The sequence below is a fragment of the Podarcis tiliguerta genome (assembly GCF_965153285.1).
Source record: "Podarcis tiliguerta genome assembly, chromosome: 10".
NCBI lineage: Eukaryota > Metazoa > Chordata > Lepidosauria > Squamata > Lacertidae > Podarcis > Podarcis tiliguerta.
In genome coordinates this window covers 54,022,960-54,167,138 of record NC_139543.1, presented here as the reverse complement: position 1 = coordinate 54,167,138, position 144,179 = coordinate 54,022,960, and the positions used below count along the sequence as shown (strand labels likewise).

Below are 144,179 nucleotides of genomic sequence, written 5' to 3'. Positions count from 1 at the left end.
ATCAGGAAAAAAAGCTGTGTGCATTCAAAGTATATCAGTATTGTAGCAAAATTTTCATCAGAGGCACTTAGTGCTCCATAGCTCTTTCAGAACATTCTCTTCTGCAGCTGTACCTTTGTGAAGGTTCTTACCAGAGTAAAGGCTGAAGGCTGAAACAGCTACACAGAGCTGAATGTACCCTATATCCTGTTACCGTAAGACTGCCACGAGAATCATCTATGTTGTACAAGTTGTTTTCTGTTATCATATGGTCTTCTATAACCTGCATCACAACAGCTTTATTGTGGCGATGTTAAGCAGTTTCTGATAGGCCACAGAAAAATACAGAGATAGAATGGGATGCAGAGACAGATGGGAACAGGGTAGGAGAACCTCAGACCTTGAGGCCAAACAAGGCCTCCTAAGTCCTTCTGTTTAGCCCCCAAGACTTTCTTCAGGTGACACTCCCCTCCCCAGCCCTCCCTTTTCACCCTCCCTGAGTGTTTTCCCTGGCTGCAATGTTTCCTTCAACTCTGTGAATGCCTCTCTTGTTTGTCTGGATGGAGGATTGAGAGGGGCATGTGAGAGTAGGGAAAAACAAGCCTACTGGACAAAGGTAAATTTTACATTCCTTGCTCCACCCAGGTTTGCCACTGGTCCTGGCCACCATTGGCTAGATGGTACCTCCAGCATCAGGGGCAACGTTAATCATTTCTCTTTCTTCTAACAACAAGTGATAGCATATTGCACTGCCAATTAGCTCCACAATACAGCTCTTGTTTCTTGCTCCAGAAGTGATCTGGGTAGGAGTGTATTTGCGTGGGGACCAGAAGATTGGCATGAAGCCACTTCTCTCACCCCCTCCTTCACTTTCATTCTATCCACAACATCCTGCCCATCCCTGACATCTCTAGGTAGGGTTGGGAGAGACTCCTGCCCCAAATCCTGAACAGCCACTGCTGCCAGTCAGTGTAGACAGTACTGAGCTAGCTGGATCAATGATCTGACTCAGTGTAAGGCAGATTCCCATGTTCCTATGAGGCTGAAACAGAGGCTTAGTATCTGGAGGCACAGTTAAGTTGAACAGTGGTATCAGAGACTTGCACATCAGGCTCTGTGGTCCATGGGGCAGGGTATGGATCACTTATGATGTTAACCTGTATCACTTGCATGGGATTTTGTGGCATCAAAGAGGCATGCATCAGGAGGACCTCCTTCTTCACCTTAAGGGTGTAGTAGGGGGAAAGGGTTGGAATGTTAGGAGACATTCGGCACAGAAACATGTGTGTATACCTTTAAGAAGTTTCTGGGATTAATTGGCTGCAGCTGGCCATTGCTATAAAGGAAAAAAGCTGAGTTTTGTAGCCCGCCTGCAGGATTAACACCCACCAGAGTTTGTGTTTATTGTTTTGTAATAAAGTCTTCGTTTTAGTTTGGGTTTTTACACCTATGTCTCCTGGAGTCACGCTGTCCTCGGCCACCGGCTGGAAATCCCCCTCCAACACGGAATTCAAGGCAAACGTTACTCCCTGCAAGCTAATCAAATCAAATCAAATTTATTAAACGGTCACAGACCAGGTTAACTTGTACAGCTAGTCAGCAAAACATAACACCAGAGAAAACAAAGAACAATTTCAATACAGATTAGGCCATAACAGCAATTTAAAATTAGGCAGCATGAGTAGAATTAGGTATTTGCCTGCATATTGACTTTGGAAAGCTTTAGTTTCCTGCGCCTAATAGCGGCTACGCAGAATTTGGCAACATTGATCGTAATTTCAGGAGCCTTATCTTCTACCAAGGCTCTCATACGTTGGAGTTCTGATTCATTTTTAAGCTTTTGTAGAACTGGGGCAATAAAGGTCAGGCGTAGATCCTCGTAGTAACTACAGTGCAGCAGTACATGCAGACTTGTTTCTACTTCCGATGAACCACATGGGCAAACACGTGACTCATATGGTTTGCCCTCATATCTGCCTAGCAGCAGGGCAGAGGGCAGGACGTTAAATCTAGCCAGGGTAAAGGAGTGTCTGTACTTAGGTATTCTCCCTGCAAGCTAAGCTCGCCCAGTCAACATGCTTAGGAGCCTGACAGAGCTTGGGGATTCCCGCCCATAGTTTCAGTTCCCCCCATGCAGTTGCATAAATTCATTATGTTCTTAAAAAAAAAGGTAAAGGGACCCCTGACCATTAGGTCCAGTCGTGACCGACTCTGGGGTTGCAGCGCTAATCTCGCTTTACTAGCCGAGGGAGCCGGCGTACAGCTTCTGAGTCATGTGGCCAGCATGACTAAGCCGCTTCTGGCGAACCAGAGCAGCGCACGGAAACGCTGTTTACCTTCCCGCCGGAGCGGTACCTATTGATCTACTTGCACTTTGAGCTGCTTTCGAACTGCTAGGTTGGCAGGAGCAGGGACCGAGCAACGGGAGCTCACCCCGTTGCGGGGGTTCAAACTGCTGACCTTCTGATCGGCAAGTCCTAGGCTCTGTGGTTTAACCCACAGAATAAAGTGGCCTGAGTTTTACACCATATTCAGTATCTTGTGTCGTTATTTCTGGTCTCCTAACGTAACATCCTTCCTTCATCATTCCCCCCAAAAGAAAAAGAGAGAGAGAGAGAGGCACCCAAATTGAGGTTTTGCGCATTGCACTTACATTTAATAAATCAAAGGTCAGCTACAGGATCAAATATGCATTTTTAAACAGTTGAGCACTGTACTATTCACCAACAGTTTCCACTGCTTTGAGGTTAATTTTATCAGCTCGAGAATTTTTATTCCTTCAGTTCATTAATCTTTTAGCCTTTTGTGCCAAACCTTGACTTATTTATAAGTTCTTCAATAGCTTACTCCATGAATAAATTAGAGGAGTGAATTTAGAGTCTTATGAGAAAACAACAACGCGTTTATGGCTGGCCTCTGCTCCTTCCGGGAAATAAACGAAATGTACAGAAGTCTGATAATTGGTACATTTGCTCTTGTTTACCCAGCTTGAAGGCAATATACACATCAAGTCCAAAGCTTTGGGTCAGTGATATAATTATGTTGAGCATTCCTTGCTCCAATTGAGCTTCAAGCGGGTTTGAAGTTGGACTGCAAATAGCATTTTTTAGACAGTGCTTCGTGGAATATTTTCCTGCAAACGTTTTCAGGATCAGGAGGGCCTGAGATATCCTCAGCCGTAACTTTTTATGCTCTTCTTCACAGCTTTTCCTCAACCTAGGCTGTGTTTCTTCTTTGGAACTCATTCTCAGGTGATCCCAAATAGTAAGAAATCTCTTAACCTCAAGGGCAGCCTCTTTCCATATGAATCTACCTGGACCCTGAAATCACCTTCTGAGGCCCTCCTTCGTGTGCCTCCTCCTCAAAAGGTCCAGAGTGTGGCAACACATGAGCGGACCATCTCTGCAGTGGCTCCCTGTCTGTGGAATGCTCTCCCCAGGTAAGTTCACCTGGCGCCTTCATTATACACCTTTAGGCACCAGACAAAAATGTTCCTTTTAAACCAGGCCTTTGGCTGATCTGATTTACATCCCATGCCCTTTTAAAATGTGGGGGTTTTTTGGGGGGGAGGGGGGCTATTGACCTGTTGTTTTATTGTCATTGAGTATCTTGCGGTTTTAGATGATTTTATTCTGTGAACCACCCTGAGACCCCCGGGTATAGGGCAGTATTGTTATTGTTTAGTCGTGTCCGACTCTTCGTGACCCCATGGACCAGATCACGCCAGGCATTCCTGTCTTCCACTGCCTCCTGCAGTTTGGTCAAACTCATGCTGGTAACTTCGAGAACACTGTCCAACCATCTCGTCCTCTGTCGTCCCCTTCTCCTTGTGCCCTCCATCTTTCCCAACATCAGGGTCTTTTCCAGGGAGTCCTCTGCTCATGAGGTGGCCAAAGTATTGGAGCCTCAGCTTCACGATCTGTCCTTCCAGTGAGCACTCAGAGCTGATTTCCTTAAGAATGGATACGCTTGATCTTCTTGCAGTCCATGGGACTCTCAAGAGTCTCCTCCAGCACCATAATTCAAAAGCATCAATTCTTCGGCAATCAGCCTTCTTTATGGTCCAGCTCTCACTTCCATACATCACTACTGGGAAAACCAATTATAAATTCAATAAACAACACCACCACCAACTGATATGATGGGACCTTGGCATCTAGAGATGCTTCCTCATTTCTCCCCATTTCTGAATTTAGATGTTTAGATTCACAGAACAGTGTGTTTCCAAAATAGATCATAGAGGGCTTTAAATGGGCAATGGAAAGAGCACCCCAGTCAAGATTCACATATAATTATAGGTCCCGTTCTGTAGCTTCTCTCCCAAACAGCCCTTCTTTTTCAAAAAGTGGAATCATTTATGCATATCTGTTTCTTTGTCATTTTTTTTAAAAAAAATCAGTTTATTAATAAACCAAATATAAAGAGCATAAAGAAATACCATTACAGGGGTTTGAGAGCAGCACAATGTTGGACATTATTGTTGAACTTTTTGTTTCAAAATATATTAAAAGAAACACAACATCAATTTTCTCATAAACGCACTAGGCTGGTTTGAATGTATCCTTTTGAGATGAGTTTGCTTAATCATAAGCAAAATATCTTTAAAAATAAAGTAAAACAAAGCTCTTTTGGTATTTTTAACGGAAGTAAATATTATACTTTCATATCCATGCTTAGATGTGAACTAACAATATGGGACCATTCTACTGACTAAAAATATTACCACGTCGTATGGCTGGAACTGTAAGCGACTCTTTTACATGGGGAAAAAAATCATTTTAATTGCTTCAGGAACAATGAGTTGATGCAAGAGCAATTAATTTTCAGAAATTAATTATAGAAATTTGCCTTCCCTATTTGGAGGACAGGCAATGCAGAATATAATGTAGAAGCATTACACAAAAAGAACAGGAGAAATCTCCATATTTAGTTACCATCAGACAAAGCCAATTTAGAGCGAAGGCACTGCTTCCACCTCTCATTTTGAATGGGACATCATGCGTCCATCCAGTGTTATAAAGCTAAGCAAGAGAATGGGTAATTGTCAGGGCTGGCTCCGGGTCCCAGCTCACCAAGGACCAACGCTAGCCGATAGTACAGTATCAAAGTCTTTATTGAAGAATAGTCTCCATTTACAAGTCTCAGCGTCCCAGCCCTACGTCTGGACTCTAGACCGGCGAAGCTCTGTCTGGATCTCCACCCCCTGTGCACCAGTTCAAGACTCTAATCTTACTCCACCTCTTCCTTCTCTCTCTCTTCCTCTGGGTCTTACTACCCCCCGGGGTCTCATTCCTCCTGGACTCTTCCGATGCGGAGCTAGACCCCTCTGACTCCTCCCCCTCTCTTCGGCGGGCTTTAGGACCTGGCTCCTTACCCGGGCTGCCCACCTTGCCGCCCTCCTGTACATTTGAACTTGGCGCGCGCGCGCGTTTTACTTTCCGAATGACCGTTTCCTCGCTCCCTGACGAGGGTGTGGCCACTCCTGCCTCACGTTCTCCCTCTGCCTGCGCGCTCCCTGATCCCGATGCCTTGGACTCCTCCCCCCTACTGCACTCTGGGGGGGACGCTGGTCCGGATTTCCAGCTGCTACTCTCTGAGTCCCCTTCTTCCCGAGGTGTCCCCCTGGGCACTCCCCTTGCCCTGACCATGGGGGCCCCTTTCTGTGAATCCTCCGAGTCACTGGAGAGACTCAGAGATCTTGGACTACTGTCGCCGCTGACATTTCCTTCCGACTCCTCCCCCTCGCTCTCTGTTTCTTCCCTCTCCAGTGACTCTGCTCCTGAACCCCTGACATCCATCCCCCCCTCGAAGCCCCCCCTTCCCCCCTCCCCTTCCTCCGGCGGGGGTGCTGGGTGCTCCGTCGTTGTGGGGGTGAATGGTGGATACAGTTCGTCCCCCGTGGCGTGCATCCAGTTAGAGAAATCCGGCTCGTCCTCCATGTCTTCGCCGACCTCGTTCTCCTCTGCTTCCATCTCCGTGCCGCCATGCTCGAACCCAACGTCCTCCCCCATCACGTCCATGTCCCTCTCACCCTCGTTCCCCTCTGGGTCCGTCGCCTGCCAAGGGCCCCTCAGCCACCTCTCCTCTCCTCGATTGTCCCACCAAAACGAGCGGTCTGAGGCAAACCCCGAGGGCGAGCCCTCCGGTGAACGTGTGTCCAATGCTGGTTCTTCGTCCGAGGTGAATCCCTGGAACGTGCTGGTAGAAAGCGTGGGTGTGAAAAGCCAGTCGTCGAAATACTCGGCTGGCATGGGCCTGTGTGGGAACAAGGCATGAAACTCCTCTTTGAGGAGAGGCTCGTCCAGGGCATAGTCCGGCACCCAACTGTTGGCGCTGGCCGGGGTACCTTCCCTTGCGAGAAAATATTCTACTCCCTCTTCCCCCCATCTCGAGTCCAAAATCTCTGTGACCTGGTTGATGGGTTCCCTTCTTGGCGACTCCCTCCTTGGGGGGATCTCCTTATACTGGTCTGGTGCCGTGCCCTGCGCCTGAAATCGGTGAGGTGCTTTGTAGGGCGTGAGCACCGACCTATGGAATACTGGGTGCATTCTGGATCCTTCCGGAAGTGTCAACCGGAAGGCCACCGGATTGATCTGTGCCTCAACTAGGTAAGGTCCTAGCTGCTTATGTCCGAGTTTCTTCTTAGCTAAGGATCTGGTCGGCACTGCGTGGGCCGCTAACCACACCCAGTCTCCCACCTGTATGTCTTCACCAACCCTCCTGTGCTTGTCAGCCTGCAGTTTGTATGCGTGCTTTGCCAGCTCTAACTGCCTCCTAAGCTGCTCGTGGACTTCCTGCAATTCCGCCGCCAAGACTTCCGCTGCCTGTGGCTCCCCCTCCCCCAGTCTCTCTAATCCCGGGAAGGTTCTGGGATGCCTCCCGTTGTTGGCGAAGAACGGCGTCACCCCTGTGGACACGTGCTTCGTGTTGTTGTAAGCGAACTCAGCGAGCGGCAGGTAGTCCACCCATGTCGTCGGCTGTTGATTTGCGTAGCATCTCAGGTACTGCTGCATGACGGCGTTGACGCGTTCCGCTTGTCCATTGGTCTGCGGGTGTCTCGCCGACGCTAGGTTGATCTTGACGTTCAGAAAACCCATCAGCTTCTGCCAGAAGCTCGAAATGAACTGGCGCCCCCTGTCGGACAAGATAGACCGTGGCAGTCCATGCACTCTGAAGACGTGGTCTATGAACAGTTTGGCGGTCTGTTCTGCCGTGGCGACCTTCGCGCACGGAATGAAGTGGGCCATTTTAGTGAACATGTCCACCACCACTAGCACTGCCGTTTTACCCCTTGAGCTGGGTAAATCCGTGACAAAGTCCAGGGCCACCCTCTCCCACGGTTCGCTCGGAGTCTGCAGCGGTTCGAGCAGTCCCGCCGGAGGTTTGTGGACTGACTTGGCCCTTTGGCAGGTGTCGCACCTCGAGACGTACTCCGCGACTTCCCCCCGCATCTTGGGCCACCAAAAATCTCTGGCAACGAGTTCTGCCGTCTTCTCCTTGCCAAAGTGCCCGGCGGTAGGTGCGTCGTGTAACTGCTGCAGTACCTTCGCCCGGAGGTCGTCTCCCGGTACGTAGAGGGCCCCTCTGCGGATGAGCAATCCGTCTCGTACTTGGAACTCGTCGTCCTTCACCGTGCCCTTGTGCACCTCCTCCATCTTGGCTTGTGCAAAGGGGTCCCTCTGCAGTGCTCGACGGACCGCCTCCAAGTCCACGGTTGCTGCAGCGCACGCCCACGCTTTCGGAGCGAAAATGTGCTTGGCCGCTGCTGGTGCCGCCTCTTCGAGGTATTGCGGCTTCCTGGACAGTGCATCCGCCATGATGTTGTTGTCGCCTGGGATGTATTCTATCCTGAAGTCGAAATCCGCGAAAAATTCCGCCCATCTGATGTGCCGCTGGTTTAGGAATCTTGCCGTGCGCCAGTACTCCAGGTTCTTATGATCCGTGCGGACCTGCACGGTGTGCTTGGCCCCGACGAGGAAGTGTCGCCACGCCTTGAATGCTGCATGAATGGCCAGCAACTCCCTGTCCCAGATGGTGTAGTTTTGCTCCGACTTGCTGAGCTTCCTAGAGTAGAAGGCACACGGTCTCCAGTTCCCATGCGGGTCCTCCTGCAACAGTACGGCGCCCACGGCTCTGTCTGAGGCGTCTGTTTCAACCCTCATCGGTTTGCTGGGATTCACATGCAGTAGCTGCCCTTCGGACGAGAAGAGACGCTTAAGGTTCTGAAAGGACTGCTCCGCTTGCTCCGTCCAGATGAACTTCTTCTTCTTAGAGCTGAGCGTGTCCGTAATGGCCGCCGTCTGCATCGCGAACCCCTTGATGAACTTGCGGTAAAAGTTGGCGAACCCCACAAACCGCTGGACCTCCTTCCGATTGCGCGGGCTCTTCCAGTCCAACACTGCGCGAACCTTGGCGCTGTCCATGGCAAGCCCCTTGTCCGACAGCTTGTAGCCTAGGAAATCCACCTCCGTCCTGTCGAACTGGCACTTCTCCAGCTTGGCATACAGCCGATGCTCCTGCAGTCTCTGCAGAACTGCCTTGACGTCACCTTCGTGGGCCTCCTCCGATTCTGAGAATATCAGGATGTCGTCCAAGAAGCAGACGCATGTCTTGTAGAGGAGACCCGCCAGGACGTGATGCATGAAAGCTTGAAAACAGTGGGCGCCATTTTGTAAACCGAAGGGCATAACTCTGTATTCATATGTGCCCAGGGGCGTGAACATGGCAGTCTTCCACTCGTCTCCTTCCCGTATGCGAATCAGGTTGTACGCCCCTCGCAGATCCAACTTTGTAAAAACGCGTCCTTTCCTCGCCGTCGCCAGCAGGTCATCTATCTTGGGCATGGGAAAGGCCGCGGGCTTGGTTCTGGAATTTAAAATTCTGAAGTCTACCACAAGTCTTTTTTGGGGCGTGTCTCTCTTCTTCACAAAGAATACAGGACTGCCCCCCGCTGCCTTCGACTCCCGGATGAAACCGCGCTTCAAGTTGAGGTCTATGAACTCCTTGAGCTCCTGCAGCTCATCCTCAGACATGGAATACAGTTTCCCGGCTGGCAGCGTCGCTCCTGGCAGGAGGTCAATCTTGCAGTCATAGGGCCTGTGGGGGGGCAGCTTGTCCGCTTCCTTCTCGCAGAAAACCTCCAAAAACGCTGCATACTTGCGAGGCACTGCTTGCAGCGTGCCTAATTGTAGCTGCGGGTCGTCCCCTCCTTCTTCCGGGCTAGGAAGGATGCAATGTTCCGCGCAATAGGAGGAGCCGAAGGTCAGTTGGCGTTGGTACCACGCCAATGCTGGGCTGTGCCTGTGCAGCCAACTCATGCCGAGGACTACCGGCGTGTCCGACAGGTGTGTGACATTAAAGCTGATGACTTCTCGGTGATTTCCAATCCGCATCACCATTGGTTGCGTTTGTTGCACCACCTGCCCCCCTAACAAGTCTCTGCCATCCACCGTGACAACGTTCAGGGGCAGCGTGGCTGGTAGCAGTGGTATACTGTGCTGCTGAATGAATTCCAGTCCCATAAAGTCAGCGTTGCTGCCGGAGTCAATGGTGATCGGCACCTCCATAGTGCGTCCATTGGGCAGTTGGAGAGACGCTGTAAGCTGCACCACTGGTTTGGGTGGGAGGGGGTCTGTGGGTTGCAAAAGTGCTGGGGATTGTTTCATTGACTTGTCTGACTGGACCCCAGTGCCTCTTCCTCCAGCCAGACTCTGTCGTTTAACTGTTGCTGCGTTTTCAATTGAGCTGCTTCAGCGACTGTTGCGGAGGCTGCAGTGTGCTTGTGGAGCCTCTGGGGACACTCTTTCGCCATGTGTTGAGCACTGTCGCAGATGTAGCACTTCCTGTTCCCTCTAGGAGGCTTCGTTTTGGCTGCTCCCGGTGTTAGGGCTCTGTTAGCTGACTGAGCCCTGGCACCTCCTATCTCCATCGGCTCTTCTCCCCCTCCCTGCGAGGGTGTGGAGTGCGCACGCGCTGCTTCTCTGGGAAAGAAGGGAGGTGCTCTGGCTGGTGCCCTTCCCCAACGCCCTTCCTCCCTGTTGCAAGGACGTTCTTCCAGATGCACCCCGATCTCCAGAGCCCTCTGGACTACTTGCTGGGTGCTCCTTGGTCTCTCCCCTCTTCCAATCTCCGCTTTTACATCTGCATTCAACCCCTCCCAAAAGAGGTCTCTGACTGGCGCAGAATCTTTTTCCCACCCCAGGGCATGAACCAGTCCGAAAAATCGAGTATGGTACTGCCGCACGCTGGCTTTGCCTTGTTTAAGTCCATGTATGTCCCTCCTGGCAATATCGACGTCTACCTTTGATAAAAAGCATGAGTCCATTGCTTTAATAAAAGCCTTCGCATCTTGGAGCGCTGGATCATTGTCCCTCCATAGATTCCGCAGCCACGTCTTGGCTTCCCCATGCAAATGGGACAAGATAAACCCCACTCTCTCTCTCTCATCTCTAAAGTCTTTGTCAAGTAAATCCAGCGCAAACAGCAGGTCTGCTCTGAAGTTGGGGTACTGCTGCAAACTCCCGTCGAAATGCGATACAAGGCTTCCTCCCCTTCTCCCCAAACCTATGCCTTCTGCCTTGGCTCCCGTTTGCCCCTCTTTGGAAAGCACGTCCAACCTGGCCTGGAGATCCCGGCAGGAGGTAACCATCTCCTCCTCTCTCTTCCTGGATGCAATTACCTCAGTGCTGAGTTGTGTCACCGCTTCTTGCAGGGCTTTTATCTTCTCTTCCGTCGTCATCTTGCCTGAGTTTCGTGAGCTCTGTAAGCACCCCTCCTCTGTCCTCGCTGCGCCGACTCACGTGGCGAGGTTCTTGGTGCCAAAACTTTAAAATTGGAGACAGAGCTTACTGTCAGGGCTGGCTCCGGGTCCCAGCTCACCAAGGACCAACGCTAGCCGATAGTACAGTATCAAAGTCTTTATTGAAGAATAGTCTCCATTTACAAGTCTCAGCGTCCCAGCCCTACGTCTGGACTCTAGACCGGCGAAGCTCTGTCTGGATCTCCACCCCCCGTGCACCAGTTCAAGACTCTAATCTTACTCCACCTCTTCCTTCTCTCTCTCTTCCTCTGGGTCTTACTACCCCCCGGGGTCTCATTCCTCCTGGACTCTTCCGATGCGGAGCTAGACCCCTCTGACTCCTCCCCCTCTCTTCGGCGGGCTTTAGGACCTGGCTCCTTACCCGGGCTGCCCACCTTGCCGCCCTCCTGTACATTTGAACTTGGCGCGCGCGCGCGTTTTACTTTCCGAATGACCGTTTCCTCGCTCCCTGACGAGGGTGTGGCCACTCCTGCCTCACGTTCTCCCTCTGCCTGCGCGCTCCCTGATCCCGATGCCTTGGACTCCTCCCCCCTACTGCACTCTGGGGGGGACGCTGGTCCGGATTTCCAGCTGCTACTCTCTGAGTCCCCTTCTTCCCGAGGTGTCCCCCTGGGCACTCCCCTTGCCCTGACCATGGGGGCCCCTTTCTGTGAATCCTCCGAGTCACTGGAGAGACTCAGAGATCTTGGACTACTGTCGCCGCTGACATTTCCTTCCGACTCCTCCCCCTCGCTCTCTGTTTCTTCCCTCTCCAGTGACTCTGCTCCTGAACCCCTGACAGTAATGAATTGCTGTTTTCAGCCCCCTTCAATTGCCCAATGGGGTTGTTTTCTTACTGCTAATGGGAGCTTTGGTGGAAAATTCTCCCTCCCCAACAACCTCAGGCTTATATAAATGTTATACTGATGTGCTTTTACTCCATTTGGAGCACACATTTTGAGTGCCAGTGCTTAATCCAGTCCTCTATCTCCTCTTTAAGTGATACCTTTAAACTACCTGCTGATTTCATTGTCGAAGGCTGTCACTTTTGACCCTGGCGAAAAGCAACCAAAGGAAGGAGGCCACAAGTATGAGCAAAGGTGATTATTGCCTGCCAACACGAAGCTGTGGAAGCCAGTTGATTCACAGCTGCACATCTGACTCCCCGGACAGATTAAATAGCAGCATAAAGCACAAACATTTCACTGCTGGCACAAGTCAGATAAGCCAGTGGACAGAAGTGGGTTTATGGATCACCTTGACAAGTTTCAGAAGATCCCACTATCACAGCTGAGAACCAGCCTTATCATTAGGCAGAGTGAGGCAGCTGGCTCGGGTGGCAGATCTGAGGGTCACAGAGCAGAACAAGCTGTGAGCACCACTCAGCTTGCCCTGTCCCATAATACCTCTGAAGGAACTCCAGGGTAGGGCAACAGCCTGGCAAGGCAGACCTTCAGCAGGTACAGCTGCTTCTCAACTTTTGTTTGTTGTTACACTCTCCTTCAAGCTGTAACACCTCAGGATGCAGCCATGAACTGGACCAGTGCTGGATTTACTTATAAGCTAAACAAACTTTAGCTTGGGGCCCAACTCTCTTGGGGGACCCAAAAAAATTTAAAGGAAAAAAAAAACCTGGATGTACATTTCCAAAATATAAGATAAAAAACCAAATAAAATGAAACCTACATACAGTAACAGTTGTTTGTGTGGTCTAGGCTCCTATGATGTAAGTAATGGGCCCCCAATCAATTTAAGTTAGAGCTTAATAATTATTTCACTATTAATATAATTCTTCTTAATTGTATTTCATTTCAACAATTACTTTGATAAAATACATATTTTGTTATGTGCAAATGGCTTTAGATACCTATTAGGTCCATAAATTACCATATAGCATATAATCAACACAAAAAACAGTGACAATTTGTTGACAAAGGACAGCTGGACATATAATGGGGCCCCATTACCTTCAGTAGCTTAGGGCCTCATCAAACCTAAATCTGGCCCTGAACTGGACCCAGTATTTTCGTATCCCCAATGGGAATTGTATGACATCTTCCTCCAGAGGTTGCACTCAGCCCAAGGACTGGGCAAAAGCCTGGCACCACTCCTTTAACATGGGGGTCTATTGAGTTCGGTTCCAAAGAGCACTCCAGACTCTCCTCTTCAAGACACTCCCTTCTATATGAGGTGTCTAGAACAGGGTTGACAACCTTTGTGGCCAATGGGTATGTCTGGAATTTTCATAAAGTGCTGTGGGCACTGGTCACAGGATGGCAGCCATGGGGGCATGGCCTAGCTGAAAACAGGTGCCATGGGGTGTGATGTAACAACAACAAAATGGCTGCCACAAGTAAAAGAGCAGAAAAAGAGACAGGAGCTCAGAATGGTTCAGAAATGGCTCCTCACCACCCCATTGTTCCATCAATGGGGGGAAAGCACCTATATTAGCCACTCACAGAGAGAAGCTATGGGCATCTCTCCTCCATTCAGAACAAATTGGAGGGTGGGAGTCCAATTCTGGCATCCAATGAGACATGGGCATGTCTGGTGGGAGAGAGGCTGGGCCAGTGCAAAGAAGAGTAGACAGTTTTTTGTTCTGTGGGGATTTTGAGGGCTATTTATTGAGAGCTTTCATGGGCACCATTTGAGGTACCGGGGCATGCTAGTGCCTGTGAGTGCCACACTGGTGACATGAATATGCTATCCAATTACAATCGCTTGGTACGCAGTTACAATCACATGTTCCTGATTACAATCACATGCTACACAGTTACAACCGCATGTTCCCAATGACAATAGCAAAGGCTCAACCTCTTTTCTGGAAGCACTGCATATCCTTCAAGTGTCCTGATTTTCCTGGGACATCATGGAATTACAGAAGCCACACCGGCTTCTGATTTGATCCAGGAATGTTCCTGTTTTCCCCCTCCAGTATCACCACTGCTGAGCTCGAAGAAGACCTTGGGGAAGAGGATGAGGTGGCGCTTGGTGCTGGCATTTGCAGTGGTGTTGCGCTCTCACGAGAGTTATCTGGTTCCTGCAAGTGCGCAGCATCAAAGAAATGTGTCCCGATTTTCATCATGGGAATGTTGGAGGGTATGGCATCGTAATGCTTTGATATCCCTATTTTGATAAAGAAAGATACCTGGGTCCCTTACTCCACAGTGGAATAAAATGCAGATCATTTTCAAGCTAATAGCGCAAGCTGAGATACTTGTAGAATTATATTTTTGCTGGAGCAGTTCCATTCAAGGATGGAAAATGTGATGCCTGAAAAAAACAAGTTCAGTGAACTAAAAGGCAATTTACACCACTGTGACTGAGTCAACTAATGCAAGCTAGTTCTTTTGGCATGTTTAAATAAGAAACCAGTAATGAGAAAACTGTAGCTAAACAATTGAGACCTCTTGTCAAGACATTGTACATTAGCACATGAGCTGATGCTAACAAAAGTTTATTGGCAAATAAGCAGCAGGCTCCACTTTTGCTGCAAAGGTCACTGACAAATGAAAGGATTGTGTAATTCTCTGCAAGGGCCTCGATACCAATTTGGTGAGTACCGCCCCAAGCTTTTACATGACTCGAGACTAGATTGCAGAAACAGCAAAGGATAGTGAGCGATAAGCGCAATATCTGTAGACTGAAGTTGCTGCTAGAGGAAGGCAGGACAGCGATGCAAACTTAGTATGCTAGATGTTCACATCATCCCAACCAATTCTCCCCCAAAAGGAATATAAGCAATAAGCCATCACTTTGATGAAATTCGAATTGTCCCCCATCATCATCATCTAATAAAATCCTTCCACAGCTGACCTTTTACATTTCTTGGAAAAAAGTTGTGATCTCCCATTTATAAGACATAAGTTGGCATCCATCTTCCCTGATGCACACCTGCCCTCTGCTTTATCTGAAAGTAAGCAGGGATTTTGAAGAACAAGCTTGGTCACCCACCCAGCATTTACTGCACACAGATAAGTAGGAAATTATACCTTTTATAAGTTCAGGCTACCAGGTTTAATAGACTCCACAGGAACTGGATGGATCAAACAAGAGTACAGGACATTCCATCTCTCAAATGCTTTTTCTTTTGCAGGAAAGAGAGCCAGTGAGTAAAGTGATTTGAATGATAATGACCAGCTGTTTTTTTAAAAATAACTTCCTACAGAAAGGTGCATAGGAACCTGCCTTATACTGAGTCAGACCATTGATCCACCTTGCTCAGGACTGATCACACTGGTTGGCAGTGGCTCTCCAGGGTTTTAGGGTAATGTTTCTCCTAGCCCTACTTCCCTACCGTGCCCTAAGAAAACATATTTGTAATTTGACTCAGTACTTTTAACTCAGAATTGGCAACCAGCTGTCTCTTTCCTTTCCTCCCTGCTTTCATTGCTTCAGATTGCATCTCCTGGTATGCCCCGCAGAGGACCTTAAGGTCCACAAATGACAACATTTTGCAAGGTGGTTAGATTGGTCTCAACTAGGGCCAGGGCCTTTTCAGTACTGGCCCCGACTTGGTGGAATGCTCTGTCACAAGAGACTAGGGCCCTGCGGGACTTGACATCTTTCTGCAGGGCCTGCAAGACAGAGCTGTTCCGCCTGGCCTTTGGTTTGGACTCAGTCTGACCCTTATGTTTTTCCCTCCTGTTACAGTTTTGATCTATGGGCTACTTTTAAATTGAGGCTGCATTTTAATTTGCATTTTAACCTGTATTTTAAATTGGTCCCCCCTCCCCATTATGTTTTTACTGTAATTTTTCTGGTGTTAGCCACCCTGAGCCCGGCTCTGGCCAGGAAGGACGGGGTATAAATAAAATTTATTATTATTATTATTATTATTATTATTATTATTATTATTATTATTATATTATTGCCAGTCAACTATATGGAATTCAGCCCATTTCACTTTAATACACACGACTGCAACTAGGAAGTTGGCTAGATCGGATGTAATCCAATGGGTCTGAACTGTCAACAGGAAGACCAATATTTCATCGTCTCTCTTTTTCTCTTCCCAGTAAGCGTTTCTGCCAGCACTTTGCAGCCTCCCCAACTGCCTGTGCTTATTAATGTGAAAATACCACATGGAAGGAACTGTCTCATTGAAGAGTGGACACCCGGGTAGGCAGCGGAGTGCAAACCGCCAACGAGACAGAGAGATGTAGATGGGACGTTGTAGAAGGAACGACAGAAAAGATTCTCCTAAGCACACTTGTGGGAATTTCACTGAAATTTTATCTACCCTTTTGATAGTTTTTGAATGTAGTTGCTTTTCTCATTCACTGATGGAGGGTGGTTGTAGGGGGGAAGAGGGATACATTTGTGGCACAGCAGCACTAGAGAAAACACACCCAGCAGTGCTTACTGGGAACTTTCCATGGTGCTGAATCTGAATGTGTATTACAAGTCAGGGCACACTCTCCAAAATCTGACATTGTCTGACGTGACCTTGCTGCGACGTCCACACCATCTATGCCAGACATTTAAAGCACAGGGCTTCTCCAGAGAATCTTGAGGACAGTATTTTACCTCCCACAGTACTACAACTTCCAGGACCCTCAACAAACTACCGGTCCCAGGGCTCTTTGGTGGATGCCATATGCTTTCCATGTGTAGTGTAGATGTGACCTTTACCTGGCATGACCATTCTAGAAGATACTTTACCTTATGTAGCCTTATCCCTTGTGCATCAGAAGCCCCAATGGAACAGGTGGCTTCTCCATGTCCTTGCTTCCTCCTAGTCCCTACAATGTTCCTTAAAACTTTCCTGCAGTAGCCCTGCTTTTGTGACCACTCTAATATTCCTATTTACAATGGACCCCCCCCACAACACTAATTGCCTCACCCAACATAATTGCCTCACCCTCGTCCCACATTGGTAGATGCCATGTGCTGCTATACACATGCCTACATGTTCCCCACTCCCCGGGAAAATCTGCAATGACGTCTACTCCTTTCCTCTGAACCTGTCAAGGTTGGAGAGCCAGAGAGGTCTAGGTCTAGGTCAAAGAGGGAAGAGGCATTTTTTTAAAGAGAGAGAGATTGCAACAGGTGCAGTAGGCCAATCAGGCTGCTCTTGCTGATGTCATCAACCTATGACATGCTGCTCTTGCTGATGTCATCAACCTATGACGAGGGGCACCTAGCTATCCAGAAAAGGTGCACTTGCATGGAGCTGATTGAGACAGCACTCTGCCACCTCCTGGTTTCTGTTAAAGATGGAATTCATTTTCCCTTCCTCAGTCGCCCTGCAGTGTTGGCCAGTGGTTCATACTAGCAAGCCACTTCGCTGGCTGCTTTTGGGGATAATAAAACTGACCAAACTTCAATGATGTGGGAAAGCAGTCTACAAAGACTTACCCATCACTAACAGTAGACTGAATTTGGAGCCTGGGTTGTAATGGCGTGAACTAATTGCATCAAACGTGGCCCAGTGCTTATGCTTTGATATAAAGAAAAAGATCCTGTGGTCAGCTGGAAGAAATATGCAACAAAACAAGCAAGCAAGCAAAAGCAGGAATAAAAACTCCCTGTGCAAAGAGTTGGACACGACGAAATGACTAAACAACAACAACATGCTTTTTGACTAGCAAAAATAGAATTCTGCAAATTGACATAAAAGAAGCAGGGAAGAAAACAAGCAATGACAGAACATGCTGGGCACTGTGCTGTTTTTGGTTCTTTTTTCATTGTAGCCCTTGCAGAAACAATAAACATTTCATTCAGAAGGGCTGTAGGTCCCTGGAGTACCAACTAAAATGAACAAAGAAGGCTAAGGCAAAACATTTGCTTTCGTTTTGTCTTGAGTCTGAGTAAATATAACAACTGGGAAAGACTCAAAGAATAGTGCCGTGCCAGGGACAAACAGCAAGTTTTTGCTCCTCCTACCGTGGCAACTTAGGACTGCAACACATTCTTCTGAGAGATAAAGCAATTCTCCAACATCTATACAACACCTATACAAGGTGCTTTGCACAGAGTCAGATCTGTGGTCTATCTAGCTCAGTATTGTCAACATTGACTGACAGCAGCTCTCCAGGGTTTCAGGCCGGTATCTTTGCTCAGCTCTACCTGGAGACACCAAGTGCTGAATCTAGGACTTTTGAATGCAATGCATGTGCTCTACAGCTGACCAAGGCCCTTCCACAAAAATCTCTCTTCCCAATCTCTATCAAATATGAATGCAACTTTTACAAATGAAACAAATGCACATACGTGCAATGTGCATTTGCACAATCATATCAAAACTCTTTTCACTTGGAATTCCTCATACCTGAGGAAGGACCCCAATGTTCGCCAGCGTTGACCCATGTATTTGAGAAACTCATTCCTGCTTCAAGGGGAAATCTCTAAGCAGAATCTTAAAAAACAAACAAAAACAACCAACCAAACCCTAGCCTAACAGTTCAGCAGTGTAGACTATCTCCAATGTTTCCCGTTCAATCCCTGTTTGTAGGCAGCCCCAGTGTTGGCGATGAATAGTACAGTTGCTTCCACTTGGTGAGATGGCAACACAATTAGACATGACCTGATCGCATTCATAACACTAATTAAAAAGTCCTTGGCAAAGGCAATCAAAGCATGTAAGAAAGCACCAAGACACAAAGAAGATGTTCTTGAGCGCTACAGCCCTCTAATGGAGGAAAGAGTACCAACATTTCAAAATTCATCAGGTCATCACAAGCTGAGAGAGATGCACTGGCTGCCAATTTGCTACCAAGCCAGGTTCAAAGCCCAAGACAACTTGGGTCCAAATTACTTTGAGGACCAGCTGGTTCCTTATGCTCCATCTTGATCACTGAGATCCTCCGATGGGACACTTCTGGTTGTTCCCTGCAACCCCAAAGTCCAGCTGATCATCACTAGGGTCAAGCTTTTCATGTGACAGGTCCTGCCCTGTGGAACTCCCTACCTGTAGAGGTTCAATGAGAACCATCCCTATTTCTTTCGGATGTCTCTTGAAGACTTCCTAGTCGGGACAGGCCTTTGGACCATGAATTTTCTTTTTAAACCAGTCAGCATTCAATGGTGTTTTTAAAACTATGTTCTTATGGATATCTTTGCTGGTTTTCTTTTTGTATGTTGTGTTCCATCACATTTTCTTCTGTGTCCCTACCAATCATGCCTATGATGGTGGCAGGGCCCAGAGAAGGGCCTCCTCTGAAGATCTCATAGAATCATAGAATTTTAGAGTTGGAAGTGGCCCCAAGGGTCCAATCCTCTGTAATGCAGGAATAACCTGGGCAGGTTCATATGAAGGAATGTTGTTGTTGTTTAGTCGTTTAGTCGTGTCTGACTCTTTGTGACCCGATGGACCAGAGCACGCCAGGCACTTCTGTCTTCCACTGCCTCCCGCAGTGGGGTCAAACTCATGCTGGTAGCTTCGAGAACACTGTCCAACCATCTCGTCCTCTGTTGTCCCCTTCTCCTTGTGCCCTCCATCTTTCCCAACATCAGGGTCTTTTCCCTGAAGTGGCCAAAGTATTGGGGCCTCAGCTTCACAATCTGTCCTTCCAGTGAGCACTCAGGGCTGATTTCCTTAAGAATGGATACATTTGATCTTCTTGCAGTCCATGGGACTCTCAAGGAGTGAAGGAATATGAAGGAATAGAGTCTCTCAAATAGCTTGGACCCAGGAATTCTGTACTACATGGGATTTTGGCCTCTTGGCAATGTGAAAGGAGCAAGACGTCCTGAGATGCACCCATTGCACATACAGTGGTACCTTGGGTTACAAACACCTTGGGTTACAAACACTTTGGGTTACAGACTCCGCTAACCCAGAAGTAGTACCTCGGGTTACGAACTTTACCTAAGGATGAGAACAGAAATCGTGCGCCGGCGGCATGGCGGCAGCAGGAGGCCCCATTAGCTAAAGTGGTATCTCAGGTTAAGAATGGTTTCAGGTTAAGAACGGACCTCCAGAACAAATTAAGTTCGTAACCAGAGGTACCACTGTACTGGAGATATGCCAGTGTCTGTATCACACCATTTAGATTACGAAAACATTCAACTCCACTTGCCATGACACAGTAGTATATCAAAACGGTCATGTCGTCCAGAGACACAATCATTGCCAACTCTCATCACAAGACAGATGTGGGGCTGATTGCCTCTTTGTTTACTGAAAACCGAGGATGGCAGAAGCAATGTTTTGCCATCCAAAACCTATTTCAGGCGGCAGGTGATGATCTCCAGCACAAATCAAGTTGTTGTCCCTGGGGAAGCAGGAATTCATACGGAAACTTCATTTCACTGCTATCAGGTATCTGTATGAATTAGTCATCTGGAACAACCTCTCTTGATTTATCATGCACGATTCTTTTAGCTGTAACGCTTGGCGCTACAGCCAGGTCCTTCAGTCCCCCTCCATCTCCCGCCCTTTACAGAAAATTTTCAGATGAGAAATTGTAAGGCTGAGGTTTTTTTGCAGCTCAATTTCCTGGTTGCCATTAGACGTTCCCACCAAACTGCTGCAGTTTGAAGTAGGAGACCTCCGTTGCTTATTGGATTCCAGATCTCTACAGAGGAAGGCAAGAGGGAAGTGGAAGGAGGAGGTTTCTCATTCTTAGAAGAGAAGAGAATCGTGTATTTCATTTTTTGCATGAATGCTTCCCCCTCCCCCCAATTCCTTCCTCAATGCCTGATGGGATTCTTTTTAGTTTCCTTCAAAGTTATTAATGAAAAGTCAGGAAGTTATCCTGGTCAAATGTAATTTATGACTGGGCTTCACATCTGGAGAAAACAGTATGTCCAATTTGATTTGTACAAATGCCATGCACAGACCTCAGACGCCACATTATTCCCTACTCTGCCTTCAGTTGAGCAGTGAAGGTCCCCCCCCAATCCAAAACAAGCATGCAAATAGTCAGGAGTATCTAGTGCTTGTTTTCCAAATGCAAAATATTATGTTGCCAATAGGCTACTGTAAGGAAAAAGGATAACTCCAAAAGCCCAGAAACTTGACCTGCTGTAAGAGATTCTGAGACGGGAGGAGGGTTAGAAGAACACATTTTTAAAAAGAGAACATCTAAATCAAAACCTTTACAGAGATGATAGATAGATGATAGATAGATAGATGATAGATAGATGATGATGATGATAGATAGATAGATAGATAGATAGATGATAGATGATAGATAGATGATAGATAGATAGAAGATAGATAGATGATAGAGGATAGAGGATAGATGATAGATGATAGATGATAGATAGATAGATAGATAGATGATGATAGATGATAGATAGATAGATAGATAGATGATAGATGATAGATAGATAGAAGATAGATAGATGATAGATAGATGATAGATGATAGATAGATAGATAGATAGATAGATGATAGATGATAGATGATAGATGATAGATGATGATAGATAGATAGATAGATAGATGACAGATAGATGATTAAAATTGATAAGTCAGGAGAGAAGCTGCAAACACACTATACATTTAAAGCGCATGACTTGCCCTAAAGAATCCTGGGGGCTGTAGCTTATGCTACACAGAGTTGCAATTTCAAGCAGCCATAGCAAACTACAGCTGCCAGGATTCTTTGGGGCAAGTCATGTGCTTTCATTGCAGCCATAGTTAAAATGTAACTGGAATGAAGGTGCTGGAATGAAGCACCTACAGGTCTATCTTTCTACCTGGATCAACACAACTGCACGTTTTTAGGGTCTCTCCATGGGTGTGAGGCTATTGGAGCTGTCAGGAGGAGCTGCCGCACCTCAACATTTTATCATGACGCAACTGCTGGGCGTGCTGGAGCTAGTAATCTAAGCCCCACTCTCAGTGGAAAAGCACACTCTGCTGGAGAGCCACTGCTTCAGGAGTGCCTCCTGCCTGCCTTCTTTTTCTGGCCTAATGGTAAGCAACTGGGTGAGTCATGTACCAGAGAAAATGTCTTTTAGCTATTAAGGTATGTTGGAGGTGCCCTGCTTGTTTCCCCAGCCTTAGTTTCTCCTGGGTAAGTGGCAACATGAGACAGGGATTTCTTGGTGGTGGCCCCATGATTATGTGACATTCAGTTGCCCCATGTTGGTATCACTTAGGCATAAGGTAATAACTTTTCCATTTACCCAGGCATTTGGAACACAACCAACCTTCTTTGATGACTCTGCTACTTTTCCTGTCTCTACTGCTGCGGTGTCTGTCCTGATTTCTTTTCTGATTCGTTGTACTGTTAAAAGGACTGAGGTGTATGACATCAGGTGTGGGGCAGGTGAAGACCTAGCTCGGCCCAAAGGGAGTTGCTGTGATCAGCTGATTCACCTACCTGCAAAGGGCACATAGGATATAGCCTGGAAAAGAGAAGACTGAGAGGAGATACAATTGTTGTTGTTGTTTAGTCATTTAGTCGTGTCCGACTCTTCGTGACCCCATGGACCAGAGCACGCCAGGCACTTCTGTCTTCCACTGCCTCCCACAGTTTGGTCAAACTCATGCTGGTAGCTTCAAGAACACTGTCCAACCATCTCATCCTCTGTCGTCCCCTTCTCCTTGTGCCCTCCATCTTTCCCAACATCAGGGTCTTTTCCAGGGAGTCTTCTCTTCTCATGAGGTGGCCAAAGTATTGGAGCCTCAGCTTCAGGATCTGTCCTTCCAGTGAGCACTCAGGGCTGATTTCCTTAAGAATGGAGCGGTTTGATCTTCTTGCAGTCCATGGGACTCTCAAGAGTCTCCTCCAGCACCATAATTCAAAAGCATCAATTCTTCAGCGATCAGCCTTCTTTATGGTCCAGCTCTCACTTCCATACATCATTACTGGGAAAACCATAGCTTTAACTATATGGACCTATATGGAGATATGATAGCCACCTTCAAATATCTAAAGGGCCAGCACATGGAAGATGGAGGAAGCTTGTTTCCTCCTGCCTTGGAGGGTAGGACCCATCTGCCATGGGTGCTTTAGCTAAGAGTCCTGAACTGGAGGGGGTTGCACTAGATGACCCTCAGGGTCCCTTCCAACTCTACAATTATATGATTTATTAACTTTCTGCCCCAGAGAAGTGCCCAGAGAAGGTGACTTCAAAGTGTTGCACACCTTGTCAAGTAGAAAGGGCATGCATGCCTGCCTCTTTAAAATAAAAGGAACCGAGTCAATATGGGAGACATCAAGTGCAAATCTGCCTTGGGATTCTGTAATACACTGAGTAGCTGGACTTCTTAGTAAAAGAAAGAAAGGAAAGAATTTTGTTTTTTAATTTGAGATGCAGAGATTACTTAATAAATGATCCCAGTGGACTAGAACTCCAAACAGCTGTGCAAAAACTTTCCAGCAGCTCTTAACATATTGTTATCTGCATGACTTTTTCTGAAATGAAAGCCAGTGAAATTGCTGTCAAAAGAGCAGGGCAGCACAATATAATAATCAAGGGCTTAGCTCTGGGTTTCTGGAGAAGGACTTCGAATTCTCAGTAAGCTTTCCTTGTACACCCATTTAATATAGCCAAAGACATTCTCAAGGCAACAATACTCCGTCTGACTACATTTTGCAGGTTTTAACCTCTGCAATAAGTCATCATGGCTTAGCTAGGCTTTTCCTCGATGTCTCAGGGGAGACCCTTGATGGATCGAAGACCCTGGGCTTTTCAAGCAGATGCATCTTAATAAGGAAATACAATATTAGCTCCTCTTCTTGTCAGTCTTTGGACATGTTTATTGCTAAAAGGCGCAGTGTTTTGAAGATGTGTCTAAATATAAAAGATCCATGTTGACCTGATTGCTAGCCAAAGTGCAGACTGTAGAGAGACGGAGAAAAGAAAAGGGACAGATTTTTATTTATTATCTATTCTGTTTCTATACCACTCTTCATGCGAGGATCACAAGGCAGTTTACAATATAAAAACACAAAAATAGCAGCAATAATAATAACAATGTAGCAGCAATAATAATAATATTCCCTTCACAGTTTAAAAGACCATAGATTGCTAAATCAGCCAAGGCCCTGGGAGAAGAGGGATGCTTTTGCCTGGTGCCTAAAGATATGTAATGAAGGCGCCAGGTGAGCCTTCCTTGGGAGAACATTGCACAAGCAGGGAGCCACCACAGGAAAGGCCCGTTCTAGTGGTGTCACCCTCTGGACCTCTCACAGAGGCAGCTTCACGCCGCAGTAATCTAACCTAGAGGTTATTAGAGCATATACCACAGAAGGTAGGCTATCCCTGTCCACATATGGCTGCAGCTAGACCCCCAGCTGAAGCTGATGTCAGGCACATCCACTGCCACCAAACATAAGCAAACAAACAAACAAACAAACAAACAAACAAGGTTTTCAAATGGATCGTGTGATTGTGCTGTGCCAAAAATGGCTGAAGTAATGCCAAAGGCACATTTTGGTCCGCCATCTTGATTTAAAATGGCGGACAACATCCAAACATCGATGAAGACGCCCCTGAAACTTGGGAACTCTTGTGCCAAGTTTGTTAAAGAGATACCCCACATTTTCCTTCTCCAGTTTGTCCCTGTTGCATTTCTCCTTCCCATTTCACAGTGTCTTATTTCACCTTCCTTTGCGTACCTCTTTCAGTGTGAATAGCTTCCTCTTGATGGGCAGACAGATGCCCAGCTTCACAGGAGAGCAGCTGCAATCTCCAGCCAGCAAGCCTTGCTGCAAAGGAGGAGAGAGGCCGGTCAGCGGAATGGAGAAGTGTTTTGGGGAGGGGGCAAGGAAGTAGCGTCACAAGAGCACTTGTGAATGGAGGATAGGAAAGGATGTGCATAGATGAAGGAACTGCCCCAGGGAGAATGAAGCATTGTCACGGCAAGCAAGCAGGAAGGAGGCAGGGAGGACAGTCCCCGGATTTGCGAATAAGTCCCCGGACAAATTCCATCCCCGGAACGTCCCCGAATTTCATCTAATGTCCCCGGGAAACGCAGCAGCGGCAGTCTCTGCAGCCTGGAGCAGTTGGCTCTAGCTGGCTTCAGGAGCTGCTCAGAAGTCCCCATATGATGGTGGTGCAGGGGCTCTAAGATGCAGCTTCTGGGCTGCCTCCACCTTCCCTGACCCCAGCAACTAAGCTGTGAAGGGAGGCTTCATGCTGCCTATCGGAGCAGTCTCCCAACTCCTACTTGCGTGCAAGCAGGAGCGGGGCGGAAATCTATCCCTTCCCAGCTGAGGGATCCCCGCCCCCTCCTGCTTGCACGCAAGTAGGAATGGGATTGGGGATGCTCCAATGGCCTCACCGCCACTGCTCTCGGCCCTCCTTCTCCACCTTCCATGCCTGACCCACTGCGCACTGCTTCCCCACCACCGCCACTGAAGAACCAACAACTCAGGGGCTGCCCAGGCTCATGGAGAAAGAAGATAGACACCTCAGAGGAAGGGGAAATGTGGCAGTTGGGGCCAAGGAGGCGGCTGCCCCTCTGCTACTACCATCGCTGCAGCATCAATGTCCCGAACGTGTAGTATTTATTTATTTATTGTGTCCCCGGATTCATTGAAAAAAAATCTGGTAACCTTACTCTGAGCTGTCAGTCATGTATGGTTTTGCATGAAACTTAGAAAGCAATGCTGTATAGCTGAGCAATAATAACCGATTAATTGAAATACCATAAGCAGACCAAACTCTTTCATCCAATAAATCTACGTTGGAACAACTATTTCAGAGCAGAAGCTATTCTCTGCTTTCACAAGGGTGCGGGGGGATGTAAGGTTAGACTGAGATCATCCCAGACTTCAAAGAGTCCTTATTGATTGTTTGCAATAAGAACCAAAAGGATTTAAAAGCATGCTTGGAGCAAGACCTTTGCTTGTATATAGTAATGGCACAAAGACACTTTGACAGGGAACTAGAAAGCAAAAAAAATAGATTCATGATGTTCATGAACGAAAGCCTGCGAGATGTGATATTCTGCATCAGTGATCCCAGACAGGCAACTGTTTTGGGTAGTATTTCTTTTTGCCATCCAGTGTGATTGCTGTGGGATTGCTACATGGTTTTATTCTAGTCTGCTGAATCCAAATAGACATCATTTTGACAAAGATGCTTTGAGAGAGCAAAAGAATACAAGGTGGAAATAAGAGTGAGTTCTGGAAAGGCTTTGAAGGCCCTTTTAACAGGGCTGCGTCCAAGTGGCTGCTTGAAATTTTGCCAACTTTTGAGAATGTGGTATCTTTTTTTCCAAATTTTGCAATTGGGAATACGGACAGCAAGATGAATAATGTGGTTTTTGGAGGAGGATAAACAGCAGCGTAACAGAAACCATGCTGCATGCAACACATACAGAGCAGAACAGAAAATGAGGGCTTCTGGCATCCCTATCACGACCCACAGCAGGGCCACATCCTCATTTAAAGCATTCTTATATCACTTTAACAGTCATGGCTTCCCCACAAGAATCCTGGGAAATGCAGTTCATTAAGGGTGCTGGGAATTGTAGCTCTCTGAGTGGTCTCCAAGCATCTCTCAGTACTCTTAACGAACTACGGTTCCCAGGATTCTTAGGGGGAAGCCACCACTATGGTGAATGCTCTAAATGTAGGGTGTCAATGTGACTGAAGATTCTGCTTTCATCCTTCCAAGTTTCTCTTGGAAGAACCAGATAGTGACACGAGGGCAACAACTGGGCACGAGAACGATACTTTGGAGGGGAGAGTCAAGGTGGCTCCAAATACAAGAAACACACCTGCAATTCTCATCCCTCAATGGAAACTGTTAAGTTGTGGGTGAACATATCAGACGACACAGCGATTCTCCAAACACCTCTTGTTTATTCACAGGTCAGAACAGAACTGAAGGGTTCAGCCAGCCTGCTTATATAGAGCTCCAGTACAACGTAACTGTAACAACTTTCTGTAACTATCCAATCACTGAACGTCACTTTCAATCCCTTATTTGCATATGTGGACCTGAACTATCGACAGTATCCCCCTGCTGGCCTAGGGTAAGAACTTCAGAACATAACACCAACAGCTCACTCCGTTTGGAATCAGGCTTTCACAATACATTTCTGAACTGTCCAATTAAAAACATGTTCTTTATGACATGGACATTTTGTTTAATGCATTCTCAAGCTACTTTCCCTTGACCTCCCCCCCCCCCCCAGTCCTGGTCTACTGTGTCTACAAATACCGAATATTTTTGCTATCCTGCGCCAACAGATCCACATGTCCACGTTGTACAAAACTACAAGTGGGTTGTTTCTTTGAATGCAAGGGCATCCTTGCTTCACCATCTGCAACTTTCCCTGTGGCTCATAATTACGATCTCATCAGAATCCTGTTGTGCATTGTTAACGTCTGCAAAGCTGCCTGATTCCCTGCAGCCCTTTGCTCTTCCTGTCACGCTTTATTAATTAGAAGTGATTTTTTAATTACTCAGGAGTTATGAGCACATCTGGGTGATCTACACGTCTTTTCTCAAGGTAAGCAACACTGCTGCATACACAACGCATTCCCCAGGAATCAAATTACAGTCCTTTTTAATCTCTCTTTATAAAAACTTTTTATTTCAAAAACTAAAACAAATGGTGGGTGCAAAAATGATCACAATCTCACTACAAAACACACCTTTCTTGCAAAACAAATATGGTTGCCTCTGATCTTGAAGAGTGATATTCCAGTACTTAATAGATAAGATCAGTGTCTGCCAATCTTTTAATAAGGGCTGAGGAACTTTTGAACCTCCAGATGTTGTTTGACTACAGCTCCCATAATTTCCAACAAATGGCCATGCTGACTGGGGTCAATAGAAGGTAGCATCCAGCAACATCTGGAGAACCATAAGTTTCTCATCTCTGGTAAAGGTAAAGGGACCCCTGATCATTAGGTCCAGTCATGGCCGACTCTGGGATTGCGGCGCTCATCTCACTTTATTGGCCAAGGGAGCCGGCGTACAGCTTCCGGGTCATGTAGCCAGCATGACTAAGCTGCTTCTGGCGAACCAGAGCAGCGGACGGAAACACCATTTACCTTCCCGCTGGAGTGGTACCTATTGATCTACTTGCACTTTGAGGTGCTTTCGAACTGCTAGGTTGGCAGGAGCAGGGACCAAGCAACGGGAGCTCACCCAGTCGTGGGGATTTGAACCACCGACCTTCTGATCAGCAAGTCCTAGGCTCAGTGGTTAAACCCACAGCGCCACCCACGTCCCTTGTCATCTCTGGTACAACATGCCAATGGTCATCCAGAGAGTCTGCTTAAAATGTCACAGTGCAAAGCACTCTCCTGTGGCTGAGGTAACATGAGTATTCCTCAGGGACATCTTCATTCCTAGGGCATGTCATAGAAATCTGACAAAAACAGAAATGGGAGTGGATAGAGCCCAGTGTTCACTGGTTTGCCCCATGTCTGCAACTCAATCCAGTGAATGTGATGGGTATTCACTGCTGCTGCTTTCAGCCTGCAAAAGCTATGAAACTGATAATATTTCCCCAATTTGCATTGTGTTTTCTTTGCCATGAAAGGAATCAGATGGAATAACATAATAGCAGTGTAATTTACGTTAATTCCATAATTTTGCTACAGCAGACAGACCAATTATGTAGTTTGGGCAGAAGACAAACAGAAGCAGAATGGGCAGGTACAGGACAAGAATGAACGTAGTTATGATGTATAAAAAGCAACCAAGACAAATGCTCTTTAAAAAAATTTTTTTTTCTTAACATCAAAAGCCGACAATAAACATGAAAAGAAAAATGCGCATTAAGAACAAAATAATGTAAATACAACACGGAGCTGTTGATGATGGAGTCTAAAAGTCTAAAAAAACTGGGAGTAAATGAACTGGGAAAAATTATAAATGGGGTATAAAAACATAACTTGCATTATACAATGAAGGAAATGAGAGAGTGGGGAGAGAAGTTTAGGGAAATTTTTAATGTTTGAAGTTTTAGTCTGTTTTTGGTGTTCTGTTTAATAATAATAATAATAATAATAATAATAATAGGCCTGGCCTGTTTACAAATGCTGCCATGTAAGACCATATGCTCTTAATTCACCCAGTGGGTCAATTATTTTCTCTCTCAATCTCTTAGTCTACCACAACTCAAAAAGCTGCTCTTCATCAAATTACAGTTTGATGAAAACAGAGACATCCTAAGGATATTCCATAATCAAATCAGAAACTGGGCGGCTTCTGTTCCTGGAGAATAAGGACGCTCGAAGGGTGTGCACCCTTGGGCGGCTGCTGGGACCCAAAACTAGTGACATTTGCCCCCCACCGCCAGTTTGGTAGGGTTGCTAAGGTCCGGAATTTCCTGGACATATCCAGAATACTGCAGCCACAAGCAGTGTCCAGGCAAAAATCACCAAAATGTCTGGGGAAATCCATATGTATGTCAGCAGTTAGGAGGAACATCATTTATATTCCCCACATGTGAGCCTTCCATATCTGGATAGAACCATCCGAATGTTTGTTATCCTCAGTAGCATAGCTCATAGCTCCAAAGATTTTCATGCTGAGCCATACAGGAATGCCGCAAGTTAGATTTCCTCTGGGACATTAAATATGCCAGTCAGAAGTTAAACTGAGCTTTTCAAACATTTCCTGGTTTACTCAAACCCTTCATGATTTTTGCTCTAGCTCTTTAAATCATAAACCTCTCTCCCTTCATTTTCCACCTGGTTTGTCCTTTCCTCCACAGTGTCCCACTTGAATTACATAAATTATGATTGGTAAACTGTTCCCGAAGCCAAAATCTCACCGTTTATCAAGCATTATGTGTCCTCGTTTTGTGAATCCAGCTAATTAATTCTGCTACTCAAGTTTCTCAGGATTTTACGTGCTTTTGCCCTCTGTTTAAATATTTTCACTGGATATGATAGGCAGAAATTAATTTAGGTTTGTAGACCTGGAAGGCAAAAATGGCCTAATCTTGCCGCACTCCTGCTGGCCTCATAATTGCTATTTTTTAAGTGTAATTATATTTTATCCTCCTTCATCTTAATATCAGTATTATTTTAAGCTGTTTTGTAAGCACAGCGAGTTTGCCTTGGGTGATGAGCCTGCTCAAAACTTGCTCCGTGCTTCGGATAAGAAGAGTAAAGCTTTTGCCAGCTTAAGAACAAAGCTCAGCCTGACTTAAATGTCACCTTCGGATGTTAGAAAGGTAGCAGATTATGAAGATAATGAAAAGCTGCAGCCTGTTGCTATGTTACGAGTCACTCAGAACTGACATGTCAGGACAAACAGCAATGAAATGAATTCTTACTTAATGACCCTCCCAGGGCCTCGTGCTTAATATTCAGAGGTGTGTCAAATAAAGAAATAATTAGTTGATGTTTCTTAGAGTATGTAGCTGTAAAAATTTGCATCCTCAAAGATTTTCAGTATTTCCTGAAAAAAGGTTCAGATTCAGCCAGTTCTGACAGGCTTTGCCAGTCTGGAACTCTCCAAATGCTTTGGATCACAACTCCCAGAAGCCCCGGCCACCGCCATGATGAATCATCAAGATGACACTTAGCAAAGGTTTACAGTGACGCCACAGCACTTTTCTCATGGCTTCACCACTTTACTTGGCAAGAACAATCCTCTGTCAGCTTCTGGTTCTATTATTGATGTGGAGATTTCATATTATTGTTAATTTTCACCTGTGACTCAGTGTGCTCGCAAACAGTGTGGATCAAATGCGTATGTACTAGACATTGCCCAAATCCAGCTCATCATATTATTTCCTGAGGAAGAAACCATGTTTCTGTACAATTCTGCTTGTATAACAACAACAACAACAGCAACATATTATTTATACTCCGCCCATCTGGCTGGGTTTCCCCAGCCACTCTGGGCAGCTTCGAGCAAAATATTAAAATACAATAATTCATCAAATATTAAAAGCTTCCCTAAACAGGGCTGCCTTCAGATGTCTTAGAAGAAGTCAGATAGTTGTATGACTGGACAAGAGACATTAGAGTGCTGTTTGGTGTAATAAGCTCTCTTTTTTCAATGTTTTATTATTATTATTAAAGTTTTCTTGGTTTACAAAGGTATGTGCAATGTCTCTTTTTTCAAGTTACATTTTCCATAGGTCAGTTTCATTTGTTGAGACATTAAGGTTACATTAGGAAGAAGGGGGGGGGGAGAGGGGGGGAAAGGCGAGTGGGGGTGGGGTGGGGTGGGGATGTTTCTCATTTGCTTAATGTATGTGTGGGGTTTTGTGTCAGGCCTTGGGTAAGCATCTGGAAACCCCGGAATCTCCCACCACTCAGAGATTGGGGTGACGTGCATCAGTATAAAACCCATACATTGTGTGGGGCCATATTATTCTGACCCCTGGCCTGCAGCTTTGAATGGAAACAGTGGCATAGCGTGGGTTGTCAGCACCCGGGGCAAGGCAAGTAATTTGCGCCCCCCCCCCCGCTGCACTGTCCCCTCCCCCAGATAGTCCCTCGCTCTCTCTCCGCACCGCACCGCATGCCTGGCACCCTCCCCGGCTCGGATCGGATTCACACAGCCAGCACTGCAGTGAGAGAGAGTGAGTGAGCCAGGTAGGGGCAGAGAGCTGCGAGTGCCCCCCCAGATGTTGCGCCCAGTGCGGCCGGCCCCCCCTGCACCCCCCACACTACGCCACTGAATGGACTGCAGCACAATTCTATACATCTCTACTCAGAAAGAATTCCTAATATATTCAATGAAGGTAACTTCCAGGTTAAATGGGTATAGGACTGCAGGTTGAAATCCTCTGCTAACTCACCTGCAGCTATAAAAAGGCACAAAATTATAGCATTGTTGCTGTTGTTTAAAAAAAAAAACATATTCTGAGGAGCCAGGCAGTTAGGAGCCAGCTGAAGGCAGACATGTAACATATAAATTCTTCAAGATATATTGAAATAAATCAAGTACAGTCATACCTTGGTTTTTGAACAGCTTAGTTCTCGATCGTTTTGTCAAAGAGAAAAAGCTTATTATTTAAGATTTATGTCATAAGAGTGGATGCCAAGTGCTCTTACACAAGGTCATTCAGAGACCCATTGTTATTCCACACATGAAAGTGTTAACTGTGCTTCATTAGGAAGGGTCCCCCCCCCTTTTATTTGGGTTTATTTCCTGTTTGCTTTGCAGCAATTAAGTATTGCCTGTCCGACCTGTGCAGAGAGATTTGTCAGCCTCAGAACTATTGTGATGGGTTGGCAGGCCATATATAACTTAATAAATAAAATAATAAAACGAAACAGCCAGTAAGAGAGACAAGGCGAGCTACTAAAATTAAATCATAAATCACACCGAGTAGAATTTAGTAGGATGCAACCCAGAGTCGACCTGTTGAAATTAGCAGACATAAGTTAGGTACATCCGTTCATTTCAAGTGCTCTACTTTGAGTAGGACTAACATACTGGCTACGACCCACTGTCGCCTTCATAAAACAATAATTTCTTCAACAATTCTCAGAACACTGTTAAGTCAGCTGCATTTCTTGGGTCAAGGTGTTCTGCGATCTGAGAGCAGTCACTGAGATGGCCTCTTCCTCCTCCTCTTCTGCTCACTTGTGCTTCTGTGATTACAAATACAAAGGAAGGCTTTCCATCAGGTCTTTGCAAGCAGGCAGCATCATTTGGGAGAAAAGTACCGGGAATCTACGCCATTCAGGGCTTTGAAAATTGCACACCAACAACTCTGAATTGTTCCCAGAAACAAAATGTTGAAACCTGGGAAATATACTGTTATTATTTCATTTATATATTTATAAACTGCACCTTCCTGTAAGATATCGCAAGACTCAAACCACCACCTTGCAATGAAAGCGTCAAACATCTCAATAAGAGCTAGTTGGCAAAGAATCTCAGGTTCCAAAGGCCTGTCTGAATGATAGTTTTTAGGAGGCATCTAAAAAGGGGCATGGATGGACCTCTATTGGCAAGGAGTTCCACAGGGTAGGACCTGACACACTAAAGGCTCGGTCCCTGGTAAAAGCCAGGGACCACCAATATGTGATTTTTTTTCCTGACAATTTAATATTTTTTGTTATGGCTGATCAATATGGTTGGAAGTTAAGCGAACTTCATGCTGCTGAAGATGCCTTATACCTAGTCCGGCTGCTGGTCTGTCTAGTTCAGTATTGCCCATATGGCATGGCAGCAAATCTCCAGGATTTCAGATAGAGGACCCACCCTCATCGCCCTATCTAGAGACGTTGGGAACTGAACACAGTATGCATGCAATGCAGACTATGACTGTTCAGGTAACGATGCTCATGAACATTCAGTCAGTTAAGATGTCACAAAAGAGCTGTTTCCTCCTGTTTGAGAGAGAAGGCCACTTGCACCTCTTCTAAGATCATGCTTGTCATCTGTAGTTCTGTGAACGTGTGTGTGTGTGTGTGTGTGTGCCAGATTAATCAGCGCACTTGCTTGGTCAATCAAAAGTTTTATATACATACGTCCTGATGAATCCAACTGCTAAGTGCTTAGACGATAACATATTTTGGTTAATAGAAACAGAATGATACCAAGAACACAGGGCTTCACAGTGTGATGAGAAAATTACTCAGGGGCAAGGACTTTGGAAATGTAACTCACGCTGCACAACACAATAAGGCTCATTATAAGCTGAACCCTGAATTGCGCAAAGCTGTCGGGTTGTGTTGAGTGCATTTGGAAACCTGCAGTGACTTCGCACCAGGCAGCGAGCAAATGCGAAGCTCTTATGGATGCTGTGCTGCCAAAATAAAATGAAATAAAATAAAATAAAATCACAATTGAAGCCCACTTGCTTTCATTCCGTTGATACGCAGATCTCAGTTCCCAGCTTGCTGATAATTGTGCCCAGTTTCTGCTGCATCACTAATAAATCTTCATGTTCGATTTGAGGTTGCACGGCTACTGTTAAAAAACCACACACTGCCCATGGTCCCATGCGACTCCAGTGAACAAATTTCAGCCACTTGGATTATGTAGCTACTTTCCAAGCAGTTTTGCAACTTGGAGAGCATCTCCAACAATCCAGACTTGCCTTTGAAGCAGCTATAGAGGTTCCAGACTTTTCAGATCTTCTAGGAAGGTAGCAAAGCTTTGGTGAAGTTGGCTGAGTCACAGTCAGTTAGTTCTTGCAGTAACTTGACAGTATCTGTGCTCCTTTTATGCGATACTCTTGACTGAATTCTCTGCATCTGATGACTGGCTCTGTGGAGTCCAACATAGCTCTGAATTGTTTAAAGAAGAATGGGAACCTTTTACAAAGTACTTAAAGAAACAAGAAAATGAACTGGACTCCTTGGGAGGTTTTGAATAAATATCCACAAACTTCTTATTGGTAATATATAGATAGATAAATTAAGGATCTTTACAATTTTATAATATGCAGAAATTAAAATGTGCTGAAAAACCAGAGAAAGGAGCTGAGGGAAGTATGGGGGGGGGGTATTTCTTTTTTGGGAGGAGGGAGGGAAAAACGGGGGGGGGATGAGGATGATACGTTTTTGATAAATTGTTATGTTGAAATTCCTAATAAAAATATTCAAAACAACAACATAGCTCTGAATTGTAAAAAAATAATAATAAAAAAATGTATCCCCCTTTTGCTGGGGAGGGGCTGCAGCCGAGTGATAGAGCTTTTACATCACATGGAGGAGGAGTTCCCAGGTTCAATCCCCACCATCTCCAGGCAGAACTCTTCCTTGAAATCCCAAAAAATCACTGCCAGTCAGCGTTGACAAGAATGAGCTAGATGGACGAATTGTCCAACTCTGCATAAGACAGTTTCTTGTGTTCCTATGGTTCTTCTGCATCGGATACCCACAATTCATGAACCATTTGAGCCAAATGTAGCTGAACTCCATTTTCCCCCAGTCCAAGGCAAGCAACAAAAATGGAAGGCTTACTGCAGGGCTTTGAGGGCCACAGTGAATGTTCACCCAACATTCAGCACCTGCACACACAGTGGAGGGGAGCACACACAAACGTTGGAAAGCTCTCCCTTCTGCCATGGGAGATGCTCCTTCTATGATTGGTTTTACACCTATTTTATTTGCCCTGGCTTTCTCAGACCATGAGATGTGGTTGCTAAATTTGTATTTTGTTTCGTCAAAATGATATGGTTAGTAATGCTTCCCCATTGCTGTTATTCTATATTGAGATTTGTATACTGCTTAGAGACTTTGCTTGAATGTTAAGCAGGTTATACATGAATAAACAAACTCCCCTCTGCCACACACACACAGAGAGAAGCATTTTTACTTTCTAGGGCAGCGCTGGTGTAGGAAGGTCCAAAAGCAAAGCACCGTTTGTCATTGCAAAAAGGAATAAACATAAATCTAGTGTGGTGCCATGGCTGGGAGATCTTAGAGCACTTCTTCCTGCTACCTTGGAAGTTGAACGGAATAAGTTCCGGAAGTCCATTCAACTTCCAAAATGTTCAGAAACCACTCTGTGTAGAAGCCTGTAGAATCATAGAGACATAGAATCGTAGAAATGTAGAGTTGGAGGGACCACGAGGCTGGTATAGTCCAAACTCTGCAATGCAGGTGTCTTTTTTACAAGGACCAAACCAGGATGTAGAAACAAAGAATAATCAAGCATATAGGACAAAACATGATAGCTTGGTGAAGACCACACATCTCATGCAAGGAAGTCCTTTCCAGGGACTTCTTCTCAGGCCCAGCCCTGCTGTTATGCAGAGTGATGTAGCTACCTCAGGCAGCGGATTTCGGGTTGCATGAAAAGGCAGGAAATAGTTCATTTTTATTGTATTTTTTTGGCTCATGGAGGGAGACAGCAAACTAAATTTAATTTTTGGCAACCATGAGCGCACACACTCTTCCTTGCTGATCCAATTGTGTGCATAATTGCATTCTCAACTGCTACCCCCCCATCCCCTGCCACAAAACACAGTTTTAATATGCATGAGCAAAAAAAGTGTGCAGTTAAGCTGGTGGCAGAAAGAAAGAAAAAGCCAGATGAGCAATAGAAATAGAAAACTGCCCATGGCAATACTAAATTGAGAATATGGCACTTCCAAGATCAGTTATTTGCTTTGCACAGCCAGAAGAAATGTGGACTCTGGATCTAGTTATGTCACGGAGATGGAGCAGAACAGGGGGGACCAGTCCATTTATTATGTTGGGTCAAGTTGCAGCATCTTTGAAATGCCTGATGCTGGAGCAATTAGACAAATTGTAGAAGTGTACCACCCTATGCCCATAATGATTTGCTGCTGGAAAAAGGAATCTGCCCACCTACCTCAGTAATGCTACACTGCCTAGCAGAGGCGTATCGGTTCGTTTTCCTTTATTTTATTTCATTAACTTTATAAGCCACTGAATTGTAAAAACAAATCTCAAAGTGGTTTACAAAAAGACAAGGCAATAAAATCGAGACGGATTTTCCGACCCTACTGCAAAACGTACAAAAGTTAGAATACTAAAACAGATTAAAATCACCTCAACTTTCTAAGCCTCTGGGGTAGGCTTGTCTAAACAGGAATGTTTTTAGCAGGCACTGAAAAGAGTATGTTGAAGGAGCCTGCTTAATCTCAATAGGCAGGCAGTTCCAAAGTGCAGGGGCTGCCCAATGATCAAGTTCTTACAAATGAGGAATGAGAATTATGTGGCACCTGTAGTGCCAATTCTGTTGATCTTAATCAGGCATAGGCAAACTCGGCCCTCCAGATGTTTGGGGACTACAATTCCCATCATCCTTGACCACTGGTCCTGTTAGCTAGGGATGATGGGAGTTGTAGTCCCGAAACATATGGAGGGCCGAGTTTGCCTATGCCTGATCTAAATGGTCAAGTGGGTACGTGTAAGGTGATCTTGCACCTGGAGACATCAGGGATTGAGCCCGGGACTTTTGGCATGCAAAGCAGAGGCTCTGCTCCTAAGTTACAGCCCTTCCTCTTAAATAAGGACTGATTTAAACAGGAACGTAAGATCATCTTTGGTTCATCTAGCTAAATATTACACACACTGACTGGCAGTGGGTCTCCAATGTTTCAGAGTGGGTTCTCTCCCATCCTTACCCGGAGATGCTGAGACCTTCTGTATTCAAAGCATGTGCTCTACCACTGAGCCTTTCGTCCTTCTCCGCAGTCAAAGGCCAACCTGGATAAATAATTTCATGGGTGTAAGGTGAACATTGCCAATCAAATACCAGCCAAAACCAAAGTAGAAAGTGTGTGTGTGTGTGGGGGGGGGGTCTTCCTCAGATGAATACCACCCGAGGAATTTGGAAGAATACCAAATCACTTTGCATAAGACCAGTGAAATTTCCCCAGAGGGATCTGCACATTTGCTAAGTCACTTCAGTGATGTGTCGCTGAATACCAGAGTTATTGATCTGCTAGGTTCAAGGAAGCCGGCAGAACAAAGTCTCCTGTTCCAGAATAAACAGAAAGTCTGGTGTGGCTTTGGGAAGGAAAGCACAACATATTTCAGCTGTTATTACACTTTACCATCCATGTATGTGAATTGCAAAACAAACAAAAAACCCAGAACTTGAAAAAGCTGAACATGTTCCTAATTATTGTGGAGGAATGATTAAACTATTTGCAAAGGGAAACATTGCCATCTAGCTTCCATTGCCCAAAATGTCATTGTGCTAGGTTTATTTACAAAGTTTGCTTATATCAATTACTGAAGGATATAAGCATGAAATGAAAGGGGTTGATGGGAGTTGGAGTCCAAAAATTCCTTGAGAGTCACAGGTATATAGCTGGATGGGGAAATGTTCAAATTTGCCCCCTGTAGATTGGAGATTATGACTCCGTTTCTGTGGTCATTAAATGAATAAAGTATCTCCACTGAGAAAAATCCACTAATGTGGGTCTCTGGTGCCATCTTGTGTTTGTTTTGTAAAATTTCATTATTCAACAAACTTGAATGCATTTCTAACAGCTAAGACAAAACATGACCATTTTGATACATGATTCCCGTTTATCAGCTATAATAACAAACAACTTCCTCTGTGGCCTCCATTGACTCATTCAACTTTGTTGAAGTAGCAAGGCTACGTCCATTCAAAAATGGGAGATTTGTGGAATGTAGTGGTGGAACGAAACACACACACACACATTTTATTCTGTCATCAGCAAAATGGCATTGTTTCATTCTACAATTACAAAAAACTTTTATTTTTAACAAGTTTCTTGATTGGGACAGTAAAGCACATTGTTAACAGAAACACACACACTGTTGTTGTTGTTTAGTTGTTTAGTCGTGTTGGACTCTTTGTGACCCCATGGACCAGAGCACGCCAGGCACTCCTGTCTTCCACTGCCTCCCCCAGTTTGGTCAAACTCATGCTGGTAGCTTTGAGAACACCGTCCAACCATCTTGTCCTCTGTCGTCCCCGTCTCCTTGTGCCCTCCATCTTTCCCAACATCAGGGTCTTTTCCAGGGAGTCTTCTCTTCTCATGAAGTGGCCAAAGTATTGGAGCCTCAGCTACACACACATATAACTATAGGACAGATCCTGAAGTTGAAACTCCAATACTTTGGCCACCTCATGAGAAGAGAAGACTCCCTGGAAAAGACCCTGATGTTGGGAAAGATTGAGGGCACAAGGAGAAGGGGACGACAGACGACGAGATGGTTGGACAGTGTTCTCAAAGCTACTAACATGAGTTTGACCAAACTGTGGGAGGCAGGGGAAGACAGGAGAGCCTGGCATGCTCTGGTCCATGGGGTCACAAAGAGTCCGACATGACTAAACAACAGATATGCATAGGATTGCATGGCTGCAGTTCTGGTCACCTTGCTTCCAAAAGGCAATTCTAAGAGTTGGGAAAAGTTCTGAAAAAGAACCACCAAAATGATGAAGGCTGGCTCCCTGCTTGTGGAATCCTCTCCCCAGGGAGGCTCATCTGGCGCCTTCTTCATTAGGCAGCAGGCAAAATATTCCTCTTCTCCCAGGCCTTGGGCTAACTTTCTATGGATTTTTAAACTCGTGTGTGTGTGTGTGTATCATTATGATTGTTACTGTTATGCATTTTTGTGTTTTTATATTGTACACCTCCCTGCGACCCGCAGGTGGTGGTACTGTTGCTGTTGGTAACCGTCTGTCTCCTGAGACATTGCCGTGCGCCTCTGGGGGGTGAAGTCAAACCACTGCGCCAGCAGCACCCAAGTAACTTCCTCCCCAGGATGCAAGCCTGGGAATTGCGCGTATGGAGGTCCTGGCCAAGCAACGTGACGGAAGCAGCTCGGTCGGCGCCGCAAACTGAGCTTAGCCAAGCGCCACCTTGGCCGCTGAATCATCAGCCTGCGCGCGCTTCCTTCCCGGAGTTACGAGGGCAGAGAGAGGAGGAAACAAGGTTGCCTAAGGCGCGCGCCGCCGAGCTCAAAGAGCGCCCCGGATAGGGCTCCTGATAAGCCCATCTAAAGGCTCAGCCAGTGAGGGAAGCCGGAGTTGGGTTGGGAGGCGGGCACCCGGAAGAGAAGATGCTCTGTGCTGCGCGCGAGGCTCTCCAACTGGAAACGGAGGGGCGAAAAAAGGCGGCTGCGCGCAGGCACCATGTTTCAGTTTTTGGTGAGTCTTTTCCCAGGGGCGCAGAGGCTGGTTTGGCTTGGGGCAGGGGTGGGCAGGCGTCAGGATCCAAGGTGCCCTTTGGATCTCTCTCTCTCTCTCTCTCTCTCTCTCTCTTTCTCTTTCTCTTTCTCTCTCTCTCTCTCGCTCAGATCCCCCAACCAGGGCCGAGCGCAAAAGAGCACATAGTTAGAATGGGCACAGATCCCCGTTTTCAGTTCCAGAACTTGAACTCAGCTCGCGGTGCTTTCAGGGGAAAGTGTAACCTTGGTTAACTGTCTTCCTTTCATTACTTTGGAAGGTCTCTCTGTTGCTGCCACTGTAAACCAGAGTGGGAGTCAAGAAACTCTTACCGATTTGCTGTACAGTAGTAGGCCACCCGGATTTCGACCAGTTGATCCCGCGATCTAGTGAGGGCAGAGGAGGAGAGGCGAATTTGCTGTCACATTGGGCCTCTAGAAGAGAAAAAGGGTGGTTTGCCTACGAAAGACACCCCCACCTTTTAAATGAGCAGAGGAATAAATTAAGGCATCCAGAGGGCAAGTCTGTAAGTGGGAGTAAACCCCAAGAAAAGCAGTGGGCTAGGTGTGTGTAGGATTGCACCGTAAAACATTTATTTGGGAGTGTGTCCCTCTGACTTCAAACTTCTGAGTAGATACACAAAGAAGGTTGTGTTGTGAGCCTGGAAACTTATACAGTGGTACCTCGGGTTAAGAACTTAATTTGTTCCAGAGGTCTGTTCTTAACCTGAAACTGTTCTTAACCTGAGGTACCACTTTAGCTAATGGGGCCTCCCGCTAACGCCACGCAGCTGGAGCACTGTTCTCATCCTGAAGCAAAGTTCTTAACCCGAGGTACTATTTCTGGGTTAGCGGAGTCTGTAACCTGAAGCGTCTGTAACCCGAGGTGCCACTGTATATCCCTTCCCACGCCCAAGGTCTGCTGTTGTTTATTAAATTTGTTGGTCGCTTTCGTCTTGCCCAGGCCAGCTCAAAGCAACTTACAAACAAACAGAGACAAAAACAGAGGCATCTAATGTTTCCCCATCCCAATTGTTCTAAGGATGAAAGCTTTCTCCTGACCCACATTTGTGGCAGCTGTCAGCAGCTCAGTAATATGGCATCTATTTGGTAGTGTCTGTAAACTGCTGTTGTAATGACACTGTTCAGTATTTTCTCAGCATCATTTCACATGGGTTAAGTGCTCTTCTGTTCCACTTACAAATCATAAGGGCGGAATAACTGCTCTGAGGAAGGTCTGGCCAGCCTAATGTTCTTTTTCCATTAGTGATGTCTTTGGAAACTCACAAGCAGGGCATCAAGATAGCAGCCATCCCCCCTTGCTTGTTCCTAGCACCTTCTTGATACATTCCTGGGCTTATTTTGTCTTTTCAAACACAATCAAGCTGCTTTCCCACACTGTCATCTTTGTATGCCCTCTGCCTTAAGCTATCTATTTCATGCAGCCTGACAACGCTTTCCAGAGGCCATACAACCCCTTAACATATCTCAGAAAACAACACTGGTTGTTGTTTTAAATAAAGCCATTTAATTGTGTCCTGTATATATATTGGAACTATTGGTCCTGTGGATCGCCAGATATTGCTGAACTCCATTTCCTATCAGCCCCAGTCAGCATGGCCAACAGCCGGGGATGATGGGAGCTGTAGTCCCAACAATGTCTGGAGGGCTATAGATTCCCCACCTCTGCCGTGCTGGTGGCTGCAGTAGGCTAGATCATGCCTGATGTGTTCAATAGTGCATCTCAAAACCGGGTGCTCCACCATCTTAAGAGTGTATTCCTCATTATTGAGGACCAACACAATTACAGTGGTACCTCGGGTTACATACGCTTCAGGTTACAGACTCCGCTAACCCAGAAATACTACCTCGGGTTGTGAACTTTGCTTCAGGATGAGAACAGAAATCGTGCTCTGGCGGCGTGGCGCCAGTGGGAGGCCCCATTACCTAAAGTGGTGCTTCAGGTTAAGAACAGTTTCAGGTTAAGTACAGACCTCCGGAACGAATTAAGTACGTAACCAGAGGTACCACTGTACTATTTGCCTGTCAAATTTCTCCTTGGGATTCCCTGGATTTTGATCCATTGGGGGCCTATGCATTTCCTTTTAGATCGATGCAACAATATCTTTGCATCAATTTTGCTTAAGTGCTTTGGTGATAGCGCCTGATATTTGTTAATGCATTTTGACATATTTATCCCTGTGACCTTTCACACAGCCAGGCAGTTTGCTGGACCAGTTGTTGTTAGTGCCCACAACATACCAGAAGTTTCCAAGTTGTGGGTTTCCTTTTTCTTTTTCTAATTGTCTCTAGAAAAACAAGATATTAACTTGTCCATATCCAAAGTTCAACTCGTTTCATGCCTGATAAGGTGCATGCCTTCCACTCTTCCCCTGTTTGTTTCACTGAGCCGCTGCTGCAATCCTAGACCCACGTACCTGGGAATAAACCCCATTTGAAATCAGTGGGACTGAACAGCATAATTCTGTGCATGTCATCTCAAGTTCTTTGGGAGAGAGCTGTTGTGCTCCGGTCCTGTTTGCTTGCAGGCTTCTTGCTGGCAACAGATTGCCCATTGAGAACAGGACGACAGAGTAGATGGACCTATGGGCAGATCCAGCAGAGTTTTTCTTATGTTTCAACCTGGATGTTGAATTAATGGAACTTCAGATTTCTAAATATTGGCTCAGAAATGTAGTCACACGCTCATGTGGATAGGTAAATCAGCCACATGTATCAGTGCACTGCAAATAATGTACAGTCATACCTTGGGTTACAGACGCTTCAGGTTGCGTGTTTTCGGGTTACGGATGTGCCGAAACCCAGAAGTACCAGAACGGGTTACTTCCAGGTTTCGGTACATGCGCAGAAGCGCTGAATTGCAACCCGCATGTGCACAGATGCGGCGCTGCAGGTTGTGAATGCTGCAGGTTGCGAATGTGCCTCCTGCACGGATCATGTTTGCAACCCGAGCGTCCGCTGTATTACATCTATATTAGCAAATGCAAATCTTATGCACATTGGTGTTCTCTCTTGCTGTTTACCGTGATGCATAGTTGCTACCCTATTGCAAAACAACTACTGCTTGCTCCAGTGCCGTGTTAAAAAGGAAAGGTGGGATGCTGGAGATGGAATGGTTTCTGGCCAGGGCATCTGCACCAAGAGCTGAACAACTTCCCAGCATTTTCAGCTGAAACACTGAGAACCGGAATCACAGACTTGTAGAGTTGGAAGGGACCATGAAGGTCATCTAGACCAACCCCCTTTTGATGCAGGAATCTTTTACCCAACGTGGGGCTGAAACCCATGGCCCTGAGATTAAGAGTCTTATGCTCTACCAAACAAGCTATCCATAGTCAGTAGAAGTCTGGATGTCTGCTAGGTAAAGGTAAAGGTACCCCTGCCGGTACGGGCCAGTCTTGCCAGACTCTAGGGTTGTGCGCTCATCTCACTCTATAGGCCAGGAGCCAGCGCTGTCCGCAGACACTTCCGGGTCACGTGGCCAGCGTGACAAGCTGCATCTGGCGAGCCAGCGCAGCACATGGAACGCCGTTTACCTTCCCGCTGGTAAGCGGTCTCTATTTATCTACTTGCACCTGGGGGTGCTTTCGAACTGCTAGGTTGGCAGGTGCTGGGACTGAGCGACGGGAGTGCACCCTGCCGCGGGGATTCGAACCGCCGACCATGCGATCGGCAAGTCCTAGGCACTGAGGTTTTACCCACAGCGCCACCCGCGTCCCCTGGATGTCTGCTGGTTGGCCATTATAAGCCAGGCAGGCCAGAGATTCCCTGCAATCACCTGATTACTCACCTCCCTGTCAAGATCTTGCATAATGGCTCAGGATACTAATCCTAGCCACCCTTGAGCCAGCCACATAAGCACTTTAAAGCCATTTCTGTGGGGAGGGGTCAAGCATATGCTTAACTGTCCCATTGAAATGAACTGTCCCATTGAATTTGAAATACGTGCTTTTATTTTCCACTGGATTGTTCCTGCTGTATTCCTGGGACTCCCTTGGGCAACTCACGACATCCCTGATTCTTACACTTCTTGAAATACAGTGCCACACAGATGTTTGCTTCCTGAGCTTTGGCTATATTTTGATCAGGCATTAGTAAGATGCATGTAAAGTTCAGAGGTTCACATGTCTCCTTTGCAGTAAACATTAGGACCATGATCCCATAAACAGAGCTACCGGGTTTCTTATTGAAAGACATTCTGTGTGCTTGAGCAAGAGGCAATAGAATTGCATTGTTATTCCACCCTTCCTCCTGGGAACTTGGAACACAAAAGGCCATAGGTCAGTGGAAGAGAGCATGTTTTGTATGCTGGTCTCTAGTTCAGTCTTTGGCACCTCCACCTACGGTTGGGAGATACACCCGTCTGAAACCATTGAAAGCTACTGCTGGTCAGCATAGATAGATCATACTGAGCTAGATGGACCAGTGCTCTGACTCAGTCTAAGGCAGCTTCCTATGTCCCTGCCACAATCCTGCGAGGTAGATCAGGTTGAGAGTGAGTGACTGGCCCAAGGCAACCATGAGATGAGCCTGCTGGATCAGGCCAGGGGTCCACCTAGTCCACCTTCCTGTTCTCACAGTGGCCAACCAGATGCCCAAGCAACATAATCTCAGCATAACCATTAAAAAGGATTCCTGAATTGACATACAAATTGCGAGACAAGGACAACTGTGACTTCAAGGAAGAATGGGAACTGTATACAAACTATTTAAAAACACAACAAAATGAATTGGACTATTGGCAGGTTTTGAATAAACATACATAGATTTACTGTTGATAATGTAAGGATTTGTATAATTTTACAATATGCAGAGAATAATATGTGCTGAGAAATCAGAGAGAGGAGCTGAGGGATGTCTCTGGGGGAGGGAGGGTTTGAGGGGTGGGGAAAAAGGGGGGGAAATAATAAATGTGTTATGTTTTGATAAGTTGTCATGTTAAAATTGCTAATAAAAAAAAAGAATTCCTGAAAATACAGGGAAGTAGCATCCTCTAAAATGTGCAAGAGTTCCGTGGAAGACGCATAGGATGGCAAACTGATGTGCAGTAGGTTTTCGAAGTTTGGGCAATCTGTGCATTGGGTGTGGCTGCACATTCCCTTTGAAATGCACTCCCAGTGAACATCAGACAAGCACCTAGTTACTGGCATTTAGGCACCTACTTTAAACTCATCTCTTCACCTAGGCTTTCCCTGGGAGGTGATCTTACTATCTTCTTGCAGCATGGTTTGGAAATCACAGGCCTACAAATCAGCCCCCAGGCAGCACATCTGTCTGTCCATTTTAATAAAGTTGCTCTGTGTGGAGGGTCTACATGTTAAAGTTCTGTTTTTCATGGGCATTGTATGTGATGCTCCTGGTGATTGTGGCTCAGAGATGTGCTTAGAGAGTCTTGCAACCTTTAAAGCTACTTTCTCTAACCAGGTTCCTCCAGATGTTTTTTGGACTTCATCTGACCACTGGTCATGCTGCCTGGCTTTGATGGGATCCGTGGTCCCAAACATCTGGAGGACAACCAGACTAGGGAAGGCTGTTGTAAATGGCATCCTGTGTCCATATTTAATTCCAAGTCCAGACTTTTAATTAAATTATTGCGGGTGTTTGTGTAATTTTACAGTAAATCAGACTTTAATTTGTTTTTCTCTTTTATTTATACAGCTACCTAGCTCAGATGCTGATCTTTGTTGAGAGTCGGCCTTTTGTTGTTGTTGCTATTGATTTTCTTTTTTAAACGCTTCACAATCCAAAGCAAAGTTGGAATCGTTCGAAGGACGTCTCTTATTTCTCTGGCTTTGTCTCTTATTCCTCTGACAAAACGACAGATAAGACTCGCAACAGAGGGCATCCTTAAGTATTCTTCTTTGATGGAGTAGATGTCTGATGTTCTCTTGCGTTGCAAATCCACAATAAAAATCACTTCTGTAGAAGACTTTCTGATTAGTGTCTGAGAACCGGAAGAATGGAAGAGGGAAAAGCTGACATATTCAGCCTTGCCTTCTCTTCCCTGTTTTGGTAACTTACAGTGTCGGGACTCTGCGCCTTCCTAGTTAAGACTGTTGCAGGCAGATAAAGGGATAATCTCATAAACGGGGCTTTTGTTTTTCAAAAGACCAAAGTATCTATGTGCTTTTTTAAAGGACTGTGCATAAAATTAGGATAACTGTGGGAAGCCCTATACATTCCAGCCAGTGTTTTGCAGTCCTCACTTGGCATGCAAATTGCCGATTGTCAAACGGGCTGCCAGCTTTTTCCCTCCTAAGACTATTTAAATCCACTTGCAGATGCCGCAGCAAGTAAAAAGTACTTTAAAATAACGGAAAATGAGCTGTGTGTAGGCCCCACAGGGGGAGGGTATTTTGCTTCAGCAACTGACCTTTTATGAACTCCGAAATAAATGTGCCAGAGTACATGGTTGCCACTACCTTAAACTCTGAGGGTGGGATTCAGTGTTGTGCTGTGATGAACTTTCCATCTGCACAAAGCATCACAGCTTGCCAAATGGAAACACCACCCCTTTCCCCACCCACATGCTCTGATATCAGGCTTCACCTGACACAGAATGCCACAGAAGAGAGAATCAGGATGCAAGATGGCCTTAACAGAATGGAGAACTGGGCCAAAACTAACCACTGGCCTGATCTAGCTGACTATTCTTATGTTCTTAACATGAAGATAAGGTAAAGGTAAAGGGACCCCTGACCGTGACTGACTCTGGGGTTGCGGCGCTCATCTCGCTTTATTGGCCGAGGGAGCCGGCATACAGCTTCCGGGTCATGTGGTCAGCATGACTAAGCTGCTTCTGGTGAACCAGAACAGTGCATGGAAACGCTGTTTACCTTCCCGCTGGAGCAGTACCTATTTATCTACTTGCACTTTGAGGTGCTTTCGAACTGCTAGGTTGGCAGGAGCAGGGACCCCTTTGTGGGGATTCAAACCGCCGATCTTCTGATCGGCAAGTCCTAGGCTCTGTGATTTAACCCACAGCGCCACCTGCTTCCCATCAACGTGAAGATAGGTGTGTCCAAATAAACCGAATGTCAATGAACAACAATTCCCCTCTTCCCTGGCTGCTGGGAGTTGTAGTTCAGCCACATCTGGGTGGCCAAAGTTTCCCCCACGCCTAAAATAGACAGAGCCAGCTGAGACCATGTTGTTCTCATATAGATATTTGATCTGTGGTTAGCTTTGCCCGTTGACATGCTCCAGCAACTGCCTCAGAGCAGTCAATTTTTCCGACCACCAATCGATGGAATGGTGCCGGTACGCATTTTATGTTCTGTTGGCCTGAAAGCAAAAGAGGTGGGGGGAGGAGGGAAGGAGGAGTGAGTGGGTACTGCTTTTGAGATGCAATCTGTTCCCACACCACACCCCTCAGTACCCGCAAGTACATGGCAAGCGAAGCAGGACACTGAGGTCCATAAATCTGTTTTCTAAGAGTGGAATGGTAAGCATGACTGTGTTGGAACCAAGATAAATTAGGACAGATGTACCGAAATACTGGATGGGCAAGGAGGAGAAGTTTGGATTAAGAGCAAGGATGGATATATATATATATATATATATATATATATATATATATATGGAGCTGGATCATGAGATGGAAATCTTGTTAGGATGTTAGTTAAAAGAGATACGGTGCCAATGTGAAGCATTTTTTGAGAAGAGTTGGATGCAAATGATGTCTTAGCTTCCAGCTAGACTAAATGTCTCTTGGCCTGTTTCAGGCACTGCACTATTTCAGAGCAAGGAATGCGGCAAATAACTTTGGGGTACACTGTGTGTTTTGTGACGGCACATTCATATGCAGCGGAGTCCAGCAAATCATAAACAAGGCAATGTTCTTTGTTTAATGTGACTGTAAAAAGAAGCCAGTGACTTGAAAAACAACAACCTATTTTACTTTTGAAACTCAAAGAGTGTTGGTTTTGCTGTATGAAAGAGAATGGCTTTTTTTGTTTGGAAATTGGCCATTGTGTCCTGGACTGTTCTGAGACTGTGATCCCTAAGTGACCTCCAGACCATGCAAGCCACTAGGGGTGTTTTTTGAGAGCTGTAGCAGGACAATCAGACTCGAGTTCTGGCACCGTCCTCAAACTGGCTTCATTCATACATATATACACAGAGCATCTTCAAGGGTAGCAAAAGCAGCATATATGCATAAAATAACATATTACACAATGGGACACGGGTGGCGCTGTGGGTTAAACCATAGAGCCTAGGACTTTCCGATCAGAAGGTTGGCGGTTTGAATCCCCGCGATGGGGTGAGCTCCCGTTGCTCGGTCCCTGCTCCTGCCAACCTAGCAGTTCGAAAGCATGTGCAAGTAGATAAATAGGTACCGCTCCAGCGGGAAGGTATACAGCATTTCCATGTGCTGCTCTGGTTTGCCAGAAGCGGGTTAGTCATACTGGCCACATGACCCGGAAGCTGTATGCCGACTCCCTCGGCCAATAAAGCGAGATGAGCGCCGCAACTCCCGAGTCTGTCACGACTGGACCTAACGGTCAGGGGTCCCTTTACCTTTATCATATTACACAAAATAAAATGGATGTAATACAAACTCATTTTTTTAAAAAAACAAGACAATTTTATAGGAGCTATTATCAAGCACATGGCCATGCAACCTGTTTGTTTGACTTTCAGCATTGAAATGAGTATTAGACCATGTTTATCTTTGTGTAGCACTGAAATTAGTATTAAATACTATTTAGCTGCATGTAGCATGTGTTAATTAATTAATATCAAAACACCCACATTGGGGGGCGGGGGGGGGGCGGAAGCTTTGTTAGCTTTTCAAGTAAAATTTAACCCGTACAAGAAAATGCATAACAAGAGTGTTGCCTGTTAATGTGCCAATTGACAAAAATAAGTGCTACGTGCCATCCTCCTGAAAAGTCATATATTAAGTTAATAACTGATGGTATGGAAAAGTGAGCAACCAGTTTTTAATTTTCCATAGAACCTTCTTAATCACTGTATTTTCCCCAAAAGAATGTGTTTTGTGACCATGACAGAAGACGCCGGCTCTCTTTATTATTCTGTTGCGTGCTTGCTGCCTTGTAGCCGGATGTTAATTAGGAAACAAGTCATACTTTATTATTATTTCTTAAAGTTGGCATTCCGATATTGGCACACCAAGCTCCAATCCACAAGCAACTTTATGTGCAAGATTTTAAGGGTTAGGCAGATTGTTTGCTAGCAATCTGACATTTTTAAAATCTCTTCTGCCCTGAGACATTGTTGGGAGAGGAGGCACACTTCCTGCCACCTCCCCTTATTTCTCCTCTGACCCAAATCCTGCCTCTTCTTCTTCCACTTCTGCCAAGGACTTGGAAGATGACCACTTCATTCCTTGCTGGAAGAAATGATACTCTAGCAAGGTGGGAAGAAACCCCATTTGAAGGCAGTTTCTCCCAGGACCTAATGGCAGCAGATTAAGAAGTGGTGGCGCCAGAATCTCCAGAGGGGAAGCAGCACAATGCAATCAAGTGAATTGGGCGGAAAGAGAAGTTCCCATCTTCCTCTAGCGTAGCCTTCTCCTTCCACCCATGTGTTAAGATGCTATTGCCAACCCCAATCCCTAAAATCTTGAACAGTGAGGACTTCACTGCATACTTGTTCTTCTCAGATGATGGCTGGAGAGGCATTTAGGTGCCTAGCGTGAGGGTAACATGTATGGTTTGTAACCTATAATTTCTTCAAGCCAATCTGGTGTAGTGGTTGAGAGTGTTGGACCAGGACCCAGATGACCACAATTCAAAACCCCATGCAGCCATGAAGCTTTACTGGGTGACCTTGGGCCAAAGGGGGTTGTGAAACTGAGTTTTTCATGGTGCACACAATCCGAAATTGGCTTTGCTCTCCTGTTGCAAGCACTAGATTGTCTAGCTCCTACAAAGTGTGATATATGAATTCTCAGCTCCTGAAATAGTGCCCCCACTTTTCCAAGTTTAATTGTTTAAGGCAATTTTAACTTTACTGTACATATTTTTTTATTCCACAGCTCTTTCTACACCCAGTGGCAATAAAATCTGCATTTCTTTTGTGGCTGAAAAATAGATCCTCTTGTGGTTAAACCAGCAACCACAGGCATTGAAATATTTTCACCACTTGGCGACACATTTATCCATTTAACATTGCAAGATTTGAGGACTTTATCATCCAGATGGAAGAGGTTTACGAGGCCCAAGCTCTCAGATGCTGGATTGGGAAAAACAAAAACCCTTTTGCATAGAGTGGTCACTGCTGGGTTAGGATAAACCTTTAGTCTGTCTTAAGTCAGGGTTTCGGAATCTTTTCAGCCTGAGGTCCGTATTTCTTCATGGGTAGTCTTTTGGGGGCTATATACCAGTGGTGGTTGGGAGCGGATGCAAACGTAGGCAGAGAAGTGGATGAAACCTTTGTGTGTTTCTACCACACAAAAGTCAATATGTGTACAGACACTTTTCTCCGCCTTCCTTCCAGGAAACCAAGAGACCTTGTTGATGTTTAGTGGCACATTACCAGCCAGGCAAAAACACTCAAGGAGGATGTTCCCCGTGAAAGATATTTGCAGCTTGGGGAGAGTCCTGAAGGCCACATTTGGCCTCTTGAGTCTGTGGTTCCCCATCCTAGATCTATGACAATTTCATAGTGGGCATGCAGTCATATTGGATCCAGTGTCAGGGGTCAGGGCATGGCATGGTTGGACATCCACTAAGGTCCATGACCTGGGAAGGCGCCCACCACAGGGACGCTGCCTGCTCTACTACCCCTCAGTTTAATATTGGCACCCCTTTGATAGCTTGTGCTCCAGCCCGCAGTGGATGAGTTGGTGAGAGGCAATTGCAGCAAAGAGGAAGCAGCAGCTTTCTCCTTTGCAAGCAGCAATGGCAGTAGGGAGAAGGAGGGAGACCCCCCCCCCATGCCTTTAGCATGTTACATAACATCACCACTCCCATGAAAAAAATCCCCTGGCGCTTGTCAAGTGCTAGGAAGTGTTTGAAATTTTTACAAAATTCCTGCATTTGTACTGAAAATCATGACTGAAGGAATTAATTACAGTATTTGCTACGTAGCTTAACTTCCGAAGCAAGCATTATGAGCAGCAGAAACCACTTGGCAAAAACCAGCAGCTGAGAATGTGACAAACACTTTAATGAGTATCAGGTTTGTTTTGAAACTGGCAAAAAGTTGTTTTTTTTGTTTTTTGTTTTAAAAAGCTTAATGGAAGAGAAGCTATATCCTTAAGCACATTCACCAGATGGGAGAAAAGTATAATCCTTGTCTATCCTTTTTATTTCTTCTTTAGGTTGGTTTTGCACTTGGCAATGTAGTTGGGATGTATCTGGCCCAGAACTATGATGTAAGTATTATTTTGCTAGTTTTCTACTGCTGAGCTTCTGTTAACATTGTTTATGGGGTTGCAGTTTTGTGGTAAGGCAGTTCCATGTTCTGGTTCATACCATTTTCACATGTTCACTTAGAAATCCACTCTGTCCTGTTTCCTTGTTAATCTGATATATTTTAAAAGTCAGTACCAGTTGTCTATCAGCAAATTTTGAAGTGCAGGAGCCCATCGTGACAAACCCTATATCCATACCCCTATGGAGAGTCCAAAAACGGAGTCAGCTGCATTGACCCTTATCTAACACACATAAAAAGATAAGAAGGGCCTGCTGGATCAGGCCAGTGGTCTATGTAATTTAACATCCTGTTCTCACAGTGGCCAACGAGATGAAGCCCACAACCAGGACCTGATGTAGGTGCTTCCCCCCTCACACAATTGATGAAGGGAGGCATGCCCACACCATTTCATTGTGCAGTATCTTTTTCTGCTCTTTTAGAGTTGGCAGCCATTTTGTGTGATGTAGCCTCCACAGCAGCCATTTTGTAGCAGGTGCCCACAGCAGTTTCTCAAAATCCCAGTGCTTCCACTGGCCCAAAAAGGTTGGCAATATCATTGAAATTCTATCAATGTAACCCAGACCAGATTCCAACGTATAGTTAGTACAGTAACAACTTAAACACGTTGCAGGATTCCCCAAAAATAGACCAAAGGCAATTGTATTTCATCCAATAGAGCTTTACTGCTACTGAAGGCAAATAAGCATAATGGTCACAAATCCAATACATACAGGATTGGCACTGTCCATAAGAAATCCAGTTGCAGCAGACTTAACTTAAACTTACAATAACTTATAATAAGTCTAAACCTTAACACTAAGCATACTACGTATAGAACACCAGAACAAGAGAGAGACAGAAAGAGAGAGCCCTGTTGTAGGGTTTCAGAAACCAAACAATAATTCTCTTCCCCCTGCCCACCTGCCAAACACCCAGCCTTTCTTACCACACAGACTGATGAAGATAAATGGAAAGCTTGCTCACTGCATTGTGGCATTTTGGTTGGCCTACTGATGGTATTGCCATGCTACAGACAAAGAATTCTGTGAACAGTAGAAGATTCTGATATCCTGTTCTGCTTTCAAATAGGTTCCGAACATTTCAAAGAAGATTGAAGACATCAAGAGAGACGTGGAAGCTAGAAAGAAGCCTCCGAACGACAAATGATGTTTACCTAGCCGTCTCTGTATTAAATGTAGATCATGTAGTTTTGCCACTAGGTCGCAGATGCCAAACCTTCATGTGGCTTTTCTGGATTTCCTTCAGATGTGTAGTCTTGAAAAACCAAGCTGCCCTCAGGCTGAAGTGTCACCACATCCAAGGGACCTTCTAGCACTTTCTGGATATTTGACTTCTTTTTCTTTCTTTCTTTTTACCCCATGTGTAATAAGAAAAACCATGCAGGGAGAGACTAAGAGATTGGACTATTGTTCTCAGTGTTTGTTTTCAATAATATTTTCTATTCAGTATTAATTTGATTTCGGAGTAGAGTAATGAAATTAATTATTCCAGTGTGACAATCAGTAATGGTCTGGCTGTAGAAGTGACTCATGAAAGAAATTAAAATGCATCAGGAATTAGCATCCAAAGATTTTTAATGGTATTTTAAAAATTAATTCAGTATTTTTTTGTACAACCTATTTGTAATATACTAAATCACAGATAAAAGTCCTCCTCTCTTTCCCCCCTCTGAAGTGAGAGGCTTTTTTATTTTATTTTAACCTTGTTGATTCTTGTGCTGTGTATTTTCCATGCAAAAGGAGTGTGAATTATTGAGCAAATCAGAGAACTCTGAAATAGTTTCCGGTCTTGCTTTCACCCGTTTTCTTCTCTCAGGCATTTTGTATGGTTGCTCCTTAGATTCAACATTGGTTGCTTTTTTAAAAGTCTTACAAGATGCCCAATAACAAAGTTGTTCCCTGTGAAGAGGAATTGTCTCTCAAACTACTTCGAGAATTGTAACTCTTTGAGGACAATTTGGGTCTCTTGACGACTATCAACACCAGTAACAAAGTGCAGCTCCCAGAATGCTTTGGGGGAAGCCATGGCTGTTTAAAGTGGCATAACAGTGCTTTAAATGCATGGTGTGAATGTGGCCTAATTCTTGTTTTGTCCCTGGTCTGCTCTCTGCTGAGTTCCATAAGGGTGCCTCTCCTGAGATATATGGCAAGTTAGCAGGTATGAGGGGGTAAGAGCAGACTGAGGTGGGTAGATCAGTGCCTCATTCACCCTAATGAACGAGTGTCCACTATTCAGACATTCACTTACATGCAGTTAATACTGTGCGAACTGGGAATACAGGGCCATGGGTGTTCGGCCCATGCTTGCCCCTTCCCAAAGTTGTAGATACAATTGGGAGGGTATCTGCATCAAGGTGGTCCATGGGATCCCTCTCTGCAGCAGTCACCATGGAAACTCATGGGTTGCATTCCACTGGACAGATTTCTGAGGCATTAGCATGGGTACATTGGAGGTCGGGGGTGTGGAGCCTGAGGCCTGAGAGCTAAATGTGGCCTCTTTGGGGCTCTTCCCATACCTTTCCTCCCATATCAACTTCTTTTATTGGCTGGAATGTGTCCTTGAACTCTGACAATTCCTTCCTAGAGGGAGGATGAAGTATGTAAGTGTGATGACGCTGGGGGCAGATGCTCCTTCTTCAGTGGGTGAGGTTGTGGACTCCACATCAGAAGGGGAGCTGCACCCAGGATCAGCCCCAGACAGGACAAACCCATAGTGTCATTGCTCTGTGGCCCACGGATTTATCTTTTCCACTCTCTGGCTCCAAAGATCCCATCACAGAAGCCCGAGTACAACCAGAGTCTTGCCATCTCTGTAACCATTGTTGATGTTCTCATGGACTTCTTGAAGACATCTGGGTGGTCATGGTGTGTGTGTGTGTGTGAGAAGTGTAAATATTGAAGTATGGTGAGCTATTTCAACCAATAAAATGTGTTCACTTCACAGTGAATGAACCGGGAGATTATTCCCTTGACTGGAGCTTGAGGTATATATTTATACAACCTTACATACTGAAACCAGCAATTCTCTTGGATTATGTCCTAGAGCAGACATCCCCAACCTGTGGCCCTTCAGATGTTTTGGCCTACAACTCCCATGATCCCTAGCTAACAGGACCAGTGGTCAGGGATGATGGGAATTGTATTCCAAAACATCTGGAGGGCTGAAGGTTGGGGATGCCTGTCCTAGAGCTTCCTTTTTTTCTTTTTACTATATTTTGAGTCTGTGACATACAGGTGCACGCTGTTATGCCGTGGTAAGAAATCCCCTCTTCAAATGAGAATTTTTTGCGCTAAAAGAACTTGGAATTCCTTCACAGGCATTTTATCAAAGAATGTTTTTGCTTCCTTTCCCAGAAATGCAGAGTGTCCATTCTGTATACAGTACAAGGAAAAACAGGGGGGTCGCCCCGACCTCATTTTTAAGGTTCCTGCTTATTCAGATCTGCCAAGCAATTAACTTTCAGGCAAACAAAGCTGGTTCTAAACAAAGCCAAGAGACATTCTGATGTCAGTACCCATTAATGTGAATTGAGCGGACTTCTTACGTCTCTTTTGAGATCTGCAGTCCTTTGTACATCAGCGGCGATGGCTTCCGAAAGTCACTAATGGGTTTCTGAAGTGCCATAACTATTTGGGAAGGGCACCCTGGTCTGTGGTGCTGACATAATTGTGAAGGTTCAAGTAGTAGCAAACACAGACCAGGATTAGCATAAACCTCCATCTACTTCCATGCCTGCAGGCGGAGATTCTCCCAGCCCTTGGTCCATCTAGCTCAATATTGTCTACACTGACTGGCAGCAGATCTCCAGGGTTTCAGGCAGGGGGCATTCCCAGTGCTACCTGGACATGCCAAAAACTGAACCTGGGCTCTATAGAGAAGGTGCTCTTAATGTTACCAGTTTTGTTGAAGAGTGGTTCTACATTGCTCCTCATTGCAAGAAAACAAACAAACAAAACTGTAATACCAGGGATGTTTGTCTACTTAGAAGTCCGAAAGAGGTATGCTTCTCTTCTAGTCTATTGGCAATGCCCATTTCTATGAAAAGGGAGGCAATGGAGATGTAAAATGTCAGTGCTGAATTTGTGGTTGAAATCACATGCATTCAAAGCAAGAAAGGGAGCAGGCAGGGTTGAGGATATGTATGTTGTTATACTTTAAAAAATAATGATCAGTGAAGATAATTAAAAACTAAAATAAATGTAGGTCAATACGAACACCAGTTTTTCCCATGCTGTGATTTTTCATCTGTGAGGGTCTAGCAAGTGTAGCATCTTGAGCAATGCTTGCAAGAGGTACTGATAGATGATAGATAGATATAGTACTTTATAGCAATACTCAGGACAGCTTATAATGTAGGAAAAGAGGATACTTGGCTGTATGAAGGTTCTTTTTCTGCTGTCTTTGACCAAGGTTCAGGAGTGTATTTGTGAATCTGTAAAATAGCCCACAGTCACTGGTAATGTTGGAAAGGTTCTGGCTCGCTGTGCTTTCTGCGAAGAAGGTCCCAGGTTTAGTTTCTGGCATTTCCAGGTAAGGATGAGAAAGAACTCACTCTGAAATCCCGAAGAACAACCACTACCAAGAAGTGTAGACATGGCTGACTAGATGGGCCAGTAGTCTAACTCAGGGTATTGGCAACTTCCTATCAGCCTCTGTTCCTAAAACACTGCAAATCCCAGGCCTGAGTGCTTCCATCTGTACTGTCATGTCTGGGTTACTTCTTTGCGTGTTCTATCAATGCAGCTGAATGAGGAAAAGATACCAATGAAGCTGAAGGAGAAGTTGTGGCCCTCTAGATGCTGTTGGATGATCATTCTTTCCCCCCATATTAATTTCCCCCCATATTAATTGTCTCACTGGGGCTGATGGGAGATAGTTCTTCATCTTTGAACTAAATGGAATGGGAGAGATCATCTTGTTCCTGCCGCACTCCAAACATCAGATAAAAACTTGCTGCTTTAATGGAGCTGTGGAGTTATCTACAATCAATAACTTACAGTTGTCACACTGAAGCAAATTCGGTGCTCAAATCCAGTTCTCTCTCTTAGCAGAATGGTAAAATTATTTCAGATGCACTTAATAGAACGTATTTATTTGGGCAACAATGGTGGCATTCTGTGTCCAGCTGGGACAGAACTTTAGAATCTGGAAATGGTTTGCCCTGGAATTGCCTCTTTAACTTTGGGATAATCAAAACAAGTGTCCTAATAAATTACCCAAGGCATTTCTAATTCTGTTGCTTTCCTGTATATTCCTCAAGACATTAATAGTTTAGCTGTTTTCCATTTTGTTGTTGTTTGTTTGCAACTTGGTCTATATGCGCAGAGAATTTTCTTTGTTGTCAATCATCCACTTAAATTAACAACTAAGTGGGTGGCCACTTCTACTCCTCCCATCATGACTGCCAACTCCCTTCTGGTCACGGACATGCCATAGACCAACAGAATGAAGTTCACAGCCCTGGTTGGAGAACCCTTGACGTACTGAGTGGGTTCATGCCTGAGTGCCCATTTAAACCTGGGTCTCTCTTCTACATGCTGCTGGAATAGTGTGGGAAGAAGTCACTGTAGGGGAAGTGGATCCCAGGATGATGAGGTGAAGTGTGAACTGGGTCTCCATCACTTACCAAGCCAGCCATCTCTACATGTGGAGGCTTGCGGCACTGCTATGTCATCTCCACAGAGGGCTGCAGAGCAGTGTTCCCCCACAAGAAGGTACTAGATGGTATGCAGTACTGGCACCTTTCTTTTTTGTTTTGTTAAAAAGTTTGTAGCAGCTTCACAGTGAATACCGGCACCTATTTTTCTAGGGAAAAAAGCACTGCCGCAGACTACTCACTCAGGCTTTCAACATCTCCATTAATATGTCTACAGATCACAATAATTTCCAAAGCTTGAATAATTTATTTTATTCACAAGCAATTTCTACAGCATAGACATTTTTATTAGCATCAGAGGAGCCCTCCCCTTTAATGGGGAACCCTCCCCGCAATAAAACTGATCCTAGTACAGTTACTGTGGTTAACAAAGGCTCTATTTATTTCTGTACACATCCAAGAGTTTCTGGTTACATCAGTTATTAAAATAATATGCCTATTGTAGAGGCCTGGTATTTAGTTTGGGAGAGATTCAGGTGTAAATTGTTCTCTCTGGGAGTCTGGTTTGCCACCTCAAGGCTGCCCCTGTAGTGTAGTGTAGTGTAGTGTAGTGTAGTGGAAGGAGAACAGAGATCTAGGAATGTATATATATTTAGAACAGGAATGATGCATCATCTGCAAGAGTGCCAGGCATCTGAAGGGCGCTCCTTGCTCTGGCAAGTGAATGTGGTGTTGATGAAGCTTTCAAGTTTTACTTGAAAAAACATCATATGCCACAGAAGGCAGATGAACATCAAAGTTGGAGAATGAGGAAAATAATTAGCCAGAGGCTGGATATCTGCCTCCCCAGGTTTCTCTATCACTGGGTTCCTTCTTCGTGCTAACAGTTTGCTAACACTCCATCGCAAGAGTGCATAATGCAGCCTGATGCCCTCTGGCTGTTTTTGTTTATTATAACATTTATGCCCTGCCTTTCTTCCAATGAGCTCCAGGTGGCCTATATGGTTCTTTCCCCTCTTTGTTTTATCATTTCAAGAACCCTGTTAAGTTAAGTTAGACTGAGATACAATGACCGGCCCAAGATTACTCAGTGAGCTTCACGGCCGAGGTGGGATTTGAACCCTGGTCTACCATGGACCTGGTCTTCTCCCTGGACCAAAGGGCAGCTGTGCAGATAACCCTCTGGGCTTGAGCAATTGGCTGATCTAATTGGTTCTTCCTTGTTACCAAATAAATAACTCCACATACAACTTTTAACTTTTTCTTTTAAAAAAATGTTCTAGAGATATATACATATAGATACAGTCTTCAAAACACACTTTGGATGTTGGGACTGTGGGCGCTGTGATTTATGTATCAAGTAAAGAAGACAAAATTGTCTGAGTGTTCTGTAGAACAAAAATGGGTTTTCTGTGGAAAAGACGGGGGAGTGAGGAATCAAAGCAATTCCATGGTATTGCTGAAAGACAAGAATAATACATGCTTTCCCCAACCCCTTCAGTACTAGATGGCAGAGATATGGTGATCGTTAGGGAAGCTTCCAACAGAGTTACTTCTTACTTAGTTCAGGTTAATGGAACAAATATACACTCAAGTGTTTTCCTTTCTTAACAGCTGTGCAAATATTTTGCTCCCAACTTGCTGTGAGCCAGCAAGTTCTGTGGATGCGGACTATGATGGGCCAGTGACATTGCTGGCTGCTGCCCAGTCTGGAAACTTATCCAAGTGAAAGAGTCTAATTCCCCAAGTATTTATTGCCACTGTAACAACCACTAGACCAATCAGATTGACACCAAAGCCAGCTTTGATCTATGAATGAAAAAAACAAGGGAAACAGACCACATTAATTGTCATCAGTTAAGGTAGGACTTCTCCTCTCAAGGTAGCAAGGGGTACAGGTAGACATGCCTTCAATGAAATTATGAGATTAATCATTTTTCTAAAATGGTCTGGACAAAATCCTCAACGTTAGCAAGGGGTGGTAAGATTTCAGTTCATCCTAGAGCAGGTGAGAAATCTCTTTTGTACTGTGGTGGTTTTCCACATTTTAACACAAGCGCATCCACAACCACACCTTCCTTTGGCCCTTCTCCATCTGATCCAGTCTGCTTGTAAATTGTGCTAGTAACTTCATTGATGAAGCTGCTGATAATGGGGTAGGATAATTCTCCTCTTGGTTTTGCCTTTGTGCCATATCCAAGTAACTCATTCTGCACAACACCTGGCTGAGAACCTGACTCTAAGTATTGCCTTATTTCAGGAAACCTCAGACCCAAGGTAAAAGGTATACATGCATTTAAACCAACACATGCCTGTCTCTATGCTAGTGTTTTCATTGCTCTCGTAGAAGTGCGTGTTGGGGTCATGGGCATGTGGGTTCCGACATACACATGTAGCAGAACTGGGGTAATATCTGGATGGAGGGGGTGCATGCATAGAAACCTTTGGCACTTGTGTAAAATTATTTACCCTATTGTACAGAGGTAAGAGGCTCTTCCTTGGTCCTTAGTCAAGATTCCTCAAGCACATTCCTTGTGCAATTCACAGAAATGTTGACATCCAATCCGAACTCACAATTGAAATGATAGATGCTATCCAGTTTCAATTTTTGGGGAAAGCCATCATTTAAGCACCACAAGAAAACAGTTGCAGTGTTAACTGATTATTATCACTGCCCCTTATCTAACCAATTTGATCATTGATCATTCTGGATGCATCGCTCTTGGTACTTACCATATCTTTGATCTGGCAGTGCCCATAATTGAAGACAATGGCATTTGGGGGGTTGCCCACTGGCAGCATCACCGCAAAAGAGATGCACATGGTGACAGGGATCAGGGTGTACAGAGGGTTGATTTGTAGGGTTTCCGACTGGAAAGAGAAAGGGGAGATATGAGCATTTGTAGTCAAAGAAAGTAGTAGACTACCAAAACCTATTCCTCGCAGGAAACCATTGTTTTTCAGAGCCAATGTCAGGTAGTAGATAGAATAAGGTAAAAGGTAAAGGACCCCTGGACGGTTGCGGTGCACATCTCACTTTCAGGCCAAGGGAGCTGGCATTTGTCCACAGACAGCTTTCCGGGTCATGTGGCCAACATGAGCAAACCGATTCTGGTGCAATGGAAACCAGAGCACACAGAAATGTCGTTTACCTTACCGCTGCAGCTGTACCTATTTATCTACTTGCACTGGCGTGCTTTCAACCTGCTAGGTTGGCAGGAACTGGGACTGAGCAAAGGGGGCTCACCCCATCATGGGGATTCAAGCTGCCGACCTTCTGATCGGCAAGCCCAAGAGGTTCAGTGGTTTAGACCACAGCACCACCCACATCCCTTAGTGGATAGAGTATTAGATCAAGGCCTCCAAAGTGGTACCTGTAGGCACCACTGCACCCAAGTCCCCTTGTCCTTTCATTTTTAAAATTTGGGCTGGCGGGGGTGCAGGTTCTGGTTGTTTGCCCTGGGGGAGGGGTTGCCTTAGGTTGGGGGCAGAACGTTACTTTTTTTGGTCTGTGTTTTATTTGTTTTGTGGGAGGGGACTTGGTGTTTTGCCTTCTATTTGGGAGGGGGCGGTTGAGCACCATCCATTTTTCTTCTGTGAAATGGGTATTTTGTAGTGTCCACAACAGTTTCTGGGTCCTAAAACTTTGCTGACTCCAGGACTCAGGCAGCAATCTTATATCCATTTACCTGAGAGCGCTTACTTTTAGGTACGCACGTGTAGGATTACTCTGCAATAATATGCTTGTTTCTGCAAGTTTTAGGGTCTTTGTTTTTTATTGTTTCCAAACTTATTTTCAGTTGCATTTGTACTGCCTTAAAAACCATTTTAGCTGTTTTTAAGACATGTCTGCAAGTTGCCTTGAGACATATCTGTAACTAGGTGATTGATTGATAATAAATTGATCCAAAGTCTGTACTCACCATGCTGCATAAAATAGGTAGGAAGATGGTTATAGTTGCTGGGTTACTAACAAACTCTGTTACTATGGAGACCAGGACACAGGCCAACAGACTGACAGCCCAAGAGGGAAGGCTACTCAGGGATAACATTTGTCGCCCAATCCACGTGGAAAGGCCGGAAGTCTGTGGGGGAAAGACATTGGGTGAAAAAAAAACTGAAGTTGGACACCTCCAGTCCATCAGCATCTTTTCATGACATCAGTCTCACTACTCTGCAGGAATACATAATGGACTGGCCACTACACTGAGTTGAGCACATATAACTGAATACAGTGGTACCTCAGGTTACAGACATTTCAGGTTACAGACTGCTAACCCAGAAATAGTACCTCGGGTTAAGAACTTTACTTCAGAATGAGAACAGAAATCATGCAGTGGCGGCATGGCTGCAGCAGGAGGCTCTATTAGCTAAAGTGGTACCTCAGGTTAAGAACAGTTTCAGGTTAAGAATGGAATTAAGTTCTTAACCCGAGGTACCACTGTACCAAGTTGGGCTATGTGGCCTGGGTTCAGCTAAATAAGCAGACGATAGCACAAGGACTCTCAATAACACAATTGTGTCATCTCTGCCCCCACCTTCCAAATGCCCTGCTTGGAGATACTTTCTCCGATACCTTCCTGTCACAGAGCAGGAGGAGGCAGTGGGCTTGATGCCTGGTGGAGAAAGAGAGTTTACATGGGCCAGAAGCCAGAGAAAAGGCATTGGTTACTATAGTTCTCTTAATAATTGCAGCAACAATTATATTTAGATTAAAATGCTCACAATAACTTTTGTTCCCTAAGTAGGTTTAGCTCATAAATTTAAGATGACCCTACAATTCTGATTTGGCAATCCCTGTACAGCAATCTATTTCTGCAAAACTGTATGTGTGTTCTTAGTATAGTGCACTCTTGCATTTTTTATTTTTTAAAAAAGTTGTTCAGAATAGTGAGTGGGGGATCTCTCATCATAATGGGAGATTGCTGAAAGAAATGGTCTTCATGTTGCTTCCACTTCAGTATGCTTATGTTAATCTTGCCTTCAGAGTAGAGTAGGGAAGCGGGGGTTATTGTTTTGCTGTTCTGTTTTAGCTATTTACTTGTTTTTATCCTGTATTTTATTCTGTGAACCACCCTAAGATCGTATGATGGGTGGTATATAAATCTAATTAATAAAATAAAATAAAAATAAAAATAAAAATAAGGATTGAGCCTGGGGCCTTCCTGCAGCCACCAGGAATTCTTTGGCTTCATGCTTTTGGTCTATTGTGATTTTACTAACTGGATTGCATTAAAATTTATTTATAAATTTTGCTCAATGCATTTTTATGTATTGCTGGAACCCATCCTGGAGATCATGTCAACATGATGAAGGATGGTGTACAAATTAATAGAACTAAATCAATGTTTTTGACTCACTCCTAAATTCGGGAGGGACCGAGGGTCTCAAACTGGGGTGAGGATTTTCAACTGCAGGGAATTCACTGCAGTGCTGAATTCACTTCATCTCTAACTGTGACTAGGCCCCAATATTACAGTGAAAGTCATCCAGGCATCAGTCTTCAGAGTATAATTTCAGTCCAATGTCATGGGGACATCTGTAGATGAAATATACTCGAAGTTGAGAGTGGATTTCATGCTCTTTGTTCAGCTCATAGTGGTGAGGAGGAATGAAAGTTCCCCCAGAATGTCTGCTTTATATACATTATTTACACAATGGGCTGCACGTGATTGGCTAATTCCGGGATTCTCCTGTAGGCCAATCAGGTTGCGGATTCACTTCCATCTGGAGCTGGATTGGGTGGCTCCTGTGGACCAATTAGACTGCTGCATTCTGGAGCCTATTGTTCTAGGACCAATCAGACTGCTGCCTTTTGGATCCTATTCAACTCAGTACATAACAGTAGAACAGGAAGGAGAAAAAGAGAGAGGGAGGAAGCTCAAAGAATAATAGCTAAGGAGGCACCAGAGAGAGTGAAACTGAGTGAATAGGGTGTGTGTGACCTGAGATAAAACAGCATTCTCTTGAAGAGAGTTACATCATTGTTAAGGAGCTCCGACATGTGTGGATCCCAGTTTTATAGCACAGGGGGTTATCTGGGGATAATGGTGTTACCTTGCATCCAGCTGCTAAAGCATAACCTCCTCCAACCAAGACCACAATCTCCCAGGGCATGGTTTTCTCAAAGTCCTTCCAGGTGATTATTGGTTCCCCTGCTTTAACATTGGTGGAATTCGGAACGTCTCCTGCATCAAAGGAAAACACACATAGAAAAATAACATTGTCGTTTCCCCAGGTTCCTTTGCAAACTCAGATTGGCGTGGAACACATTGTCAGGAAATGTTCACAAAGAAACACAGAGTCCTGGAACAGGACTGACAGGAATGAAGACATCCTCCCTCTGCATTGGTTGCTTGCTCTGAACTTTTTTTAAAAAACAAAACAAAACCCACAAATCTAGTTAGAAACTGGAGCCTATATGAAACCGCATACACTGAGGATGTGCCAAAAAAGAAGGCTTGAGTTAAAAGTGGTCTCACTTAGCAGTCGCAAAAGGCCAACATTTTCTTCTGAGGGGCAAATTGTTGTTCCTGTTCTGCTTTCAATTTGTTGAAGTGAGTGTTTGAAGCAAACTGTGATCATGCCCAGCTGAAACAAGCCTGGAGAATCTGAGGTAAGGAAGAGGCAACCCCTAAATTGTGGAATCCCCCCCCCCCAACCAAAAGGTTTGTTTAGACCTTTAGCTTCTGCAATATGCTGAAGATACACCTCTTTAACCTGGCCTTTGACATTATATATTGGGAGGGGAGGCTGATGGGACAAAAGAGCTGAGAAAATGGAAGCTGGCCCCAGCCAGAGTCTAGTGAAAAGAAAAGCCTCAGGGAAAGAGGTCTGGCCCTCCTATAAAAAGTAAGAATTTATTAATCTATCAGAAGACCACTGCCTTCTTTTACAGCAGCCTTACCCAACGTTTTGGACTACAACTCCCATATAGCTTAGCCAGCATGGTTGTATGATGCTGGGGTTGATGGGAGTTGTAGTCCCAAACATCAGGAGGGCATCATTTTAGGTAAGGCCAGTGTCAGGGAACTGCCATCAGCTCAGAGGCGAGAGATGGAAGGGCAGTTGTGTTACAGGGAGCCTCCGAAAATCTTGCAGTTCCTCTTCCGGTGAGGAGGAAAGCCCCACCTCCAGTGGAGAAGAGGTGCAAGGACCAGGGGATGCTAGGGAGAGCCTCAACACCAAGCCGAGCAAACCGGAGAGGTGGGAAGCATGCCCCTGCCAGACCCATTCTGTGCAGTAGGCTCTGGTGCAGGGAGGGATGGAAAAGGTTGGGGGCGACGTGACTTTTATGCTGGGGGAGGTACAAAAACCAACCACTCCCAGATTCTGCTAGCGACTGAGCCAGACATGAACTTACAACGCTCTTCACTGTAAATAGTTTGCACCAAGAATAAAGTCTGGAAAAGACAGGTTGGAGTCTTGCTTGTTTACTCTCAAGCAACCACACCATCATCTGACAGCCAGTTTTCAGGAAAGCCTCAGAGTTCACAAGCAAACTAGAATGCAAATGGCTGGAATTGCCCCCATGTGGTTAATCATCATACATCATTGCCTCTTACCTACGTATGTTACGCAAATGCTCCCAATGGGAGCCAATTTGGAAACAAGTATTATCTGAAGCTCACTGTTGTGACTGATTTGAATGTGTGAACTCCCCTGCAGGTACTTTGTGTGTGGCTGGAGACCAAAAGGAGCTAATACAAGATGTGTCGAGTGCTCTTATGTTTGAGTCCCTCATACCTTTCCTCTTCTTTCCAAAGCATGGCTTCTTTGCTGGGATCAAGAAGAGGAGGAACCCAAGGAAAACAGAGACTGTGGCATCGGTCCGATAGCCTTTCCTAGGGAAGAGACATGGGAGTTGTTTTATAGAAGGCAGGGAAAACAGGCAGCAGAGATCTGTGTGGCTCCTCCTGTTTCCTCTTAATGGTTTGTTGCAAGTTTTACTGGCATGCTGCTCATGTTCTTGCAGTTCTTAGACTCCATGTTACATCCCCAAAACACCACGCCATATATTTTATACATGTTATAGGAACAGTAACACCAGGGTGGGTCCTAATATATATCTCAAGTGTCAAAGGCCATGACAAAGAGATGTGTCTTCAAAATGCTAGGAAAACTACAAAATGAAGGTGCCAAATCTACCTCTGTGGGGAGGGAATTCCACAGCATGGGGGCAGCCCCAAAAGATGCCCTCTCCTGAGTTGTCATCCCTCAAATCTCTGAAGGTGGTACAACAACAAAGAAGGTCTCAAATCTTACAACCTGAGAAGGCCTGGAGGGAAGGAGATGTTCCTTCAGATATTTGGGGCTGAAGCTTCACATATGTATCCTCAGAAAAACTGAAAAACTACGCTTGTAAGCTGTGGCAGTGCATTTATTGCCATAAATGGCTTAAGTGCAGCATAGACCGAAGGCCTTGCCCACAAATTTATTGACAGCTGCACGCATTATTATAGCTAGGAAGTGGAAGGGGCAAGTATAATTTAAATGGAAGAATGGCCTCAAGAGGTGTGGGATATAGCTATTAATGATAAATTGACATGTGTCATTAAGGTAAGACAGGGAATATGCAGGAGGAATGATTTTGAGGAGATATGGAGGGTGCTTGTAGAATTTGTACTGTTAAAGTGGAAAGGGGTCAAACCATCGCAAGAGGTGTTAACATTTTGGGAGGTTGGATAGTTACAATGGAATGGTCTCGGTGGTGGTGGGGCGTTTGCCTGACACCAAATGTGGTGCTGGAGGCCTCGTTGACATTTCAGTATTAAATATGGCACCAAATATTACACTCTGCCCCTCCCAACTCCACTTGGAAAAGTTATTGCTACGAACTAGGAACTTACTTTCCAAAGAAGGATGACCAGCCTGGGACAAATCCAGGCTCCCTTGTAAACCAGAGCAAAGTCATCAAGATGAAAAAGAACGCTGTCACCCACTCTGGATAACTAGAAAGGAAATGGGAGAAGGGGAAGCATTTAATACTAGAGAGGCCAATAAAGAAAGATTTTACCAATTAGCAGTTAGCTCTTTTTAGTTAAAAAAACAAACACTCAGCTCTTCAGTTGACAGCTGTGCATGTGTAGCAACGGGCAATTTTCCCATCCTCTCAGTTTCTCATTTTCCCAATCTTAAATTCTCCACATTAGTTTATGATTTTTTCAAAGTAAAGCGTCTGCCTGAAAATCCATCAGAATTTATTCTAATATGCACCTTTTTGTAAGCAATTCTTTTCTAGTATGATCGTTTCTACAAAGCAGGTTCCCCTAATATAATGCATTTTTGTATGTCATGTTCATTAATGTTAATTATATGCTTTTCTAGCTGCACTCTAACTTGACACATGCATTTCTGCTTGGCTGGAGAACTGTACTGCAAAATTCAGAGAAGTGTGAACTTTCAAAGAACACCTGAGTTTTGCTTCATGTAATGTTATAGAAAGTACAAATTATGTAATTTTGCCTTTAAATGCAAATTGAATCAAATTCTCTGATGCCTATGCATGAGAAGCAAAACCTATACAGTTCTTCAAATATTTAAAGGACTAGAAGACAGAACAGACTCAAGAGGTAACATAGGCAGTTTCTGTATACCTAGCCAGACCATTGGTTCATTGAACACAGTATTTTCTACGCTACTTGGCAATGGCTTTCCAAAGTTCCAAACAAGGAAAATGCTCAGTCCTACCTAGAGATGCCGGGGATTGAACCTGGGACCTTCTGAATGCAAAGCAGGTGCTCTACCACTGAGCTACAGCCCTTCCCCTTGGGTGGAAATAGAAGGGAAGCAGATTGTGGCTGAAGCTCAAGAGAAACTTCCTACTGATAGGAGCTGTTTGACAGACTGACTTGGGAGGTGGTGGATCTCTCCTTTGCTGTAGATATTTAAGCAGAAACTAGACAGGATGCTGTGAGTGCTAAACCTGGTGATGTTTAATGTCCTTTCCAAAGCTATGACTCTATGATTTTACCTAATATTTCCCAGTTTCTCATATTCTTCCTGGATTCTCTTCTCAGACATCTCTTCCCGTCTGGTCTTCTTCTTCTTGCTTAGTGAACATGTCTCTTTAAAACTGAAAATAATGTGAGGCATGGAAACAGAAAGCAATTAGAGTTGTGTAACTCGGTTTGCACCAAATATTCTCTATTTTCATCACTCAACTTGAAATCCATATACTGGATAAAGGTGAGCCAATTACAATCCCTTTCTCAAACCCACCCAAACTGTACCATTTTTGGGTGATAGTGAAAATAAACAGGGGTAGATCCCCTTCTGCATAGTTTCCACTGAAATGTGGTTTCTCTTCACAGGTGGGGAACCTGTGGCCTTCCAGAAGTTGCTGGACTACAACTCCCATCAGTCTTAGCCAATGTGCCCAAAAGTCAGGGATCATGGGCATGTAAGGAAAAACTGTAACTGTGAGTAAACTAAGAAAATCTCTTGCAGATATCCCACAGAAATAAATGGGATTTGCAGAGCAGTGTGCAATATACAGTGTACTTTTACGCAAAGACTATCACATCCCCAAAGTGAAGCATGGATGACAACACTTCTGTAGATGATCTGCACAAAATAAGGCAGGGTTTTTTTGCTGTTGGCAAACTTTAATTTGTTTCTTTGCTCATTCCCAATATTTCAGGGCAAGCCCTCCTGATGTATCTCTCACACATGATGAAAAACATAAAACACACCTAAAAACATATTTTAACAATTACAGAGATAACCATTTCAACCAGGGGTAGTCAATGTGGTGCCTTTCAGATGTTTTTGGATTCCCAGCTCCCCTTGCCCCAGCCAGTCTGACCAATGGTTGGGATAATGGGAGTTGTGGTCCAGCATCACCAATCCAGCCCCTTATATTACATGTATTTGCATGACTAGCAACCAAAGGATGATGGGAGTTGTAGTTCAACAACATCTGACTAACATGTTGGCTACCAATAATTTAAGTGATTAAAATACCCAGCCCAGCACCTTAACTAAAAGCATACTGAAACAGGGATGGCTTTTCAGATGTTCTTGGAGTCCAGCTCCCACCAGCCCCAGACACAGCAGCCGATAGTCAGCACTGAAGGCAGTGCATCCAATATCATCTGGAGGGACAGAGATTCCTCACCTCTGAGCTAAAATGAGCTGGCCCCTACATGTCTACCACCTGTGCTTTGCAAGAAATGGTTCTGAACACAGCATGAAAAGCTGGTGCAATCTGCACCTGAGCAAAGAGCATATCACAGTAAGCCCCACAGCACTCAGGTCAGGACTCTAGCAACAAGACTCTATCGCAGCAGTAGCAGCTTATCAGAAGAAAGTACATCAAGCCAGCTGGCCGCCGTTCTTGAATACTGCTGATGCAGCTGGCCAAAAGGCAGAACTTCAAACATAATGCCGCTGTTATTCTCCAAACTCCACTGACTCAGCAATCGGTCAGGTGACTCGTGGAATCAACAATACTTCTCCATTCACGATAAACCTGTTCTTGCTCTTTAGCCTCCTCAGGAAAGGGGCAGCTCAGTAGCAGAGCACATGTTTTGCATGAAGAAACCCCCAAGTTTGATTTCCACTTAAATGGTCATGGAGCAGACAATGAGAAGGACTTCTACTGGAAACCTTCAAGAGCCACTGCTGGTCAGAGCAAACAACAAAGGGCTAGAGCAGGGATTGCCAACACGGAAACTGTCAGACTCCAACTGCCATTAGTCTCAGCCAGCATAGTCAATGGTCAGAGATGATGGGAGTTGCAGTCCAGCCATCAGGAGGAAACCATGTTGGCTACCACTGAGCAACAACGTGGGATGACACAGCTTCATGTGTCCTTCTTTCTGAGCGCACAACTTATTGGGAAACAAGGCATCCTTTGGGAGAGCCAAGACATTCTATCTCCTAGCCTCTGACTCACTCACCCTCAGTCAGCGAGTCTGTCATCACAGCCAGAAAATATATATTCATTTCTCTGAACCAACAGCACCAGGGAATCATAGAATCATAGAGTTGGAAGAGACCACAAGGGCCATCGAGTCCAACCCCCTGCCAAGCAGGAAACACCATCAGAGCACTCCTGACATATGGTTGTCAAGCCTCTGCTTAAAGACCTCCAAAGAAGGAGACTCCACCACACTCCTTGGCAGCAAATTCCACTGTCGAACAGCTCTTACTGTCAGGAAGTTCTTCCTAATGTTTAGGTGGAATCTTCTTTCTTGCAGTTTGGATCAACTCTTGGCTAGTTTTGAAGCTTCACAGGAGTGACCCTATTTACAGGGTAGCTTCCTCCTCTGGTGCGTCTTTGTTTTTGTACCTCTTTGTACTTCTCCAAGCAGGATTCCACCACAACCCCTGCTCCTCCATGCTGCAAAGAGCAGCTGGAACCAAGGGAAAGTTGCCCTTGGTGCAGCCTCCCACAAAGTTGGCTAATTTTGTGGAACCAAGTGCTGAAATCCAGTTACACAAAGTACCTGGGGACAAGGACATGGAACATAAAAAGAAGCTGCTGGATCAGACTAAGGGCCAATCTAGTTCAGCATCCTGTTCTCACAGTGATCCACCAGATACTGCAAGCAGGAAGCGAGGACAACAGCACTCTCTTCACCTGCGATTCCCAGGAAATGGTACCCAGAGGCCTACTGCGTCCAACAATGGAAGCAGAACCTAGCTATCATGTCTAGTAGACTCCAATAGCCTTATCCTCCATGAATTTGTCTAATCCTTTTTTTAAATCACTCAAGTTGGTGGCCATTACATATCACCTATAGGTGCAATAGGTAAGGTAAAGGGACCCCTGACCCTAATGGTGACAACTGTGGGGTTGCAGTGCTCATCTCGCTTTACTGGCTGAGGGAGCCGGCGTACAGCTACCGGGTCATGTGGCCAGCATGACTAAGCCGCTTCTGGTGAACCAGAGCAGCACACGGAAGCGCTGTTTACTTTCCCACCGGAGTGGTACCTATTTATCTACTTGCACTTCGTGCTTTCAGACTACTAGGTTGGCAGGAGCAGGGACCGAGTAACGGGAGCTCACCCCGTCACGGGGATTCGAACCACTGACCTTCTGATTGGCAAGTCCTAGGCTCTGTGTTTTAACCCATGGCGCCACCCACATCCCTATGGTGCAATAGTTGTAGTTTAAATATGTGGTTCTCAGCAGGGTAAGTGACCTACTCAACTAGGGCTCATCATCTTCAATTCTGGGTATTGCCATGCAAGGTCCAGGTTTCTTTGCCTGATCTCTGGGTGGCAGGTGAATCAAGCAGGGCATCCCAGCCTTCTTTCTCCTAACCTGCCTAGCCTGACTTCTTCTTGTGCTGCATTCACTCTCTCTTGCCTCCTGCCCTTCAGTTTCCCTTTCCTCTTTAAAGGGGTCTGGCCTCACCTCTGGCTCTGCCCTCCACATACTTGTGACAATTCCAAAGCCTCTTGTTGTTATCTAAGTCAATCTGAGGTAGGAAAGAGCGAATCTGTCAATTCTGGTTTCACTCAGTTTCTCATTTTCCTAGCCTTAAATTTAGTTTTCCACATGAGTTTACAAATTCTTTATAAGTTCTCATGAAAAGTTATACGCATTTCTTCTAGAAACATTTTTTGCAAGCAATTTTCCTTAATATAATGCATGTTTGTATCAATGCACAATTTTTTATGCCCAGTTTACCCAGCATATGCATTTTTGTATATGTTTACCTGACTGGAGAACTGCATTGCAATATTCAGAGAAGGGCAAATTTTTAAGGATGACTATGAATTAGGTCAATTCACATTCAAATGTGAACTGAATTGAATTTCTTCCCCATGATGTCGCTCATAAATGACAGTGCCCATGCCATACTGGGTTGATGCTGGCAATGCCAGGATGGCACAGGGGCATCTCACCAAACCCTGACACTGTCACGATAAGAATCAAGCTTCTGCTCAAACAAACCGTGTTCCAGAGGACCTTCTTGCCCCCATCTTCTCCCTTGCTTTGTCCTACACTTTTGACCCACTGTCTAGGTCAGAAAGAATAGTCTTTGGTGTCTTCACATATTCCCTCCTCTTGAACTATTGCAGCATCAGGTTTCCAGGGGAATATATTCCTGAATGAACTGCAGTAAGCAGGAGTCAGAGATTAATGAGCCTCAGAATCCACTAATGTTTCATAATAGGTTACTAACGCTTTAATTCCCTTACGGATTTTTTAAAAAACCAACCCTTGTTAGAGAGAATATTTGGAACTGTAATGTGGAATGCAAATGCTCTTTGTGAAAGAACTGTGGATCATGTTAGAACTTGTCGTGGGATTATAAATTATTTTTGATTTACTATAGCCCCCCCTTTTTTTTTGCTAGGGAACAGACAACTTATGGGACTGAATGGTAAAGCACATGGAACAGATCCATATTTAATGCCAGAAAAAGCCAGGGGCAACCAGAGGTTTTTAACATCTTCCAGCTATTCATGTACTAGCATGGAAACTATTTCTTTATTTAGCATAGTTCTCAATGTGACTTGAAGAACAGAAGGCTCTGGTTTTTTTAAAAAATAAAACCTCCAAATATAATTGATTAATAAACTCAGGGTCATGAGCCCCACATTGGGCAAAAGATTCCTGAATTGCAGGGGTTGGAGTAGAGGAGCCTCATGGTCCCTTCCAACTCTACAGTTCTATGGTTCTAAGGGAAATCTTCACCTGCTAGCAACATGAGGACATGGAAGTTGCTAGGCAGATATCCTTTGGCAAAGAATTCCAAAGAGTGGGTGCCAACGCAGACAAGGTCCTACCTTAGATACCTTCCAATCTTTCATCTGAGGAGCAAGGATACATGAGCATCTCAACAGTCAACCAGAACAAAGCTGCACTTTTGCAAGCACATGGTGCCCGTGAAAAGCCAACAAACAGGACCTGGGAACAACAGCATGCTTCCCTCCTGTGATTCCTAGCAACTGGTATTTAGAGGCATACTGCCTCTGACAGTGGGACCAGAGCTTAGCCTCCATCATGGCTAGTAGCCATCAATAGCCCTCTCCTCCATGAATTTGTCTAATCCTCCTTTAAAGCAAGCTAAGTTAGTGGTTGTCATGGGCCAGGAGTCACCTTCATCTGCTGAGCAGTAGCCTGCAGGAGCAGGAGGCAAAGTGACTCCACCTGCTACTGATCAGCCTTCTTGCTCCTAATGAGAACCAACTGGCTCCAGCTTTCTTAAGCAGGGTTTCGAGCCTCATTCAGTTGCTGGAAACAACATTTGTCATTACTGGCCAAACTTTGCTGATTCTTGCTTCTCGTGACCTTGGATCCTCAGCTTTCTTGACCCCTGGACCGTCTGACTACATTGGCCTTTCTCAACTTGTTGGTCCCCAGATGTTGTTGAACTACAACTCCCATCACCCCTAGCTAGCAACGCCAGAGCTCAGGGATGATGGGAGTTGTAGTCCAACAACATCTGGAGACCCACAGGTTGACAACCACTGGACTACATGAACTGAGATACTCCTGACCTTAGGACTGGACTGGACCTTGTATACGGACTCTGCCTTCAGGCAAGTTCCCCCCTGAGACACAGCTGGTTGGCTGGTTTCTCCCTCCACTAAGCTCTGCTGTGGCTGGCAGCACAGGACTACGACAGTGGCTATTACTGCCTCCTGTGGGAGTGAGTTCCATGGTTTAAGTATGCATGAATCTCCCAACATTCAGCTCCATTAGATGTCTTCCCACGACAAAAGTATTGGACATCCAATGATGCAAAATGGTGGACGTTTCTGTGAGCTTCTGCATGCAAAACATATGCTCTACTGCTGAGCTGTGCTGAGCTTTTACGAAGATCTTGCAGACCCCACTTACTTGCATCCAAGGAAAAGCCAATGCATCCAAAACCAGGTCAGGACCAGCATGATGAGGGAGATGGGTAAGCTGAGTAAGAACCAGGTTCCAAAATTCACCACTTCAGCATTGGGATAATGGCTGTAAGGAAATCAAAAACAGCCACTTTGTAGTATGCTTTTTCAGGCAGCATCAGGGACCTATACGATGCTTTCCCCTTTTCAAGTTCACCTTGTGTACTGCCTGCTTCAGGATGCCTTTAAAGTACCAAGTAAACAAACGAACTGCCCCCAAAAAGATTAGTATAGCTCAGTTGGTTAGAGCACGGTGCTAATAGCACCAAGGTTGCAGGTTTGATCCCCATATGGGACAGCTGCATTGCAGGGGGTTGGACTAGGCGATCCTCAGGATCCCTTCCAACTCTACAATTTTATTATTCTATGAAAAGTCTTCATCTGCCAGCATCAGGAGGATAAGGAAGTTGCTATGCAGAACTCCCTTGACGTAAGTTCCATAATAGACAAGTCAGAGCATTAGTTAATTTCGCTCCGTATTGGTGACTCCGACTCTCCATAAATCTTTCCCAGTCCTACCTGGATTGAACCTGGCTCCTTTTGCATGCCAAGCATGGGCCATAACACCGAGTTTCAGCCTTGGGTGTGTAATCTGTGAAATGGCCTTCAGGGTAACCTGAGAGATAGCAAGTTTTGGCTCTTTGGTTGGCTGAGCAAACACAATAGGTTCCATTGTGGAGAACTCTATATAAGAGATCTTGAGGGGGCGGGGGGGGGGGGATTCAGAGCACCGTCCTTAAATTCTGTTTTCCCCTCTCAGGCATTTTATTCCCTACTCCTCTCCCCCCCCCCTTGCTAATCGTTAAACAGTAAATTTGCATGAAAATATTCATAAAATCAGATCGTTTTTCTTTTGAAGTAGTTTAGGCATGCCTTTGGCTTCATTAATTTCCCATCTATTGTTAACATAATTTGCTACATTAAAAAGCATAATGATGTTGCACTTGGAAGATTATTACTTTGCAGGGGGAACAAATCACTAGAACAGATGGAGCCGTCCCAGAAACAAAAAGATCCCCCCCTCCCTGCCACCACCTCCCCTTCAATTCCAGAGCCTGTAGTGATAAAGAATTAGAGAAGAGCGTAAATAGAAATGAAAAAAGAAGCCTGTTCCGTCTAGGGTACGGTTAAAAAAGCGGTGACAAAGTCCGCCGGTTCAAATGTGTACTTCAGTGAGAACTCTCTTTTGAGGAGCCTGAAACAAGTCACTATTTCTCAGTCTTTACTTACCATCTGTTATACTGGGACTGTCTTTGCTTCCTTTCAGGGCTCTTATAAGGGTCACCAGGAACCAGCTCCATGGTGAAGGAATGACCGCCAGATGTGGAGCACACTTCCACCCGCAGACAAGCCATAGCTGTCTGAACACCATGCCCTCTATTTAACCTTTGCTCTCTTAGTGGTCTGCCATGCCCTGTCTGTGACCTTTGTCTCCTTCGCTATACATTGTTCAAGGGGAAAATGGGGCGGTGAAAACAGGTGCCAAAATAACTTTGTACCACCCCACAATCTCGGGATTGGAAGATGTGTAAAGGTCACAGTCCAAAATGTATCTGACTGGTTTTGCATATTGTGCTAATAAAAAGAGCCTCAGCAGAGCTAGCTGGCAGCTTGCTTGTGCACAGCTCACCTGCATTACCAACTCCTGCCATTCACTTCACATGGCTTGTAACCACACCAGGTTACCAGGTCTATACACTGGTCTTGCTAAATGTGCACTGCGCATGCATTACTCACTTGTTGAAATACTCCAGGAAGATGAGGTTTGTGGAGGTGCCGATGATGGTTGTGAGTCCCCCAATGGTTGCCGCGTAGGAGATGCTCAACGAGAGGCACTTGCAGACCATCTGATCGTGCTTGGTTGGGTACCGAGGCTTACTGCTTAGGTCTAAACTTTGAGGCTGAGGTGGCAGAACAAGGATCTGAGCCTGTAAAGAAACCACATCATTTAACACATGTTTGTATGTTGTGACTCTTTGGTGTTGTAAACTGCTTTGAGACCTACACCATGAAAAGCAGGGTGTTCGTTTTTAAATTGAAAGCAAAATGCAGGGCGGTCCACACCAACCAGCACTGCAGAAAATCACAGGGCAGATATTGTTAAGCATAAATGGTTTAATTCACACTGAAATGGGAATGGCTATGAGTATTGGTGAAAGGGTTTAACTGGAAGTTTCTACTGAAGCTAAGTTAAGAGCGGAAAGGGCTCTCTGAGCTTCATTGATGGGTTGATAAATATGCTTTCTGTGTACCAGGATGCCTGTGTTCTGCAGACAGCTTATTTTCTCTAAGAACTAGAAAGATTCAGAACAGGTGTCTTCTCCAGTTCCCTGAAAACTGCTTCGTCAGTGACAGAAATAAAGGCTCAACAGTAATCAGGCTGCTGAGCCACATGCAGCCTTGCGGGAAAGATTCAGTTCAGACAGGTTTTGTTAGGAGCTCATAATCCTCAAATCACGTGAGAAGTCCAGGGCAATAGTTGGCAGACTTTCCGCCTCAAATTAATCATGTCTGGAATGGTCTAGGGCAAATTGCTCTCTCATTCTCTCAATCTAACATTCATCTCTCAAATGGGACGCGAGCCAAGCCTAGCGCCACATGAGCCTCAACACTTCAGCAGGGGCTGGCATTGAAATGGGTCTCTTAAAATATTTTAGTCTGATCAACACTGGGTGACCAAGTCTTTCAGCTGCCATTTTAGTTCTCCGCAACACTTAAGAGTGACACTATAGTATATGAGAGAAAAATCATCTGGTGTTGATGACTAATTAGGAACAGTGTTGCGGCCACAACGTAAGTCAAAGAAGGGTGGGGTTATCAACACAGGAGAACCCTGCAACAGGGCACTTTGTCAAGTCAGGATCCAGCACTACACACTGAGGGAAATATCACTTTATGATAGACTGTTTAATATAAAAAAATAGTAGGAGTATTATGCATATGAAAAGTAGTGGCATATCGCACCACTTTCCTGGTGGAATCAGACTAGAAATGAATGAAACTTAGGACAAGGAGCTTAGTGCTTGCCAGGGTCAAAGGGAGTCAGCAGACACCAAGAGCCCTTCCAATATCATCACCCAGGGCGGTGTCCTGCTTGAGGATACTATCAGATGCTGGGTGTGATGTTTTTGATGTATTTCTATTCCCCTTTGGTTTTAATGTATTTATGTGGGGGGTTGGGACGCGGGTGGCGCTGTGGGTAAAAGCCTCAGCGCCTAGGGCTTGCCGATCGAAAGGTCGGTGGTTCGAATCCCCGCGGCAGGGTGCGCTCCCATTGTTCGGTCCCAGCGCCTGCCAACCTAGCAGTTCGAAAGCACCCTCAGGTGCAAGTAGATAAATAGGGACCGCTTACTGGCGGGAAGGTAAACAGCGTTTCTGTGTGCTGCGCTGGCTCGCCAGATGCAGCTTTGTCACGCTGGCCACGTGACCCGGAAGTGTCTATGGATAGTGCTGGCCCTCGGCCTCTTAAGTGAGATGGGCGCACAACCCTAGAGTCTGTCAAGACTGGCCCGTACGGGCAGGGGTACCTTTACCTTTACCTGTGTGGGGGGTTGTTGTCTGTTTGCTTGTTTAGAAGTCACTTTGGGTTGCCTTGGGCAAGATAAAGTGACTAACCACTTTAAAAAATAATAATAGGGTTGGAAGAAGCAAGTTGCCCTCACTGGTTTCATCACCCTGCTTTGTACCCTGCAGGATCACCCCGAGGTACAGAGGTCCAAGGGAAGGAAAAGAGCTGGAGAACAGAGCTGGAAGCACAGTGCTTCTCTGGCAGCATCTCAAACATTCCCGAGTCTTATGCATGAGGAGGAAGCAGGGCTCTAAAGGCACATGTTCTGGATCAGGACTCTGAAGATCATAGCTGCCAACGTTTTCCTTTTTTTAAGGGAAATTCCCTTATTTTGAATAGGATTCTTCGCAAGAAAAGGGAAAAGTTGACAGCTATGCTGAAGATAGGTCAGGTAAGGTAGGGCCACAATACAATTAAGCTACCCAGGCGCAGCCGAAGCATCGCTGAAACAACATCTGTCTTGCTGTGCTCCCTGGGGCTCTACACTGGACAGCTCCCATGCTAAGCTGAATGTTCTTATCCTGGACCCCTGGGGACAGCTTTCGAACTGCCTAGCTGCAGTGGCAGGAACAGAGCAAGTAGGCCACAAACACAAACAGTGCCTGTCACCAAATGTTCTGCTTTTTCCAAGCAATGGTGATAAATGAACCTGGGGTTATTCATTGTCTCTCTCAATAGTGGAGAATGTTCTTACCTGAGGCAGATGCTGCCCGTTGGTTTTGGAGCTCACAGTTCCAATTGTGTTGGCAATCATGTGTACGCCGTTCATGTTCTATATATAGGAAGAGAAATCCCCCTTCATTAGACAACAACTCTTTCAGGGCCATTCCAGGACACCAGTTGGATGGAAGCCAGTTTGAAATTCCTGTGTGGATATTTCATGTTATCGGAAATATTCTGTGCAATTCACTGGCAGAGGAACGAGGGGGGGGGGAGCGCACCTCCCCCGCACCATCAGGGAGGGGGGGTACCATCGCGGCTGCCCCCCTGGACACGTGCTGTGCACCCCACACTGCGCCGGGTGCCATGCCCCTGGGACACATGCCACGCCCCCCCAGGACGCACACCAGCCACACACCAGCCTGCTCTCCGCCCCCGGTGCCAGAGCATGCAGCTTCGCCACTGGTGCAATTACAGAAACACTATCAAAGCTGCTGCCTGCTCCAGTAAAAAATAAGTTTTGATGTAGAGTAGGTCTTTTCAAGTCAAGACAACACTTACCAAAACAATTAGGGCCAAATAAAATGTTATTCTTGATGCATACCATGCAGCTACATTGACCAGGAAGTCAGTCAGTGAATCAAAGTGCATGAGAGGAGGAGGGGTTGTGTGAGTGCAATGATTTTATGTAATGCATGGGATGGCAAGACATGTGACTCTCCCTTTGCTACTGAAGGGGGGAATTTTTTCCCTCTGGTGTGGACAGGGCATGAGATAGCCAGCATCAGCACATCCTTTCTCCACTTTTGCCCCAAATAGAAAAGGTACAAAGAAACTGGCTGCTCTTCAAAAATTACTTCCTTTCCCATGCTTCAGGAGATATGTTTGCATTTTGTATTAAAATTCTACATGTGGGTTTAAATTATAACCTAAGCAGGCATCTCTACTTTTAAGCACCAAGGGATCTAGAAGTGGAGTGCTAATGGGGACAGGATTAAGCCACCTTCAAGTGTTTGCTAGTACAATTCTTTCGAAAATCGGCTTTTGCCAGCCCCCTCACAGAACCACTGCTTATACCCAATGTTAAGTATTGTAATTATCAGGTAGTCACTTGATCATCTGAAACCTTAAACACCTGGTGACTCACAACAAGAGAGGTTCCCCTGCCCACCCCCATCTCCAAAGAGCAATCACTGCCTATGAGAAAAAAATGCTTCCGTTTGTGGATGGTTTGGTTAGTGGATTAAAAGGATTGTTAACACATTCCCTGTACATTAGGATCAGAGGCTTCAGAAGGAATCGGATTCAGTTCCCTGACCACTGGTAAATCAATCTACCCACACATTAATGCACACTGCTTGACCCAAAGGACGGGGGCATATGAAAGGTGTTACTCCCAAGTGAATGCAATGTTAGCCGGCCCAATAAAAACATTGTGTAACTGGCTTTCTCTCTCAAGCTTTGTGGTACCTGCAAGCTTGCTAATGAGAGTGTTTACATAACCTCAAACACAATAAATTTCAATGGGGGAAATTTGTATATTCATCTGTTAAGCGCTAAGAGCAGTAAGCAACTAAGAGATCAAATTTTGTATATGAATCTGGGAATTGGAAACCATCAACACATTCTATCTCCACAATGGTAGTAGCACCCCATTAATCAGTTGATGCCCTCCAGCCTAAAGTAAAACTGTAGCACAACCTGGGGAAGATATCAGGGCACCAAAGAAATTGTGTTAGACCAAGTCAGGTCACTGATCCTTACGGGAGGCCAGATATGTCAGTTTTGTTCTCAAATCAAGTCATTTCTCCCTAAAAGGCAAACAAATATCTTCTTCACCATCCCTCTCGGCCCATCTTGCTTGGTATTTTTTTCTCTATGCTGATTGGCAGTGACTTTTCAGGGCTTTGGGCAGGGGTCTTTCGCAGCCCTGCCTGGAGACGATGGCGACTGCACCTGGGAGCTTTTGAATGCCAAGCAAGTGGGTTCTACCATTGACCTCTGGTCTCCCCCTGATTCACACTACAGGCCTGCGCTGTGCATGCAGCCACATCAGACCTCTGTAAGCAGAACAGAAGTGCAGCATTCCTCTAAGCATAGAATGTTGTCCTCCTCCAGACACATTAAAGGGAAGAAAACCATGCAATCCTGTGTTGCTTTCTGTAGAATCAACTTGTTATTTTACAGAGTGGATTCAGCCTACGAAAATATACCTTGGAATGCATCAGAGAGCTGAAGTCAGCAGTTGTAGCACTGCAAAAAAAAGAGAGGATAATTAATGTTGATTTGCCGCTGTACAATTGCATACCATGCAAATGAAATATGGCATTCTAGATGGGGCCATCCAATTTATGCTCACAACTACCCAGTAAGGAAGGCTAGGCTGACAATGATTGGCCCAAAGGAGTTTCCTGGCAGAGTAGAGACTTGGTTCAAGCCAGATCACCACTGTGGTTCACCCAGGTGTTGTCCAGTTCTGAGAAAGTACAATGCTGGAATGGGAAACCAGTTGCTTCACGTGGAGTGGGGCTTCCAATGTTGCTGGACATGGCGGGAAGGAGTTGCCCTGCACCCGTTTCCCCACCACTGAGACTAACATCAGAATAAACCCTTATACCGTAGTTCCCAGGGTTCTTTGAAGAAGACCATAGCTTTATATGAACTTCCGTAGATTGGTAGGTTAGAGATATGTCCATGGCACCACCTCTTTATTTTACAGGAAAGTCACAGGTTGAAATACGAGAGGTGCCATAGCTTTGCTTCTGTTTGCCTAGCTCTGGTTCTTAGCCTGCTGCACAGAACCAGTATGGTGAGTGAGGAGCTTGCCTGGGCAAGAGAAAGGGAGAATGGAGGACTGGTTTCATTTCTTCATTCTTCTCCTGGGCTTTCAGTGTTCCGTACGCTGATTGGTAAGTCATCTTTAAAGAGAATGGGAGAGTGGGCTTTTGGAATCAAGATAAGGCCCATGGGAAGGGGAGCTAGTACTCCCCAGTGAGCTAGTACTTAGCTTCTGTGCATCTCTCAGGATTCCAACCTCCCATCTTTGGCAATCACCTGTGAGAGGTTTTAGTCCAACTGACAATTGTCCCTGTGCTCAGAGAAGCTTGACTGCAAACTGCTTCATTCTATAAGCAAACTGAGCCCTCCAAGTCATCCCACCAGCCCAGCCAATTGGTGTTTGCCACCACAAACACATAAGGTATATACTGACTGTAGGCATTCATATGTATGCATTCACCACCCTGGGACCTTCTGGCAATGGGCAGACTACAAAAGCTCTAAAATAAGCAAATGATGTGAAAGAAAAGCAAATTACTTGGCTGCATCCACACTATACCTTTAAAGCACACTGGAAGCACATTTCCCTCCCTCAAAGAAGTCTGAGGTTTGTTAAGGGTTGCTGGGAATTGTAACTTTGTGAGGGGTGAATTACAGGGCCCAGAATGATTGTTTGGGGTGTGTGCTTTGAATGTGCTTTCAAAGTATAGTGTGTACACAGCCTTAATTTCCACCTGAAATAATAATAATAATAATAATAATAATAATAATAAAAGTTTTTGCTGTTGATTCAATGTCTATACCACCCTTCATCCAAGCATCACAGCATGGTTTACAATACAAAAAACCACAAAATACATAAGCTAGTAACAAACAAAAACAATAGCCCCCCCCCCCAATTTTAAAGGCCATAGATTGTTTAATTAGCCAAAGGCTGGGGGAAAGGGGAGTGTTTTCACCTGGTGCATAGGTTGTCACCTATGTAACAAATGAAATGCCACTTTGCACACAAAATTCCAGCCGCCACCACCATGAACCATTCCTGAGTGTGTCTGCTTCATGTTATACATCCCATTATATATTCCCTTAACATCTAAAAACCCTTAAAATAAAATAAATCTTTGTGATCATGCCATTTGCTGCTCCTGCTTTTATATTTTATCTCATTGTGACCTGAAAGGGTTCAAATGTCCATTAGAGCTGGACGGGCTTCATTCTTACTCCTCGTTGATGAAAAAGAGCTCCAGGGACGTTTGCCCGCGCTTTTCGCCAAGACCTGTAGCAGGAGAAAAAGGGGTGGAGTGGTGGCGCCTGTTTCTCCTATATGCATTTCAGAATTTTTGTACGCTAGAATTGGACTTAGCCTTCAACCCTTCCCTCCCCACTTAAAAATGCATTTAAATAAGTAAGATAAATATAATTATGAGTTACTAAAAAATAATAATAATCAAATGAATAAGAGAGTGTTAAATTATTTCAAAGACTGCTTATCCCTATATAGACCTGTAAGATCATTTAGTTCATCTAGGGAAATTATACTCATGGCACTACACCCTACAGAATATCACAGAGTGGTGACCCCAAAATGAGCATTTCCTGATGTTGCCCCTGCACTGTGAAATGACCTTCCCTCTGCCATATGTGGAACAGCTCCAGACATCTTATAAAGACTTGACTTTTTGCCCAGGCTTTCCCAGTTTGGATCCAGTTTTACAAGTGTCGAGTCCTCTGAATTTCTGTTCTGTTTTTATACTGCCGTTTCATTAGTTTTGCACAGGAACACAGGAAGCTGCCTTATACCGAGTCGGACCATTGGTCCACCTAGCTGAGTATCGCCCACATTGATTGGTAGAGGCCGTCCAGAGCTTCAGTCCAGGTTGTCCCTCAGCCCTACCTGGAGAGTCAGAGGACTGAGCTTCCTGCATGGAATTCAGTTGCATTTTTGTTTCTGTTGTAATCATATATTGCTTGTTTTTTAGACCGACCGCACACTGACTGCTTAGAGATTTTTGGAACATGAAGCGGTGTGTAAATGCTTATAAATAAATGAACAGAAGTGGGTGTCACTATCATGTACCTATAGTCTCCCGTTCTTCCAGGATGGTGTTGCCAGTGGTACCATTCATCTCACGGTCATCTTCGGCATTCACTAACTCCTGCAGCACTGCTTCCACAATGGGCATCACCATGGCTGTGGTGGATGTGTTGGAAAGCCACATGGACAAGACAGTCGTGCAGCACATGAAGCAAAGGAGCAGCCTAGAGAACGGGAAAGGAAAGCCCTTTGGGGGAAACTGCAGATTCATGAAGGAAAGCCTAGTTTAGATGCATGTGGCTTAGAATGAAATGGGGGTGGGTGGGGATTTCTGGAAGCTCTGAGTGAATTCATGCACTTTTGAACTTGCCCTGCACAACTTAAAGAAGTGTCAAAGAGGAAAAAGGCTAGAAACCTATAGGCTAGAAACATGATCATCATCATCATTATTACCCTCCCCAACTGGCTGAGTTGCCCCAGTCATCCTGAACTGAGAGCAGAAATTAAAACAGAATCAACAAAGCAATGAGATGACAGACCAAAGAGAGAAGAAGTTGGCAGGAAGAGGAAGGGAAGAATATTTTTATCCTATTGAAGCAGACTCCACACTTGTCCTAGTGATGTATCTGGAAACCTAGTGACTTATTTATTAAGTGTGTGCCTTGCATTCTGTCAGCCCACTGGGCTCCTGAAGCAGTGCTCTTGATGGCTAATAAGCACCACTTGACACTTTAATGACAGCGCTGTGTCTTTTTTTTCAACTGCTCTCCTTCCCCTCTCCCTCTTTCTGTCATGGGCCAGGAGTCGGCTTCACCTGCTGAGCAGCAGCCTGAAGGAGCAAAAGGCGAAGTGACTCCACCTGCTGCTGGAGGGCCCATGACACTCTTCCTCTCTCCCTCCATGCTGTGAAAAAGCAGGTTCACTCACATGCCTGGTTTCGCTCCGGCCATCATCACCATGCGCAAGGCGATCCGTTTGTGCAGATTCCATTTCTCAACAGAGGCTGCCACACAAATTACACCCATGAGGAGCAAGGTGGTGTTCTTGATGTATTCAGCAGCTACCTGCAGAAAAGACGAGGTGAAGGTTGATAAACCTCTAGGGAGAGCTGACTGCTGGCAGAGAAACATCCTAGGAGCAGGTGTAGAAACAGCTAGAAAAAGCTTTTTCCCTCCCCTGCCTAGACTTTCATTCATTTTTATTTTCCCCCTGTCCCCTATGTCCCCTGTTCAGTCTGATTCATAAACCACAGCAGAATTAGACTTCTGTCTAGAGCTGGAGAAATCTCCTGGTTTGGGTATCTTTCAATTTCTCATTCTCCCAGTCTTAAAATCAGCTCTCCACGTTTCTGCAACAATTTCTGATTTATTTTTTTAAAGAAATCCTCTAGAAACAGGCTCCAACATAACCTTTAGAGTCTTAATAGGCTTCCAACCCCAATATCTAAAATTCTGCCTTTCTCCATATAAACCTGCCCAAACCCTGAAATAATCATCTGAAGCCCTTCTCTATGAGTCACTCAAAGGACCTTGAAGAGAACAGGCCTTTTCTTTGGTAGTTCCTGATTTATGGAATTCTCTCTACGGGAAGGTCTACCCAGTGCCGACTTTGTCATCATTTCGGTGCCAACAAATATTTTTTTAATATGCATTTTCATTACTGTATCACATTCTTGGAAACTTCTTTAGGACTTATGGAAAGTCATCCATAAATCCAATCAGCAAATCTGCAGAGCCACCCACCCCCAGGGGCTCCCAGGCCATTGCTGGCAATGTGTGAACTGGCTACCAAATAAGCATGCTTACAATGGGTTGGCAGCTTCCCCCCCCAAAAAAAACTGAGGCTGCGTACACACCACATATGTAAAGTACATTGCACCCCGCTGCAAGAATCCTGGGACCTATCGTTTACCCCTCTCAGAGTTCCAATTCCCAGCATCCTTGCCAAACTACAGTTCCCAAGATTCTGGGGGGAAGCCATGTGCTTTAAATGTGCTCTGAAGGAATGCAGCCTCAGTAGCATCAGCACACGGCAGTTCTGGAAAATCAGAGCCAAGTCACTATGGTAAACTGGAAAGCATGACGAAGGTTTTCTCCCCATTCAAGCTGGAGAAACCTGCTGCCTATTGCACAGAGCCTTGTGCTTGTAAGAACATTAGTCTTTGTATCTGCCACGCTGCAAAGAAGTATGAAAGGGATAAAGTGGAATAATAAAGGCTTTTGTGCTTCTGGTTGACGTGGATTTTTTTCTTTCCATTCAAGAATACGCTTATTAAAACAATGGTTGCATGTGCTAACCAGGGGTTGGGGTGGAGGTCGGAGAGAAAGTTTATGATGCAGACACAAGCCAAGAAGAGTGAGAAAAGAACATGAAAGTGTCTGTGAGGAACCTTTTTAACTAAGGTGCTCTATTTTCATGTTGCATTTGCACATATTTTTTAAAAGAAACTCTACTCTGAGAACTTGTTGTTAATGGGAAGCATAAAAACAATGTAAATAATGAATGAAGTGTTCTTTGCTCTGTCCAGAAATACAGATTAGTCAAGGAGCATTAATTTTGCAGTGCACATCCCTTAGTCGTAAAAGCAGGTGTTATGTGTTGAAAAGAAATGTGCATGCCTGCTGCTCTCCAGTACTAGGGAGAAAGTAATGCAGTTGGCCCCAACCTTCAAATACAAAGTCACGGAATGATCTGACATAATAGAATCACAGCATTAAGGGATCAATTAACCCAGCTCCTGTGCTCAGTGCAAGATCTGCAATGCAGACTACAGCCTCAGTATTCCTACCCCCGGCCAATGTTTAAATACCTGCAGCAGACAGCTCTCTCTCTTCCTCCTGAGGCAATCTGTTGCCCTGCCAGATAACTCAGACCATTAGGGGGTTGCTCCTAATGTTGAGCCAAAATCTGATTCCTTGCCATTTCTGCCCACTGGTTCTATCCCTGCCCAACAGAGAGCACAGCTTCTCCATCTTTCTTGTGTCTGCCCTGCAATTGTGTGAAGGACCTGCATGCACAGGTGACTCAGGCCCCAGTAGCATGGATAAGAAAAGGACACGTAAAGTCTGACCTCGCTGGATTTCATGACTCCAAACAGTGGATAGAGGAAAGCAGGAACAAGGGCTGCTGCCCCAAGTGGCACTGCCTCCGAAACCCAGTACACTGCCGTCACGATCAGCACATAGCCACACGAGGCTTCCTGAAAGAAAGAAAGGGAGGAGAAAGTCAATTGAGCTGTAGTGAAGCAATGGCATTCTCTCTCACAAGGTACAGTGATGGCTTAGGCAACTTCATGGAGGAAAAGGCTATCAGTGGAAGCTAGACATGGTTTATTGATTGGTTAATTTCCAATATTTATAGAATGCTTTTCGCTATACAATGGTACCTTGGTTCTCAAATTTAATCCATTTCGGGAGTCCGTTCGACTCCTGAAACGGTTCGAAAACCAAGGCACGGTTTGTGATTAGCTGCAGGAGCTTCCTGCACTCAATCAGAAGCCGTGGAAGCTGCGTCGGACATTTGGCTTCCGAAAAACGTTCGCAAACTGGAACACCCACATCCAGGTTTGCGGCGTTTGGAAGCCAATTTGTTCGGGAGCCAAGCTGTTCGACTACCAAGGCACCACTGTAGATGGTTGCAAGTTGGTTTACACAACAATCGATAGAATAATCCACCAATCCAAATTATACAGTGTTTAAAAGAAACAGAAACTACAGGTCCAAATGCAAGGACAATAAATAGACCAACCAACTGAGAGCATCCTCTAATTTATTCCTACAAGGCATTCCTATCTACTTACTCGGCATGTTTAGGGGAGTTACTTACCAGGCAAATTATTCAGGGCTGATGGTGCTGTGGATGGAAGAAGGACTGAAGATCTGTTGCAGGCAAATTGCTCAGGGGTTTTATTGTTTATTTATTTAGGTCAGTGATGGCCAAACCTGGCCCTCTAGCTGTTTTGGGACTACAATTCCCATCATCCCTGACCACTGGTCCTGTTAGCTAGGGATGATAGGAGTTCTAGTCCCAAAACAGCTGGAGGGCAAGTTTGTCCATCACTGATTAGGTGATTTAAATCCTGCCCCTCATCACTCGGACTTCAGGGTGGGTTACAGCAGTGTCAAACCCAATAAACTTGAACATCTCCATCTATTCAATATATAACTCAAGTATCTCTTGGGCTCGGAACTGCCCACTCAGAAGACCAGGTGGAAGAAAACAGTCTTCATCTGGTTGCCAAAAAGAATATACAACCTAAGTGCAGTGGGGAGAGTATTTGATAACTGGCTGCTATTGCTGAGAAGACCCTCCATTGAGTTACAGTTCCTTCTATGCCAGCATTGTTGAAAGAACGTCCCAAACCAACTTGAAAGCCCTGGCAGGATTATATAGGGAGAGATGCTCCTTCAGTCTACATTGATGTAGAAAGGAGAGATTCTGGTGTGCAATCCACTTGCTAAGGGGAGCACATCTCTCCCAACATCACCACCACCTTTATCCTGGTCCAGACAGAAGAAACTGGCTTCATCGCTTGTGTAGATGAAAAACCAGGCCAGGCTGCTCTAGTGGCTGCAGCTTTAGACATGCACACACAGCCACTCTTGGAAAGGTACTATAATCTTCCATCCTTAACTTTGTTTTGGTACTTAGCCATTATGTAACTCTGATTCAAACGGTTAAGCTCTCCAGCACAGGGTCCATTATTATTCCTTCGTTAGGGGATCTGACTGTATTAAAGAACAGAGGCCATTTCTCAAGCGCCTGTAGAAGCAGAAGCAATCAGAATTGGCAGCTGCTGTGACCCAAAGCTCTGATATGCACGCATGAAATAAAAGCGTGTGAAAATCATGGGTTGCCCCATTTCATCCAGTGTAAGAGAATGCAGTCAATGGGCCAAACACAATGGATGTTTAATAAACTGGCAGGAATGCCTTCTACTGATTCAGGTTATTTGTCCATCTAGTCCACTGTTGTTTGCTCTGACTGGCAGCTTCCCACCAGCTTGAAGCTGATCATTTGTGGACATCGTAAATAAATTGCTGTTTATTCTGTGTATTGGATGTTTTTGTTGGTTTTAGGTATGCTTTCCTCTGCCAGTTTTTGGTAATTTTCTAGTGGTTTTGCTTTATATTTTGCAGCTGTTGGCCACCTTGAGCACAGATTGATGGAAATAATAATAATAATAATAATAATAATAATAATAATAATAATAATAATAATTTAAACCCATTTGGCTGGGTTTCCCCATTCACTCTGGGGAGTTTATAGCATATATAAAAACATAGGAAGGATGGAAATTGAACAAATGAATAGGACTGCACTCAAAATAAGGCTAAGGAGATCATTCCATAACTCGGAGTCCAAAAATATTTGGAGGGCACCAATTTGGGGAAGACTGATTTAAACAATTGCCATTTCACTCCAGAGCACCTGACTCTATCCTTACAGAATGCTAACCAGGTTAAGGATGTGCAGAGCATCCCCAAGATATGTCACTAGTGTCACTGAAATCCTTCCCCCACTTTGTCTTAATAATCCTCAGAAGTTTCACAACCAAGCAGGAAATTCCAAATTTGCCCTGGGCTTCAGGGCAAAACTTAGGTGGAATCTACACACATATAAAAAACACACGCTGTGGCAATGCTTTTTTTTTAAACACACACACCGTTTTGAATAATATATTGTATTTGCCATAGCTAACCATCGCCACCTAGTGTCACATTTCTATATTGCACTTTGCAACACACTTAAAACATTTGATTTGCAGCTGTATATCTGAGTCCTTAGTGACCATCAAGGATCTACAGGATTCTTTCCTACTGCCCTCAAGACATTTTGCTGTTTAAGTGTCTTTGTTTCCCTTGGATTTTTCATCTGAACAGGAACCTTCAAGTCAGCGATGGGCAAGCAGTGCCCTGCCAGTATGGTCAATAGTCGGAAATGATGGAAGTCCTAGCTCAACAGTATCTGAGAAGAGTGTGCTGGCCCATCTAGTCCAGCATTCTGTTCTCCCAGTGGCCAAACTGTTGCCCTTTGCCCTCCTGCGATTTCCAGCAACTGGTATTCAGAGGCATTTCTGCCTCCAAGCATGGAGACAGGGCATAGCCACCATGACTAGTAGCCAGCGTTATTCTTTATCCTCCATGAAGTTGTCTAATCCTCTTTTAAAGCTATCCATGTTTCCCATTTAAGTGAAATTCAGTGGGAACTCCTGCTACATGTCCACAACTGATGGTGATGATACGCCATCAATGTACATCTGATGAAGATTATCCCCAAAACACACAGCAGGGAATATAAATTATTTGCTGCAGACATTTCTTCCTCTGATCTTTTGAACTCACTGTTAGCACTGATGACTTGGTTATGTGGGTGGATATTTACACTGGCTGTGATTCAGGAAAGCACATGGCTTAGAGCTGTGGACGCCGCAGAATATTCTGCTTGTTTTCCAAACAGCACCCTCTGACTCTACTGCAAAGAATTGAAATCGGAGAGGAGCTCCAGAGCAATTTGTCATATGGAGTTGAGCGATGGGATGGAGGTTTGCTGTTTGAAGAGCGAAAAAGGAAAACAAAAGAGGAACACAAAAATCTGGCCGAAGGAGCGCAAGCTGACCTTAAGGCAAGCGGAAAGATATTTTGAATGTAAACAGCTTTATTCAAAAATATTCACAAGCCACCTTTGCACTGTGCAAACCGCACTAAATCAAAGCATGAAGACCAACAATGAATCAGAAGCAGGGAGGCATCTGGACCTCTAGATGACAAGGGAGTGAAGGGTGTGCTAAAATAGGGCAGGGAGATTGCAAAGGAGCTGAATGAATCCTCTGCAGTTACAGTGCAGATTCTAGGAGGTGGGAATGCATCAATTCTGTGTGTGTCAAATAGTGAGGCAAATCTGGGTGCTTCTGGGCAAACTCTCACATTGCTCAGTTAGGTGGTAATGTTAGCTAGGACCGTTTTGGAGATTCCCCAACTTTCAAGACAATATTATTATTATTATTACAACCAATTAAATTCATCAGTTGCTTTTTCGCCAGAATTGACTTACAATATATAACCAAACACATACATTGAAACTGACATAAAAGAAAAATATACAAAAGACAATCCTTTTGTTTAAAGACAGGATTAAAACATCCCACCCCCACTAGGCCACAGATAATTAAGAGCCAAAGGCCTGGCAATAAAGAAACGTTTTCATGCATGGCCTCAAGCTATGTAATGATGGTGCCAGGCGAGTCTCCCCAGGGGGAGCATTCCACAAGCAGGAAGCTACCACTGAGAAGGCCTTTTGTCATGTTGCCACCCTCCTGACCTTCCAAGGCAGGACACACATATGATGATTGTAAGGTCTCGGTTGGTTCACGTGGGGAGAGGTGATCCTTGAAGTCTTGAATGTTGCCTCATCTCATCCCCTCGCCTCCTTCTTTTCTGGGAAATGAACCTAAACTGAGTGGGGAAACGCCTAGAACTTGAGAGCAGAGGGGTGCAAAGGTGAAGGATCCATTCTCCTGCCATGCTGTTGTGGAAGCACCCCCCTGCCCCCCCACCCCAAAGAGGGAGGATAAGGTTGGATGTGACAGAGAATGGATCAAGGGGCTCATTAAATGGCAACAGATAATCAGGGGAGGGGAAAGACTCATTCAGCCAATGTTAATTCAGGAAAGACTTGGCAGACATGGATTTTTAGAAGAGATTTAAATGAGGCTTAATGTATGCATCTTTCGTATGTAAACAATGGATATTCTACTAGCAAAGCAGCTTATGAATGTCAAAAATGAAACAATAAACCAAAGCAAGGATCAAAGTGGCTGAACATAAGAAGACCCCAACTATCCTGCATAAAGTAGGGCTGCCATAGGTCTGGGATTTCATAGGTGAAATTGATGTCCGGGGGGGGGGGATTTCTGAAAGGTGGTGCTTGTCCTGGATTTTAGGCAAGTCAATCAATTGAAAAATCTTGCTTTTTTGGGGTGTTTTTGTAAAAAAAGCTCAACAATTGAAATCAATATGGCAACCCCAGCATAAAGATTCAATACTTTTTCTACTGGTTGCCAGATGTCTAGTGATAGTATCACTGGAAATCCCAGGTGGAGCTACTTCTTGAGATGTGATTCAATAATGTTTGGGATCTGGCTAGTTCAACTGGGCTTAGAATTGTGAATGGAAGAAACCTGGTCTTCCTTCCTTCTTTTCATAGGTAAGAAAAGAAGAAAGCAAAGCTCTCCCACCAGCCTCACAAACCTGTCTGTGGAGAACCTATACGGACTGCCAAGGTTTTAAGATCATGTAAGTTGACATTTGCCTGGCACCTGCTTCATATAATATAGGCAGGTGGTTTAAAGAGCTACATTTTCTCAGGTTTTAATCAACACAATGTGGCTGGTTTTTTGAGCAGCTTTAGAACTGCTATGGTTAAAGGCAACAACAACAACAACAACAACAACAACAATAAAGCACGCTCTTACAGGGAAGGACTGATGCTCAATGGTAGAGTGGTCTTGCATGCAGAAGGTCCCTGGTTCTGGCATCTCCAGATTTGGGAAGAACAATTGGGAAGGACTCCTGCCTGAAACCTGGGGAAGCTGCTGTCCATCAACATAGACAGTGCTAGATGTGCCAGTGCTTTGACTCTGTATAAGGCAGCTTTCTACATTCCTACATAAGACCAAACCCATGACCATCTCATTCCCACAGCATCTAATCAGGTTCCTCCAGGAAGCTCACAGTCAGGGCACGAGGACAATAAACCTCTCCCATTGTCTCTTCACAGCAGCAGCTGTCCACTGCCACACTACTTTTGGATCTCAAGACGCCATGCAGACATGATGACTAACAGCCAAGGGCTGACTGGCAAGCCGTCAGGAAGAAAAGTGATTCACAACAGCCATTTTATTAATCTCAGCTAAACCATAATCGGCCTCCGTGGGGCTATTTAATGATCAAGTAACTAGGCTATCGGATAACTGGGCTATTTAATGAAGAAGTGCTTAGAAACCAGCTTGTCGTGAGTAGGCACTCTGTGCTAATTTCTTTCCATTCCACTTGATCCACCGAGAAAGACCGCAGGGTTTTCTTTCTGATTGAGTTACGCAATGTTAAATTATTGTCTGTGCTTCGATTCTTCGTGCAGAACACAAAAGGATCAGTTTGATTAGTCATTCTAAACTGCAGCTTATGATCCTCCAGAGGGAGGGGAGCACTGCAGCCGTGTTTCGCTACTAAAGATGGTGTTTTGGAAACCAGTGGACACATGGCATACTTGGGTGCTGGTCCGATGCCTTATCATTCAGCCTGAGTAAACTGCCGATCTCATAGAACTGTAGAGTTGGAAGATGCAATGCTGTAATATTCAATAAAAGGGACTCTCCGACACATGGTCGAGGAGATGCCTCCCAGATGACACCCACTACTCGTCTGTCGCTTATTTCAACCCAACATCTGGCGACCACAAAGGGATGCCAGATGTTGGATTGAAATAACCCAACATCTGGCATCCTTTCGTGGTCACCAGATGTTGGGTTGAAATAATCCCCAACCCCTAGTCCAACCTCCTACAATGCAGGACTCTCAACTAACGAACCCATGGCAGACATCCATCTGTTCATTTCAGTTTCTCATTTCTCCCAAGTTCAGTTCTCAACATTTCTGCATCATTCTGCATTTTATTTATTGTTTTTGTTTGTTACTATGTTGTGTATTTTTGTGTTTTTATATTGTCAACTGCCCTGTGGCCTTTGGATGAAATTTAATAAATAATGATACGGTAAGCAATTTCCCCTAATATACACATTTTTTGCAAATCTACATAACCCACATAATATAACAGTAAGCCCTGCAATTTATCTGGGAATTACATTCTGGGGATTGTGCCTAAAGCCAAAATGGCATATTGTCAAAACATATTGGGTTCAATAATGGGTGGGATTGCCAAAGTCATTTTTCCCAGATGCCAGCCTCCTCCCCTTTAATCTTTTTTTTTTTTTTTTGCCAAGCATGTAAAGCTGAATGCACACGAGTTAAAGGCACATAAGTTGTGGGTTTACTATATATTATATTATTTATATTGTACCATCCTTTATCCGAAGAGCATGGGACAGTTCACAACATAAAAAATACAAGATAGGAACACACTGTCCCTGCCCTGCAACTTTCTCAAGTGTGTTTGTTTGGCTGGAATGTGTCCTTGAAATATTATAATATCTCTCACATGTCTGGATGGAGATATGAGTGGACCTTGTAGGAAGCTCTGAGAGAGCAAAGCATGCAAACATCCATCTTGTGTTTTGTTCTGTGCAAGAGAGACATGCATGGTGAAAACTGGAGGGAAACCAGGAATGGTTTAATTGAATTTTTAGGCTTTTACAAAAGAATCAAAGTGAGCAGGGAGTGAGAAAGTTGAATTGAATCCGATCAAGCACATTTAATAGCATGATATTTCTGAGTTGAGTTACGGTTCCCAATCCTAAGGCCACCTTTTCCAACCTGGTGCCCTTCCACTCTCATTGGCACAGCTTCAGACGATTCCATGAATCCGCAAAACCACAGAGAAGAGGTTTATTACCACTTTTCTGCATTGATAGCCTACCACTCACATGTGGCCCTCAGAATGTTGCCCAGGAGGGAATGTGGCCCTTGAGCTGAAAAGGGTTTGCCACTCCCAATTTCAAAAGATAGTTTTAGAGGAAAATACACATTTAAATATGAAGTGCAGATTAATGCAGGAGTGGAACAGAATTGTGGGCAAAAGCATACAAAAGTAAAATGGACTGGAAGCAAACCTGCCCATCCCTTATTTAGTTCTATATTAAGTAACTACCTGCTGGCTAATTTGATTTTTTAAATTCATCATGCCGTCATTCCATCTTCATCATCGCACCAGGTCTGTAAGCTTGTAATTGCTTAACTCTTGTCAGCTCAAGAGAGGCAAAAGGAAAGGAAAAAAACCTCATTTATCTTCCTTTGCCTCGCTCTTCGTTTACTTGTTTAATGAGGTTGAAATTTGTTTTAGCTGACTTCGACTTTGCCTAATTTGCCAATTTGTTCATTTGTTCACTCCAACCCTGATAAACAAGGGGACACCATTAATTAAACAAGTTGCAAACAAATTAATCAAAAGGTGCAACTCGACTTCATTAAAACAAACACCGCCAAGTCAGCGACGCTGCCTTCCTAGAGAGCATTTGCGGCAGTGCAAATTCATTTGCGAAAGGAAACTCGTCTCCAAAATTAATGAGGAAATTTCACCTGCCTTTTCCTTCAGTTCAAATGATAATGCAACTCAGCTTCATTCTTTGATTAAGATTATCACAGGAGAACATGGAGAACTGTTTCCCTCTCCTCATGTATTTTTGCACTCACAGCTGCATATTTAAATCTAGAATCCAAGACTGTAAACAGGACTTAATTGGAAAAAGGCACATGGCCGCTCAGCCCTGCATGTAATCACAGCATGTTTCTGGGCATGTGCAGAGCACATTTTTTCTCATTATAAGTATCAGTATTGGATCTGAAATGGTTTTTATATATTTGTTTTAGCTTGCAGATGATAGATAAATAGATAGGCTGGCAGACAATGAAAGCATCAAACAGCACGTCAAGCAAGTTTGCTGAACACGTCTGAGAAACTACGGATAATGCAACAGATCCAACAACGTGGGACACATTAACACCACATGGCCTCAACCTCGAACAGCCTTTCTTAACCTTGGGTCCCCAAATGTTGTTGGACTACAACTCCCATCATTCCTGCTAGCTAGGGATGGTGGGAGTTGTAGTCCAACAACATCTGGGGATCCAAGGCTGAGAAAGGCTGACCTAGAATATAGTACATCACTTAGCTTCAGTGACCAAAGACCTCCTGAGCATTCTATCCTCAAAGCTCTATAACGTCTTCAAATATCTGAAGGGCTGTCACTTGGATAATGGAGAAAGCTTCTTTTCTGCTGCTCCAGAGGACCTGAACCAATGGATCCAAATTACAAGAAAGGAGATTCTGACTAAACATTAGGAAGAATTTTCTGACTGTAAGAGCTGTTTGGCAGTGGAACGGACTGCTTCAGAAGGACTGTCTCCTTCACCGGAAGATTTTAAACAAAGCTTGGATAGTGATCTGTCAAGGGTTCTTTGAGCCCCTTCCAACTTTACATTTCTATGAGTCCACCCTGGAAACAGCCTCATTTTCATTGGAGTAAAGCTGGAATCCAGAACAATTTGCTATAAGAATTTAATTTATATATTTAAAACTGTTTTTAATTGTTTTATATATGCAACTGTTTTAACTCCTTTTGCACACACAATTGTCTTAGAGATGTTTTTGTTGCATTGCGAAGTTGCTTCGAGAAGTGATTCCTCAATGAAATAAATAATCAAGGCTGAGTAGCGTCCTATGGAGATCCTATGCAACAGAGGCAAAGGGGCTGCCACCTTAATGTTGCATTCGAACCCCACTTATTCAGTAGGGCTTACTTCAGAGTAGAGGATTGCACCGCAACTCTCCCTGCTCCCCCACATGCACCTTCCTGACCGCTTGCCAAGAATGCTTTGCCTGGTTGGCCTGCTAACTCTTCTCCTTGAGCACATTAATTTATTTATCACAGTTATAATCCACCTTTTCTACGAGGAGCTCAAGGTGGCGTAAATAGTTCTCCTCTTCCCTGTTTTATCCTCAACACAACCCTGTGAAGGTAGGCTAGGCTGAGCTTGAGTGACTGGCTCCCAGGTGACCCAGTGAGTTTCACGGCTGAGAGGGGATGGGATGAACCCTGGTTCTGGTCCAGCACGCTAACCACTATACCAGACTGACTCCCAATCCAGTTATGGTGAAAATGAGAGGGTGGGGAAGCAAAGTACTTACACTGCTGGGATATAAGAGAGGCAAAGGAAGCAACGAGAGTGGAATCAGGATAACCAGCAACAGGTTTCTGGCGCGGAGCAGCTCCTTGACTACTGTCATCCTTCTGTTCCTGGTGTATCTCCTTGATGACCCAATGGGAATCCTCAGGGTCTGCCTCCAGCCCTGGGAAAATGGTTTCCTCCTTCTGTGGAAGAGTTATTGGCGGCTCTTGCTTCTTTTCTCCTTTAAGGGGACGTTGCGAAATGCATTGGAGAGTCTCTGCCTTTATGTAGGGCTGACTAGTGCCTCCTCATGACCATCGCACCACAAGTGTCTGAGGAACATAATGTTCTTCCTTCTGACCACCACCAGGAAAATCACCAGGCGGCCTCCGTGGAGCCCATTTTCTTTTCGCCTCCCATCACGTTTGTTTGCTTGGAGTATGAATCAGGTAGGCAGAAACCCAAACGTTTTTTGAGCCTCGCTTTCTTCTTCTTCTTGCAGGTATGCCCACTTTCAGGAGCACCTCAACTAAAGAGTTAGCATTCAGTTTAGCACAAATTAAAATAGGGAAGAAAATCCACAGCTTAAAGAAAAAAGAAAAAAGTATTTTCTCTCCCTCTCTCTCCCTTTATGCTTTTTGCATTCTTTCCTGTAACATTTCTCAACTGCTTAAAGATTATCTTTCTGCTCCTTTCCCTCCCTACCCTCAGATCAGCAGTTCTCAGGGAATGCACAGAGAAGCAATTCTTACACAGATTACCTTCATCTTGAGATAAAAATTTGAGAGGAAGTCCCGACCTATTGCAGCTCACCAATGGGAGGGATGGAAAGGAGCCCCGGCTCCGCCTGCTAAGAGGATGGCATTGGAGGAAACCAATATCCTTCCAAGACAAGTGCTATTCCCTCCCTCCCCCCAACCCCTGGCCCCACCACCCACCTCAGCTGCTGGGCAGTGTGACTGCTTCAAGGCCAAGGAACGGCTGTGAAAATATAAACTCCCCACTGGCAATGCGAAATGGTTCACTTTTTACCTCACGTTGTTCGCCAGTTGCAACTTTAGCCATTAAAACCGATAAAGCAGGCCTGTGCAAATAGTGGTGCCCATAATATTAGTCGGGCCATATTGTTCTATAACCTTTGGCTCCTGCCTCAGGTTCTAAAGCAGTTCAATCTCTGTGGGAGACGATTATAGTAGAGAAATATTTGACGAAGGGCCACAACTCAGTGGTAGAGCATCTGCTTTCAGACCCTATTTTCCAGGGACATCCCTGATTTAGAGAAACCATCCCAGTTTCTGATTTGATCCCGGAATGTCCCACTAAGGTAAAGGGACCCCTGACCATTAGGTTCAGTGGTGACCGACTCTGGGATTGTGGCGCTCATCTCACTTTATTGGCCGAGGGAGCTGGCGTACAGTTTCCGGGTCATGTGGTCAGCATGACTAAGCCGCTTCTGGCGAACCAGAGCAGCACACGGAAACGCCATTTACCTTTCCGCCGGAGCGGTACCTATTTATCTACTTGCACTTTGAGGTGCTTACGAACTGCTAGGTTGGCAGGAGCAGGGACCGAGCAACGGGAGCTCACCCCGTCGTGGGGATTTGAACCGCCGACCTTCTGATTGGCAAGTCCTAGGCTCTGTGGTTTAACCCACAGCGCCACCCGCGTCCCCTAATGTCCCACTAGGACGTCCCTATTTTCATTGGAGAAATGTTGGAAGGTATGGAGTTAGCTGATCCCCGAGCCGTCTGAAGGCAATCCTGTATAGGGAGGTTTTTTTTAATAGTTAATGTTTTATTATGTTTTTATATATGCTGAAAGCTGCCCAGAGTGGCTGGGGCAAAGACGTGTGGGGTATAAATAGTAAAATTATCATTATGGAATGGGACATCCCTATTTTCATCGGAGAAATGTTGGAGGGTATGTGCTTTTGCAGGTTCAATCCCCGACATTTCCAGGTTGGACTGGGAATGTGCCCAGCATGAAACCTTGGAGAACTGCTGCCAGCCACTGTAGACACTACTGATCTAGATGGACCAGTGGTCTGACTCAGTATGAGAGCTTCCTATATTCCGATGGGCTTGAAAGTACGCTGAACCCTGGTGCATGGAGTCAACTGCAGTTCACCCCTTGAGGGATGGGTTTTCCTTCCTTCCAGAGCTTGAGTCCTGTTCACACACGCTTAGTAATGCTACTGAAAAAAGCTAGCTAGCTTTTCTTTTCTTTTTGATTTGTTTAATGTCCACACCACACTTTGCCTGTTACCCTGAAATTTACTCATTCCTAGCCTGGGTGTGGGGTGTAGGCCGGGATGGAGGAGAAATTCAATTCAGTTCACATGCAAAGGTGAATCTACCTGATTCTCTCTTTCTCTCTTTCTGAATGTGAACTAAAACACAGCCCCTGATCGAAATTTGAACTTTTCTGAATCTTGCAGGAAGACTATGCCTAGGAGAAATGTGTATATTAGAGAAAATTGCATGCAGGAATGTGTATGTTATGAGAAATTTCCACAGAAATGCTGGTGAATTTTCTTGAGAACTCTTTCTTTTTCTTTTTAAAAAAGCAAACTGATGTAACAAGGTGAAGAATGGAATTGAAGATTGAAAAAGTGAGAGAGTGAGAGAAACCAAAAGTGACGGATTTGCCCAGCCCTACTTGAGGGCAATGACTTTCCCCCTCTGGGAGCCTTTTCTGGCTGGAGAGTGGGATAAAAATCATGTAAACAAATGCATTTATTAAATGTATAGATGCATAAATGAGACCTGCGACTCCCTTAATGGCTTCCTTCTTTGTTCATGTGCCCGAGGTTTTTAATGTACCAAAGAAGAAAGGTTTAAAAAACAGTTCATAGCAAAAAGATGTGAAGTGGTAAACCTCCCCATCCCAAAGAGGAAAAGTACTAATATATTTTTAAAGTGACTCCCCCACTCCCAAGCAATGAGTAGATGAGTTCATAGAGGACTGGCATTTAGTTAGAAAATCAGTGAAACTTGAAATTGGGGTTGTTTTCAACTGACTGGAATTAAAAACAAAATAAAATGCTGTGCTTGCTGCCAGAATTATGTGTGCAACTGCATTAATGGCCAGAATCTGGGGCACGTTGCCAAAGTGTTGTTGTTTTTGAGTAAAATCAGAATCTTTTGACTGGAGGTCAGCTGCATCATTGTCACCTCGTGTGCATGCTTCTTCTCAAAGTAGGAAATCCAGAGGAACCTACCTGAAGACCCCCAGCACTGGACAGCTCATCATCCCTCTAGGTCAGTAGTCTTCAGCCTTTTCTGATCTGGGATCCACTTTTAACCCAGAAATGCATTTGGGGATAGAGAGAGGTGCTGCTGTTGCAGGATCAGGCCATGATCTGGTAGTGGGTCCACCTATTAGTCTAAGACCAATGCTTTAGATAGTTGGTTGCATTGTCAAGTGACTCTTACCATCAAGAAGTATCTTACAACATTCAGCTGACATCTACCTTTCTGTAACTTAAGCCTGCTAATGCCATTGCTGGATTTTGGACAAGATGGCCTCTGTGGAATTCCCTTCCCTAAGTTCTATGTTCCAGACCCTCCAAGTGTCCCTATTTTTCAGCGACGTCCCTGATTTAGAGAAGCCATCCCAGTTTCTGGTTGGATCCCAAAATGTCCCACTTTTCCTTAGGACATCCCTATTTTCATTGGAGAAATGTTGGAGGGGATTTAGTTATTCAACTCCCGAGACATCTGAAGGCAATCCTGTGTAGGGAATGTTTCCCCCCCATATTTAATATTTTGTCATGTTTTTATATATATTGGAAACTGCCCAGAGTGACTGGGGCAATCCAATCAGTTGTGTGGGGAATAAATAGTAAAATTATCATGGAATGGGACGCCCCTATTTTAATTGGAGAAATGTTGGAGGGTTTGCCTGCATTCCTGTTCTAAGGATATGCTTGGCGACCAGTTCATTATCTCTTGGTTGCCTCTCTAGCTTTTCTGAGCACCTGGAAAGACTTTTCTTTTAAAAAGAAAACTAAATTAGATGGTGGTGATAAGGGCTTTTAAATACCTTGTGTGCACTTTCTGCTGGCCTCGTTGCTTATCTCCACTGATAAATGTACCTTGAATCCAAGCGTGCCTCAAAGCACGGGTGTTTTGCTTCTTCGTTAGAGATGCTTTAGTAAATAAAATAGACCTTTATGGATGTCATTCCCATATTTTGTGCTTCTGACATTACCCACAGTAAAAGAGGAGGGTGGAAGCCAACAAAGCTCTATTTTACAAGCAGGAAGCAGAGGGTTGTAAGAGTTATTTCTAAGGTTCATTGATCCACTGGGAGCCTGAGGGTGTTTTATGCTTTGTTTGTATATGTATTATTCAGAGAGCTAGCAACGCTGGCTCTTAAATCAACAACACTCCACTTTGACTGTGGGAGAAATCCCACTGTGCTGGGAAATGTGCTTTAGAGTTTAACAATGGCTCTCTATATAAAGAAGGGGTGATGAAGCCCAGGCCTGAAGGCCAAATGCCTCTCTCTGGACCTTGGCACTCTCCCCCGTCTTTGCACCCCCCCAAAGTGTTTTTGCCTGACTGGAATGTGTCCTAGAACTTAGATAATGCCTCTTGCTTTCCTTGATGAGGGATAGAGGGGTTTTATGAGTTTAAAATATACATGTGTTGCTCGGTCTACCTTTGGCTCTGGCCCTGCCCAGCACTGGCATGTGAATCCCTGTAAGATTGCCTAGAAGGGAATGGCGCTTCGCAGCCAAGGAATACACATGGCAGAGAGTTAGCTCTTTATTGTCAATGGGAACACTTGCAGTCGCTTTGACACCTCTGAATTCCTGTGCACACCAATCTGGCATCTAGGCAGCTAAGCCCAGGTCTATGGAGCAGTTTCAGCAGAGTCAGCACCCTAGTGGTGGCGATTCTTGTATTCTGCTGACCTGGGCTGTTTCTCTCTCCTAACTGCCTTCTTCGAATGCACCACAGACAGCATGTTTAGGTAGGGCTGTCATACGTCTGGGATTTCCCAGATATGACCAGGATTTCAAAGGTGGAAGTGACATCCAGGGGAAATTTCTATTATTATTATTATTATTATTATTATTATTATTATTATTATTATTATTAAATTCAGTTTTACATTTAACATTTGCATTCACATGTAGATCATAATCATATACAAACAGGATTCTCTGAATCACCAGACTTCCCTCCATTTCCCCTCCATGCGTTTCATAGTTATTCTTTTCCAACTGCATCATATAAACTCAGTTCATACCATAGTTCTTGTTAATTGCAAGTGTTTTTTTAAAATCCTGCCAATGTTTTTCATTGCTTACAGTGTTCTTTTAAGCAACTTATAATTTCCCCCCATTCTTTTTTAAATTTATTATCTGCTTGGTTTCTGATCTTCCTGGTTATTTTTGCCATTTCGGCATAGTCCATCATCTCTGTTATCCATTCTTCTCCGGTAATCCAGTGAGAATTTCTGGAAGGTGGTGGTTTGTCCTGGATCTTCAGGAAGTAAACTGAGAAATCGGGGTGTTTGGGGTTTTTTTGCGTTTTTGTAAAGAAAAGCTCAACAATTTGGGTGGTTTCCTGGTTTTTACTTTTTGAAATAGGTTTAGGAAAGACCCCCTAACCAAGTGGGCAGACAGAGGGACAATTATCCCTGGCAGGCTGTACATTCCAGCAGGCAATGTGTGAGCAGCTGCACTGGTCTACTCCAGGGACATCCGAATCTATAGAGATGCGATCTACTCCCAGTACAGTGGTACCTCAGGTTAGGTACTTAATTCGTTCCGGAGGTCTGTACTTAACCTGAAACTGTTCTTAACCTGAAGCACCACTTTAGCTAATGGGGCCTCCTGCTGCTGCCGCGCCGCCGGAGCATGATTTCTGTTCTCATCCTGAAGCAAAGTTCTTAACCTGAAGCACTATTTCTGGGTTAGCAGAGTCTGTAACCTGAAGCGTATGTAACCCGAGGTACCACTGTACCTTGCAACATGAAAAGAATGCCACCCTCTGCGCACACACAGGTTGCGATTCGCCACTTCTGCGCATCTGAGTGACATCATTTTGCACCTCTGCGCATGTGCGAGTGGCGAAATCCGGAGGTAACCCTTTCCGGTACTTCCGGGTCACTGCGGGACGTAACCTGAAAGAACATAACACGAAGCGGACGTAACATGAGGTATGGCTGTATAATAAAACTGGCAGTGATTTACCCATTGTCATTGCTCAGAGTTGTTGAGCTTTATTTAGGAAAGGGTTGCATAAAATCACTCGCCAAGCAGTCCACAACCATCCCTCCTTCCCCCACTCTACCACAGACGAGGGGAATACAAGTGGCGCCAATGAAACATGGCGCTGGGTGCGGGGCACGTCACGATTGCTCAGGAGCAACCAGACAACCTCTTTTTTCACTCCCACGATTGATCTGGAGAACCCTGGCAATTGCAGTCGACTGGTTCGACATTGCTGGTCTACATGGTGTGACACACGATGGCAATGGCATGTTGTTGCATTAGTTTGAGTGGACGTTGAACAGAAGCCGGGCAGAGTGGTGACGAGGAGTGAGAGGGCAGAGCTGTTTCTGCCTGGCACCTCCAAACTGGTATTTTACTCTCTGAGATCCAATGGAGCGTGCTGTCCCATCACTGGAGTCCGGTGACACAGATGTGGTCCTGCTACACACATGTAGTCGGATTCCTTTCCCCGCTGCATGTCAAACACGATGAGCTGCCTGCTGTTGGTTCTCTGACTGGCTGACCAAATGCGACCTAAACTAAACTATTCATTCTGCAGGGGATGCAGCAAAATTATGACTCACGCCACAGAGTTACTCAATCACAGGACAGGAACAGCCAGGAATGGTGTAATTACACAGCTAGTAGAATCTTTGATCTGCCATTGCTGAACAGATGTCTGAGCCCACACAGAGTCAGCTCTAGGCTTGGAGCCATACCAGGACGTTGACGCTGCTTGGGCCCTTTCAGTCTGACTGCGAGTGCTCTGTTTTTGGAGATATATATAAATATTAGTGTTCCTAGAAAATAAATGCTGACTCTCCACCGTTTCTGTGCAAAGGGGCTTCAAAAGCCACTGTTGCTAAGGTTCCTCGTTTAATTTGCAGAAATTGTGGGATTATCTCCCCATTACTTTAATATCATCTCCAATCTCTAAGGAAAGTGAGATCTGGATAACTCAGTCTTCATCTCTTATAGGAGGTAACACAAAAATAATTGTGTCATCATCTCTTAACCAAGCTAAACCAAAAGTATGTTCTAGGCATGTGAAGCAACCACAATATTCATTTTGTATCTGTATCTAGCAATGCGAAAGAGCCTGATCTGTTTCAGATCTGCTCTGTGTTGTTCTGGTTTGACATTTGGGTCCAAATCTGACCTTTTAAGTCCGAAGCTCTGTTTAGCCCCCATTGACTAGAATGGGAAATCTAAAAGCGGCTATGACTTCTTTTCACACAAGTGGATGTAATTTGTAGGCTAAATAGCCCTTGCAGAATGGATCAAGTCTGCCAAAGTTCAAACAGATCCATCCAGGGATTTCCATGCAGGGAACATTTAAGGTGGTTTGTTGTTTGTTTGTTGTCTGAAAGAAATAAAGTATTTAATTGTTTTATTTTATTCCAGAATTGGATGCAAATTTCAGGCACAGTTCCCACTTCTGAAGGAACGAATACTGCCAAATTTCTGACAGGTAGCTACAGCAGTTCTCCTACAAGGTCAGACTACCATTTTCAGGTGGGAAAACAAAAAAGAATCACATTCCCTCCCCTAATTTGATCGGGGGAATCTGTTTGAGAAATGGGGACATGAGGACAGTTAAGTAACCCGTCAAAGTTCGGACAAATAGTTCCAGGGGCTATCATGCTAGGGGATTTTATCTTGTTATAACAAAATAGAAAAGTCACTGTTTTTTCTCCCCACTCCCCACTTCCTAGAAATATCCCCCTTGAAGAAAAAAGAGGGGGCACTATGATTTCTGATGGTTTGTTAGGAAAGGGGATTATTTTCTTAGACCCCAGTAGTCTAACTCTACTGCGTATGCCCTGTTCTTGCAGCCAGAATATGGAGGAGAAAGGCAGACCGCATGTTTACTTCAACATTCCTCCTCCAAATCACTGACAGTGAAGTGCACTGGGAAAATAATTCACTGATTAAAAGATAATCAAAATGTCCATCAAAATGAAAGATCCCCCCTCTCCCCTCTCCTATATATTCCCTCTCCTCTCAAGTGCTAGACATTTTACCATTCAACTTGATTTCATTTTTCAGGAAAGGAAAGGAAGGTCATGCACAGAAATTTTGGGGGATGGAGGAACCGAGGCAACAGAACTACTTCTTTGGGGATTCCCTAATTCACCTGTTAATAGCCTGATCTAACTCAGGAGCATGACATCGTGGCCGGAATCACCCCAATTTGCCTCATTACTTGAGGTGCACACAGAGCCATTGCATAACCCTATCATTCCCTGCTGAAAAGCTAATGAATTCATCAATGAGAATTTTATTGAATGGGTATTTTCTCCACCGTGGATCCTAAACATTCACCAGTTTTCAAGTCAGGAAAAAAAAAATAAGGCTGCGATTCTATGCACGCTTATGAGGGGCAAGGACCCATAAAATACAACAGGACGATCCTGAATAGACATGCTTAAAAATGCCCTGCAATGCTGTTTGCACAAACAACTCTGAGGCCTTTTGACCCTGGATGTATGTGTATCAAAGCAACTGCCACACTTTGTATGCACATTCACATAAACCTAGAGGGAGTAACAAGAGGGAACATCAAAGAACCAATGATTCATTCACTTAGAGTAAAATGAAGGTACCCTAAAAGTTAGGATCAGATTAACTGATCTCGATGTATAAGTCTATGGACATTAATTTTCCCTATACAGATTTTGCATGGTTTATACTGATTCCACTCGCCAGTGAGTGGGAGAGAAAATGGTGTTTTGGGCTTTGTGGCTACCATAGTATCTGAAAACCAAGGGGCATGTTGGTTGCCAGAGAAATGTCCTTGGTTCTTTACATAAATTAATGTCAGCTGGGATGGACAGATTGGTGCATCTGTCCATTTTGTTTTCTCCCACTTTCTCACTTACCCAATTTTAAGGACAGTTTGGTGCATCGTTTCAGAAAATGTGAACCAGGTAGGCTTGCATGAAAATAAGAAACAAACTGAAGCAGGCCTAGCCTGGGATGGGACTCCAGGATGACACCACTCTACAGAGAAGTAATATGTGAATAAGGTTGGGGAGGGAACAAGGAAACAGAGCAATATTCCCTTCTCTCCTTTGCCCTCCCCATTTGGTCACTGATTGTCAGACAAAGAAAATGAAGTGTGTCTGGGGGTTGAGGTCAGCTTGCAAGGAGAGTTTTGGGAGACAGCAGGCTGGCAGGACTGAGATGGTGTTTTGAGTCCTCAGACTGGCTCCGCAAAAAAAAAAAAGGTAAGGTGCCTCATATTTCCTTCTGGGAGAACTCAGTTAATTTCCAAACTAATCTGAGCGGAGCTTTGGGGAAATCACTTATCTCCATGAAAGGCTGTGGAAAACTCTACATTCACTGTGCTTCATACAAAATTCGGATTATTTAAAGGAGAAAAGAATAAGAAAGGAGGATTCTTAATTCATTGGTTCCATTTCAGAAGCAGGCACAGGCAATTTGTAACTCCCAAAATCCAGGGAGAAATTCAGACAAGGAGAAATTTCAGAAGCACGTAAGAGACTTTTCAACAGGTGCCCTCTAGGAGGAGCTAGAGAATAAAGAATCTTTCCACGCCTGCAGTCCTAAACTTTTTATATATACAAAAACAAAGCAAAGAGGCAGATGTGCTTCCTATTAAAGTAAATTTCTGGACTACAAAGTCCGTTGAGATGAGGACGTCTGGCTGGTTGAGAATGTCAAGTCGTGCTTCAGGGCCTTGTAGAGACCCACAAAGGATTCAGCCCATGTGTCTTTCTGGTGACCTTGGGACTGAGCTGCCCTGTAGGCTGTGTAGACCATGGTCAACACTGTCCTTTCAAAATCTTCTTTCTTTAGCACCCCAGGGTGGCCCAGCAGCCTGGCATTCAGTCGGCGAATGTCCGTGATGCTTTTAGGGATGACGTCATTGCAGAGAGTGTCAAATGCAGTCGCCTTCCTCATCGAAGCCAGCTCCTCATCTTTGACAGAGATCTTCAGGTTGTCGTTGATCTGCAGCTCACTTAGAAGAAGCTGGGGCAGAAACACACAGAGGAGGAATGAGGCAAAGTTGTCACAAAAGACGGCAGGGCAACTGTATTTTGGAGTGGTACCTTCCAAACAAAACTTGGCTCATTTGCTGCTTGGGAGAACCCAGCCAGCCTCCCAAAGGAACAATGCATAACATTTAGGTTAAATTTAGATTGTTTTTATTGGAACATAAAGCAGACAAAGGGGCTGATTAGTTTAAAAATAAAATGGCAGGAGGCAGGTCAGCAGCCCTTACAGCTGTAGTCCATCACTCAGCTGTGTCTGAGACCACGTTCTTCTGAAGCCAGCATCTAACCCACCATCTACTTGGTCTACGATTTCTGTTAAAATATTGCTCTGGGGCTGGGCCACGGAACCTGTGGCTTTCCACATGTTGTTGGACTTCAATTCCCATCAGCCCCTGCCAGCATAGCCAATAGCCCGGGGTGCATACCCATCAATATCTTGGAATCCCACTGTATTTGATTGCTTGTATTTGATTATATGTTGTTCTTATATTCAACTAATAAAACATTCAAAACAACAACAACATCTTGGAATCCCAAGATGTGTGTCTTCCCACCCATGTTCCTGTATGAGTCACGGCACCCAAAATGGTTGCTGTGCTCTCGCGTGAGAAAACGGGATGTCCTGTTTTTTCCAGGACATTTGCAGGCTGTGCGGGACGATGGTTCCCTATTCCTGCTTTATGGTGACAACTTTAAGCATGCTTATTGAATTCAGCAAGGAAGCTGCAGATTGACAGTGACAACTTCACAGTGATTCTGTGATTCTATATTTGATGTGGGAGAGAGCCTTTCCATATGCCTCGTTCTCTAATCACAGTAAACGGATTCTTCAGGGTTTTCCCCCTTCCCCCTAATGCCTGTAACTTTATTTCAGCAGCGTGGACGGCTGCTCTTAAACATGAGAGCAAAAGCCTGCAAATAAATGCCATGGCATCTTTCCGCCAGTAGCATAGAGCAGGTGAGCAGGTGAGTCACTGCTGGTTACTGAGAGGAGGAGGATGGGTGAGACAGCAGGAAGGCAGCATGGTGCAAACACACTGGCGGGAGCACCAGGTTGGCTTTGCCAGTGCATTTGTGCTGTGCCACCTGCCCTGCCACCTCACCCATTCCCTTTGTAAACAGCAGTAAGTCAACAAGTGCTTCTGTCCCACCAGGCTGTCTGACACCGCTCTGCACCAAGCTCCTTATTCTCTGTGCTGCCTTGAAGATATTGTCATATCTGGTATATTTCTACACAGAAAGATGGTTCTCTGGTGTATACTGAACCTCAAACAGAAGGTCCACATCATCCTGAGACTTCTGAAGCACTGGGTTGAGGAGAGCTGCTGAAGACCTCTTCACTCGCTGAGCGGATGGGAAGAGCATCGCTGGGGAGGAAAGGAGAGATAAGAAAGAAGCTGTTGCGCTCACTGTGCAGCTGCCCCTGCTACCCACCCCAGCCTCGCAGGACTGCTGTTTTTCAGAGCTGCTGCTCATCAGGCAGAAATGCAGCCTTTCATTTAAACCATACCTTTTGAACTTCTGCCCGGCATTGTTAATAAATCTGGTATCTGAGCTCTGACAAGCCTTGGCTCAAACTGAAATAATTGCTCCCTTTTTAGCCATTTTGTACCTTCCTTCTAACACCATATTCCAAGACTTTCCTTCTTGTTCTAATGGGGAAGATTATTCAGTCTGAGGCCCAAATTCCCCTTTGAGCACAAGGCATTATGGGAATTCAAGGACACATTCCTGCCAGGCAAAAACACTTGGGGTGTGTAACAAGAGGCATAGAGGGGTGTGCTTGAGGAGAGGGGGTGTGGCGGGTGGAGAATTCTGAGGGCCAGATGGAGAAGGCAGGGGGCCGCATTCACTTCATCCAGGCCTGAGGTTCCTCACCCCTGTAATGGGAGCACAGTAAGAACATATGAACATAATGTTCTGCTGGATCAGGCCAATGGCCCATCTAGTCTAGCATCTGTCAGTTCAGCCTACACTCATGTAGGAACCTGGCAGAGACACACGCCCGACTGACATGTTCCCTCCCTCTTGGTCGATAGTTTGGGAGCTTCAAAAGCTTTCTTCTGCCCGAACATCACAGCGACCGATGCCAACGGACACTGGCACACTTAGGGATCTGCAGAGTCTTCGCATCATTGTGTGACAGACCTCAGCAACTCAGCATTTTGGCTAATCTACTTTGTTTACATATAAACACACATGGAGCACTGCAACATGGCTCCCTCTCTCTCTAACATCAGACAGCAAAGAGAAAAAGGACAAAGGACATTAGTCCCACTTCACTGAACACAGTAACACAAACATCCTGTCTCCGTCACTTCCCACTCCGTGGAGGCAAAACATATACTGACATATGATAGACAAAAATCCCATGACTGCAGTCATGGAGCAGGAATTCTAACAGCATCTTGTTCTCACAGTGGCCAACCAGATGCCTGTAGGAAGCACATATGCAGGATCTGAGCGAAAGAGCACTCCCTCTTCCACCCAGTGGTTTCAAACAGCTGGCATTCAAAAGCATGACTGCCTTTCAGCATGGAGGCAGAGCGTGGCTGTCATGACTACTGGCTGTCAACAGCCTTATCCTCCATGAATTTCTCCAATCCTCTTTAAGAGCCATCCAAATTGATGGCCATCTCTATCTCCTGTGGGAGATAAAGATTTTGCCCATTGTTTCAACCCTTTGGACCCACTCTATGGAGGTGAGATCTTTAAATCAGAAGTCTTTTTTTATTATTCTTTATTTACCTGGTTGGCCACTGAAAAAACAGGATGCTGGACTAGAAAGAACTGAGGTTGATCAATGTCCATCCGCCCCCCCCACCGTGTCATCCTCACAATGGCCCTGTGAGGAAGGGGGTTGCAATCCAGGCCTCCATTTCTTCTCCTCCTCCTCCTCCATTCCTTTTAGGTTCTGCTCTCCTTTGCATTCCCTTCCCTCCTGCCTAAGCTGCAGCACCTTTCGCACAATGCTCTGCCTTGAAATCTTGAAGTGTTAATTGCTTAGTAATTAAAACTTCAATCACCCAGCAGTTACAATGTTTATTTGCTAAACAACCGCTGGCAGGGATCCAGGCTACAATGATCAAATTAATAACTTTTAAAGCACCGTTCTTTGGGGAACATAGCTTATGGAAAGGTCTATTCCCGAGGGATAGATGAATTAATCCATGGCAAAACGACTAAGGGCTCACACAGATTTCCTTTCATGCCACCGCTTCCAGACCCTCTAAGTGTTTCTATTTTCCAGGGACAGTCCCAGATTTACAGAAGCCATCCCAGTTTCTGATTTGATCCCAGAATTGTTGGGTATTCCCTGGCTCTCGAATTACTTATGGCTTTTATTTTATGGCTGATGAAAGGCGATCTTGAAAACCTCATGCCCTTCCATCCCAGGCCACAGGGCACGTTAAGACTTCTATCTCCTCCCATTTATGCACGTGGTTTCTTGTTTTGTTAGTTTGCTCTTCCTTAGGCTTTACTCAGTAAATGCATCATCACCAATTGCCAGTGATTCATTTTGCAAATTGCGCAAAAACAGTATTGAGATGGAGAAATCTGTGCCGCCAGTATTTGGCCCAGTGTTTACAAAACCATGCAGAAACTTTTCTGCTGACTCGGCTTCCCCCTACACCAACGCAGAGCTGTGACACTTGTTCCGTATCAGAGAATAGGATGGCAGGATTAATGCGATTTGCCATCTCCATCTTCTTCCCCTGGAGGAGTTTATGTAAAACAATTATTTCATCTCAACATGCACTAATTTATTTTAATGATGCCTCCGACTCACATCATGTACAGTAATTGTGACTGCTTGGGAGACAGGAGATCCCTGATCCAGCATAGGACTGGATTTCAGAATACACCGAATTGGGAAACTCTCAGCACAATTAATGATCTGCTTTGCTTTGGACCACATCAATGAGTCCAAAGGGGGGAGGTCTTGCTTTTTGGGCAGCCCAGGACCTCCACACATGATGCCCAAGATTGCGTCCCAGAGAGGTCACTTCAGTGCTGGTCACTTTAGTGCTGCTATTGCAGCAAAAACAATGCGGGAGGCAGCAGTTACTATGACTTGCAATGGCTTTCTGGGATCTCCAGCATATAGTCTTTCTCATCACCAGCTGCTAATCCCTATGTTAATTGGGGAGGGCAGGGACTGAACCTGGCTGTGCCCTTCTGCTGTGCCCTGACCTCACTGCTTCTTGGTGGTTTTCTTACTGTTCTAATATTTTAACCAGATGTGTGACCCTCCAGGTGTTGTTGAAGAACCTCCCTCAGTCATGCTATCTGGAATTGATGGGGTTCGGAGTTCAAGAGCATCCAGATAGCCATAGGTTCCACATCCATACTATAAGGAATGTCTGCCTGTAGGCAGATCGAACAAGCCCGCTAAAGTAGGGATGGGGAACCAGTGGTTACCCTTACACTGGAGGACTCCAACTCCCATCAATCCCATACAACATGGCCAATGACCCAGGCTGATAGGATTTAGAGTCTAGCAACATCAGGTGTAGCTTGCACAATAACCTAGAACAGCTCTGCTGCTTCTGGTTTCTTTCTTTTTACTATGGAAGGAGGTGGTCAGTGGGTGAAGGCATGGTGGGTGCTTTCAATTTGGAAACAAGCCAGCACTTCATCCTGCTGCAGCCACTGCCAGCCCGCTGCTGTGCTGTACACTGTGTGAATCCTCAAATGGCCCTGGGAAATTGCTTAATTCAAAGTGCATTGGCTTTGCTGCCTGCCAGGCACACAGCGAAAGAAGACAAGCAGTGGGAAAGCAGCATGAAAGAGGATAACTGGCCACTCTTCCTGGTGGGCATCACATGGAGATGCTGGTTGCATCAGACAGTACTTTTAGGTGGGGACTGTTGACATGGCCTCCACTATTTGTGTTGGCACGGTGACAGAATCTGACCATTGCAAATTCCAATGCAAACTGCTTTTAACTGCACCTCCTGAAGGGGAATATAAACATCCACTGGATTTTCCACATCTCTAAATGTTGCAGTATGGCATCCCAAAATACATCCATTTCCCCCCCCTTTTTTCCAGTATTTAAGGAATTTTTATTAAAGCAAGAATCTCATAATCCAAATTATGGTTCTTTGCTCAGCTATCAATTCCTACTGTTAAAGGACAGGTGATTTTCACTCCCATGGAGAAGATAAATCTACCTTCCACTCTCGGCACTAGGTCGTCAGCACCCTGACCGTGATCTCACTGGTATTATGTCATAGATTATAGGCATTTTGCTGGGGTGCCTCTAGACTGTCACTATTTTGCAGGAAAGATTCATCCACACACCAAAACTTTAGTTTTCCACACTCAAAATAGATCAAATTGCTCTCTTGCTCTAGCACAACAAATCCACTTTTAAAAAGAATCAGGCTTCTTTGCAGTTTGGAGAATGACAGGAGCGTGCACTGAAAAGTGTGGAATGACTGAATGACCAGCAGGCATAAACACCTTGCAAGCAAAGCAAAATGAATGAAGGACAAATACTCATTGCCATATAACCACTCAGCAAACAAATCAGAACAAATGCTCAATAACTACTGCATATAATCTCATCTCTGCTTAAGCTTTGCGCAAGAAAATCGGAATGAATGCTTGATAAACAGGGTGTCTGGAGCGGGAAGCTAGTCGTATATTTTAAAAGGGCAATCGTTTTGCTTAGAAGTTAATGCTTCTAAGAAATAGAATGCAAGAGCTGGTCTTGACTAGCAAAAATGTGTTTATATGTCTGCTGATGCTGCCAGGGCAGGATTTGGGGGCACAAGCCCAGGAACCCAGTCAGCAGAATGGGCAAGAGCTGAATGCAACAGGACTGGTGTGCCACATTTTGAAGGAAGTGGTGTAATGCAGCAGTGGCCAGGGACAATGGGAGCTGTAGTCCAGCAAGATCTGGAGGGCCATAGGTTCCCCATCCCTAATCTAAAGAGAGGCCATTAAGCCCAGTCTCAAATTACCTAAATACACCTAAGTTGCTATTAGATGAAGTGACCATGCAATATCCTTTCAAAGGACGGAGAATGGACAAGGAGGAAGAGAATTATCCCACATACCATATTTTTCGCTCTATAAGACGCACCAGACCACAAGACGCACCTAGTTTTTGGAGGAGGAAAACAAGAAAAAATAAATCTGAATCTCAGAAGCCAGAACAGCAAGAAGGATCGCTGCGCAGTGAAAGCAGCAATCCCTCTTGCTGTTCTGGCTCCTGGGATAGCTGTGCCTCCTTCATTTGCTCCATAAGACACACACACATTTCCCCTTACTTTTTAGGAGGGAAAAAGTGAGTCTTATAGAGCAAAAAATACAGTACTTCCCAAATTCAATCACAGCTGCAATTTGTAGAATGCTTTGAAATCTGAAGACGCATATTTAAAGATGAGGCCCCAACTCCACTTACCTGGGCATAAGCCCGACTGAATTATGTAGGGTTGTGCTGCAAATCCTTTGAAACAGCACAGATGTATGCAAAATTGTTTCACTGTAAGGAATTCATTCCAAGCAGGAGGAAACACTTGACGTCATGGGGCAGTTTGGCTCAGCAGATGAGCCCCACCGTCATGGAATTAAGGGTGGGGTGCCCCCATTTCCCAGGAAGTCTAGAAAGGAAAACCAGACTCCACCAAATGATCTCTTCATAAAGCCAGACTCCAGACAGAGAACAAGCGATCTCTCCAAATGCCACTCTCATTACAGTGTTCTCTGCTCTTTTCCTCTTAAAGAAGGTGAGGCCCTGGCAATGAGCCTAATGGCTAAGAGCCCTCAGGCTCTCGTGCGTCTGGTAAAAATTGCCCTTAGGTGGGTTTGAGAATGGGAGTGGTCAGCAGGCTAGGCTATTGCGGGTGGAATCACTCCCTCTTCTCCCTCTAGAAGGAGGAGGAGCAGATTTTATGCTGCAAAAGGAGTCTACTGTCTCCTGCTTATACGAATTCAGCTCTTTCATAATCTTAGAAAGCAGTACTCTTATTTAAAAAATGAATCAGAATAATAGCTGGTCTGTGGAACTTCACTGAGTGCCAATTCTAGCTAGGCATGATTTGTTTTTATTCTTGGGGCAGAGCCGTGGAAAAGATAATCATAACCTCAGGCAAGCCAAAAGTGTGACCCTGTAGACAAGAAGCTTCTGTAAGTGTCTGCGAATGTTTGCATTTATGTGGAATTAGAGGTATTGGGTTTGATCCAGACTGATCTGGGGTTAGATCCAGACTAAAAGTGCAGGCCTAACTCTGTCCACTCAGAGGTATTTCCTACTGAATTCAGTGGGATGGGTGATCTTATTCCCAGGTGCTTTTAAAGCAGAGATTGGATGGCCATCTGTCATGGATGCTTTAGTTGAGATTTCTGCATTGCAGGGGGTTGGGCTAGATGACCCTCAGGGTCCTCAACAACTCTAAACATTTATGATTCTATGATTCAGGTAGGGATGAGTAAATCTGACAATCATCTTGCCACATAAAGATGGGCAAATCTGACAATTTAGGTTGCTCCCTGTCTCTTCTTTTTCCAATCTTAAATTCAATCCTCCACATTTCCACATCAGTTTGCAATTAAAAAAAAAAGCCTTTGTGAAAATACATCTGCATTTTAGTGCAAACCTAGTCCAAATATACACTGCTTTGACTGCATTTTAGCCTAATGTAACCTTTTTGCAGGGGACGCGGGTGACGCTGTGGGTAAAACCTCAGTGCCTAGGACTTGCTGATCGCAAGGTCGGCGGTTCGAATCCCCGCGGCGGGGTGAGCTCCTGTCATTCGGTCCCAGCTCCTACCCACCTAGCAGTTCGAAAGCACCCCTAAGTGCAAGTAGATAAATAGGTACCGCTTTATAGCCGGAAGGTAAACGGCGTTTCCATGTGTGGCGCTGGCTCGCCAGATGCCGCTTCGTCACGCTGGCCACGTGACCCAGAAGTGCTCCCGGCCTCTTGAGCGAGATGAGCGCGCAACCCTAGAGTCGGACACGACTGGCACGTACAGGCAGGGGGGTAACCTTTTTGCAAAGCTTCAGGATACTTGAACCAGCCAAATGGTTGGTTGGGATAGAGATGGCCTGAGAAAAAACAGCTTCTTCTTGAGATTTTATTCCTTTTCCTAGGGACACTGAGAAGGAGGCTAAAACCTTGACATTTGGCAACCCTAGCCAGGATTGGCAGACAAGTCGTTCCAAAAATATCTACCACATCTCTGTGGTTATTTCATGCTGCACTTATTCACAATGAACCCTAAATGTTAATAATTAGCTGGATTTGCCATGTGCAGGCAACCCATTTTTTCAGATGTCACTGACCGCATAGTCCTCATTCCATGGAGAATGCTGCATATGGCTCATTAGAGACATCTGTCCTTAATATATCCTGCCCTGATTCAACTGACAATGGATAATTATTGTTCGTTTACAGTTTCTTGGGGAGGGGGGGAGAAATACATTTCTTTAAGCGTTCAGATTAGTGCCGCACCAAATTTTGGTCACTAAAAATATGGGGGATAATAATATCCCACCCACCCCTTCCCCACACTGCACTGCAACCAAGCCATGATGTCTCATTAATTCAGCAACAAGCTTGGAATAAAGAAGGGCACTGCACTTTGAGAAGGACATAGAGCAGGGGCTGATGGGAGAGGTAATTCAATAACATATGGGGGTCACAAGCTCCCCATCTTTGATGTAGACAAAGTGGTCCAAAGGAGGTCAACAAAGATGGAAATTGGGAAATAGGTCTTGTGAAGAAAAGAGGTAAAGGAGGTCAGTATGTTTAACTTGGAGAAGCGGAGCAGGGTGAGGCGGAACTGTTAGAATTCCTGCTCCATTATTGCAGTCATGGGATTGTTGTCTTTCACATGACCGTATATGTTTTGACTCCACAAAGTGGGAAGTGACAGAGACAGGATGTTTGTGTTACTGTGTTCTGTGAAGTGGGACTATTGTCCTTTGTTCTTTCTCTTTGCTGTCTGATGCTAGAGACAGGGAGCCATATTGCAGTGCTCCATGTGTGTTTATATGTAAATAAAGTAGATTAGCCAAAATGCTGAGTTGCTGAGGTCTGTCATGCAATGCTCCGAAGACTCTGCAGATCCTTAAGTGTGCCAGTTGGGCATGTGTCTTTGCCAGGGTCCTACTCGAGTGTAGGCATACTTTGGATATCTGAAGCATAGAATCATAGAGTTGGAAGGGATCCCTAAGGATCTAGTCCCAACTCTCCAAAGGATTCCACCCAGAAAGAGGGCAAAGACTTGTTTGTTGCCCCAAGGAACAGCGCATGATCTAAGGAGCTTAAATTCCAGGATGAAAGATTTCAGCTGAACAGTAAGATAACAGCAAAAAGCATTATGGACAATGGAATCAATTACTCACTGGTAGGGATGGGGGGGGTGTTGAAATTTGATCCAGTTTGCATTGAAAGGGGAACCTGCCAAATTTCTCAGAAACAATGTGTGAACACAGCTATGCCAGATCTGCATTCTCTGAGACAAAGGTATCCTTCAAAGTTCACAGGGGAAAGTGCATACAAAAATGTTTATATTAGGAGAAATTTGCATGGAAAAGGTGAAGGATTTTCATAAGGACTAAATCCGCCCCCCCACCCCCACCCCACAAAGTGATATGGAAGTGCAGAGAACTGAATTTTGAGATTGGAAAAATGAAAAACCGAGGGGGAAATGAAGTTGACAGAATCGCCCATCTCTAGCTAGCGAGTGAGTGAGTGTATGGACCCTCTGTCATTGGAGGTCTTCAAGTGGAATGGCACTGGGCAGCGGCTGTGGTCCTCTAGATGTTGTTGGATTCCAACTTTCACAAGTCCCAACCAGCAAAACCAATGGACAAGAATGATGGAAGTTGCCATCTTGTGACACCTAAAGGGTGTCATCTCTCTATCTCTGGGTTTCCCGCAACAATCAGGGAGTTGGACTAGTTGACCTACGATACCCCATAAAACTGTATAATTCTATGGACAAATTTGTTTCAAAATATCTAAATCAGGCAAAGGCTTCCTCTCTTTTAATTTTTTAAAAAATTACAAATTAAACTTGTCCTGTAAGCCAAAGTTCTCTTGAAAACCTGTGGATTTGGGGGCAGTCCCAACAATCTTGGCTAAGAAGTGTTTTTCTTCTCCATTACAGACAGTGCAATCAAAGCAAACACAGACCCAGTGCCAAATAACAGCGGAGAGATCAAACAGGTTAGGACATTATTACAGACTTCTTCTTTTTTTCATTTTAGCCACCTCAAAGTAACCCATGAACTTGACTTTCCCTATTACCTAGCAGTGCTTAAAGGACTCCTGGTAAAATGCCATCTGGAATCTGCTAATTTACAAGCATAGATGCCTTTGGGCACCTTAAGGAAACTGGGGTCTCTATGGCCTTGAAGCGTGATCAGTTGCCCTGTAAGCCACATTTTACATTAAAAAGTGGGAAGGGCAAGCAATCTGGGTCCTGGCCACCCTTTAACAATGCCCCCACTATTAATCACCAGCAAAACGAACCAGATATTGCCATATTCCATACCAAGCTCTAAACATTTCCAGGGAGCTTTTTCGAACGCAGTGGAACATTTTGATCCCAGCAGAAACGAAAAGGGAAACTCCCGTTAGTTAAATATCCAGTTCTCTAAGGGGGATCTGAGGACACAGAAGCACATCCAGATGAAACTCATCTGCTTCCCAATCTACGTCTCCGGATGTGCCGTTTCATGCAGACGGGGTCAGGCATTCCTATTTGGGGCCATCGGTTCTTGCACATGAGTAGAGATGGATCCGGCCCCCTGTATATGAGCAAGATGATTATTGCAAGTGGTCGTTTGCCTGCCTCCATAAACAGTACAACACACAAATAAGTTACCATGCTTTTTTATCTCTAAATGATGCTCACAAATCCTCAATAACCCTAAGAAATGAACGTGTACGGTACCCCAACACTGGGAGTGATATGGAGTGACAATTGAAGGGGTCCTGCTAATATTCCTTAGAGACAAGCAAGTCAAAAGGGAGGCTTTTAGCCCCTGCCACTGAACGAGAGGCCCAGTGTGCTTGCCAGATGGCGGCACAGTGGTTAGAGTGTTGAACTAGGACTTGGGAGACCAGGGTTCAGATTACCACACTGCCAAGAAGCTTGCTGGGTGACCCTGGGCCTGTCACTCTCAGGCTAACCTACCTCACAGGGTTGTTGTGAGGATAAAATGGGGAGGAAGAAAATTAAGCATTCGCCCTTGAGATTTTTGGAGAAAAGGTGAGATATATATGTATTAAAAATAAAAATAAAGAATATACTTTAGCACCATGCAGGAGGGCAACTGCCAAGCGCACCACAACTCTTGTGAAGGCCACTTATGCCATCACTGCTGTGTACTCAGGAAGGGAAGTGGAATCTCAGTTCCAAGGGCCAAATGTGGCCCTTGGGAGTCTCCCCAGCTCACACACATCACTGCCCCGACTCTGCATCCTCCTTGAGATTGTGGGGAGCGGTTGGCCTGACCAGCCCGTGACCTTGGACTCTGATCCTGCTTTTGGCTTAACTGGATGGCATACTCTCCAACATCTCACTGATCAAAACCAGGATGCTCATTTTTCTTTTGCCCCCCCAAGTTCTCGCGGAAGCCAGCTGACTTGCACCAGAGCGCTGGACCAAACAAATGGGACATTCCGGGATCCAATCAGAAGCCAGGATGGGTTCTGTAATTCTGAGATGTCCGGCTCAAGCTGAGATGGTTGAGGGGTATGGGATGGTGTGATGGGTGGGTGGGTGTAGAAACCAGCCTATGGTACGAAGGGGGAACTGACCTTTGTTGCCCTGCCCACTTTTGCATCTGGCCCCACCCACCACCAGCATGGTTCCCTGGAAAAATGCCCAGAAAGGAATGCAGCCCTTAGGCTGAAAATGGTTTCCCATCCCTGCACTCAAGTGTAAGAGCCCCAGCTGCTGGATCTCCTTTCTCCATTCAGAATTCCTTGGCACAAAAACTGGCTGTCTACCAGTGAGTCACCAGAAGAGCCATTGATGGAGCCAAAGCTAACCAGGCTAGCCCCCAGCATGCTCTCCAAATTGGTTCATGGCCACCCAAGTGGCGCGGAGAACACTGACTCATGCGTGTTAAGCACCATGGCTCCTGCATATCACTTATTCACCTTCTACACATGTGTCTGGCCTGACTGATTTCTGGATAACCTAGAAAGGAATGTAGATCTCTGTGTTGCTACAGATTAATTTTTTTTACATGTATGTGATGGCAACAACCCAGGCTGAACCTAGATTAAGTAAAAAGTTCTCATTCTGACACCTGCACTTTTAATAGTAAAAAAGTATTATCCATTTTTAAACTCCCATTGGCTTTTAAGATTCCCAGAAGGACTCCAGAAGCTTTCTATGCTGTAGTTGATCATTTTAAGGTGTGACGTATCAGTGCCATGAGAAATTGTTATGCGGCAGATGAATGGACGCACAGAGGCAGGGCTGGGAAGGTTGCACACCATAACCAAGAGTCATTTTGGCTACCTGGAGCAAATGCCTTTGGCACTATGCTATCACCTTCAGAAGTAAGTCAACTTTTATTATCGGAACTGATAGCAACAAGCAACACAGCAGGATAAGCTTTGAGAAGCATTGAATGATTCTGTTGGTTTGCAGGCATACAATGCATTCTGTACCACCACTTTGCATGAAAGCATTCTGGTTCTGGGGCAGATTCATGTCCCACCTGATCCCAATTATGCAGGACTGCAGCAGCATCCTAATAATATGTCAATCAATCTTCCCCCCAACTAGCCCATGCCGTATGTTGTGCAAATAATGGCCATTGGTGACTGAGGCTGGTGGGAGTTCTAGTCCATAGTATCTGGAGGGCACCAGGTTCAGAAAAATGGAAGACCATGTCAGGGGAGTTGTATGGCTCAATCCCAATTGAGCCTTGCCTTTTTTTCTGCGCTCACACCTAGGTGGTTACATCTCCACTGTGAAAAAGTGAAAAAGTATTATCCATTTTAAAACTCCCTTTTTAAATTCCCAGAAGAACTCCAGAAGCTTTCTGGAGTCCTCCTTTGGGACAGCCCAAGTATATCAGCAAGTGAATGTATTAGATGAGTACAAGGATTGCCACAGCAGCACAGTGTTTGCAACCAGAACCCACAACAGGAGCCAATCTGAAGTATTGCTCTGGTGTCATCAAATGGGGCAATGCTATAGTTGACCATTTTAAGGTGCAATGTATCAGGGCCATTGCCTGCCTTTCTGCGCTCACACCTAGGTGGTGACATAGGATGAAGCTATGGGGAAGTTGCTTCTAAGCTGCTGCGGTAATATATGAATAGAGGTGGATGAATAATATACACTCCTCTTTTAAGAAATGCTGCTACTTAGCTTTCCTAAGATGAGATGAGGCCCAGAGCTGGGTTTAAAGGCACATGGTACAGAGACCCCTTGCTGAAGCTAAGCAGTTCTGGCTCTGGTTTTGCAAGCTTCTTTGAGATCAATAAAAGAATGGTGATATACATATAATAAATATACATATAATAAATAATGGTGACAGCCGGGTGCGTGTGAAGTTAAGTTGAAATAAAAGAGGCACGGCAACATTTCTTTAAAAGAGGAATCAACCGTTCTTCCTTAATTTCCCTTTACATTGCGAGAAAAAGCAGAGCTCAAGATAGGATTCCACCGCAATGTGTTTAAAATCAGCCAGGCTCAAATGCACATCTGCATGTGGTTGAGAGTAGCAAAAAAATTCAGTTCAGGTCTTCGGCTTGGAGGGTTTCTGTTTGTGTGAACAGAGTCCATGTAAAAACATATGAGACCAATTAGTAGTGTTCGTTTACAGGACTTAATTCCAGATAGGGACCCTGTGGTTTCAATGTCCACCTTTTACAGCTGGAAGAGAATCTACATTAAAGTTAATTTTTTGCAAGAAAGAAAACAGGGGGCTGTTGTATGAAGTGGATGAGAATAGACGAACATAAGCAAACAAACAAATATGCAGACCACTCTCAAGAGCTGGTAGAGGGAGTTGAGGAAAGGGAGCCCTCAATTGATCTCTCCTGTGCAACACCTCTGTTTCTCTGCTGTAAGCAATTTATATTTATAACTCTTACCTCGGTTCCACCTGGGAGGCACAGTGGCATGAACATTGTAATATAACAATAGCAGCAGCACCGTCTTCAAGTGCATCCTTGATTGTCCAAAAATAGTGCCCTAGTTGTGCCTATAGGTTAGGCCTTTCTTCCCAACCTTCTCCTTGTATCTGTAACAGCCAGCAAATTCTTCTCCTCTTCCCTCCTGGTAGCAGGAAAAACTTGCTGAGCGCAATTTTTTTCCCTGACAAACTAGCGGCACCTCGCCTTAAACCAAGTCTCTTTGGGATCAGGGAATTCATTTGCACAGGCGGGCTCTGTTTTATATCCACATCTGGAATGACTCATGACGCATGTGAGTTTGCTGGCAGCTGTGGGGGTATATAAATATCATTACATTTTTGTATTTCAGTTCCATTCAGTAGTCAGGCCAGTTGGAATTTCCCTGTGTCAACAGACACAAGTAGCTGTATTAAGGAGCACTATTAAATCTTTAGGGTTGCAGTCTGCTATACGCATGTCCTCGTGATCAAAGCCTGAGCTCTTGGAGTGACATATTGGATGCATAAAGGAGGGAGTGGGTCGTGCTCATTGAGAGAATGCTCTGTTTTTCTCGGTGCCAATTTATTTTATAGAGAACACTGGAAGAGACTTCAGCCAATCAGGTCGCTACTGGGTGGAAGGTGTGTAGAAGTCAATCCTTGACTTGGATTGATGCTCTTGTAAAACAATATTTAATAACAAACCGGACACATTTATGGAAGATGTAGTGAGCTTTTAGTGAGACCACATTCATATTCTCACAGCATGCAGTTTGAAGAATGAGCATGATCCAGCCAAAGTTAAGTGCTTTTAAGGTTTGCTGTTTTTGATGGCACATCTTTAAAAGGTAAAGGTACCCCTGCCCGTACGGGCCAGTCTTGACAGACTCTAGGGTTGTGCGCCCATCTCACTCAAAGAGGCCAAGGGCCAGCGCTGTCCGGAGACACTTCCGGGTCACGTGGCCAGCGTGACATCGCTGCTCTGGCGAGCCAGAGCCGCACACGGAAACGCCGTTTACCTTCCCGCTAGTAAGCGGTCCCTATTTATCTACTTGCACCCGAGAGTGCTTTCGAACTGCTAGGTTGGCAGGCGCTGGGACCGAACAGCGGGAGCGCACCCCGCCGCGGGGATTCGAACCGCCGACCTTTCAATCGGCAAGCCCTAGGCACTGAGGCTTTAGCCCACAGCGCCACCCGCGTCCTGGCACATCTTTAAGCAAGGCTTAATTCTCTCCCATTGAATTCATAGCACCCTCCAGATTTTTGGGTGTGTGTGTGTGTTGAACTACAATTTCCATTGTAGTTCTGTCCATTGGCCATGCTGACTAGGGTAATGGGAACTGTATTCCAACAACTTTTGGTGGACACTTCATTGGTAACCCAGGGCTAGATTGCTCCAAATGTTAAGTGCCATTATGAAAATGGATTTAGACACCCCCTGCAGATTTTTGGCGAATTCTATAGGAAATAATAAGCCTCCATTCTCTACTTCACTCCTCCTCAGCCTCTGATGATGCAGCATCTCTGAGAACCCCGTCTGCCATCTTGATGTCGTTCACAGCACCATGAGTCAGGGGCCTAGTGAACTGTTGCATGACAACAGCCGTACATGTTTATTATGTGCAAAATATACACATGAAACAGAGGAAGGTTGCTTTTCTTGAAACCATGTGATTACCTTGTGGCATAATTTTTCTTTCCTTTTCAGTGCAGAGTACAAACAGTGTCTGGATCTTAGTCAATTTTTGTAGAGGCAGTTGTAAAGATTGTTGACATGCTGTTCAGAGTGTAGCCGGGCAGAACGTAGATTGGGATCTACTGGCAAATCTCTGGGTGATGTTTGTTAGATTGGCAAGGCCTTCTGACTCCCTATTCTCTAACAACAGCAGCAAACCAAAACTCCCCACACCTTCTCCCCCAGATTAGATTGCTGGGGAAAGTATACTGTCCTGATCACAAATTCCCTGAGTGAGTATGTATTCAAAGGCACCCTCACCCTTTCTTCTTAATAAGCACCATCAGTGGAGTAGACCCACTGAAATTAATAGCCAAGAGTAATGTTGCTCCATTAATTTCAGTAGGTTTACTCTGAGTAGCAGTTAGTTGAATGCAACCAAGCTGAGCCACAATTTTGGACTTGGTGGGCCTCATGGTTCTAGTAAGAGCCAAAGCAGATGCACAAATCTGAATTGTGTCGGTGCCTACTCCTGGTCTGCCATCCTTCTACAGAGATTCAGCTGAAGAGGGTGCCCTATGCTGGCTACTGAGAAGCGTTGTCCCAAGCAGCAGTCTAGCTACATTTTCCCCCTGTTAAAAAACAGGGGTGGAAAGGGGAAGCCACCACTGCTCACCACTATTTCATTTAGCACAGGCATAGGCAAACTCCAGCCCTCCAGATGTTTGGGACTACAATTCCCATCATCCCTAGCTAACAGGACCAGTGGTCAGGGATGGTGGGAATTTTAGTCCCAAACATCTGGAGGGCCGGAGTTTGCCTATGTCTGATTTAGCACTTATGTACTGTTTAAGATAAAAACACCGAAACACCATACAGTATAAGAATATACCACAACAATCAATATAAAATTTAATCAGTGGAATATACAGCTGAGGTCAGTCACCTTTCTCTCCAAGCAACTCAAGGTGCAGCGCATGATTCTCCCCATTTTCATTTTCACTTCACAAGAATCCTGTGAGCTAGATGAAGTGATAGTGTCTGGCCCCATGAGCTTCACAGCTGAGCGAGGAGCTGAACCCCAGTCTCCCAGGTCCTAGTTGGGCCCTCTAACACTATGCTGTGGATACCTGGCATTCACACAGAAAATGCCTTGTACATGAAAAAAGCTCCTGCCTTCACCAAGCCTCCAGCACATGCTGCGCACGTAGCTTGATCAGTGTTGGCAGCACCATGTAAACAGGCGAAACCATCCTTGGGCCAAGAGCTACTTTGGAAACACCCTCTGGTGAATGAGCCTTCAGTCTCTTGATGCAGCCGTTGCCTGGCTACTCCGCTTAGCATATAGTCTCGCGGCACTGTTCTATTTGGGGAATCCTCAATGAGGTGTGTACATTTTAATGAAGGAAATGCAGCTCTGGAAGCATGAAGTCATCGCAGCTAAAAATACAAGAAGGGGAACGTTTCCCTTTGCATGGAGCCAGTGTAAATATACGTGTGTGAATGCATCAATGGTCCCAGCAAGCCACGTGATGCTAGTGCAGTTCGTTCCAGATCACACCCCAAAGACATACCTTTTAAGAACCATCAGGTTAAGAAATGGTCCACAGGCACTTGATGTAGTTCTATGGCTGCAGTTAACCAGGTTTGGCTCTTCTACCTTCCTGGATGCCACTTTGAGCTCCTTGCAAATAGGATTTCTTTTAGTTATATTAAGTCAGACTGTGGCGCTGTGGTTGAAAGCCTCAGCGCCTAGGGCTTGCCGATCGAAAGGTCGGCGGTTCGAATCCCCGCGGCGGGGTGTACTCCCGTTGTTCGGTCCCAGCGCCTGCCAACCTAGAGTTCGAAAGCACTCCCGGGTGCAAGTAGATAAATAGGGACCGCTTACTAGCGGGAATGTAAATGGTGCAGTGATGTCACGCTGGCCACGTGACCCGGAAGTGTCTCCGGACAGCGCTGGCCCCAGGCCTCTTTGAGTGAGATGGGCGCACAACCCTAGAGTCTGTCAAGACTGGCCCGTACGGGCAGGGGTACCTTTACCTTTATTTGCCTGTTTTGGTCCAGCATTGCCTATTCCCCCGGGGTCTTAGGCAGAGGTCTTTCTCATCAGTTGCTACCTGATCTCTCTCTCTCTTTTTAACTTGAGATACTGAGGGTTGAATCTTGGACCTTCTACTTGCAAAAATCACCTGCTCCACCACTGAGCTATGGCCTCTCTCCTCATCTTCTTGGAGCCCTTGGGAAACAAGCAAGGCACCCTCCTTAGTTATGAGGAAAGCAACAACGCTTGCAATAAGTTACCTGAACCAGTCAGGGGCAATAGTCAGAAAGGCAGCCTATCATTTTCTTGTAGATTCTTCCTTAAAGAACTACTGGTACTTGTTGATATGTGGCCTGGGTTCTCAGGCTTCCTTCCTTCCTACTTCTTCTCCAAGTCCACTAGTGTTAGCAAGCGTTAGTGTTAACCTCTTGACTCCATATTGGCCACCTATAAGCTTATGCACAGAATGACTGTTTGCTATGAGGAATAGACCTTCTCTATTCTTTCAACCTGCACTCTTACTAGACTCTCTATTTTTGCACTCTACTGTGATGATACCAAACTTCAACATTTTTTACCTGTTGCTTTTCAGAAGCGAGTGTCTTTGTTCTTTTGTCAGAACAAGTGGGTAGGTTGGTACAGTGGTGTACTTGGTCATAGATGAATTTCATTTCCAGTTCATGTCTCCAGGCTCATCTGCCATTTTCCATTTCAGCTGCTTCCCATTGTGTCTCCATGCCTCCAATGTGTTCTCAGTTGCATTCTTTAATCAAAGGCCTCGTGCTCTTATCCACATGCAAAATTTCTTAAATATTTTAATGGCATGAACTTGCACTCAATCCTGTGCATTCCTGCTCAAGTTGCATCATGGGCTTTGTGGTTTTAAGGCTGCATAAACAATAGTTAGCAGTGCCTTGGAAGGAAGCCTCTAATTCTTCAATTCCTCTGTGGCTCTTTAATTGCTAAGTATAGACCACTTTGGAGTGTCAGTGTAACTGGAACACATTTAATAGTACCAGCTACTTGTACATAAGAAAGTATACCCTAAATCCAGGCTGACAATCTCTTGGATGCTGGTGATAAATTTTTGAGATCCCCCCAGGAGTCCCTTCTTTAAGAGTTTTGATCCAACCTCCCAAAGACAGAACTCATCTCTGCAGGAGTTTAGCACACCAAACTCTTTCCCAGATGTCTGGAAATTTGGGAGCTATCCTGTGAGCCCAAGTTACAGAAGCAAAAAACAGTCATTTGCTTGTTGGAAAGCTGGATAGGTTGTTTGGAGTACAAGCAACCTTCTCCTAGTTCAAGAAGGTTCATCCCAATATGGAACAAACCCAGACCCTTTCAAATTTAGGCCTGGCCCATATTGGGCTTCGCCTGTCATTTCTGCCAGCCTGCTTCTCTCAAATCCATCTGGAGGCCAAGACACCAGTAGGGAATCAGAAAGGTGTCTCTGGAAACTGGTGGGATAATTCTCCCTCCCTGGTAACTAGATTGCTGTTTCAGCGCCACTAAAGTGCTACTAACCCTGATGGTCTGCCTTTACTGCTGGAGGCAGCATCCTTCTGAATACCATTTGCTGGAAACTGCAGGAGGGGTCCTGCATATGGGCTTCCCATAGGCATCTGACTGGCCATTGTGAGAACAAGATACTAGACTAGATGGGCTACTGGCTTGATCCAGAAGGCTCTTTCTATGTTCCTAGCAGTGTTCAATCATCAGAGAACCTGGGAAAGGTAGTTCTCTAAGGCATCTCAGTCTAGACCAGCTTTCTCAGCCTTGGGTCCCTACAACTCCCATGATCCCTAGTCAGCATGGACAGTGGCCAGGGATGAGGGGAGTTGTACTTCAAGAACTTCAAGAACCCAAGGTTAAGAAAGTCTGGTCTAGACTAAGGTCTTCTATTATGGACCCAGATGCTTCCTGGGATGCTATCCGTGAGAATACTCAGTGCATTCACTTCAGTAAAATGGTTTTGTTTAGGCTCGACGTGACCTCAGAGCCCTATTATTCACTGGAAGGTTCTGGCCAGTCCTTTATTCCTCCTGGAAAAAGTTGAGGACTCTTCTTACTATAGGGCACTGCCACTTATCAAGCACAGTGTTTGCCCCTTTTAAGTTACGGAAGCCCTTACGATTCTGCTCCTCTAATCATGGAGTTAACTTCAGTCCTCTTATCAATTAAGCATATTCTCCACTTGAAATCAGTTTTCCTTTTCCATGGTGGTTCATGGGTCTGGTATGCTTCTGTCTCTAGACATCAAGGTCAGTTGCTCTCGGCGTGTGTTCAGCCTCCCCCAGCTGCACCCTCTCCTTATATGCTGCTGGGGGAGAACAGAGCAATGACATGCCTCAAACAGCATCTCATACTATCTCGGCATGAGAGGAGGAGGAGGAGGAGGAGGAGGAGGAAGAGGAGGAGGAGGAGGAGGAGGAAGGGAGATCTCACATGGGACTTTGCTGCTTCCTGCTTCTGCCTGGAATGTTTTGGCACACAGTATTGAAACAAGGAAGCCTGCTATGTAGACCCCTGCTGAATGGGACACTAGAAGGGTCTGTGCCTTGGGGAGAGTGCTGGTTAAAGAGCCGTGGTGGGCAAGATTGGGCCTGCAGATCAAAAGCCCACTATGCCTTATTTAGATGGTTAAGAGCTATAGCAAAGGTGTCTTGGTCAGATTGTGCCACTGTACAATTCTGGACTCACATTTTGCATCAACGACAGAACATAGAGAGCTGCCTTATGCTGAGTTAGTCTGTTGGTCCATCAAACTCAATACCGTACTGACTGGCAGCAAATGCCCAGGGTTTCAAGCAGGGGACATCTGAAGTTGCTGGATACTGAACCTGAGACCTAAAACCGGGCATAATCTCCAGGTGCTACCTTGGACAAGGTGCTTCTTCTACCTCTACCAGTGTCAAAGCTGGGTGCAGTGCAAAGCATCACTGAATTCTCAGGAATGCAGGCTGCTGAAAAAAGGGGTCAGTTGCCCTAACTATAATTAAACTTAACTATTGCTTTATCTGGGTCAGATATGGTTGGTACTGTGTTAGTTACATCACTCTGATTAGAGGGTATGCTTGTCTGAATGACTTTCAGGAAAACATACAACCCAAGTGGCAGTAGAGACTGATACAGGAGAGACATGTTTAGTTGTAGCTGGGGCAGATGAAGGTGTCTGATTCTGCTGCTGCATTTCCTCACTCTGCGCTCCCCACAATCAAATCATTTATGACAGGCTTCCTCAAACTCAGCCCTCCAGATGTTCTGAGACTACAGTTCCCACCATCCCTGACCACTGGTCCTGCTAGCTAGGGATCATGGGAGTTGTAGGCTAAAAACATCTGGAGGGCCGAGTTTGAGGAAGCCTGATTTATGATAATGACTTTGAAAAGCTGGGGTGAGAAAACACTAAGGCCCAGGGGCCCAATGCACCCCTCTGGGCTTCTATCACTGGCCCTTTGAGCTCTCTCATAGAATTATAGAATTGTAGAGTTGGAAGTGACCCCAAAGCTCATCAAGTCCAACTCCCTGCAATGCTGGAATTTCAGCTAAAGCATCCATGACAGATGGCCATCCAACTTGAGCTTAAAAACATCCAAGGGAGGAGAGTCCACTACCTCCCACAGGAGACCATTCTCAAAGCCTCCTCCCCAAGCTACTCCTTCTCTCCAGAGGCCACAACTTTCGCTGGTCTTGATCCTCCTCCGCACCTCTCAAGCGCTTTGACATACTGAAATGTGTTATTGAGTTGCATTAATGCCCCTTGCTTGCCTGGAAGGCTGGAGAGGTGTGTGTGAGGAGTGGAAGCCCTCCTACACCACCCACTGCCTCTGGAAGACTAGAAAATGCAGGCCTTGTGATGAAATATGTTCCCAGCCTCTGAGGTTAAGCCACGGCTCAAACCCAAGACTCCTGCGTTTTTGCACTGGCTTGATTAGCTGTACCTCTTCCAGCAGCATCAGCTTGGCTGAATAAACACTGGGAAGAGGATCCCCACACCCTCCAGATGCCTTTAATGAGCCCAAAGGCAACTTTTCACCCCTTAAAAGGATGGCTCACAGACTTCCAAGGAAAAGTTACTTGAAAAACAGATGATTGGCAGCTGAATCTTGTTAGTAACCAGGGGCTCTTGGTTGTTGTTGTTTTTTGGTCTCGGCCTAAAGTTGCTCGCAGTAAGTGTTTATATGTTGAGGGAGAAGCTGAGAAGCTCGTACAGTGGTACCTCGGGTTACAGACGCTTCAGGTTACAGACACTTCAGGTTACAGACTCTGCTAACCTAGAAATAGTACCTCGGGTTAAGAACTTTGCTTCAGGATGAGAACAGAAATTGTGTGGTGGCGGCACAGCGGCAGCGGGAGGCCCCATTAGCTAAAGTGGTACCTCAGGTTAAGAACAGTTTCAGGTTAAGAATGGACATCCAGAACGAATTAAGTTCTTATCCCGAGGTACTACTGTACAAGAACTCCTAAGAAGCTGAATGGATCGGAACGCCCTTTGAACATTTCTTGTTTTGTATCCTTGTTGGGACAGTTCTTCAATATGTAGGGAGGATTCTTCAAGCCACCTTGATGGCCCACAAACTCCAGGTAGTTGGGAATGTCTGTGCAGTGATCACACATATGTCAGCCAGGTTGCCATCACTGGGAAGTGGAACATAGGAATGCAGGTTGCTGCCTTATGTGATGGCAAACAATTGGTATATCTAGCTCTGTATCGTCTATACTGACTAGCTGTGGCTCTCCATGAATTCAGGCAGGACATCTGGTTGGGAAAGTCTGGCTAAGACACGGACTGCTGCTTGCGTCTTGCATCCTGTGAGGATCACTCCCGTCTCTGTATCCACTGGGACGGTGACAGTCCCCCTTGTTTTTGTGTATGGAGGTTTATAAGTTCTGAAGTGCAAATCTGCTACTTGGGATCCTCCACAGCCCCCTAGCAAGAATCCAGTGGCCAAGAGCCAATCCAAACTTTGAGGCCACAACCCATCACTAAATAAAAGAGAAGGCTGCTAGGGATATTATGGAGGGAACATGTTCCAAAACAAATCAGACGAAGCTCCATGCCACAAAATGCTGCTAGAATCATAAAGGAAGGTCAACAATGTGAAGAATTTCCTGCCTTGCAGCTTGCAAAGTCAACAACCAGCACTCCAAATGTTCACAGATGAAGGATTTATGATTAATTCTTCAGAAGAGCACCAGCGTGTCTTTTCAGTAAATGCTATCAAGCAGGGTTTTTTTTTTATTTAAAAGAATCCAAAGAAAGGAGGTCGGACCCTTAAAAGTGAATGGGATTTGATACTGTAAAGACATACTAAGTGGTGCCTTTTCTGTAGCAGTGAAACCAGGTTGAACAGCAACAGCAGCCTGTGGCCAGATTATCAACAATTAGGTTGGTTAGTTTGACTTCTTCAGCCTCAAGGGGAAAACAACAACAACAACAACAACAACAACAACAACAACAACAACAACAACAACAACAACAGGAGATGCTAAGTGTGAGGATGGGGAAGATGGTGCCAGGGTTGAAGCAAATGCCTTGAATAGTACTGCTAACAGGGTGTTTCACAGAGCTCAGAAACAGCATGGTCGCTGCTCCAGAGAATTTACAGTCTACACTAGATTGAGATTGTTCTGTGATACACCCAAATAAACAGTTGTCACACTCTCAGCATAGAGCAGTAATTCTTCAGAGGGTTTACCATGGCGTGCTAGTTTGCCACAAGAAAATTTGATTGACTGGTTGGTTGCATTTATAGCTCACCTTTTTCTCCCACGAGTCCACAGTGGCCTAAATGGTTCACCCCTTCCTCATGTAATACCAACAGCAACTCCATGAAGGATGTTAGGCTGAGAGGTGGTGATGGGCCCAAGGTCACCCAGCGAGCTTCAGGGCTGAGTGGAAATTTGAACTTTGATTTCCCAGGTCCTAGTCTGACACTCTAACCACTACACCACACTGGCTCTCAATTACATGGACGGTAATGATTTGGGTCATCTAGAAGACTGAAACCAATTGCAGAGATATATGTAAATGCTTGAAGCTATGTATTTCAACTGTATGTGCATATGTACAAATACAAACCATATAGTCTAGAATACGAGCAGCAAATCCTTTGCACTGTCTTACTGGGGGAAAGCTCGTCCTTTGTGAAACTTGAAATATGTGTGGCTTAGTGTGCTCACTCTAACACAGGGTTGGGCAGCCTGTGGCTACCATGACTAATGGTCAAGGCCAAGGATGGTAGGGTTTCAACAACACCAAGATGACCACAGGTTCTCCATCTCTCCTCTAAGGTTACCATAATGTTTTCAGGAGCTATACATTAAACTCTCAGAGAAGATTTACTCATTTGGGCATTGGTTAGAAGAGTGAATGAACGAGCGTTCATTGGGTGTTGCTACGCATTTTTTTGGCAGGACACTAAAATACCTTTCACATTTCAGGGGTGTGTCTGCATGATCATTTTTCTTAATATACATCCTCTCTGTCTCCTCTCCAAGCCTTTTCCAGCCTAGCCTTTCCAAAGCAATGGAAAGAAGAGAAAATACCTGCCTTGTTTTTGTCCCTGCATTAAGCACATACATAGCTGGATGGAACATTGCTAACGTCCACACCCTTTGTGGTAGCTAAAGGCATCCTTGAACATGTCAAACATGGAAGGACACATCTCGTCTGACCTGCTTCGTCTTCTCTGCTGCTTCTTTTCATTTTTGATCTTTTCTGTGCATGCTTTCAGGACTCATCTCGGATTTAGACATTCTGCTGAAACGACAGCATTTCAATATTAGATTTTGGCTCATGGATGATGTGGCAGGCAGGACTGGGTGGGTTCTGCTGTTCTCCACAACTGTACTCTGCAAGTACAGGATGAGATATTTAAGGAGAGAATGCAGTGTTCTTTCATGCTCTCATTTAATCATAAAACATAAAACCATAAAACAATAAAACAAAATAAAATGCAATTTTTTTTAAAAAAAAAGCTAATTGTGAGAAGTGGCCATATTTTAGTGGCTAAGCACATACTTTGCATGCAGAAGATCACAGGTTCAATCCTGGCAACCTCAAGGAAGGATTGGGAATGTTATCTGCCTGAAACCCAAGGGCCAGGCAGAGAGATGTAGAGACATCTCATTTGTGTCTCTACCCCATCCTAGATGTCAGAATTTAAGAAGAGTTACAGTACATCTTGCTCTGTTTTCATCAGCACCCAAACAGCAAGCATTATGGCTGCTCTGCCTTTCACTTTCTTACAACTGTTTGCACAAACCTTTCCTGGAAGCAAGTGAAGAAGAATTAAAGCTACAACGTTCCGTCTTCTACCTTTCAAGAATGGATGTCTATATTTTATTTAAAGGGGGGGGGGGGCAGAGAACACGAGAGAGGGATTACGCTACAGCAGATGCCAGCTATTCTGAAAGTGAGATTAACTATAAACATTAGCAAACCGAGAAAGGAAAGGGAATTTAACATAATCCTTTTTGAAATTATAAATTAAAGAAGGATGATCCCTTCTTTTCTCCCTCCCATTCTATTTCATCTCCTATCTTGCCTTCTTATTTTTATTTTGACAGTAAGCCCAGCGGAAAACACCAACAGCTGAGCTACGTCTCCATTGCAAGAGGGTGGGGGAGCCCAGCATTTAGAAGGGCATTTTGCAAGATTCACAGGTTATGCATCCAAAACAATGGGTTCTTTTGTCCCGTCCTTGCCATGAAGAACGTGTCTATTCTCCTGTCTTTAATAGCTAGAAACGGGAAAGAACTTGAGAGATAAAATAGGCACAAGCATATGTTCCGGCAAGATAATACTTCTGAAGTTCCAGTTTTCTCCCAGACAAACTATGGACTGCTGTCACTGAAGCCTTTTATACAGCACAAGAGCTCTTACTGATGGGAACAACCTACTGGGAGGACGGCGTAAATGGAGCTGATCAACCAAGAGAAAATGATGCTACTTCAGAGTAGAGTGCTGAGGACACAAGGAGAAGGCTGAAATAAAGAGCCTGTGCTCTCCCAAGCTGCAAAATGGAATAAAGCAAAGTAAAAGCATGCAGGTTGCATATGAATTTGCACTACGCGGAAGTACCTTTTTTTAAAAAAAGAAATAAATCAGAATTTGCCCTTACCATGGAAAAGCCAACAGTACTTTGTTAAGGGTGTTGGGAAAGTGTGAATGGGACAGCAGCCTTGGTGTATAGCCATAGAGAATATTCAATAATAGCAGTAACAGGCGCTAACATAATCATTTTAGCCTAGCTAAATGTTTTAACGTATGTGGCAGGACAGGAAACCCATTGTCTCTATTCAGACCCCAGTGAATGGACCCAAACTCAATTACTAAAACTAGTTGAAATTAAGATTTGGAAAATGCACATCTCCTTTTAAAATGGCTGGTGTGGAATCATTTTGAGCAATAACAATACAGTGGTGCCTCAGGTTAAGAACTTAATTCGTTCTGGAGGTCCGTTCTTAACCTGAAACTGTTCTTAACCTGAGGTACCATTTTAGCTAATGGGGCCTCCCACTGCTGCTGCACCTCCACCGTGCAATTTCTGTTCTCATCCTGAAGCAAAGTTCTTAACCCGAGGTACTATTTCTGGTTAGCAGAGTCTGTAACCTGAAGCGTCTGTAACCTGAAGCGCTTGTAACCCAAGGTACCACTGTACATTGGTATGTTTTAAATGGTTTATATATGTATGTAGTTTAATTCTAGTAAAAAGGTAAAGGTACCCCTGCCTGTACGGGCCAGTCTTGCCAGACTCTAGGGTTGTGCACTCATCTCACTCTAAAGGCCGGGAGCCAGCGCTGTCCGAAGACACTTCCGGGTCACGTGGCCAGCGTGACAAGCTGCATCTGGCGAGCCAGCGCAGCACACGGAACACCGTTTACCTTCCCGCTGGTAAGCGGTCCCTATTTATCTACTTGCACCCGAGGGTCCTTTCGAACTGCTAGGTTGGCAGGCGCTGGGATCGAACAACGGGAGTGCACCCCGCCGCGGGGATTCGAACCGCCGACCTTTTGATCGGCAAGTCCTAGGTGCTGAGGCTTTAACCCACAGTGCCACCCGCGTCCCTAGTTTAATTCTATCAATGTTTATTGTGTTTTAATTATCAGTTTTCCTGTTTTTAGCAGTTCTTCTTTTTATTTGTAAGTTGCCTTACAAATCAGGGAGAAAGGAGGGGAGAAAGAAAGAAAGTAAGTAAGTAAGTAAGTAAGTAAATAAATAAATATATAAATATTATAATTTTAGGGGAGGGGATATTCCTGCTCAGACCACCCAAAGAACATTTTTTGTGATTTACTGAAAACCTCTGAAACAATTGGATTCCACAAACATGTTATAATTCACAATGAATACGTAGCATTTCCTGAACTTCAGCAGTTTTGTTTAGCTGGGAAACATGAGTTGCCCTTTGTCATTCAGGATGCCGGAGAACAAATGACTGCAGCAAAATTTATCTTATCCCTTTGACAAGAAGTCACCTTAAAGTGCACTCTGGTGAGACAAGACCATGGTGAAGAGAATGAATTATTTGTCTGTTGTCTGGAACTTCGTAAACTCCCTAAATTTTAGTGCTCACAATGAGTGGGAAGAATGCACTTGTTTAAAAACTAATTAAGACGCCCATATAAGGGAGGTTTCACTCCTTTATTTTCTGGAGGGCTCATTTTCTCTCTGCACAGGGCTCCCTACAGTATTTGGTTCATCTCAATCAGGATTGTCCACAGAACTGCTAGGAGAATCTCTGGCCCTCCAGATGTGGTGGAGCTTTCATCATCCCTGGCTGAGGCTGCTGGGAGTTGCAGTGCATTGACATCTGAATTTATCTTAATGCTGCCAATGTTTTCAAATGTACACAATTTCCCCCCATATATTCAATAAACCTTTTCCAATCTTCTTTAAATGTATGTTCTTATTGTTCTCTTATTCTATGTGTTAGGTCTGCACGCTGTGCATATTCCATCAGTTTAAGTTGCCATTCTTCTTTGGTTGAGACCTCACTCATTTTCCATTTTTGGGCTAACGAAACACGGGCCGCAGTAATGGCATACAGTGGTACTTCGGGTTACAGATGCTTCAGGTTACAGATGCTTCAGGTTACAGACTCCGCTAACCCAGAAATAGTACTTTGGGTTAAGAACTTTTCTTCAGGATGAGAACAGAAATTGGGTGGCAGCGGCACGCTGGTAGCGGAAGCCCCATTAGCTAAAGTGGTGCTTCAGGTTAAGAACAGTTTCAGGTTAAGAATGGATCTCCAGAATGAATTAAGTTCTTAACCTGAGGTACCACTATACATAAATAACATTTTTTTGACACCTGGGAATTATCCCCAACAGAAAGGACTCTGGGTATTGTTTTGTTTGGAAAAGTGCTTTTAAAGATTTTTTTCAATTCATTATAAATTATTTCCCAATACTCTTTTACCCTTTTACAGGTCCACCACATATGAAACCAAGGGTTCAGGCAAGAGTCTCTTTTAGAGGATTGAACCTGGGACCATCTGCATGCGAAGTAGTTGCTCTACCCCTGAGCTGCTTCCCCTCCCAAAGCAGGATGTGATGTCACAGCAATGAAGAAAAGCAATAGCACACATTGAGAAAACTCCATGCGGCAGCTGCTTAGACAGGTACAAGTATCCACTATCAGCCCCACCAAGCAGGAAAGGACTGGTAGCAAAGGTTGGCATGATTGAGGCCCACACTCCAGTAAGGGGCCCACTGCCAACTATTACAGAAGTCTCCTGGCCCTTCTTCTGCTCTTTCCTCTTGCTGTTGCTGCATGTTTAGCTGTCATTTCCGAGCAAGAAAGCAGGCACAGTAAAAAAGAGAAATAATAATAACCTCCACTTTTCTTCAGTGGTGTAACAAGGTCAGGTGGTACCCAGTGCGAAAAATTTCTTGTCACCCCCCTCCACATTGAAATTTTATTTATTTTTACCTGTAAAAATGTTTTGACTTTATTTCATTTGGGGGGGGGGGGAGCCAGAGCTGTTGAGCTTTGTTTTGCAGAGATTGCATGCCTTGCAACGAGGAGTCTGCCGGCTGCCCTACAGCTGAGGGGGAGCCAGCAGGAGGACCGTTTTGGCAGCAGGTAGCCTGCACATGCCCCTTCATGGATCACTGCCTTGCCGTGGCGAAGGGGCTTGCATAACTCAGAGAAGCTATGAACTATGCCGAGCAGGGAACCCAAGATGGACAGGTCATAGTGGAGAGTTTTGACCAAATGTGATCCACCTAGAGCAGGAACTGGCAAGCCACTCCAGTATGGAAGTGAGAGCTGGAACATAAATAAGGCTGATCTCCGAAGAATGGATGCTTTTGAATTATGGTGCTGGAGGAGACTCTTGAGAGTCCCATGGACTGCAAGAAGATTAAACCTACCCATTCTTAAGGAAATCAGCCCTGAGTGCTCAATGGAAGGACAGATCCTGAAGCTGAGACTCCAATACTTTGGCCACCTCATGAGAAGAGAAGACTCCCTGGAAAAGATCCTGATGTTGGGAAAGATGGAGGGCACAAGGAGAAGGGGACGAGAGAGGACGAGAAGTGTTCTCAAATTTACTAGCATGAGTTTGACCAAACTGCGAGAGGCAGTGGAAGACAGGCGTGCCTGGCGTGCTCTGGTCCATGGGGTCACAAAGAGTCGGACACGACTAAACGACTAAACAACAACAGCAAAAGTCTGCACATGCCAAAGCCACAGCGTCTCTCACAGATGTTGAGTGCTGCACAGCATTTTTTCACCCCCTCGGAGGTGACACCTGGGGTGGACCTCACCCACCGCACCCACCTTGCTCTGCCCCTGCTTTTCTTATCCTGCTTTCCCCAAGAAGTATTGCTGCTTGAATCCAGAAAAAAACTGCAAGTGACTTGACAGCATCCCCTCCAATGTGAAAATGATTTGCCTGGTTTTACGAGCTTGGACTTGCGGACTCGAATTGTCAAAGCCTTGGAGGAGCTAGCGACGGTCCTTCCTGCCACGACCATTTTTTGGTCACAGCTCCTGGGAAGGCGCACATGGAGCAAGAGTTCATGCCCAGCTGCAACGGACAGAGCCAGAAGGCGTGTTGATCGCACTGCTTTTCGGAGGGTGCTTGCTTTGGGTGGCAGGCTGATTCCGCACCCAGCAATTGCTTTCAGAAATGCGGCCCTGTTTAGGGCGGATGGTGTGCGCCTGTCGGATGGCGGTAGTGATGTATGGCTCACTGGAATTGTAAAAAGTTTATTAGATTGGTTGTGGGAGTGAGGGTATTGGCGGCAAGCGATTGGCTCGTGTGGCGGTTAGGCATTGGCTTATGGTGAATGGGGGAGGGGAGGTCGGCCCCTCCATTTTCAAAGGTATTCTGTTAAAGGAAGCCGGGGCCTGGTTCCTGTCCGCTTGAGGGTGAGGGCCATGGCAGGCCTCTGGGAACACCAGGGGAGATGCAGGCGGGTTCCCCCGAAGCAATTTCCCTTTGGGTGGTTTACCCCTACAGACTTCCTGCAAAGGGGGCAGGAGTCAGATATAGTCTTGCCAATGCCTAAGCCAATACCGCTCTCATTCCTGTAATCAGTAAAGTTGTGGCCAAAATATTGCCCAAAAACCTTAAACAAAATATCTGTGTCTGTGTGAATTTATTTACCCTAATGGGGGTCGGCTTGAGGGTCTTGCCAGGCAACTATGAAAGCCATCCTGGCTTCTGATTTCATCCCAGAATGTCTCTATTTTCCCCACCAGTGCTGCCACCGCCGCCGAGCTTGGAGAAGAGGATGAGCCGGCACTTCTCCCCTAGCAGCGGTGGCAAGGGAGCATTCTGTGGCCTCTCCATGGCTTCCACTGCAGGCCTCCTCCCATGGGCAGCTCATAGTGGCTGCTGTTTAGCGGGTGAGGAGGAAGAAAAGCTGCTGCCATGGCCCAGCCTGACATGATGCCCCAGTTTTGAGATGCAGGCAGAGGGCAGGGCACCCCGGGGTGGAAGAAAGAGGGGAGTGGAGCGGAGCACAAGGAGTCTTGATCTTTTTCATGCTTTGTGCCACTGCAACTAATCTTGCCCCTTTCTAAATTTCTTTTTATTGGTGTGTGTTTTTCTTTTTGTAAATTAGAAGATTTACAAAACGATTTAGAAGAAGAAAATAAAATAACATTGGGATTGAAATCGGGATTTCTCTGGACAGTGGAGGGCATGTGTGCTGTGCCCCATTGGTGGTGAGACTTGTCCATCTTCTGATAGGAAATGCTCTGCTGGAGGCAGGGGCAAAAAAAAAAGGGCGGTCAAGGTGGGTCAATTGTTGGAGAGTGAAAAATGCCCCTATTTTCATCTGAGGAATGTTGGAGGGTATGGAGAAGAAAGTGGGCCAACTATGGGATGAGAGACATTGAATGCATGTTGCCCAAGAGCACAAGGCAGTGGACATACAGGATCAGTTTTCCTTCCTTCCCAGGTTGATGAGCCCCATCTCATCATCATCATCATCATCATTATCATATGCTAACAAGTACTAAAACCCAGCAGCAAGCATTTAGTGTCACTAAAAGTGGTAACAACAATATTATTGAACACAAAAGTGAAAATCTCCAGTGCAAGTCCCAAGTTTTCATCTTTACATGCCCTTTTATTTAAGAACCCAGTGTGAAGACATTCGTTTCCAGTTGCTTGGAAACCTTCTGCCTGGGGATCGCTAAATGAAGTCTGGCCTCTGACCCAAAGAGAACCTTGTCAAAGCAACAGCGGAAGCACCTCGCTGCTGAAAAGACTTTCAATGGACAGCAGAGCAGCATTTAATCTGGTGTTTGCTCAGCGCCCCTAAACACATTTTAATCTCTCACATTAGTTAACAGCTGGGCTATGCAAAGGAGCCGAAGGCCATCTTTTATTTACACTGCATCCCCATTAAAGGAGAAGTTGAACTTCGGTGCACATTTCTAGTATATTAGGACTGGTGAAATAATGCTGGCGATTTAATTTGTTTGTTTGTTTAAAAGAGGGAAGAGTTTAGCGGCGAGTCAAGGCAATTTGCTAAGCAAACTCTGCAGCAGGGGGTGGATGGTTGGAAAGCCTTGTAAAACATGTCTTGAACAAGGTTCAAGGGAAGAACATCCTGAACAACACCAAGTAGGGCTTTATTTCAAAAAAATTATTGGTTTTCCAAAATTTTTGAACAAACAAACATACATCTTAACTGTACTTGATCCAATTTTAGTAACATTGTTAAGTGACTTCCTCAAAATCCCCCTGGCTGAATTTCAATGTACATCATTGTAACAGTTTTCCAAAACCAATTTTCTCATAAAATTAACTTAATCACTTAACATCTTAACTTTGTTTTCATTTTGACTTTAAACCTATTATTCTCTAACATCACATAATTAAATCCTAAGCCTATCTGGTATTTGCAAGTTTTTCCAATTAAGTTATCTTAGCATATTTAACTAAATAGTCTTTGAATTTCATCCATTCCTCCTGGTACTCCTCCTCCTTCTGGTTGTGGACTCTTCCAGTCAGGCCGGCTAGATCCAAAAAGTCCATCATCTTCATCTGCCATTCCTCCACTGTCGGGACTTCTTGTGATTTCCAATTCTTAGCTTAAAAAATTCTAGCTGCAGTTGTGGCATACAAAAACAATCCAAACCTACTATTCCAAGAAGAAAGGCCTCTGGTTTTTTAATAAATGTATATTTCAACATTTTTTTCAATTCATTATAAATCTTCTCCCAGAAGTCTTTCACCTTGGGACAGGTCCACCACATATGATAAAAGGTACCCTCTTTTTCTTTACATTTCCAGCATAGATTGTCACTATTATGATATATCTTTGCTAGTTTTACAGGAGTTTGTAAAACAGTTTGTCAAATCCCTCTAAGTCTAAAACATCAGCATCATCTAGTTGTATCCATTCCTTAACCCAGCAAAGAGCTGCTGCTTCAAAATAAATCTTTAAATCTGGCAGGGAGAATCCCCCTCTTTCTTTTGAATCCGTTAGTAATTTATATTTAATTTTGGGTTTTCCCCCCTGGCAGATAGATCTAGATAAAGCTTTCTGACATTTTTAAAACATTTCACATTATCAATAATTGGGAGGGCTTGAAACAAAAACATCTTTGTCAATATATTCATCTTAACCACAGAAATCCGGCCCATTAATGACAATTTTAAATTTGACCAAATCTCTAAATCTCTCTTAATTTCATTCCATAATTTCTCATAATTATCTTTATATAAATTCAAATTTTTCACCGACAGATTAACCCCCAGATATTTAACTTTTTTCACAGAGAGTAGGCCCGTCTTTTCTTGTAGTGATTTCCTTTCCTCATTGTCCAGATTTTTCTCTAAGACTTTGGTTTTGCTCTTATTTAGCTTAAATTCTGCTACCTGTCAGAACTCCTGTATCGTCTCCAGTGCTTTTACTGCACTGGAGTCTGGATCTTGGAATGTCAACACCAAATCATCTGCAAAGGCTTTTAATTTATACTGTTTGGATCCTACTACTATACCTTTAATTTGTTCATCTTTCCTTATCATACTTAACAAGACTTCTAGGACCGAAATAAAAAGCAGGGGGGAAAGTGGGCACCCTTGCCTGGTACCCTTCTCAATTATATTTTCCTCTGATACCACATTATTTACTATGATTTTAGCTTTTTGTTCATGATAGATTGCATTAATACCATTTAAAAACTCTTGACCAACCCCAATACTTTCTAAATTGTATGTCATAAAACTCCAAGATACATTATCAAAGGCCTTCTCTGCATCAATAAACATTAACATTGCTTTGCAATTTTTCTTGCTTCCAACTTTTCCAAAATATCTACAATATTTCTAATATTATCTTTCATATGTCTTCCAGGCAGAAAACCTGCCTGGTCCTTATGGATATATCCTGACATAACCTTCTTCAGCCTGTTGGCCAATATATTAGCAAAAATTTTATAATCCACATTAAGTAGAGAGATTCGTCTATAATTTTTTTACATTTGATCTATCTTGATCTAAGACCAAATAGGGTTTTATGCTCTTTTGACCAGGGGCTGGGCTGCTTGCATATTTTGATCAATACCTTATCAAAGTCAAAGCTAACTGAGAACAATCTTCTTACGTCCATGCAGGCCTCCTTGTAAAGTTGCCAAGCTGAGACCTGAATAACATGTATCTCTAGTTAAAATCTCTCAATGAAGGGAAGTCAGCAGAGGTCTTTCCCACTACCCAGTCCTTTTTAACTGGTAATGACAGGGCTTGAACCTGGGACCTTCCACATGAAAGCAGGTGTTTGACCACAGAGCTATGGTCCCTCAGCTATCTTTCTGCATTGGCCATGCAGCATACCTGAGCCTCAGTCAGTATGAGAGAAGGCAGACCACGACTGGGGTGAGGGGGACAGTTGGGCCCTTGGGACCCTAGCATTAGGAATAATTAACTATTATCTTGACCCATGTAGGACTGGGCCTTAAATGGGTTGGCAGCATCTATACTCTAGATATAACATACTCCCTCACAGTCTGTTGAAAACATTATGATCAAGAGACAATACTGCTGTGGCTGTACCATCTGTGTGCCATTGGCACCACCGGAGCATTTAGGAGAGCAATCGCCATGACTGTTTCGTTGTTGTTTAGTCATTTAGTTGTGTACGACTCTTCGTGACCCCATGGACCAGAGCACGCCAGGCACTCCTGTCTTCCACTGCCTCCTGCAGTTTGGTCAGAATGACTGTTTTACAACATGTGAATATCCCAACAGAGTCTTATGAATCATTGGATTCTGAGCATTTCTCAGAAGCTCCAGAAGATGTTCCCATTTGGTCTAGCTGGTACCAGATGTGGATATGATGGTAGGGAGCTATTTGGTTTGTTTGTTTGTTGCACTTATATCCCACCTTCCATCTGCCATGCAACCCCATGTGGCAAGCAGGCAGTTCCCTTTGTGGTCAGCCAGCCACTGACCAGACCCACTTAGCTTTAGCAAGGTGATGGCCCTATGTTCCTTCAAGCCATAACCTGAGACCAGCTTATGGTTTCTAAAATGAAGCCTCACAGAAGCAGATAAGATGCATGAATTTTGTACAAATCAATACTGCTTCTCCCCTACCCTCTCTACATTTATCTTTACCCTATCCCCCAACAAAATGGCTGTTGGAGCTATTTTAGCAACCGGCAGACTCTTTGAAATGAACATCGTGGCAAGTTTCAAAGAAACACAAGGGAGAGCATGGCAAATATGCCACAATCTGTTTGCTTCTGGCAGCCAAAGCTATTTATATTATGGTAGCGCCGTGTCCCCTCAAGCGCTCTTTTACTTCTTGTGTTTTAAATGGAAGCCGCAGAGTCCCCCTCTGGCCTGCTGCTTTGCTCTTTGATATGGCAGAAAGACTGAGATTCTGAACGGAGCCTTTTCCTTTTTCTTCTTCCAAATCTCTCTGGTAAGTCCCATCCGCATTCCACAGTCTCGTCATTCCCATATTTCATTTAAAGTGCAGCTTTATCTAGATAATAGAAAGCGGCGAAAGGAATCGCTGCGCAGTGAAGAAAGATTCAAATGCCACTTAGGCTTCTCTTGTCATAATGCTTATTTCAGAGCAGCTCTTTTAGGGACGCGAGACATTCAGAAGTACTGCCAGCCTTCAGGGTAGATTGGGGAGCTTTCTTCAGCTCAAGGTCTGCATTCCTTACTTGGCAACCTTCGGTGAGAGAGGCTAGTTTCTACACATGCTCACATACCTGCCTCATCCAGGTAAGCACATTCTGATACCCTCCAACATTTCTCCAATGAAAATAGGAATGTCCTATTACATAATATGGGACGCGGGTGGCGTTGTGGGTTAAACCACAGAGCCTAGGACTTACAGATCAGAAGGTCGGTGGTTCGAATCCCCACGACGGGGTGAGCTCCTGTTCCTCGGTCCCTGCTCCTGCCAACCTAGCAGTTCAAAAGCACGTCAAAGTGCAAGTAGTTACCGTGTTTTTCGCCCCATAGGACGCACTTTTTCCCCTCCAAAAATGAAGGGGAAATGTGTGTGCGTCCTATGGGGCGAATGCAGGCTTTCGCTGAAGCCGGGAGAGCGAGAGGCATCGGTGCGCACCGACCCCTCTCGCTCTCCAGGCTTCAGGAAGCTATCCGCAAGCCTTGCAAGCCCTGTGGGAGTTCCCACAGGCTCACAAGGCTTGCGGGCAGCAGCCTGCCGCCCGAAGCACGGGGAACCCTCCGGAGGACTCCCCGTGCTTCGGGCGAGTGTCCCCAAGCCTGGCGCGCCCAACGGGAGGTCCCGCCGAGCGCGCGAGGCTTGGGGCGGCAGCCTCCCGCCCGAAGCACGGGGAGCCCTCCGGAGGACTCCCCGTGCTTTGGGGGCGTGTCCGCAAGCCTTGCGCGTCCGACGGGAGGTCCCGCCGAGCGCGCGAGGCTTGGGGCGGCAGCCTCCCGCCCGAAGCACGGGGAGCCCTCCGGAGGACTCCCCGTGCTTCGGGGGCGTGTCCGCAAGCCTTGCGCGTCCGACGGGAGGTCCCGCCGAGCGCACGAGGCTTGGGGCGGCAGCCTCCCGCCCGAAGCACGGGGAGCCCTCCGGAGGACTCCCCGTGCTTCGGGGGCATGTCCGCAAGCCTTGCGCGCCCGACGGGAGGTCCCGTCGAGCGCGCGAGGCTTGGGGCAGCAGCTTGCCGCCCAAAGCACGGGGAGCCCTCCAGAGGGCTCCCCTTGCTTCTGGCGGGTGTCAGCAAGGCTTGGGGCGGCAGCCGCAGCTGAGGGGGGGAAATAATTTTTTTTTATTCATTCCCCCCCCCCCCCAAAAAACGAGGTGCGTCCTATGGGCCGGTGCGCCCTATAGGACGAAAAATACGGTAAATAGGTACTGCTTCAGTGGGAAGGTAAACGGCGTTTCCGTGTGCTGCTCTGGTTCGCCAGAAGCGGCTTAGTCATGCTGGCCATATGCTGTAAGGCAGCTCCCTCGGCCAATAAAACGAGATGAGCACCACGACTGGACCTAATGGTCAGGGGTCCCTTTACCTTTTACCTATTACATAATATAATAATAAATAATAAATTTTATTTATATCCTGCCCTCCCCAGCTGAAGCCGGGACTGTAATAATGTTGTTACAGTCGTACCTTGGTTCTCAAATGCCTTGGTACTCATACGTTTTGACTCCTGAACTCCAAAAACCCTAAAGTAAGTGTTCTGGTTTTCTAACGTTCTTTGGAAGCCAAACGTCCGACGCAGCTTCCATGGCTTCCCACTGAATGCAAGAAGCTCTTGCAGCCAATCGGAAGCCGCACCTTGGTTTTCTAATGGTTCCAGGAGTCAAATGGACTCCCAGCACGGATTAAGTTTGACAACCAAGGTACCACTGTATTTATATCCCGCCCATCTGACTGGTTTGCCTCAGCCAATCTAGGTGGCTTCCAACATGAATAAAAACATAATAAAACATTTAAAAAAAATACTTCCCTATACAGGGCTGCCTTCAGATGTCTTTTAAAAGTTGTGTAGTTACTCATCTCCTTGAGTAACTCCATACCCTCTGATGAAAATAGGGACACCCTAAGGAAAAGTGGGACATTCTGGGATCAAATCAGAAACTGGTACGGCTTCTGTAAATCTGTCCCTGGAAAATAGGGGCGCTTGGAGGCTTTGCATTCCACCCATGCAAAAGCTGGAGGGTGCAAGGAGGGTGCAAAGCAGAACTGGTGAGGGATGTGGTTTGGGCCTGGAAAGAGTCTCAAGGGCCAGATAAACAGGCCTGGAGGCCCACATTGGATCTCTGGCTTACTTAAGAATGTAAGAAGAGCCTTGTCCATCATCCTGTTCTCACAGTGGCCAACCAGACACTTGTGGGAAGCTTACAAGCAGGACCTGAGCGTGATAGCAACCAGTGAGGCAGCACAATGTTGCTCTCCCAGCTTCCCAACTGGGGCTTACTGGGAGAGAGGAGTGAGGCACAGAGGGCTTGATCTGGTGTGGCATGTGATGGCATAGTCAATCCAATGCTTTTGGATTGGATTGAGGGTGTTGTTGGGGGAGATTTGCTGTTATTGATACTATTTTTTTGTATCTTTATTTTAGATCTTACAATTTACTGTATTTTTCAGTGTATAACGTGACCCCATGTATAAGACGACCCCTATTCTGGAGAGCCCAAAATTACTCTACCTAAGCCGAGAAGAGCAAGCAAGCAGCCTCCTCGTCGACGATCCCTGCTCCCGCCATGGCTCCCGCCCTCACTTACTTACCATATTAACCCGTGTATAAGAGGACCCCCAATTTATCACTAAAAAGTTTCAGGGGGAGAAAGGTTGTCTTATACATGGAAAAATATGGCATGTGGAGATTCTTCAATTTGGTTGTGGTTTTTTGATGTTTCACTTTTTGTTTATGACTTCTTTTGCTTTGTTGCAATTATGAACTGTTTTCATGGTGTGAGCTGCCTTGAGCATGGTTTGAACTATGGAAAGGTGACATGCAAATAAATTGATGTACCGTATTTTTTGCACCATAACACTCACTTTTTTCCTCCTAAAAAGTAAGGGGAAATGTCTGTGCGTGTAATGGAGGGAATGCCTACGGGTGGCATGCCTACGGATTTTCCTCCTCTAAAAACTACGTGCGTGTTATGGTCAGGTGCGTGTTATAGAGCGAAAAATACGGTATGTATGTATGTATGTATGTATGTATGTGCTCCCATTGCCATGAACCACACTGGGCCTCACCCTTCCCCTCTCTCTTGATAAGCACTAGTGACCTATTATGTTGGGAAGCTGGGAGAGCAATTGTGCTGGTCCCGGGGGCTAACCGAGAGGCGAGGTCCGAGTCCAGTCCGAGGTCGAGGGTGCAGTATAAAGGCAGTCCAACAAAGCTGAGGCTGGGTCCAAGGCAGGGAGTCGGGTGAGGTCAGGAGCTCCAGCAGGACAGGGTTCAGGCAGGAACAGGCTACCAACAATGTTGCTCCCGCAACTTGGGACTGGGGCTGGCTGGCTTTTATCTGCCCCGAGGCATAGGGCGGCCCCGGTCCACAGGTTACTCACCTCTCCTGGCCTGGAGGCGAGCATTCCTCCTGCGGGAACTTAGTTCCCTCCGCCTCTCTGCCCTGAGCCTCTGCGGCTCAGACCCAGAGGCAACCTCAGCTTCCTCTGACTGGGCTGAGGGTGGAGCACCTGCAGGCAATGGGTCCTCCACCCCCTCTGGAGCCGGAGGAGACTCAGCTGGTGCCTGCACCTGAGGATCCAGCACAGGTGAGGAGCCTTCAGGCTCAGGCCCCAGCCCCGGCTCAGCTGATTCTGTGCAAGCTGGGATTCCTCAGGTTCAGCCTCTGAATCTGATTCCCAGGCCATCACAGCAAATGGTGTTACACTGGCAACATCTTACCAGCTACCACACTTCTTACTTTTGATTCCCAGCAATTCAGAAGTTTACTGCCTCTGACCGTGGATGGCATAGTAGCCATTATTAGCCTCATCCTCCATGAATCTAATTCCCCTTTAAATCCCCTTTAAAGTTGGTGGTTTAACTATGTGCTGTGTGAAGAGGGACTTTCTTTTCTCTGTCCTGAATCTTCCAACATTCAGCTTCATTGCATGTCCACAAGTTCTAGGCTGAATACGATTTTTTTTTATAAAAACAACAACCCAACACTTTAAAATATATATGGAATTTCCCATTAGCTTACCATGCCATCTAGTGTTACATTTGCATTATGCACTTAAAACACACTCAAAGCGTTATATTTGCAGATGTATAGCTGAGTCCCTAGCGTTATGAGGGAGAAAAACTTTTCTGTATCCACTTTCTCCACAGCATGCAGAATTCTATACATTTCTATGATGTCACTTCTTAATCTATTAATAGATTGATCTGTTATTAGTTTATTATCGATTAAAGTTTGCACTTCTTGGAACTGGGAAAAATAACAGCTGAAATATTTAAGCCAGAAGTTATGGGAATCGCTGTTGTCTTGGGTAGCTGTTAGCATATCAGCATCACACCAGCTGCAGTTGTTTTAGTGCCAGCACATAAACAAGACAAAATTGTAATCTACAGTGAGCAGAAGATATCACTGTACCAGGAAAGGCAAAACTTTATTATGATCTAAAACATTTATACAAAAAGTGTTGCTAAGAGTTTAAAATGCAGCCTTAATTGAGAAATGCAAAATCAGCTATTCACATGCATTTTTTG

At 45.1% G+C, this 144,179-nt stretch overlaps 2 protein-coding genes and 3 long non-coding RNA genes across 7 annotated transcripts; 2 read left to right on the top strand and 3 right to left on the bottom strand.

Moving 5' to 3' along the window:
• The first annotated feature begins 38,934 nt into the window (after positions 1-38,934).
• Positions 38,935-52,294, top strand: LOC310658977. The gene is made up of 3 exons (XR_014502553.1): positions 38,935-39,177; positions 50,506-50,559; positions 51,690-52,294. It is a non-coding gene; the product is annotated as an uncharacterized lncRNA (long non-coding RNA).
• A 4,210-nt stretch (positions 52,295-56,504) lies between these two features.
• SLC13A4 (solute carrier family 13 member 4) lies at positions 56,505-94,919 on the bottom strand. 2 transcript variants are annotated; one of them, XM_083401492.1, is made up of 16 exons: positions 94,720-94,919; positions 84,187-84,315; positions 82,044-82,180; positions 81,159-81,340; positions 80,303-80,357; positions 78,517-78,556; positions 76,338-76,415; positions 73,813-74,003; positions 72,023-72,142; positions 66,191-66,292; positions 65,067-65,168; positions 63,964-64,061; positions 62,275-62,405; positions 60,141-60,302; positions 58,951-59,088; positions 56,505-58,026 (listed from the first exon to the last, which is right to left on the bottom strand). In XM_083401492.1, exons 1-16 carry the CDS (start codon positions 94,723-94,725, stop codon positions 57,889-57,891), a joined length of 1,809 nt encoding a protein of 602 aa, XP_083257618.1. In that variant the 5' UTR covers positions 94,726-94,919; the 3' UTR covers positions 56,505-57,888. The 2 variants fall into 2 exon arrangements, with proteins under 2 accessions (XP_083257618.1, XP_083257617.1); XM_083401491.1 differs by having other exon boundaries at positions 93,978-94,749.
• Positions 89,909-102,466, top strand: LOC310658986. 2 transcript variants are annotated; one of them, XR_014502567.1, is made up of 3 exons: positions 94,327-94,407; positions 97,160-97,218; positions 101,592-102,466. It is a non-coding gene; the product is annotated as an uncharacterized lncRNA (long non-coding RNA). The 2 variants fall into 2 exon arrangements; XR_014502566.1 differs by lacking the exons at positions 94,327-94,407; positions 97,160-97,218 and adding an exon at positions 89,909-90,128.
• On the bottom strand, positions 102,449-118,600 carry FAM180A (family with sequence similarity 180 member A). The gene is made up of 3 exons (XM_083401574.1): positions 118,299-118,600; positions 105,476-105,576; positions 102,449-104,183 (listed from the first exon to the last, which is right to left on the bottom strand). The coding sequence occupies exons 1-3, from the start codon at positions 118,372-118,374 to the stop codon at positions 103,827-103,829; spliced, it is 534 nt and encodes a 177-aa protein (XP_083257700.1). The 5' UTR covers positions 118,375-118,600; the 3' UTR covers positions 102,449-103,826.
• On the bottom strand, positions 111,777-112,564 carry LOC310658997. The gene is made up of 2 exons (XR_014502581.1): positions 112,211-112,564; positions 111,777-111,866 (listed from the first exon to the last, which is right to left on the bottom strand). It is a non-coding gene; the product is annotated as an uncharacterized lncRNA (long non-coding RNA).
• Positions 118,601-144,179: the final 25,579 nt, after the last annotated feature.

Bases quoted from the DNA above. Each gene is read 5' to 3' on its own strand.
- SLC13A4 (XM_083401491.1), bottom strand. From the start codon at position 94,076: ATGACAGTAGTCAAGGAGCTGCTCCGCGCCAGAAACCTGTTGCTGGTT. The intron at 82,181-84,186 runs GTCAGACTTTAC...TCTTTTCTGCAG, and splicing joins GAGTCATGAAATCCAGCGAG to GTAGCTGCTGAATACATCAA. The intron at 81,341-82,043 runs GTGAGTGAACCT...CCCGTTCTCTAG, and splicing joins GCCGGAGCGAAACCAGGCAT to GCTGCTCCTTTGCTTCATGT.
- FAM180A (XM_083401574.1), bottom strand. From the start codon at position 118,374: ATGCACTTGAAGACGGTGCTGCTGCTATTGTTATATTACAATGTTCAT. The intron at 105,577-118,298 runs GTAAGAGTTATA...TTTCCTCCCCAG, and splicing joins GCCTCCCAGGTGGAACCGAG to CGATGCTCTTCCCATCCGCT. The intron at 104,184-105,475 runs GTTCAGTATACA...TTTCTGCCCCAG, and splicing joins ATGTGGACCTTCTGTTTGAG to CTTCTTCTAAGTGAGCTGCA.